Source organism: Medicago truncatula, chromosome 7, assembly GCF_003473485.1.
Source record: "Medicago truncatula cultivar Jemalong A17 chromosome 7, MtrunA17r5.0-ANR, whole genome shotgun sequence".
Taxonomy (NCBI): domain Eukaryota; kingdom Viridiplantae; phylum Streptophyta; class Magnoliopsida; order Fabales; family Fabaceae; genus Medicago; species Medicago truncatula.
The window spans coordinates 124,048-268,226 of NC_053048.1; the positions used below are offsets into that span (position 1 = coordinate 124,048).

The following is a 144,179-nucleotide window of genomic DNA, read 5'->3' on the forward strand; positions in this document are numbered from 1 at the left end:
GTCTGGAGAGACGTTAAACACTCAACATCAGCCTGCAGAGGCGGTGGTAAGAATAATCATGATCTACCTGTTGAGGTTGAGTTTCAAGGTTGAAGACATAGTGGGATGTACGCATTTGCTAGTTGAGGTAGAGTACGCTCAGCGTGAGATGGAGTTGAACACACCGGTAATGGTACGACTATGAAGGACCTTGGGTGCTATGCTCTATGGTGAGCAAGGGATTTCTTCATGAGGTTGAAGAATGTATATCACGGCTTGCGGGATTACCCTAAAAGAAGGCCAAGGGTGATTGGATGCAAGGTGATCTTCAAGGAAGCGGGAGATGTTCTGCGTTGAAGATGTTATGGTGAATGCTTGTGGGACTACCTAAAACTCCTAGTGTAGTTGGACTGCAAGGACCTTCGAGAAGGCGGAAGACATTCCGAGGGCTGAAGGGGTTGAGGTGTATACTTGTGGATTACTCTAAAAGCCAAGGGTGATTGGGTACAAGTAGATCTTCAAGGAAAGCGGGAGATGTCTCGTATTGAAGAGGTTATGGTATAGTCTTGTAAGAACTACCTGAAATTCCTAGCGTAGTTGGACTACAAGCATCTTCGAGAAGGCGGTAGACATTCCGATGGCTAAAGAGGTTAGGGTGTAAACTTGTGGAGCTACTTGGAGTAGTGGGAAGCAAGGGAAAGAGCAGCAAGGATGTTGATGATTGGCATCATCATTGATTTGAAGTCAAGGTGGAGAATTGTGAGAGTTAACTTAAAATCAAGATCTGCAGGAATCGTGGCACGATTTCTGGGCAATGTGGCACGATTGGAGGTTTCAAGTTTGACGCAAAGCACTGGAAAAATCATGGCACGATGGGGTCGCATCGTGGCACGATGGTGCGCTGGCAGCAAATAACATAAACATATTTTTGGGTGCAGATTTGTACCAAATTTTAAGCGATACTTTTACTATAAATATAGACCTTGTATCAGAGCAAACTTTGAGATAGAGGGGGCTGAAACAAGGGTTTAGAAAGGCAACAACAAAACTAGGGTTTGTGTAGAGTTTGTCTCTTTGGAACAAACACTAGGTTTTGAGGGTTGATTCACCTTAGGAAACACTATTATGATTGAGTCTTTTGGTTACGGGAAGAGGTTGGGACTTTGGGTAGAATTATGTGGGAGACTTATTCTTGTAACCCATTGATTTCTCTTTTGTAACGTTACTCATCATATAGTGGAACGGATAGCTGCTTTCTCCCCCAGACTAGGTCAATTTGGACCGAACTGGGTCAACAAATTCTTTTGTGTTCTTCTCTTCTTTGTGTTCTTCTCGCCGTTGTTTTCTACTTTTTGCTTGTATTTAATTGTTCCATACACTTTGTTTTGGTTGCTTGATTATCCATTGCTCCACACATCAAGTTGTTATTGGTGTGATTTCTCATCGAATTCGCAACAGTTATTATAGTCGATACTAACATCACAATCTTCGTCTCATTGAGTAAGAATCATGACTTAAGGCGTAATGTTGTGTTTCAAACATTTAAGTTAAGGTTCTCAAGAATGTTACGAGGGATAATTGAAAGAGTTCAATTGGGTAGAGGGAAGTGGAGAAGAACGGAGAGATATGTGTGGCGACATAAAAACTTTTAGGATTCTTTACCAAACGATTTCAACCAGAAAAAAGCCATTTTTACTTTTTGTAAAATCAATTATAAACAGCACATTAATAATAAATATATTATGAAATTTTAAAGTTTCTTAAGTATTATCAAATATTTAAATGTGGGTTCAATTTCAAAAATTTAGAAATCAGGGGATCAATATTGTGAAGTTAAAAATAGGGGCTAGATTATTTTTTGTGATAAAATTATTAAAGGATCAAAATGTAATTAAGTGTAATATGTAAAAATAAACTGTTTTAAATTGTGAAATTCGATCTAATAAGAAAAATAAATATATTTTGTGATCAGTTTTAATGTGTGGTCATAGATTTTTTATGCATGTAGCATTAATAAGAATATATGCCTATTTGTCTGGTTAGTCTATTTCAGCGTGTGATTTAGACTCTTAAGTTATTGAAAAGCTAACGGAATATTTTATTTGATTTGAAAATGATATAGCAAATATATTTTTGTTAACGTTCACGTTCACGGCTCCTTAGAGTGATATGATATAAAAATTTATAAACTATAATTAATTATAACTTTTGAGAAGAACATTACAAGCACAAATTAGTGAATGACATGTCATGCAAAGCATATTGAGCAAGTCTAAACCTGAATTATTATTGTTACATTTAAAAAATGAAAACTTTGCTGAAATAAATTGGATATAATATAATATATGTAAAAGAAAAGGAGTGAATAAATTGATGACGGTCACGCACATGAACATAACATCGTAAAAGAGTGTAAAGTAAGTTATTTACTAAAATTGACAAGTGAAAAGTGTAAAGAGCTAAAAAAAAGGGGAAAAGAGAGAATGGGAACAGAGGATAGAAAGGCATGAAAAGGGGTTAAGTAGGTAGTAAAAGTAAAAGCAATAGGAAGGAAGGAAAGTACAGAAGATAGATGAGTGAGCATCAAGTTACCATGAGCAACAATAGTAACAATAGCAAATTGCAAGAGAGTTTATACTTTATCTAATGTGCATAAATAACTATATTGGTTTTAAACCATATACTAATTTATATTTTTACCCTTATTAGTCTACTAGTAGAAATAAACTTATACATAATTTAAAAGTTTTAATTCAATTGATAAAAATATTAAAATCGTTAGATTGAATCTTGTGACTGAGTTCGAACCTCAACTCCTGGTAATTATCATCATTTTGTTTATCTAAAAAATATATATATATATATACAAAAGATAAGATCAATTTTACTTGTGTATCATAAGATAAAATTGAGGGTATATCCAAACACATAAAGTAGTAAATTACAAAATGAAGAGTTGCCTCTTTTGAGGGGGCGTTGGGTTGAGTAGCAATTTGCAAGAAAGGTAATGTGTTCATTTATGTGACGTGCTATATCAACTATGAACCAAAGCAAGTGCATTTTCATTTGCATTTGTTCCCTATAAAAGTGAGAAATGGCTCAAATAAGGGTGAGTTGCGTATTTTCGTTCAAACAGAAACTGTCACTTACCATTTAATGTTGCTGCTGGATTTTGGGTCACTTCCAGCTGTACTCAATGACATAAGATGACCTCACCTCTCTCCCTCTCCCTCTCCCTCTCCCTCTCTATACTTACTTTACTTTCTAGTTTCTACTTTCTACCATACCCTTTTTTTGGGGTACATTTCTGTCTTTATTTTCTAATAAAGCCGTACTATTAGGAATATGGGTTGCTTCTCATTTTCATATATATGATTAATAAAGTTTGCTTAAAAAAATTATAGTAATAATGTTTTTAATTTTTTATAATGATATGTTAGATTAACTTTTCTATTTTGGCTGAGTTTAAATTCAAAACTCTTTATTCTTTAACTAAATTAATAAGTAAATCATTAAATTGGTCTTGTCTTTATTCCAAATTCTTAAATTAGTTCATGACTATGGTAATAATTCAAAATGGTTTCTGTTTCTGTCAAACGTTTCTCAAATTGGTCATCAACTCTATTAGTTGTTTTATATTTTAAGTCATTAACGTATCAAATAAGATTCAAAATACATTATATCATTAACCACTAAATAATATTCAAAAGATATTGAGCCGTTAACACTCAAAATACAAAACAACTAATAGAATCAGGGACCAATCTGAAAAATGTTCGACAAAGACAGAGATCATTTTGAGTTATTAATAGAGACAAAGACCAATTTAATAATTTGGTACAAAGATAGAGACCAATTTAATAATTTACTCCTATCCTCTAATTTACTAGTCATTCAAATAGAGACAAGGAGCTAATTTTCCATAATAACAATAACAATGTTTTGGTTGGGTTAGATAAAGCGATTAGTCCAATCCAACAGAACTAAGAAGCATGGCTTGTCATTATTTTAATTTAATATAATGTATATAGTTAAGTGTGAGAGTAGTTTAGTTTAGTTTTGTTTAGAAATGAAAGAGTTAAAGAAAGGATAGGAGGAGAAAACGTGAAAGTGAAAAGAGAAGAGAGTTGAGTATAGTTTACGCCACTCAACTCAAACAAATGTCGTCTTATTCTTATTCTTCTTCTTCTTCTACTTCATCTTCCTTGTCAGACTCATTGACCCATTATTACTATAAAAGAAGACACACTTCATTTCACTCTTCTCCATGCCCTTTTCCTTTCCTTTCTTTATATTATTAATAATAATTCATCAATAATAACACCCTTTTCTCTTCTTTCTTTATTCTATTCTATACTTTGCTACAACTTTTTAATGGGTTTATAAGCAAGAAGAAAGAAACAACTTGTTGTTTACCACACGAGTGGCTTTGACATTTATTTATTTGTAGAAAAGATGGAGAAGATGAATTTTGTGAAGAAGAATGGTGAAGTGAGATTGCCACCAGGTTTCCGTTTTCATCCAACTGATGAAGAACTTGTTGTTCAATACTTGAAGCGTAAGGTCTTCTCTTTCCCTTTACCTGCTTCCATCATTCCTGAAGTTGATCTTTGCAAGTCTGATCCTTGGGATTTACCTGGTATCTACCTTTTCTTTTTTGTTCATTTATAATCATAACTTAACGAAGCACAGACACAACACACAGACACCGGAACATGATAACTTCTACTACCACTGCAAACAATGTCATGTGGATTAATTAATTTGAGTGTGTGTTATTCTTTTTCTTTTAGGTGATATGGAACAAGAGAGGTACTTTTTCAGTACCAAAGAAGCCAAATACCCAAATGGGAACCGATCTAACAGAGCTACAAACTCTGGTTACTGGAAAGCAACTGGTTTGGACAAACAAATCATGAATTCAAAGACTCATGAAGTTGCTGGTATGAAGAAAACTCTTGTTTTCTACAGAGGCAAACCTCCTCATGGTTCAAGAACTGATTGGATCATGCATGAATATCGCCTCACTTCTTCTCACTCCAACCCCCCCTTGGTCAGTCTTTCTTTCTTTCTTTCTTTCTTTCTTTCTTTCTCTGAATTTGTAATTAATATTAATATGAATGAATTTGGTTTTGCAGAATGAAAATTGGGTTCTGTGTCGCATATTTCTCAAGAGGAGAAGTGGTGCTAAAAATGGAGAGGAGAGAGTAGTCAAAGGATTGAAGCCAAGCAGTGGCAGCAACTTTGGTGATGAGGTGAAGAAGAACTCAGCTTCAAGCTCAAATTCAAGTTCAAAAGTGGTGGTTTTCTATGATTTCTTGGCAGAGAAGAAGAACAATAATACGGATGCATCCTCCACCTCAATCACAATCTCACCAGCTAGCAGTGGAATCACAAATGAATTGGATGAACAAGAAAATGAAGACAGCAGTAAGTCACTCCCATCCTCTTTTGGAAATGCTTAATACACCCCCTCCCCTTCCTTTTTTGTGTTAATTGTCTTTATTATTAGGTCTGTCTATTTCTATGTCTATGTTTATGTTTATGTAAGTAGTAATTATCTTAAATGTCCCAAAATGAGGTCGGCATTAAGAGTAGTCTAATCTGAGCTCTCTCTCAATTGAAGAGTATGTATCTTAGTATTATTTTCGGTTAATTTCAACAATGTAATCTAAGAATCCAAATGAAAATTCTTTATTTTCCGCTCCTTTTTAAGTGTATGTTTGTGTCACAATCATGATGATCTATCGTGCTTTATCGAAAATCAATTAAAATGAGTCACTGTGATTCTAACATATCCATGTAAGTTAAGCAACCAAAGGATTCTCTTTTTACCTAAAAGCAAACTTTCTTTTTCATTTCAACAAGGTAGGTGCTTTCTTTGACAGAGCAAAAGTGGCTAGATGGATGGAAAGAAAAAAAAATAACACTACAATATGGTTGGTTGTGCTAATTATTATTTAATTAATAATGTCCAACCATAACATAAAATAAAACAAATGGTAATACCAATTTTGAGGAGAACATAGAATAAGAACATGATCTTTGGGAGATCAGCATCGCACTAGTTGTTGGTTGCTCTTATTCCTTTAATAAGGAAAAAGAATCTGCAAATGGGTCAAGAAAAAGAACCCAATTCCACAAACATTGATTCGTGCCATATCTATTTTTATATAACAAGATAGAATAAATTGATATTTATATCTGTCATCAATTACAACCTGGAACAAAAAACTCACCAAAATCTCAAGAGCCTACTACTAGTACAAAGAAAAATAAACAATTATTCAATGTACAGAACTAGACATTTGTTTAGGGCATATTTTCCACAACATTTTTAGAAATTTTAATCCTATCAGCAGACGGTAGGCTGAGCAGTAGATAGGGGGGGTATGTTGGTCGAGGGAAACATGGATGAAAAATAAAAAAAAATTAGTTATAAGGGCAACTACAACTAATTTCATCAACAACAAAAAAAAAAATGTATGTTTTTATCATTAATTTTAAAATACAAGTACAAAAGCTTACATCAATTTACATTTTGTTTTTTCAAAGAATCTCGTCAGAACTGAAAGAGAGGTATTGAATTTATTCATATTTTATCTTGAGTTACATATTTTTTAACGTTCACTTGATATATGAGCTATATGATTTATATGTTGTTTAATGTCTACCTTTTCATTTAAGGTGCGATTCTAACTTATATTTCATACACCGATAATCTCTCAAATATGAGTCCATTCAAACTTAAGTGTATGTTCTTCTTCAAATTAAAGTATTTATTTTTTTATTTACATACACTTCATTGGGAGTATAAGAACCAAACCAATGATCATATGAACCTAAAAATCTAACCCAAATCAATTAAATTAATTCGATTACCATCCATGTTCGAGTTTAACATCCATTTTTTTAGCATCCATTTATTTATTCAATGTATAACTTCTGAATCACTCTTAAAACACAAACAATTTACGACCTCTAAAAATGAAGTTCAAATTTTATAGAAAATGTTGAAGCCTATTTTAGCGAGAAGCCTTCTAAGTGACCCCATCCCGGACTTCCAAAGTAGGAGCAATTTAATCTCTTGTTTTAGATCTTCAAGTTTTGACAAGAAAACATGTTTAATGACATGTATTATTATTACTAAATGAATGAATTACTAAAAAGTTTGTAGTAGAAGATTCTAAATTTATTGATCTAGGTCCAAATTCGTGACGCCGTGTTCACAAGGATGCGTATCTTATCCATATCTTTTTCTTTGGCTTATAATCCTTAATGTTTGCAATTCCATTTTTTTCAATTTTTCCAATCACCAATATTGACTTTCCTCCTCAAACATAGAATTTCTTCTCTAACAAATAAAACTCCCCATTACTCAATCATTCACATTTTTTTGGTCATATCATAGCAATTTTTATCTAACATCCTTCGCATCAACATTTTCCATCTAAATTGTTTCAAACATCAAATTCTAAATTACTCCCTTAGGCAAATTCACTAGTTCATGAAAATTATCTAAAACTTCAAACCAAATGGTGATGAAGTTGACTCTAAGACATACGTAGAAAACTCAATCTTTTTTATTTTAACTTTCAAGACACATCAATTTGTTAAGAGAAATAGATACGAGTCTATTGAAATTCAATTCATATTTATTTTCTCTTATTTTTGTCAAATTAACACCAATCAAAATATCAATTTTAAAGGCAAACATAATGTAAACTTCTATGTGGGAAAGGTAATGTCATTTATTTAATGGGAAAATGATATCTGAACATCAAAATAGGAACATATACATGTTTATTTGCTTTATTGGTGTTTTTAAAATAGAAAATGCAAACAAGTGTTTTTAGAGTATTTTTTAACAACCTTCAAATAGTAAGTATTTATTGATATTGATGTATTCAAATCATTGAAAATTAAATTATTTAACTTTATGTGCAAATATTAATTAGAAATCCTTAAAAAGATCCTTTTAAAATTCATCCAAGTCATATAAAATGAAAAAAAAATAAGTAAGATAGAGATAAAATTATAAGGTTTCAAATTCAAATAACATATTTCTTATTAAATATTTTAGATAATGTTTATGTGTTGGGGTAAAACTTGCCTATTTTCTTGTAGAATTTGCCCTCTTAACTATTCATACATCACATTGTACACGAGCACCACTAGCCAGCCAGGTTGGAGTTGACTAGCCGTGCACAGTACAACTCAAACAAATGATTCAATTGGCACTTTTTAGACGAAAGCAAAAAAATTATGCAATTTGCAGAATCAATAAAACAAGGTATCGTCATCTCCAATTAAAAAATGTATTGACTCATAAATAATAATGTTTGTCTCGCAATTATTGTGTGCATGTACATATTAAAATTAGAGTAGTGATACATAGACCACCTTAGGTGGTATGTACTATTTGTACATCTATATACAATTTTAACAAGTATCCTTGTGGTCCTTCCACACAAAAAAAACTCATATGTATTATCTCTCTCACACTCTCATATGTAGTGGTACAATGTGTGTATGGAAAAAAGTGTGTACATGAAACATTATCTTTAAAATTAAGGTGAGGCTTATGTTGTCTTTGAAACATTGCGAGTAATCATCAAATATGCAATAATAATGTTAAGTATGAGTTAAAATTTCACATAAGATATAAAAATAGATATTGAACAATATCCAAATAAAGAAATTCATATACTTAAAATTTTAAGGTTTTTGTGAAGATGTGGTGTCCAAAACTCACCTGTATAACCCTTTTTAATTAAATGAAATGATCTTATTCAATAATGCTCCCTCGAAAGTCTCAACAATGATATTAGAGTCTGATTCGATTTGGCGGGGGACTAAGGAAGTGGAAGTCTTTTTTTGTTTTAAATCAAGGACGTGGGGAGTCTCACACTTGAGGAAGATAATATTGTGATATGTTTAATGTGAGTTAAAATCTCACATTAAATAAAAGAGAAGATGTTATAATCAATATGTCAAATACGTGATAAATGCAAGTTAAAATCTCATATAATATGGAAGAGCTAAAATCTCACATTAGAATATTGTGATATGTTAAATTTGACATAAAATCTAAGTCGAATGTGAGCTAAAATCTCTCAATTCTTCAAAGATAACGAAGAAAACCCTAAAGTTAATAAGTTTAATAATAAAACTTAAAAAAAAGCTTAATGGTAAAACAAACACATCATCAGTTTAAAACACTTTATAGTCATGTCTTCTCAAAAGACTAGAATAAACTATGTGATGAAGCCATAATACAACAAGTCCTGCCAAGTGGATACCAAGAAATGCAGGGACGGCATAAATAATGCTTGTTTATGTTGATATATCCTAGCAAGGTCACTTTCTTTTTAAACTATATGATATGATATGATGACAATACACTCTACATGGGTTAGGCCTAGTTTCCTCCTCTCTTTAGCCAAATTCATTCTCAACATCGATAGATCGGGTTCATCACAATTGAATTAACCACAATGTGCATTTCATGACATTCATCAAGGCTTGTAGAAAAGTTTCTAGAAAATATGAAAAACGATAAGAATCAAAAAGTGATTCGAATCATGCCTGTCCTAACTCATTGGACACATCCTAAATCTCATGAAGGTCACTCTATCATTAATTTAAAGGACTTAAATTCATCAAGCAATTCATGCATATTTTCACACAAAACCTTACCAACTCGATTTCATATTATGATGCATTGTCTAGGACTTCATTCTATGACTTTCTTCTAATTTAGAAATTTAAATTATTCTTAAACCACCAACTACTCACTATTTTGGTTCATACCTCTACAACGACATATTAATCATGAATTCTTACATCAATTCTAGTCAATTAATCTTCCAACATACTATAACAGATACATGACAATTAAATTCTATTCTTAAAAAACAAATAGTATAAGACATATAAATACTATAAATAAGACACTTAATATAAAACAGAGGCACGAAATATTAATATTGACTCTTTTGAACCGTAAAAATAATATTGAATCTTTTGTTTCTATTTATAAAAAAAAAAAATTATTTATAAAAAATATTTTTAAAATTAGAAACGAAAAGCAGTACTACGAAGTTAAGGAGACAAAAGTATATAAACAAATATTTTTAAAATGAATTAATTGCCGACCAGAGTTTCTTGTGATAGTGGCTTAGAACATCTAATGAGGCTGTTTGAGTTTTTCACGTCAACTTTTGTTATTAAGTTTCATTTTCATGAAGAAAATAAAAGATGAGAGAGGAACAAACAACAACACTTTTGTCAATCACGTGGGCAGCCTATCATGGTAGACCATACATGTATGAACATGACCCACTTGCTAAACTTGGTAGCCTCACCTGATTAAGTCAATCACATAAATAAGGTAATTAGCATTGCTCTTCAATATCTTTATTTCTTTCTTTAATTTTCCCTAAATAATTGCCTTGCATAAAAAGAGAATAAGTAACTTTGACCAGCTCCAAAACCAACAACTTTTAAATGTGGTTTTGCTTGGACGGCGTTGAGTCTACAAAGGGTTGGGTTGCTTAGTATCCATGCAACAAAGACTTATCAATTTTTGTATTTATATCTCATTCATATGATATAAGCTAAATGAAATAAATCAATTGAGTCGGGCCCCAATAGAAAATGAAAGGGTTGAACCTGTGGCAGTCCTCTTCCACATTTAGTATTCAAGATAAAGATCACTGTTTCTTTCTCACTGCTAAAAATAATGCATCCGGACTGTACAAATTGTCAAAAAGCACATATCCAGACGGCACAAATTTGATGACTTTTCCAAACACTTATATATCCATAACTGATGTTGATTGATATTAAGGGCTGAGGAAAAACAGCGCCCTAAAGATAACTTAAATTTCATCCAAACTACTAGTTGTTCAACCCTATTATAATTGATGGGTTGTGACATATAAACCAAGACAACACACTAAGTCCCAAAACAGAATACATTCTTCTTCGATGGTTGCTCAATAGACCCCTTAAAAGTGTTCGTCTTGCTGTAAAAAGCAGATATGGAGTTACAGCCCGATAGGAAGCGAAATTGAGGGTCCTATTGAGCAACCATATCTTCTTTTGATGCCAAGATTTGAGGACCTCAGCTGCTGTTGATGTTTTCTTTTACTGTTCTGAAATGGAATTTAACTTTCTACATTCAGAATGTACAATACATACTGTGAAAAATCTTAACTAAGGAACATGAAGAAAAAAAAAAAAAAAAAAAGGAAGGCAATTCCAATAAATCCAACAATTTTCAATAACAGCTATTATGATACGTAGAGCAAGCAAGATATAAACAATGTTAAAAAACAAAAAGGAAACCACAAACCCAAGTTACTTGCTAACTTGATGACCTAAGGACCAAAGTGATGCTATCACGAATGAACTATGGACATACATATGCCTGGATCATACTTTTTAATTGTGAACTGCATCATATGTGCAACCACATTGCCTAATAATTTCAGTGTTTCTGAAAATCATGAAAATAAAGTACTGATGTAACCCTGCAATGTAACGTGTGTAAAGACTTAGAATGCACTAGGCTTCAAGATGTTTTCCATTCTTCTGTACTAAGTAAATTGAGGGAGCTTCAGGTAGCTAAGAAGATTTCAGCACAGTAGCGAAATGGAGATAATGGGGAGATGGGATTTAAGAAGAGGGGTAGGGAATGCATCATCAATTATATTTAATAGAAATTGTGGTAGTAGCAAACACAAATGTTATAGAACTATTGGCTAATTGAAGCATCCTCTACAGTTTTTCAACTGTCTAGCAAAAACCAATCTAGAATTGGGAACCTAAAATACCTATGGAAGAACCTTCAGGTGGACATCCTTCAACTTAAGCATTCTTTGTAACATTGTTGGCACTGGCAGAAGAATTTGCTGAAGAAGATGGTTCAGAACAAGCCTTGAGGACAGCTTCATTCTTCCAAAAATAAAAAATGTACTATAACATTAGCCATTAAAAGTCACAATTATTGTTCTATGTTTCGAAACAAATACACGAACAAAAAAAACGTGAGTATATATGAAATTAAAAATAAAAATAAAAAGGCAAGCCGCGGGGCCTGGGAATCATTTGGAAACAATATGTATTATGTTCCCAACCATGCAGATGTGCTTGTTGAAATAAAGGCAATGGCTCATCAACCACAACCTGGTGTGAATTCGGAACAAAATCACACCAATGAATAACAAAGATGTGTGAAGTAAAGGAAGTGGTAATCAATGTGTAAAGTGTCTCCAAGCAACAACAATAAAATAAAAAAAAACAGACCTAGATCTAAGTATAGAGCAACACCACAAGCATAATCAAAGCACAAAGATAAGCAATGGAAGGAAAGGAACAAACACACCAAGATTATTGACCCAGTTCGGTCCAATATGACCTAATCTGGGGAGAGAGCAGCCCTCCAATCCACTATGATGAAAGTGTTACAAAAGAGTTACAAGAAATTAGCTTATAAGCTTACACAAGAACAAGACCTAATTTCTACCCATTTTGTGTCACCCACACTCTCAATAATGAATCCTAAGAGAAAACACAAAAAGAAGCTTTTTGATCCTTCCAATGGTGAAATCTCACTACCCAAGGTGTTTACAATCTTTATATCTAATCCTAGAGTACAATGCAAAAATAATTTGTAAACCCTAAACCTAATCCATTTTGGCGGTAACTTTTCAAATTTGATTATCATAAGTGCATGGTTACAAGAGATACCTCCCAACCAATCCCTACGACTAATACCTCAAATTCGTCCTTGAATTTTGAAAAATCGGCAAATTTCGTCCCTGAATTTTGCGAAATATCAAATTAGTCCCTGAATTTTACAGACGTCCATCAATTCACTCCCTCCGTCCAAAATGTCTGTTAGTAGTGATGATGTGGCTTCTTGCATGTTGTGTTGTCTTGTACACGTGTCAGCAAGTCAGCCACGTGTAAGAGACTAAATTGATGGAAATGGTCAAAATTCGATATTTAACATTTCAGTCTCTTTTTTCCTGTGTTTTCAATTATACCCCTCTATTACCATTCTCTTTCATCCTCACATTTTCACTCAGAAGCATCAAACATGTCCCTAGCCTTTCACCTTCCCGCCTAAATTGTCACCCTCTTCACTTCACCAAAATCATCATCATCACCGGCGATCATCCTTGGAAAAGATTCGGTTTTGAAGTCAGATTTCGTGGTTTGTCAAGGTATAGCCATTCAACTTTGTTTTCCATTCACTCTTGTTCGTTTCTCCATGTTTTGTGTCCGTTTTTTTGTGATTTTCGGTTTTAGTTTTAGGCATTATTTTTCAACTTTTAACTTCATATCATGTTTCGTTGATGTTTGTTTGTGATTGTTGTGTGTTTGATTGCGTTTTTTAGATTAGTAATTTTAGGGTTTTTTGTTAGAAACTTAATAATTTCATGTCTTTATGTTTGGTTACTAAAAATGAAGAACATTATATTTGTACTGAACGAAATCACATCCTGATTTAAACAATTTATAAAAAGGGTTTTTTGAGGTTGGTGTTGAAGTTTGATTTGCATTTTTGATGTTGTTTTTCTTTTGATTTTGACGATGTTGGCAAAATTCGCAGGATGGAAGACTCTATTACGGTAATCTTGCATCACGGTGGTTGTTTAGAGCGAGATGAGTATTGAAGGCTACAATACGTTCGTGGTGAGTTTTGTGTTTGGGAGAAAATGGATGTTGATCAGTTATGCTTGTGGGACATTGAGAAGATGGTGAAACGTTCAAGAGGTTACTTTAAGGTATCTAAAATGTGGTATTGGAAGCCGTATGAAGGTGTTGAAGATGATATAAACATATGCTTGACTCCTTAACAACTGATAAAGACTTATGTGATATGGTACAAGTTGCAAGGGCAAATGGAAATGAAGTGGAAATATATGCACAACATGTGGTGGATACGGAATAGGTTGAAATTGTGCCATTAAGAAATGAAGAGAGGGAGGAACTTGAGAGAGTAATGGAAGAGTCTTTGAAAAGTATGGGCAAAAGGAGGATTAACAAGTGAAGATGAACCAATTAATATTATGGAGATTGATATTTTAAGTGCTGAGGAAAGAAATGTGGTGGACTGTTTGGTTGCTAGTGTGCAAAACAGAGTATATAATCAAGAGGAAAATGTTAATGGTACTCAAGGAATGAAGGATATGGCTTGTGATACTCAAGGAAATGATGAATGTAACGCCCTATTTTAAATATTTAATTATTTTAATGAGTTTAGAGTATATTTATATGATTTATGTGATTAAAATGATTATGTGATGTGTTGTTGTTTTATTAAGCAGTGTTATTTTATTATTTAATAGAATAACATTTAAAAATAAAATAAGATTAAGTTGTGGGGGCTGTTTTGGAAATTAGAAGAGTTTAGTGGAATAAGTGGAAATATATGTTATTTGGTGTAGAAATATATATGTTATTTGGTGTAGAAATATATGTTATTTAGTGTAGAAATATTATGTTATTTGGTGTGGAAATATATGTTATTTGGTGTAGAAATATATATGTTATAGAAATATATTTGTTATAAAGATATATTTGTTATTTGTTATAGAAATATTTTATATTATATATTAGAATAGAATATTGAGACTTGGAGGGCAGATTTGGAAATAAGAGAAAATAAGTAGGTTAAAGATTTATATAAAAGGGGAGAGTTAGAATTAGAAAATAAGGATTACGTGAAACAAGTTTTTGGAGAAAACAAGAGAGGAAGAAGAACCAAGAGAAGAGAGAAGTCAGAGAAGAGAAGAATCTTGTGAGAAGAGGAACAATCTTGTAGATTCCGATCATCTAATCTAAGGTAAGGGTGGGACTAGCTTTCTCTAATAATGGGTTGTATGATTCTAAAAAGGGGTTTAACATGTTGTTTTGTTAGTTTTGATGTTAAAGAAATTAGGGTTAAATTGCAAAATTGATGATTTTCTAAAATAATGTTTTTGTTCAAGTTTTATATGGTTTTGAGTCTCTTTTGATGTATATAAATGTTTAGATAAACTTTGGGATCAAATTTGGGCATAGGGAATTTAAAATTGGGATTTTGGGGTGAAAAATGGAGTTTTCCCGAGAGCCATCTGTTATAACTTGCCATTGCGAGTGAATGTACTCGTCGGGGCGAGTAGCTCTCTGACAGCATGCCATGTTTCATGTTCTTGCGTCTTTTTCACACGTTTCTGTTTTGAATTGGCCTTTGGTATAAACATGAAAGTTTTATATAATTTTGTTAGCTTTCCAATGACTTTGGTTTGACTTGAAAATGAATTTTGGTTTTTGAGATATGATGAAAATACTCCAAGGAGGTCTTAGTGAAATCTTATGAAAATTCAGCATAACCATTTCTAAGTTAATCCAAAACTTATGGGATAATTCCAAACCTCAAAACTAGAAGTACTATGAGTTTAATTAAGGTGTTTAAGAGTATTTAACCTATGTTGTGAGTTGATCTTGGGATAGGAATGAAAGTTGTTATTAAGTTATAGACTTACAGGGAGCCTGAATCAAATGATTAATGATTGTTGGTTAGTTTAAGATATTTATATAAGGTGTTGAAAATGTATGATATAGAAATTATTATTGTTTATATCATTTAAATTGTTATTATTGATGTTGCTATGTTGCATGATGTTTATTGTTGATGTTGACTTGCTCCATATTATTTAATGTTGTTGCCTTGCTGTCGTAATTAGGATTGCTAATGTTGGTCTAAGTTGTTTAAGTTGTAAGATGTTGATCCAAATTATTGGAGTCATATGAGATGTCTAAGTTGTTTAAGTTGTAAGACGTTGAGTCCATGCATGCTCATTTAAGTTGAGGGCTTGATGCCCTGTAATGTATATTTATACATATTATGTTGTGGGATTGATGCTGTAACGCCCACTTTCGTTTAATCGTTATTTAATCGAGATTAGGCAATTATATGATAATTATATAGTATATGCATGATTTTGATATGTTTTGATGATTTGTGGTGATTTTGATGATTTGATTGATGACGTGTTAAGTTATGAGTATTGAAGGATTTGATTATGATATGGGAATTATTTTATTGTTAAATAAAATAAAGATTTGAAAATAATATAAAATATTTAGTTGAGGGCTGTTTTGATATTTTAGATAGTTTTGGGGGAGAAAGTGAGATAAGATAAGTAATTAGAAAAAGATATAAATAGGAGAAGACCTAATATTTAGAAACTCATTGTACGTGAAAACTTTTGGAAGAAGGGAGAAAAGCCAAGTCTAGAGGAATCAAGGTAGAGTGCTGCGATTTTCTTCATTCAAGGTAAGGGTGAGACTAATAATTCAATAATGTTAATTACTGTAATTCTGATGATTAGTTGACAAAGTTAGGATTGATTTAGAGAAGTTTTGGAATTAGGTTAAAACCCTAAAAATTGATGATCAAACGGTAAAACTTGTTTAGATTGATGTAGAAACCGTCCGTTAACCTTAGAATATGTTTAGGATGAATTCTGGAATCAAAATTAGGCTTTGAACCATGTTGTGTGATGGATTTTTGAGAAAAACCCTAGCCTGCCCGTGCTTCTGTTCATCGCTCGCCACGGCGAGTGATGATCCTCGCCTCGCGAGTGATGAACTTCATCGCTCGCCACGCGAGCCCCTTTCCTTCGCCTCGCGAGTTGTTTGGTCCAACTCGCCATGGCGAGCAACCTTTCCTCGCCTCGCGAGCTTAGGCAGAGAGCATGTCATGTTTCGTGTTTCGACCTTTTTAGTTGAACCTTGTATATCCTTGAGTACCTGAACATACCTAGTATTGATTAGGAATGAATGTAGGATCAGAGGGAACCCAGAACGACCTTAGTTTGGGAGTTGAGTGGTACTCGCCATGGCGAGTAAGAGCTCTCGCCTCGCGAGTACAACCAGGATGAACTTGTTTGTGTGTTTGTGCGATCTGTGTCGCACTTGTTGATCAAGAGTGAACCCCTAACTGGTAATGAGACCTAGCGATGTTGTTTAATGCAGACTGTAGAGTTGTTTAAGTTATATTAATATTAATTGGTTAAGAACTATTGTATTGTATATTCATGCAAAATGAGAAGATGTGATAATAATGCAATTTATGTGCTATTGATATAATGATATCATCTTGATATGTGACTTGTTTATGCTGCTTCCGTTGTTTAACTAAGTGCATAAGTATATGATGAAGTTTAGCTCCAAATTATTGGATGCATGTTGATAAGTCGATTACGTTGTTTTGTTCATATGTGTCCATGCATAGCATATCATTGAGCTTTGTCCTCACCACGAAAATTAGGAGCTTTGTCCTCCGCACGTTTTATAGGAGCTTTGTCCTCCGCACGATTAAAGTATATTAATACTTATGATGACGATTGGTACCACATGCATATAAGGAGTCTAGGAGCATTGTCACATTGTCATGATTAAGATGCCTTGTTGATGATGAGTGGATATGTGATTACGTGATAAGTGTTCATTGATTAATGTTATTTTATTATGAAATCTCACCCCTTCTGCTTGAAAATGTTGCCCTTCGTATGGGTAACTTGCAGGTGATCGTGCTTAGTGTGCAGTCGCTTCTGTGAGTGGCCTTGCCTCTCTGTGTCGTCTAGGTCGCTCTGATACGTAACGGGATGGGGTTAATGCTATAACATGCTTCATTCTTTTACGTGAACTGCCATGATAATTTATGCTTTGATAAACTCTTTTGAGATACTTGTTGGGGCCTACGTGCCAAACTGATTTATGATTTCTGAACTAATACTCCGCTGCTATGTTAAGATATTATGTGGAAGTTAAATTATTATTTAACTGTTTTTTGGATTACGTTTCTATGTGATATCCCGTTATGGTTTTTACTCTGATAAATGTTTAAGAAATTTGTATATTGGGAAAACGGGGTGTTACAGATGCCCTGTAAGTTGAGGGCTTGATGCCCTATGAGCATATTTACGCTCAATACGTTGGGGGCTTGATGCACTGGTTGGTACCACATGCATGATTAAGAGGTCGTAGTTGCATTTTGTCTAGATGGTTCAAGATGTGTAAGATGTTTAAGTTGCATTGTCGAGTTGAAGTCGTGTCGTTGTTGTTAAGTTGTTATTTATCCATGTGTCGTTAATAAAGTACTTATGATGTTGACTATGATGTTGTTACGTTGTTTATGGTGTGATTATGTCGTTATATGATGATGTTTATGATGTGAAGTATATGATATTATAAGATGATGTTTATGATGTTATAAAATGATGTTTATGATGTGATGTTTATGTTGTTGTATGACGTTGTGTATAATGTAATGAATATGAAGTTAATGATGATTAGAAGTTGATTGAGTTATTAATGAAATATTATAAGAAGAGTAATGTTATTAATTGATGAAGTATAAGTTGTTAAATGCTTTTGATGAATTGTATGCTTATTATTATTGAATGTGAAATCTCACCCCTTCTGCTTGGAAATGTTGCTCTTCGTATGAGTAACTTGCAGGTGATCGAGTTTAAGCTGTTGTTAGATTGCTGTCGTGAGTGGACTATCTCTCACGTGTGTCTTTAGGTGCTCTGATACGTAACGGAATGGGAACTTTGTTGCATGCTTTTCTATTCCTTACGTATTACTTTATGAAGTTTATGACTATGTTTTTAGACTGGATTTCTATGAGATATTTATGATGAGGCCTTCGTGCCAAAGAATACTATTTTTAGATGTTGAATAAATTCCGCTGCGAAGTATTAATTATTATGTTATTGAATTTTGAAGGAAAATTAGTTAATTATTCCATTTATGATTTTAAGAAAAGAAGTGTGACATTCCGTTTTGTGATGAATACTCTGATTATTTATATGAAATTTTTATGTTGGGAAAACGGGGTGTTACGATGAAGACAATGTTGGTGCTACTGAAGAGGAAAATGTTGGTGCTGCGCAAGAAAGTGAAGAAGTTAGATGGGTGAAGAATGATAAAACATGGTCAAGGGCAATATGTGAGCATGATACATGTGAATGGTTAATATTCTGTGCAAGGAATGAAAAAAGGAAAAGTTTTCATATCAAAACATTTGTGAGTGAACATGATTGCCCTAGAGATTTCAAGAATAAGTGTGCTAATAGGAAATGGGTGGTCAAGATGCTTGAGAAAATATTAAGATGTAATCCTGATATCAAGCATGGGCATATTATGGATGTGTTTAAGACTAAAGTGATACTAGATGACAATATGATATTTAGGGCAAAAAAGGAAGCAAAGGAGTTGGTTGAAGGCAGTGAAAGGGAGCAGTATGGTATATTATGGGATTATGCAAATGAACTAATGAGGAGTAACCCAGGGTCAACTATGAGGAGGAATATAATACCAATGCCAGATTCTCCACCTCAATTCAAAAGATTATATGTTTGTCTGGAGGCATGCAAACAAGGGTTTAAGGCAGGGGTATTATAGAGGGCAATTGTTGTCTGTTGTAGGGCAAGATGGTAATAATCATTTGTTTATCATTGCTTATGTCATTGTTGATATGGAGAACAAGGACAACTAGAAGTGGTTTTTGGAACTACTCCATGCAGATATTGGAAATTATGTGCGTAATGGATGGAACTTTATCTCAGACATGCAAAAGGTATGAATTCCCATTCAAATGGATGGAACTTTATTACTTGTTAATTTATGTATTTTGGATCGATTTGATAGTAAGTATGATAATTCAGGGACCAAATTGATGGATATGCATATAATTGAAGGACCATTTTGTTGTTTATTGTTTAAATTGGCAGGGTCTGATTCCAGCAATGCAAGAAGTGATGCCAGGGGTGCCACATAGATACTGTGTGATGCATTTATGAAAGAACTGCACAAAGCAGTGGAAGAATAAGGAATTGAGAAGGGTTGTCTAGGAGTGTGCTAGGGAAACAACACCTACCCAATTCAATCGTATTATGGAGAGGGTGAAGAGTATTAATCAGAAGGCATGGGAGTATCTCAATAAATGGCCAAAGGAAGCTTGGATTAAGGCTTATTTCAATGAAAATTGCAAGGCATACAACATCGTCAACAATGCTTGTGAGGTATTCAATTCAAAGATTCTGAACTATAGAGGGCATCCAATATTAACTATGGCTGAAGAAATTAGGTGTTATGTCATGAGAAAGATGAGTCAGAACAAAATGAAACTAGATGGGAGAGCTGGACCTTTGTGTCCTTGGCAGCAAAGCAGACTAGAGAAAGAGAAGATTGCAAGCCACAACTGGACACCCCTATGGAATGGTGATAATGCAAGGCAAAGGTATCATATTGAAAACAACTGTAGAATCAAGGTGGATGTTGATATCTTTAAGCAAACTTGTACTTGCAGGTTCTGGCAGTTAATGTAACACCCCGATATTTTATATTATTATTATTATTATTATTATTATATAGTTATACATTTTATTTTATTTACTTGGAACACTTGAGGTAAATTTAATATAGCCTATTTAATTAAATTTGAAGAGATAAACTAGTATTATTTATTTATCCTACTAATAGAATTTCGGTTGGTAGTACTGTGGTTGGTCGTGATGACTTTTGCAAGCATTCACTAATAAATCTCTTAGTTTTATTACATGTATAGAGTTAGGTAAATTCCAACAATTAAACTTCATCCTTATTTTCCTATGGATTATTACTAACATAATTCCTATGTCCAAATTCTTGTTCTCTTCTTTACGTGATTAGCCAAAGAGTGCAGCTTGGGTACAATATTCCATCTCCTTTATCTACCTCTCTTGCAAAATAAAGTGGCATGAATATCCATTATTCAGTCAATTAATTATTTCAGAAGTCTCCTTAGCTGCCTATATTTCCCTCAATCTAATTTATGAGTATTTTAACCAAAATAATCCCTCTTTAATAGTACGTAGTTTAATTTCCACAAATTTCTACCTTAAATTCCCTTTGACCTTGTAACGCTCTTGTCCCTTCAGCTTCATCTTGTTATACAAAGTTCTTAACAATACATTAATAGGATTGTATAGCATGGTCTCCCTCCATTTATTCCCTTAGAAGTCTCCTACATTAATAAACATTACTCTCTTTCGACTTGTATTTTGAAATACATGACGGTTAGTAAACATTCTTATTGACTGAGTTAACTAATTATTCTTCTTTATTTTCTTGTCGGTAAAAAAATCCCATATGTCATCATTCTTTTAGTAGAAACTCGTTTGACCACATAAGGGGATTGACCTATTTATTTTATACCACAAGTTCTAATTAATTCACCTAATTCCAAAGCATCATCTAACTTAAAGGAAACATGAAGACACCTAACCCTTGTAGAGCATTACACGCCTAAACCATTTCCATCCAACATCTCCATGTTGCTGCAATCGTTTACCTTTGTGCAATATCATAAGAACCTCAAAGACCTGTTCGTGCGTTTGGTGCGGAATCAACCTTAAGGGACATCTTGTGTCGAAGGAAATAATTTTGAGGTAAGGGCGGTATTCTGTACAATTATATATCCATAATCTCATAAGCTAATTTGAACGTAGGGACCTTATCCTAATAAGATGAGAAGACTTGAATATAAATAAAAGAATGGATTAGACAACTTTTATTGCATTTCATGTTTGATGAAAAGGTCTCATCTTTTGTGGCATAGCATGACATTATGATTTGACTTTGTGGCATTGCATGGCATTATGATTTGACTCTCTTGTGCTTTAGAGAAAATGCTTTGATGAATGTGATGAATATTTTGAAAGGAAGTTTGAATATCTTAGTTGATGTTTTGAAAATGGTGATGATTTCAAAGAGTGCGCATCATGCATGGCATGACATGTAGTTGTGTCATAGGGTGCCGTAAGGGCGATTTACTCTTGTGCCGAGAGGGCCATTTATTATGTGCCGAAAGGGCGATTTATTCTTGTGCCAATTGGGGCGATATCCGGATCATGGTCAAGTTGCATCTCATGCATCATTTGCATAAAAATCGTATTTTGATTTATGTTATTTGTATTGAGCTTTTGACTCTTATGTGGTGAGTGTTTTACTGTTCTTCTTATCTTGTGCCTTTATGTCTATATAATTCTATTATTGTGGATTAGGAATACTGACCCCTTACAACCAACATTTTAGGTATTGATGAGTTCGAAGATTTGAAGAAAGTATAATGTTAAGTTTGCACGCGCGGGAAATAAATTTGGGTTTTTCATAAATTGTAATTTAAAATATTTTTGAGGTTCATTTTAGCTTCTTGTAATAATCCAATTTAATGAATAATTTCTATTATTTTACTTTAATAGTTACCTTCTAGATATATTTTCTATTAATTATCTTTTATTTTCAAAAGCAAATATACTCATATTTTCTAAAGAATAAATAATATTTTGGTAATGTCTTGGATTAAAATCCGGAGCGTTACAGTTAACAGGTAAATGTTATTATTAGTTAACTTGTACTTGTTGTTGTTAGTTAACTGCAGAATCAATTGTTTGTTCTGATGGTTTATGTATATTTGGATATTTATTTTGTTGGATTGAATGAACATGAATGCCATGTATGCATGCATGTTCAGCACTTGCATTGAGAGGATTCAAGCTAGAAGATCATTGTCATGCTTGGTTGACCCTTGGATCATATAGGGAAACTTATAGCTACTTTATTCAACCTATGAATTCTCATATTTACTGGGAACCAACACCTTATGAAAAACCTGTGCCACCAAAGGTGAAAAGGTCAGCAGGAAGACCTAAGAAAAATAGGAGAAAGGATGGTAATGAAGAACCTATTGGTGGGAGTAGCATGAAGAAAACATATAATGACATTCAATGTGGAAGATGTGGACTGATGGGACATAACTCAAGAAGTTGTGCAAAGCAAGGTGTGGCTAGGAGACCAAAGAATTGGATTGACATTGAGCCTGAAGAACAATACAAAGTAATGTGGCAAGTGTGGAAATTGTTGTTGAGAATGTTGCTACTGAGGTGCAACAAGAGGATGTTGTTAGAGTTCCAAATCCAAATTACGGGCCATCCGCTTCTACTCAACCCCAATACATGGAGTTTATCCCAACTCTAAGATTTCCAAAACATTGATACATGTTTAAATTATGCTTTTGGACTAGTTTAATTAATGCTTTTTGAACTTGTTTAGTTTATGCTTTTTTGGATATGTAATCACTTAAGAACATCAAATGATTTAATGACTTGATGACTATGTAATGTTGTTTTTTTTGGCTATGTAATGACTTATTAACATCAAATATTGACTATGATATAATGCAAATGCCTTTCTTTTTATAATCAAAGTGTCTGTCTTTTACTTTTTACTTTGTTCAGCAAATGTATGCTGTAACACCTCGTTTTCCCAACTTAAAAATTCCAAACATATAATCAGAGTATTCAACACATAAACGGAATGACACACTTCATAAAATCATAAACGAGATAATTAACTAATTATCCTTCGACACAAATCATCAACATATTAGCAGCGGATTAAATTCTTCATCATAAATAGTCTTGGCACGCAGGCCTTATCAAAACATCTCATAAAGTCAGTTAAACAACTTATTCCTAAATCAAATACGTAAAGGAATAAGAAATAGCCACAAAAGATCTCATCCCGTTACGTATCAGAGCACCTAAAATGACACAGTGAGGGATAGCCACTCACGACAGCAACACCAACTACTTAGACTTGATCACCTGCAAGTTACTCATACGAAGAGCAACATTTCCAAGCAGAAGGGGTAAGATTTCACAAAACAATAATATTAAGCATATAATTCAACAATTAAATTTAACACAAGAAATCATCATAATATTCATCATAGATAATAATGTATCATTTATCACTTCATTCATAGTTCATATAAATAATCACAACTTCACAACTTATCATCTTTGACTCGACAAAATGCAACTATGCAACTTAGACCTCTTATATGCATGTGGTACCAATCCAGGGCATCAAGCCCTCAATGTAATAAGTATTAATATACTTCTAGGGCATCAAGCCCCCAACATAATTGAGCTAAAGCTCCAGGGCATCAAGCCCCCAATGTGGTGAGCAAAGGCTCTAGGGCATCAAGCCCCCAACAATGAATGCTAATGCATGGACACAACAACTTAACTTCTTATAAGCAACAACCTCTTAAATATATCCAATAATTTGGAACATCATCATCTTAATCAACTTAGACCGACTCATGCAGCTTAGTTAAATAACAAACAGCAACATAGGCAGTATGCAAATCATCATGATATAACAATATCGAATGCAAATCAACAACATCTCAATATCAACATAATTCATATAATGTATATACAATTATATAACATTAACAACAACATTAGATCATATTAATTCAGGCTCACTGAAACAACAACAGCAAGATAAACAACTTAGTTTCTAACCTCTAAGATCAACTCACATCAACTTGTGCGACAAGGATCGCATTTAACCTAAACAAGGCATTCTGTAACTGGTTAGCTCGCGAGGCGAGAGCCTCTACTCGCCATGGCGAGTTCATCTGTAACTCCCACAAGTTTGTTCTTAAATTATTCCAGGTTCAATCTCAATCTCCAATCTTTCCTAATCATTATTAGACATATTCAGGCACTCGAAAACATTTAAGGATCAACTCAAAAGTCAAAATTACGAAATCTGGATATCTCTCTGGTCATGCTCGCTATGGCGAGTTCATCTGATCACTATGGTGAGCTGCGAGGTGCACCTCGCGAGGCGAGCGATGAACTTCATCACTCGCGAGGCGAGGATCATCGTTCGCGAGGGTGAGCAATGAATGTTGGCTCGGGCAGAAGTGCAGTTTTCACGAAAATTCATCATTTCTCATGGTTTTAAGCCTAACATTGATTCCAAAATTCATCCTACATATTATCTAAGGTCTAGGAACAGTTTCTACATCAATCTAACAAGTTTCCACCGTTTAATCAATAATTCTACAATTTTGACCTAGTTTTCAATTCCTCTAAAACTCATCCTACATCATGTTAAATCTAACCATTGAATCACAGACTTAATAAAATTGCAAAGTTAGTCTCACCCTTACCTTAGAATGTGAAAATCGCAGCTTTTTGGTCTGTCTCCCTTCTCTTGGTTTTTTCTCCCTTTTCTCCAAAAACTGATCGTACGTACGTTATGTTTTTCTAACTAGGTCTTTCCTATTTATATCTTCTCCATCTATCTTATCTTATTTCTCTTTCTGCCCCAAAACTCTCTAAAATCTCAAAACAACCCCTAAACTCAATAATTATTTTATTTTCAAATCTTATTTTATTAAACAATAAAATAAGTCACAACTCCTCATAAAATCACATAAAAATCACCTCAATCATATAAATATCTTAAATCACACATATATCATATAAATATAATATAACCTTATCATAATAAATTCTAGACTCAGTTAAATAATTAAATAATTCAAAGAGGACGTTACATATGCACCAAGGATCACATTGATATCTGTTATGATAATTCAAGGACCTATTTGATGGTATTTTCACTAATTTGAGGATCGAAATGATGGATATGCATATAATTACATGGACTTGGCACAGTACAATAGTATTTAAAACAACTCAATCAAACAAAATACTCATATTAATATCTTAATCAACCTAAGCTCACTTCCTACACAATGAACTTTATCCATCAACCTTGCCCTCCAAACCTCTTCTCTGCCCCTATCATTTGGCTTCTCCATCAACCTTGCATTTCTTCCATGACCAATGTAACGCCCTCTCTAATTATTTGATTATTTTAAATGAGTTTAGAATATACTTATATGATTTGTGTGATTTATATGATTTATTTTTATGAGTGATATTTTGTTATGTTATATGTTGATATTTATTAGTATAATATAAATGTTATTTGATTTAGAAATATGTATATGTTTTAGAAAAATATATGTTAATTGGTTTAGAAAATATATGTTATTTGTTGTAGAAATAAATATGGTTTGTTAAAGGAATATACATGCATTGTTGTAGAAAATATATGTTATTATATTATAGAAATATATATGTTATTTGATTTAGGAATATAATATATGTCATTTGTTATAAAAATATATACATGATTTGTTGTAGAAATATATGTCATTTGCTATGGAAATATAAATGATTTGTTATGGAAATATATATATGTTATAGAGATATATTTGTTATTTATTATTGTTATAGAAATATTTTATATATATGTATATATTAGAATAGAATATTAATATTTGGATTTAAGAGAAAAATAAGTAGGTTAAAGATTTATATAAATAGGAGAGATCTAGTTTAGAAAAACATAACGTACGTACGACTGCTTTTGGAGAAAAGGGAGAAAAACCAAGAGAAGAGGGAGAGACCTAGAGGGGCTGCGATTTCCTGATTATAAGGTAAGGGTGAGACTAACTTTGCAATTCTATTAAGTATGTGAATCAATGGTTAAGTTTAACATGAATTAGGATGAGTTTAAGAAGAATCGGAAATTATGTCAAATTGATAGAATTGATGATTAAACGGTGGAAACTTGTTAAAAAGATGTAGAAATTGTCCTTAGACCTTAGATAATGATTTAGATGAATTCTGGAATTGAAATTAGGCTTTGAACCATGTTGTTTGATGGATTTTCGAGAAAACCCGTAGTCTGCCCGTGCTTCTGTTCATCGCTCGCCATGACGAGTGATGATCCTCGCCTCGCGAGTGATGAACTTCATCGCTCGCCACGCGAGCCCCCTTCCTTCGCCTCGCGAGTTGTTTGGTGCAACTCGCCATGGCGAGCAACCCTTCCTCGCCTCGCGAGCTAAGGCAGAGAGCATGTTAGATTTTGTGTTTCGACCTCTTTAGTTGGACCTTGGATGCCTTAGAGTGCCTGAACATACCTAGTATTGATTAGGATTGAATGTAGGATCAGATTGAACCCAGAACAATACTAGTTTGGGAGATGAGTGGTACTCGCCATGGCGAGTAAGAACTCTCGCCTCGCGAGCACATCCAGAATTGAGTGCTTTTGAGGAATTTGAGACCTGAGTCGTTTGATTGGATTAGGAATGGAACTTTAGGTAGTAATGAGACCTATCTAAGATGTTAACTGTTATTTGTGAAGCTATATTGAAATGCTAAGTGTTTATAATGTGATTTATTGATTGATTGCATTACTTGAATTATTATTGAATAATTAGGAAGTTGTTGAAAATGAATTGATATTAAGCTGTTGATATGATCTGATTATGCTGTTATTGTTATTTAACTAAGTTGCATGAGTTGTTGTTGATTATCATTTGATATTGTTATATCCTGAGATGTTTATGTGTCGCCTATGTTGCTGTTGTTGGTTATGTGAAATATTTATATGCCTTATGTGGAAGATGTTTGATGTTTAAGTTGTCGATGCTTCACATTAATATTGTTATGTTGTGAATTGAAATTGATATATTGATATCTCTCTGTTGTTGTGTGACTTGACTGTGCTACTGCTGTTATTTAACTAAGTGCATGATGTCTATATATATATATTATGAAATGATGACGTTTAGCTCCAAATTATTGGATGCATGATGATATGTTGATTACGATGATTACGGTGTTTTGTTGTTAAGAGTCCATGCATAGCATTTCATTGAGCTTTGTCCTCACCACGATTAGGAGCTTTGTCCTCCGCACGTTTTAGGAGCCTTGTCCTCCGCACGATAAAAGTATATTAATACTTATGATGACGATTGGTACCACATGCATATAAGTGTCTAAGTTGCATTGTCGCATATGTCGAGTCAAGGTCGTTGTTGATGAATTATCATCCATGAGTTGTTAAGTTGTCGATGAATTATCATCCATGAGTTTGTCGAGTTGTGTTCTACCCATGTGTTGTTAAAGAAGTACCTACGAAGATTATACGATGTGAATTATATGATGTTGACTAAAATATTGCTATGTTGTTTAACATGTTGATTATGATATTGTTATGTTGCTACGTTGTTTAAGATATTGATTATGATATTGTTATGTTGCTATGTTGTTTAACATGTTGATTATGATACTGTTATGTTGCTACGTTGTTTAAGATATTGATTATGATATTGTTATGTTGCTATGTTGTTTAACATGTTGATTATGATACTGTTATGTTGCTACGTTGTTTAAGATAATGATTATGATATTGTTAAGTTGTTATGATGTTGTGTATAATTGTTACTATTAAGTGATGAATATGTTGTTCTATATATGATTAATATTATTAAGTGAATATTATGTTATGTTATTGATGATGATCGAATGTTGTGATTACTTGGTAATTGTTTATCAAAGATGCTATGATGTTTAAGATGATATTGTTTAAGATGATTATGTTTAAGATGTTTATGTTGAAGATTTATGATGTTGATTTTGGTGTTAGTATGTGTTGATTATATTTTTATAAGATGATGAATATGTTGTTATTATAAGAAGATGAATATGTTGTTGTTATATTATTATATTATGAAGAGATGATGTATATATAATTATTATTATTATTAAGTGAATATCATGCTATGTTGTTGTTATATTATTATATTATGATGAGATGATGTATATATAATAATTATTATTATTAAATGAATATCATGCTATGTTGTTGTTATATTATTATATTATGACGAGATGATGTATATATAATTATTATTATTATTATTAAGTGAATATCATGTTACTTTGTGGTTATATTATTATAAGAAGATGTTTATGTTATGATGTAGATAATTATTACTATTAATAAGAGATGATTATATTGTGTTGTTTTAAAGTTATTAGTGATGATGATATCTATGAATTGTTAAGTGTACTTGATGATGTTTATGTTAAATTGATAAGTTGTCTTTTATTAATGAATTGATAATGAGATGTTTGATGAATAATTATTATTATGAATTAATGATGTTGTTATGTTGTATATGAATTAGGATTAAGATGTTGTCATGCTATATATGAACTATGACTATGATGTGATGATCTATGTTTGTTACGATTTGGTTAATATGTGTTAAATGATAATTAGAAGTTGGTTGAACTATTAAGAATTATTACATGAAGAATTATTATTACTAATAGATGAAGTTATTTATGTTGTTAAATATAATTATTGAATTATATGCTTGATATTATTGTTTTGTGAAATCTCACCCCTTCTGCTTGAAAATGTTGCTCTTCGTATGAGTAACTTGCAGGTATTAATGATTAGTAGGAGTGGTGGCTCAAGTGTCTTTAGGTGCTCTGATACGTAACGGGATGGGAACTTTGTTATTGCTTTCTATTCCTTACGTATTGTTTTTGAAGAATTATGACTATGTTTTTAGAATGGATTTTTATGACATAATTGTAAAGAGGCTTTAGTGCCAAAGACTGTTTTGATTATTGAATAATTTCCGCTGCGAAGTATTAAAGATTTTGTTATTGAATTTTAAAGGATAAATAGTTATTTATTCAGTTTATGATTTTATGAAAAGAAGTGTGACATTCCGTTTTTGTTAATTACTCTGATTAAATAAATGAAATTTTCACGTTGGGAAAACGGGGTGTTACAATTGGTATCAGAGCTGGTCGGTCCGTCCGGCCAATTAGAAGAGTTGTGTCGAGTTTTAGTAATAGTTATATTACTATCTTTATGCTATTTGATTAGTTGTTGTTGTGTTTCTGATTAATATTTATGTTTACTATGTGATCATGTTTGATTGACTAACTTTGATATGGTTTGCATATTTTGTTGAAGTTTCTATTTAACTATATATGGTTTAGTATGGTTATGCAATGATTGAATTTATTTCTTGTGTGCTTGAATTTCGAGGACGAAATTCTTTTAAGGGGGGGAGAGTTGTAACGCCCTCTCTAATTATTTGATTATTTTAAATGAGTTTAGAATATACTTATATGATTTGTGTGATTTATATGATTTATTTTTATGAGTGATATTTTGTTATGTTATATGTTGATATTTATTAGTATAATATAAATGTTATTTGATTTAGAAATATGTATATGTTTTAGAAAAATATATGTTAATTGGTTTAGAAAATATATGTTATTTGTTGTAGAAATAAATATGGTTTGTTAAAGGAATATACATGCATTGTTGTAGAAAATATATGTTATTATATTATAGAAATATATATGTTATTTGATTTAGGAATATAATATATGTCATTTGTTATAAAAATATATACATGATTTGTTGTAGAAATATATGTCATTTGCTATGGAAATATAAATGATTTGTTATGGAAATATATATATGTTATAGAGATATATTTGTTATTTATTATTGTTATAGAAATATTTTATATATATGTATATATTAGAATAGAATATTAATATTTGGATTTAAGAGAAAAATAAGTAGGTTAAAGATTTATATAAATAGGAGAGATCTAGTTTAGAAAAACATAACGTACGTACGACTGCTTTTGGAGAAAAGGGAGAAAAACCAAGAGAAGAGGGAGAGACCTAGAGGGGCTGCGATTTCCTGATTATAAGGTAAGGGTGAGACTAACTTTGCAATTCTATTAAGTATGTGAATCAATGGTTAAGTTTAACATGAATTAGGATGAGTTTAAGAAGAATCGGAAATTATGTCAAATTGATAGAATTGATGATTAAACGGTGGAAACTTGTTAAAAAGATGTAGAAATTGTCCTTAGACCTTAGATAATGATTTAGATGAATTCTGGAATTGAAATTAGGCTTTGAACCATGTTGTTTGATGGATTTTCGAGAAAACCCGTAGTCTGCCCGTGCTTCTGTTCATCGCTCGCCATGACGAGTGATGATCCTCGCCTCGCGAGTGATGAACTTCATCGCTCGCCACGCGAGCCCCCTTCCTTCGCCTCGCGAGTTGTTTGGTGCAACTCGCCATGGCGAGCAACCCTTCCTCGCCTCGCGAGCTAAGGCAGAGAGCATGTTAGATTTTGTGTTTCGACCTCTTTAGTTGGACCTTGGATGCCTTAGAGTGCCTGAACATACCTAGTATTGATTAGGATTGAATGTAGGATCAGATTGAACCCAGAACAATACTAGTTTGGGAGATGAGTGGTACTCGCCATGGCGAGTAAGAACTCTCGCCTCGCGAGCACATCCAGAATTGAGTGCTTTTGAGGAATTTGAGACCTGAGTCGTTTGATTGGATTAGGAATGGAACTTTAGGTAGTAATGAGACCTATCTAAGATGTTAACTGTTATTTGTGAAGCTATATTGAAATGCTAAGTGTTTATAATGTGATTTATTGATTGATTGCATTACTTGAATTATTATTGAATAATTAGGAAGTTGTTGAAAATGAATTGATATTAAGCTGTTGATATGATCTGATTATGCTGTTATTGTTATTTAACTAAGTTGCATGAGTTGTTGTTGATTATCATTTGATATTGTTATATCCTGAGATGTTTATGTGTCGCCTATGTTGCTGTTGTTGGTTATGTGAAATATTTATATGCCTTATGTGGAAGATGTTTGATGTTTAAGTTGTCGATGCTTCACATTAATATTGTTATGTTGTGAATTGAAATTGATATATTGATATCTCTCTGTTGTTGTGTGACTTGACTGTGCTACTGCTGTTATTTAACTAAGTGCATGATGTCTATATATATATATTATGAAATGATGACGTTTAGCTCCAAATTATTGGATGCATGATGATATGTTGATTACGATGATTACGGTGTTTTGTTGTTAAGAGTCCATGCATAGCATTTCATTGAGCTTTGTCCTCACCACGATTAGGAGCTTTGTCCTCCGCACGTTTTAGGAGCCTTGTCCTCCGCACGATAAAAGTATATTAATACTTATGATGACGATTGGTACCACATGCATATAAGTGTCTAAGTTGCATTGTCGCATATGTCGAGTCAAGGTCGTTGTTGATGAATTATCATCCATGAGTTGTTAAGTTGTCGATGAATTATCATCCATGAGTTTGTCGAGTTGTGTTCTACCCATGTGTTGTTAAAGAAGTACCTACGAAGATTATACGATGTGAATTATATGATGTTGACTAAAATATTGCTATGTTGTTTAACATGTTGATTATGATATTGTTATGTTGCTACGTTGTTTAAGATATTGATTATGATATTGTTATGTTGCTATGTTGTTTAACATGTTGATTATGATACTGTTATGTTGCTACGTTGTTTAAGATATTGATTATGATATTGTTATGTTGCTATGTTGTTTAACATGTTGATTATGATACTGTTATGTTGCTACGTTGTTTAAGATAATGATTATGATATTGTTAAGTTGTTATGATGTTGTGTATAATTGTTACTATTAAGTGATGAATATGTTGTTCTATATATGATTAATATTATTAAGTGAATATTATGTTATGTTATTGATGATGATCGAATGTTGTGATTACTTGGTAATTGTTTATCAAAGATGCTATGATGTTTAAGATGATATTGTTTAAGATGATTATGTTTAAGATGTTTATGTTGAAGATTTATGATGTTGATTTTGGTGTTAGTATGTGTTGATTATATTTTTATAAGATGATGAATATGTTGTTATTATAAGAAGATGAATATGTTGTTGTTATATTATTATATTATGAAGAGATGATGTATATATAATTATTATTATTATTAAGTGAATATCATGCTATGTTGTTGTTATATTATTATATTATGATGAGATGATGTATATATAATAATTATTATTATTAAATGAATATCATGCTATGTTGTTGTTATATTATTATATTATGACGAGATGATGTATATATAATTATTATTATTATTATTAAGTGAATATCATGTTACTTTGTGGTTATATTATTATAAGAAGATGTTTATGTTATGATGTAGATAATTATTACTATTAATAAGAGATGATTATATTGTGTTGTTTTAAAGTTATTAGTGATGATGATATCTATGAATTGTTAAGTGTACTTGATGATGTTTATGTTAAATTGATAAGTTGTCTTTTATTAATGAATTGATAATGAGATGTTTGATGAATAATTATTATTATGAATTAATGATGTTGTTATGTTGTATATGAATTAGGATTAAGATGTTGTCATGCTATATATGAACTATGACTATGATGTGATGATCTATGTTTGTTACGATTTGGTTAATATGTGTTAAATGATAATTAGAAGTTGGTTGAACTATTAAGAATTATTACATGAAGAATTATTATTACTAATAGATGAAGTTATTTATGTTGTTAAATATAATTATTGAATTATATGCTTGATATTATTGTTTTGTGAAATCTCACCCCTTCTGCTTGAAAATGTTGCTCTTCGTATGAGTAACTTGCAGGTATTAATGATTAGTAGGAGTGGTGGCTCAAGTGTCTTTAGGTGCTCTGATACGTAACGGGATGGGAACTTTGTTATTGCTTTCTATTCCTTACGTATTGTTTTTGAAGAATTATGACTATGTTTTTAGAATGGATTTTTATGACATAATTGTAAAGAGGCTTTAGTGCCAAAGACTGTTTTGATTATTGAATAATTTCCGCTGCGAAGTATTAAAGATTTTGTTATTGAATTTTAAAGGATAAATAGTTATTTATTCAGTTTATGATTTTATGAAAAGAAGTGTGACATTCCGTTTTTGTTAATTACTCTGATTAAATAAATGAAATTTTCACGTTGGGAAAACGGGGTGTTACAACCAACACCATTGTTTTTAAAATAGCCTAATTCTTCAGCTTCATCAACCCACACAAAAAATTTACAATTTTCACAATCATCCTATACAATCAAAAGACAAAATCAGTATAATTTAAACAAAACATTCATACATTAAATAACCATTGTTAAACAAACCTTATGCATAGTGCAAGCATAGAAAAGCCTTCCTGGGTTATTGACAGTGTTTGCTGTTCTTACAACACAAATTCTAGGACACCAACATTGAAGCTCTCTCACATCATCATTGTACATAGAGCTTGAAGATGAATACCGGTTGTTGTAGTTGTTTTTGCCCATTCGCGCACCACCCATCAATTCTGAACACCGAATCTACAAGGCAGACCACTTGATTTATGAATTTTGAATTTAATCAAAAAAATTAGGGTTCTAAGTTTTTTGAATTGGGGAAGAAATTTGCATCAATTTATGGAAGAAATTTTGGGGATTTTGAACTCTATGTACGGAATTATAACATTAGGGTTCCAAATTTATATATTTGGGGAAGAAATAGCCCTTAATGAGGAAGAGGAGAAAGAGCCGTTACTCACAAAGAAGAGAAATAGCCGTTGCCAATTTTCTGGAATCCATCAATTTGGTCCTTGGAAATTTTGTGTAAATCAATCAGTTTGGTCCCTGCTTGCATGAAATCTGACATGGTAAGCTTTGTCGAAGGTTAACGTTACATGTAACCTCTGTTAACAGACCAACTTAACGGAGGGACTGATTTGATTGGCATTTTGTAAATTCAGGGACAAATTTGATATTTTGCAAAATTCAGGGACGAAATTGGCCGATTTTTCAAAATTCAAAGACGAATTTGAGGTATTAGTCCAATCCCTACCAAACTATATTAAACATGTATTTTCCATGCATCCCATCTGTAACCCTCCTCAATTAATACTCCATCTTTGTTCAATTTTCAAGAATAAAATTTCAACTTTGCCATTCTACCTTTTATTCGTACAATTCTCAATACACTCTCCATTCTTATTGTCTTTTTCAATTCATTTCCAGATTGTCTCATGACTCACATCTATTTCTTCTTCTTTTTCATTTCTTATTATCTGAAGAATTGCTATAAAGTCCAAATTGGTAAATCTCTTATGGAAGAAGGTTGATGCGGTTTTAGCAAATGATGACAGTTTAGGTCTTGGTGATTGCCTACGTTCTAGCCCACGGCGACCCATTGGAAAAACCATTACTGGGGCTTTCAACATTTCTAAAAGGGTGAGAACGGCGGCGACGGTGATGGTGACAGATGCCTTTCTTTTGTTCTACCCGCAGCTTTCACAACAAGCGTCAATTATGGCTCATTATAACGTCCAAGATCTGCTATCTTACCATTGTTTAACTGGTGAGAAACTACTACCAATTGATGTGTGTTTTAGCTATCTTTTTTACCTCACGTAAATGTTGTTTTACATCCGTTTTATGTTTGTTTTTGTGCCAGTGCCCTTGAAACAGATTCTTGTATCAGAGTTGGAGAAGATTGTCAATAAGTTGCGGGTGAAATATAGGACATATCTCATAGAGTTTGATGTTGAACATGTGAGCTAATTATAGGACGTGACCTCACCTTGCATAATTCGTGTATTCTTTTCATTATTGCGTTGATTATGATAGCAGTGTGTCCTTTAGGGATGATCTTTTTGAGCTTATTTTTTTTTCTTATCTCTTTCTCCTGATTTTGAACAATCTGTTTTTGCCTTATGTTTTGGAACATTTTATTTAGATCCTTGCTTGTCAAGGTTTTGTGGATGTAATGGATGTTTTGAGGTGTAATAGATCGTCTGTTGCTATCTATGGTTCACGATGGATTATTCCAATCTTATTTTATCTAATATGTTTTGATTAATATTGAGTTAATAAGTTGATATACATGTCACTTTTCTCCTAAAGAAGTTGAAAGGACTCGGACTCTTTTGGAAATTTAGAAAAACATACTTGCGGCATAGTAAAATGTTATAGTTCTGCTTTGGTGATAATATTCTTTTTTGGAGGGTTATTGCAAATGTTTTGGCAAGTTCAAAGTTGAAGAATACACTTATATTGTTTCTATAGCATAGTGTTGTTGCCAGAATTAAAATACTAGCATATTCAGTAATAACAACCTAGAATATTAACTCTTATATTATGTGTGTGATCATAAGAAGACCTTAGTGTAATGACATGGATTGTAATCAACAACAAGTATGTCAGGTTAAAATTGCTTAATATGAATGTTGTATTTCTACGAAATGACTCAGATGGTGGCTGTTCGTTTTGCGTCAACGATGCCATCATCATAAGTTGTAATTGAACTATTAAACTTTGTTTTTGGCTACTACATATGCAATGTATATGCACGGGTGGATAGTCTAGTGTTTTCCAACCCAAAAGATCCTCACTACAAAGACACTCAATCTTAAAGTTACCTCCTTTGTAATCCAAGTTTCTCTCTCTTCAAGCTCTCCTTCAAAATCTGCACAAGAACACATATATAGTAGTCTTCAACTGTCAGAATCGTGTCACATTTTGTCCAAATCGTGACGTGATTGGTGCATATGACCCAATGTACGACCAACCTTATCCTGAAAAACGTACCCAGCAAGTTTGAAAATCTTGTCACATTTTTCCAAAATCGTGACACGATTGAGCACCTGCAAACCATGCTCACTGCCTGGAAATCGTGACACGTTAATGAAATCGTGTCACGATTTCTCTGTTCTTCCAAATCACAAATTTGAAGCCAATATACAACACAGCCAATAAAGCAACAAATTAACATCCTCAATCATTTTCTCAAGGAATGATGAACCTATTTAATTAATAACGTATAATCCTGAGCTAAAATAGCAAATGCGCAGAAGAATCGAAATTAGCAAGGAAATTGACTAATTCAAATACCTGCCATACACGGTGAAGACGCTTCTTGGCATTGGCTTTACAGGTGGTGGTGAGCTTGATTCTCTTCCATAAGAGTCTTGGAGAATCATGCTTCTTCACTACCTGCATCACCCGCGTCCCCCAAAATGCACCACCCATCTATTTTATTTTACTTGCAAAACAAACCAGATTCAATCAATATTTCATTTCACAAAAGCATCACCTTTTTCTTATATTATCCAGTAGTCTGAAGCAATCCATGATCAAACTGGTGGTATATCTATTAACTAATAGAAATGCACAAGCTTCATAAGTTTGATACACTGGTAGTCACATAAAACTGTCATAAGTAAATGTAAGAACTACAAACAAAAATAATATAATGAAATCTACAACTGACAAACGAAAATCAAACCCCCAACTAACTCAAATAACCACAAGTCGTGCCCATTGCCTAGAGCTTCTTTTACAATGTCCTCGCTAGTCACCTCTCATAACCATAAATTAACATACCCATATATCAAAATCAAGATTTAGGAGATAATAACATAATCAAAATAAACTATTAACAATGAGGGACTTAAGAACTAACTGGGTTTGGATATTCAGGGAAGACTCCGAGACCGATCCTGGACTCAAGTAGGAATTCTAATATGTGAGAATGGAATTTGGTACACTGAATCTAAGTACAGATTTAGAGGATTTAGAGAAGATATAGTTGAATGATGAATACTGTACTCCTTTCATAAGATATTTTGTGTAACGCCCTAGTCGTTATTTTATTTATTTTGATTTATTTAGAGTCTTTTATATGATTTTAAATAATATTTGTTGATTATGTGGTGTGTTATATTTTATTATATGGTTTATTTTATTATTAATTAAAATAGTGTGAGAATTAATATTATTTTGGAGGTTGGGGAGTTAATTAGGAATTAATAGAATTAAGGGGGAGTTAAATGAAATAAAGGGGAGTTATATTTGGGGAGTTAGGAAAAGAGAAGTCAGAACTGCTTTTACGTACAGACAGAGTTTTGGGAGAAAAGGGAGAAGAGCCAAGTGAACCTGAATTGTTGTGCATTTGTCCTTCTGAATTAAGGTAAGGGTGAGGTTTGCTTCAGTAGTATAGATATTGAATTCTGAGTTTGGATTTAACAAGTTTATGATAGAATTAGGAATTTTGGGGTTTATGTTGGATTATTGGGTTTTTTTAGTGAATTGAGGGTAGAGATTGCTGTTTTGATGTTAGAAATAGGTTCTGAGTGCATACAGCAAGTTATTTCGTATCTGTAAACTGATTTGGGGAGTGAAATTGAGAAAATTGGGATTTTGGGGAAAAACCTGCATTCTATCCGTGCTGATGTTCATCGCTCGCCCCGGCGAGTAGCTTGTCTCGCCTCGCGAGTGAACAACTTCATGGCTCGCCTCGCGAGCAAGTGCCTGAGAGATCATGATTTTTGAATTGTTGTTATAAGCTGTATTTTGGTTAGTTTCGAGTGCCTAGATGATTTTATAGAGGACTGAGACAAATTTTAGATTAAAAAGATGAATAGGGAGCTTAAAAATGAAGATTTAGTGAGAAAAATGTCAAAACTCCCGAGAGCACCTTTTTCTTGTTCGCCTCGTACTCACCACATCGAGTAACCTTTTGCCTGAGCTCGCCATGGCGAGCAGATGCACTCGCGAGACGAGTTGCCCAGTATCTAAGCTGTTTGTTCTTTAATTGAATAATGTTGATTGAGCTTGATGTATGAGCATGATTATGATTGATTGTGCATTTTTCTGAATTGTTGGATTGATTATAATGATTTGTTGATGACTGTTACGTATGTTTACATTAATTAAATCATACATGTTGTTTAATTATGGAGTTGTAAGTCATATATACATATATGCATTGTTAAGTTGTATGTAGATATACACAAGTCGAGTCAGTTGCATAAACATATAAAGCGGGAGGACTCTTGCCCTGGAACGCCTTGTCGTTCAAAGCGGGAGGACTCATGTCCTGGAACACTTTAATTGTTCAAAGCGGTGAGGGCTTATGCCCTGATGAGTGCTTTAACCATTCAATATCCGGTGAGGGCTTCTGCCCTGTAAATTGGTACCACATGCATTGTCGTATTGTTGCATTGTCGAGGGATCTTAGCGGTGTTGTCGAATAGTTGCATGAGTCATTGTTGTTGGTTGTAATACCATTGTTGTTGATGTGTTGATTATGAAATATATATTTATATTGAATAACTATTATTATGTTAGGGTGTTAGATTCAATTGATGAATTTTATATCTATATTTATTGTTGTGAATCTCACCCCTTCTGCTTGAAAATGTTGCCCTTCCTATGGGTAACTTGCAGGTGATCCTGAGTAGTAGGTGGTGGCTCAAATGTCTAGGGCTCTGATACGTACGGGATGAGATTTACTCGTTTATTTTCATTCCTATGTATCAATTTTTGGAACATGCTGATGTAGCCCTTATTGTTGTTTGAATAACTTTGGTGAGGCTTTCATGCCAGAATTTTATGGAGAATTAAACAGTTGATTTGTTGTTGTTTTTAATGAAAATATTCCGCTGCAAGGTTTTGGTGAAACTATTAAAGGTTGTTGTTCATTAAATAGTTTTGTAATCTATTTAAGAAATTTTAAAAAGCAGTGTGACATTCCCGTTTCGGAGATACTCTGATGTATTATTTAAGTACAGAATAAGTTTAGGGAATTAACATAATTCCACAATATTAGGCCACCTACGCTACATGCAGCTGACAAGTGACTTCTAGAAGAAATAAAAGGTACTGAACCGTAAACAATTAAGCAACATCCAAAGCAGTATATGGATGTGGATGAGATAGGGATAGGAAATGAGCATATTTACTGAATCTGTCCAGAACAACTGGTATGAGCAGCGGCGAAGCTCGCAAAAAATTTATGCAAGGGCCAACTATAAAGATGATTTTTTTTTAAAAACAAACATATTAAATTTAAGGATAAAATATATTTTTAGTCCTATAAATTATAATTTAGGGTTAAAAAAATTATTCAATTTTTGTCTTTGTTTTTTAAGTTTTTTTAGTCTTGAATTTAATCTCTAACAAAAAATTAAGGACTAAAATTAACAAATCTTAGGAACATAAAAATCGCTACTCCCTCCGTCTCGCAATAATTGTCTCATTACCATCTTTTCTTTTTCTCAAAATAATTGTCACTTTAGAATACCAATGCAGCATTTATTATTTTTTTTCCATTATCATACTCTTATTTATTGAATTTCATCAAACTTAACTACTCCGCTAACTACAATTAATAAGAATGTTTTAGTAAATGATACTAATTTTACCATCAAAATCAACACAATTAATCATTTCCTTAATAATTGTGCATAAACCTTAAACGACTATTATTTAGAGACGGAGGGAGTATTTAGAAACGTTGGCAAAATACGTTTCAAGAACCGAATTTCATCAATAATTGTTTGTTTAATAATAGATTAATAATGTCTTTTCAAATGTAAATAAATAGGTTATTTACAAGAAACTCATTGTATGTTTTAATTTGTCTATGACTATTGTCTTGATCATTTTTATTGTTGAAAAAGGTTTCTTTATCGTTGTTATTGAGACGGGAAGTATCAAATCAAACAAACAAAGCTATAAAGTGTGTGAGAGTGTGTGGGCCTACAATTGTATTACTTTATTTGTTAAATAAATCAAATATTGTTATTATTTATTATTTATCTCTTTTGGGTGTTAATCTTTCGGTTCCTATACGACATTATCAAATAATTTGAAGTTCGACCGGAAGTTAAATAAAGATAGAAAAATTTATTTCACTTAAAATTAAATTTGGGGTAACTAAATATATATTATTAGGGGTAGCTAAATATAAAAATATACCTACTCGCTTAAAAAAATATTTTTTTTTGGGGTAGCAAGGGCTACCCCTTGTACTACCATCCGCCCCTGGGTATGAGCTGTATACCCCTGTATTGCGGCAGACACATTTCTTCCTGTTGAGATTGAGATGCTGCTCTATAATTGTGTGGAACGCAACCTCCAATGATGGAAATGATCTTGGAGGAAAATCACTACTAATCCACTTTCAGCTACAGGAAGTGAGAGAGATGGTTGTATTGAAACTAAGCTAGCAAAAAAAGAGGAATGTCTTGATACGTGAGATATGGAATATGTTTTCCAATGTATATGCGTTTTCCAAATTAATTTTGGCTCTATTAATTCCTCCATGGTGTGTGTTCACATGGGAAAGGTGAATCCTTTCCCACTATGGGAAAGTTCACTTTAACCATTAGATCATTTTGAAGAGCACAATCTTATCATACACTTGCAACACTATATTATTTCTTTTACATCTTCCACCACCCTTCTCTCCTTCCCCCACCACCAACAACATCAATCACAACACCAGCTGCTCGGCAACATCAAACCCACCAACTGCTTCCGCCCAACATCTCATCCCACTTCCTATTAATCAGTGTATTTCTACCCAAGGTTGGCTAGTTTTTTTGGATTTTTCTGTGGGGGGCTGCCGCTATCAATCAATTTCACGCCTATTTTTGTGGTAAACCTTTGTATTTTGCCTATACTTGCACACCTTGTGCTTGTTTTATTCTTATAATTTAATTTTTGTTGTTGTTCCTTAAAAGAGCATGTGTTTTTTTTTTACTTTAATTACATGAATATTGTTTTTGGATTGTTTTTTATTTTAATATTCTGGGTTTTTATTTTAAGAGCAAATTGATGAAGATGGATATGGATTGTAGACTCTTGGTTTTGGTGGTTTTTTAAGAGCAAACCGATGAAGCTGAAGATGGATATGGATTATAATTTTCTGGGTTTTTTAATAGCAAATTGATGAAGATGATGAGGGAAAAATATATAGTGTAGGTTGACCATCATAAAATCTATGTTCATCTCTAATCTAATGGTAAAAAAAAACTTTTCCATGGTGGGAAAGGATTCACCTTTCCCATGTGAAATGCCACCTTCCTCCATAACTTATCCCTTACGTGATATTAATTTCCAATGTATATACGTGAGATATGGAATATTGGTAAATGCTAGTAGGTTTGTTCCAATAAAATAATTTGAAATTTAAATTCCCAAGAGCCAAAATTTTTTAGGGTTATCTCACTTAGCATTTAATATTGCAATTTTGGAGCCAAAATTCTAGGGTTAAGTTGTTGCAACCTAATAAGATTAAGGAGTAAGGGATGTTAACAAAGATTATATATAAGTATGATAAGTATGATTTGGGCATAAATGTATATTTGTTACAAAGATAAACTATTTTTATTGTAAAAAAATAGTAGATTTTATTTGCTTATTTTTAATTGTTATTATGATGCGGATGAAGGGCAGCGCGCCTGCCTCGTGTCTCTCGTGTGCATACTTTGGTGGCCAAGTTTGATATTTGAATCATGTCTCCAAGTGGTGAATGGTTGGTGGTACAAAGTGGCATTCGTTCGTTCCTTCCTAATGCACAAAGTTTATTAAATAAATACTTTTTTTTTAAGGAAATATTAACTAGCGTCTTCAGAGCACGAATTAAGGACTTTAAATGAAAAAAATTATAAAAGTTTATGTGATCAATGTATTGGAAATTATAAAATTTAACATTTTTAAAAAATAACGACTCAATTTAAAATATTTAAATAGTGTTATGAAAGCACTCGTTAACTTTTTATTTAAAGAATGCTCACATAACGATTTTATTTTTTAGAGAGTTCGCATGAGGATAGAAGTGGTTAAAGAATATATAAAAAAACTATTATAATTTTAAATTAAAGTGGTTAAGGAATATATCACCTTTTATTATATGGTCATAAATCATAACTCACTACCTCTTAAAAAAAATAAAATTAATCAGAACTCACTAATCTTACACATTTTTTATTTTATATGAAAAAGAAAATAACAAAAATATTCGGTTCAAATTTTTTTATTAAGCAGAAAAGAATAATGAATTCTGGAAATTCAATCGCGACCTAAAGTATTGGTATTCATCTTCTACTCTCTCTCTCTCTCTCTCTCTCTCTCTCTCTCTCTCTCTAACCACTGATACTCACCAACTCTGAAACAGTTCGTTCCGCAGGTATTCCACTCTTCCTCTCTCGATTTATTTCCTCTTTCGATCGATTTTCCGATCTCTTTTTTCAAACCTAATTTGACGGTGTTTTTGTGAGATCTCGCCGGTTACGATTTTTGCCACTTAGGTTTTTTTGCTACAAGTGAATTTTAGGATTTTAATTTTTTTTGAGTAGTAAGTAGTTTGATATCATTCTGAATTGATAATCTATTTATTTTGCAGCAATCAAGGAATCAAGATGTTAGGCGTTATAAGAAACAAGGTAGTACATGATTTCTTCAATTCTCTTTCATAAATGTTATTATTATTATTAACACTTTTTTCATCATTTTCAGAATCTTCTTCGGCCTTCCTTTTCCGCATTCAGACATCTCTCTTCTTCTGCTAAACAGGTTTGTTTTGTTTTGCTACTTTCTTACTTATCAATTTCTAATTCTTTCAGTAAAGTCTAATTAATCTATTTATTTATTTATGCAGATGACAGTGAGAGATGCTCTTAATTCAGCTCTTGATGAAGAAATGTCCGCTGATCCTAAAGTCTTCTTGATGGGTGAAGAGGTAAAGCGAGATATGGTTTTCAATGATACGCCATAGTACAAGTAATCTTGACATTTCGTAGGGCTCTGTTTGGTATAAAATACCAAATAGCTGATAAGTTAGCATATAGAGGATGAGCTATCCTATAGCGGATAAACGGTTTATTCGTAGCTTATAGTTAAGCACCTATCATGATAAGCTATTTCTATGACAAAAGATAGAATAAAATTGAATTGTTTTTGTGTAAGCTTTCTTGGAGAACTTATGGAAATAGCTGAAAACAACTTACTAACAATATCATAAGCTTTTTCTGTAAGTTCTCCCAAATAGGCTGATATAACTTATGTCAATAGATAAGCTCAAGTAAGAAAATCCAAACAGACCCTTTGTAGTGTTTTGTAAAATTAGCGGTTGAATTAGATTGTAAATATGAAATGACATAAAAATGATTCATTTAAATAATATTTAATCTTTTTTTCAATTAAGATTAGAGGGGTAAAATTGAGATAAATATTGTTAAGCTTTAAGCTACTTGAATTAGCTTATCTAAAAACACTAAGCTAGTAAAAATAAACTATAAGCTCATGAAAAAAGTGATAGTTACCAAACATGTCTTTTTTAGTCGAATGTGCTTATAGGGCCTAAGTTATAAGCTAAAAAATGGGTCTTGCCAAACAGACCCTAGGAAAGAGGCAAGATCAGTCTTTCAAGTTTCATCCTTGATTGGTTGTCTAGAGTGGAGTAAATATCTAATGTAATACTCCCATAGATTGTATGGTTTAGTGAATATTCACATTGATTTAATCTCCTGTCAGATTGCAATTTTAGTGAATATGTAGGATTTTTGTTATGGTAATTTTGCAAATGGATCTAAAATCCTACAAAACCGACTTGGACTTGTAAGGTGACAACGGTCTATAGTCAACCACCCAAACACATTTTCTGACCATATCTCATCAAATATCAGACTTCTCAACAACCAGGCCTTTGACTTTTGTGTTACATTATAAATCCATGACAAGATTTACGTAAAACTTCTGGAGTCTTGATGGTAAAAACATCCAAATGCTTCAACTTATTTGTAACCAAATCAATTTTACACTTGATCCAACATTTTCAGATTTTTTGTTGTTGTGACCTAGTCCCTATTTTCGTAAAACTAACGGATCAGAATGTCTAGAACACCTGACTACAATATTGTAATAAGAGATTTTTCCCAATAGTAGTAGGTAGATAGTACAAAGCGGTCCTCAATGCTGAGGCGTTACACTCAATACTGTTAAACAAATTCAGCATTGTTATGTTACCCTGATGTACTTAGTTGACCTTAAGATTCCTTTCAGGATACTTTATTAACCAAAAGCGTAGAAAAGAGAATGGCAAAGGAGATAAAGAATACCTCTAAGAGACCTGGTCCTGGTCCTGGTCCTGGTCCTATATTCCGACATATATAATATGACGGGCAAAACTGGCATGTTCATTTCAATATAATTGGTACATCAGAACTAGAAGAATTGCGAAAGTGAACCGATTGTCAAATATATACATTTTTACAAATATACATACTCACACACACATATTGATTAGTACAAACACCCACACACATACATGCATAAACTTACACACAAATGCAAGTATTGATTTGTACATTCCGCAGCCGGGGCTTCTTCTGTTCAAGTTGTGCCACTTGCCTAGTCGTTAATATGACCATGGACTTAATTTGGTCCTTTCGTTTGCTTAATTCATCTTTCAGTTTTAGAGTTGAGGTGGTCGTTTATTAACCTAGTCAGCCACTCAATCTTCTCCTTACAATGTCTTTGCTTATGACATCTGCTTCAGGATATTTCCAACTGAAAATGGCTTAGTATATACCGTATGAGGACATGCATGAATTATTGTTCATTTTCTAATGTTTATTTTGGTTGTATTTGATTATAGGTTGGAGAATATCAAGGTGCATACAAGGTTCGTTATGTGTTTCCACTTGTTCAAGTTACCTCCTTGCTGTCCGTTGCTTTATTTTATTTTATCTCTATTAAACGCGTCTATTTTCTCTGTTCTTTCAATTTAGATTTCCAAGGGACTATTGGAGAAGTATGGTCCTGAGAGGGTTCTTGACACTCCCATCACTGAGGTTATTTTTCTTACAAACGCTTACTCGTTTAATTCATACTTTTGCAGCCACTGATTTGCGAGGTTTAAACCATGCCTCGATGTCCCTCCTTTCATGTTTACATTTTATAAACATTAATCCTGTCATTGCTTTGAGGTTTATATACCAGTACTTGTGGATTAGTTCAAATTTTGTTGTTCCTACCACCAGTGCATCCATCTAATAAAATGAACAAATTCAAATTTTGGTAATGTAATGTGATGGATGGCATGGGGTGTCATGTTGGGCTGTTTTCCTCATGCAAACTTCTATTTTTAAAAAAAAATGCTTATTGAGCATGAAAAGATTTTTCCTGCTTCTTAACTCTAGTAACAGCTTGAAATTGATACTTTAGTATCTCACTTTTTGTTACATTTTTTGGTACCATGAGTGGGTTGGTTTATTTCCATCTTAGAAGTTACAACCAGTGAGTGGACTTTGTATGAAAAAAAATTCAGTAATAATTCGTGGTAAAAAAAGGATTTATATTGCAGCTGTTTACATGGTGTAATTTGTTCAAAATATAATGTTCATTAAACATGCAGGCTGGGTTTACTGGGATTGGAGTTGGTGCTGCTTACTATGGTCTAAAGCCTGTTGTGGAGTTTATGACATTTAACTTCTCCATGCAGGTTAGCGTTTATCTCAATTGCATCCTTTCTTAAATTCAGTGTGCAATTAAGTGTGTTAATTTTACATCTTTTGGCACCCCATGATTTCTATGTGTTTGGTTTTCTGTTTGGAATCTGCAAGCCATGCTCTTGATGAATAAAGTTTTTTCGTGAGAAGCTGGCTTCCCTCAGATTATTAGATGGCATCATATGAATTCCGTCTTCTGTGTGATAAGAATACAGTACACATGTTTCTGAGTTTCCAGATTATTAGATGGCATCTTATGAATTCCGTCTTCTGTGATTAGTTTGCTTAGGTCTGAAAATATTTCTGACTAAAATCAATTGTGTGAAGTCGGGTTCATTCAAAATCAATTTTTCAAATACTAATCTAAGCGCACCCTTCATCTTCTTGGCTTACTAGGTTTTCCCTATCTATTTCATCCCATTTCATCATCATGTCCTCTTGATTTCTGTTGCAGGCAATAGATCACATCATTAATTCTGCTGCAAAATCAAATTACATGTCTGCTGGGCAAATAAATGTACCTATTGTATTTAGAGGACCCAATGGTGCTGCTGCTGGTGTTGGTGCTCAGCACTCTCATGTATGTTTTTCCTGACATTTTCTTTGTTAACTATTTGTTTACAATACCCACTGTTTCTTTCATTATGACCTATTGAGCACATATACTTCAGTGTTTTTCTATATTCATGTGCCCCACAACTTTGCTTTTATGCAGTGTTATGCATCTTGGTATGGCTCATGTCCTGGGTTGAAAGTTTTGGCACCATATTCATCTGAAGATGCTCGTGGTTTACTTAAAGCTGCTATAAGGGACCCTGATCCTGTAGTTTTCCTTGAAAATGAGTTGCTGTAAGTTGTGCTGCTTAATTAGTAATTTTAAATGAGTTGTTGAAGCTTGAAGATTTCTAACATTATTTCTAGTTTTAAAATGATATTTTATTTGATGACTTATGTGCTGTAGATATGGTGAGTCATTCCCTGTTTCTGCCGAAGTTCTTGATTCCAGTTTCTGCCTTCCCATTGGAAAAGCAAAGGTACTTAATTATCTGTAGTATTTGAGATCCACCTTTCTTGTATTTTTTAGTGTCACACATTAGGAAATTTAGTATTCTTATCAAGTTCATGCTTTTCGCTTAACAGATTGAGAGAGAAGGGAAAGATGTGACTATTACAGCCTTCTCAAAAATGGTTGGCTTTGCCCTAAAGGTCTGTTTACCCTAAGATTGTTTTGTATTCTAGATATTTGTTGTTTGCTCAAGACTATTATCATTTACCTAGTAGTATGTGAGATGGATATAGGTTTGTCTTGCATTTAAATGTTAAATAAACAATAAAAGAAGAAAAGAGGACTATAATTTTTTGGATCGCTGTTTTTTATATATTTGAAGTAAAGTCAATCTCTAACCTCTTCCTGTCCTACCAAGCAAGCACACATTTGCAATAACGTTTTTTTTTACTTTGTTTAGGCTGCCGAGACATTAGAAAAGGAAGGAATCAGTGCTGAGGTAGGCTTTGCCATAGTTTGTGATGAATTTCTGCCCTTTATGCAACTTCTCTTTGGTTATGACTAACGATGAATGTTTTTTTTACCCACAAAGGTTATTAATTTAAGGTCAATCCGGCCGCTTGATCGAGCCACCATCAATGCTTCTGTCAGGAAAACCAACAGACTGGTGACAGTTGAAGAAGGGTTTCCTCAGCATGGTGTTGGCGCTGAAATCTGTGCATCTGTCATCGAGGAGAGTTTTGGCTATCTTGATGCACCGGTGGAGAGAATTGCCGGGGCTGATGTTCCCATGCCTTATGCAGCAAATCTGGAAAGATTGGCTGTCCCACAGGTAATGTTTCTTAAATATCACTTCTGAGGTTTCAGTACATGTCTATGGCTCAATATATCTTTTTGCTTACTGGTATATGTGGATGTACAGATTGAAGATATCGTTCGTGCTGCAAAGAGAGCATGCCACAGATCTGTGCCTATGGCCGCAACTGCCTAAATTAATCGATATAGTTCTGAAATTTTTCATGTCTTGGTTAGTTCTTTGGTAACCCTTTATGTTACCAAAAATAATTCCCCCCCAAATTTCCACCACAACCTCGTACAAAAAGAGGCTCTGCTCATTGATTCTGTCAGAGGCTTTGGTTTGAAAATTGTGATGTAAGCATATAATATTGTCCAAATTTTCAGGAGTAACAAATTCTATACATTTTTTTTTTATATTTCCCTGCATATCTGGGAGGAAGTTCATGTTCAATAACTTGGATGATAACAATGACACAAGAGAGGAAGTTTTGTATGCAACCTAGTGGTCAACTTATGTTTTTTTTTTTTTTTTTTTTTAAATTTAATTTTCGAGTTCATTTTCTTTCTAGGGTTAACTGGCTTTTACCCCCTGTCATATGGGCGTCTTTTGGTTTACCCCCTAAGGAAATTTTTTTTTGGAGATTTCCCCTTGTAAAATTTAGATTATTTGGTTTTCAATCCTCATGGCATCTGAATGTACATTTCAACCTATGGCACGCTGAGTCACATTTTATTGATTAGGTGGCGTGCTGATTGTATAATTATTTTTATTTTTCATTTTTTTTATTGCATCTCACTAACATGTCTTTATTTACAATTATAAAAAAAAAAAATACTTAAAAATACATCAATTTTTTTTTCTTCGGAAACTTCATATTTCTTTTCTTACTCATGTATATGTTCGTTTTTCTTTCTTCTTTCTTTTAAGTTTCTTTTCCAGAAACTTTATACTTCCCTTCTTTCTTCATCCTCATCTTTTTTCTTCCAAAAATATTTTCCAGAAACTTCATAGAAAATCAGCAACAACAAAAAAAATTTCGGTGGTTTTTTCAAATCCAGGGTTTTTACAGAGAGAACAACAACAATATTGGTGGTTTTCAAATCCATAATTTTTTTCATTCTCTACCACCAACCACAACAACCTTCTGCATCACCACCAACAACAACTAATGCTTGAAGAAGCAGCCATCCAACCACCACATCACCACCGTCGTTAAACCTTCACTGTCACCACCGCCGTTAAACCCGTCACCGTAGTATCCACCACAACGTCGCCGTCACAATCACAACCGTCGTCACCGCGCACGACCTCCAACCATCGCAGATCCATCACCGTCAAACTCAACCACCATCTTCATACACGACTTGATTTTGATTTGAGAATAGAAGAGAAGAAAAGAGAGAAGAAGATAAGATTGGAGAAGAGGAAAAGAGAGAGTCGTTTGAATATTTTTTTTTTTAAAAAAAAAAAAACCTTAACCAACCAAATCTCAATTGGATCAGTGTTTTCCTTATTGTTATGTTTAGAGAAGGGTTAGTATTAGCATGTATTACTGTTATGGGTTTGAGTAGTGTTGTTTTGAACTAAATTAAGAAGCAAAAGTAATAGACACAAACAATTGAGATTTTGTTGTTGTTCTATTGAATCTATCTTTAGATTTTGCATAGTTTGGACTTGGGTATAAGGAGAAATAATTGATGATAAAGGCCAGAACAGAATGGGAAGAAGAGAGAAGAAGAGGCCGTCGGAGAAGAAGATGAGAAAAAAATTGGGATTTTTTAATTAAGCATTAGGGGTACTTCAGACATTTCACATCTTTAGGATTAATTTTTATAAAAAAATATTATATGTCCCACGTGGAATTTAAGAAAAAAATCAAAACTAAAAAAAAATAACACATCATCGTCACACTTCAGTCAAACGGCTTGGACGTGTAAACCAAAGAATCTTGATATTTTAAGGGGGAATCTCCAAGTTTTCTTTACCATAGGGGGCTAAAAAGACGCCCATATGGTAGGGGAATAAAAACCTATTAACCCTTCTTTCTATTATAGATGGTGTGACATGTATGATTATAGAGCACAATGACATTTCTACTGAAGTTTACTTTAATTTTGGCCAACATAATTTCTCACAATATATGTGTGTGTGAATTGTTTTGCCTCCAAAACTGACTCAAACTTAAAGTCTAAATTTAAAATTTACCTCTAATTGATATTTTTAACAGGAATGATAACTGGACACAAGTTTTTGGAGAAGAATACGACACAGTACGACATCCTTATTCATTTATACTTTCTATTTTATTTTAATCTTTTCCCTGCAACTCAGACCGTCTTCTTTTCATCTGCGAACTACCATCCCAACACCATCTTTGCAAGTCATCAACTCTTGTGCCGTCTCTGCAACTCTCGAACACACCCCTTCCGGCCACCAGCCACCGTCGTCGACTCCATCCATCTCTTCCACTCCGTCGACGACCACCCATACTCGTTTGCAAATCAAATCTCAATTTCTCTCTTCTCCGCAAACCCACAGCGATCGGCCGTCGTCCTCTGCCATCTCTCTCCTGTTCTCACTCTTCTCTACATCTCTCTTTTTTACAGATCTCTCTCCTATGCAAATTTCTTTCCTTGGGACCTGATCTATAAAACAAGAAGAGGGTATGGTGGTGGAACAGAGGGTGGATTGGAGAAAATGCAGTGGTGGTGAGAACATAAGGTGGATCGGAGAAGACAACGAGAAAGTTTAGAGAGAGAAAGAAATTGAATGCAAATTCACGAAATACCCCTCAGTTTCTGTTGGAAAACCAATCATGCCTATGTTTTAATGGAAATTACGATTTTACCCCTGGTGTCGTATTTGTGGCTAAATTTATGTGTTTAGTTATCATTTATGTATTTGTGATCTCAAATTTATTTTTTTAACTTAATTTAATGTTAAATTGTACTCCCTCCGATCCTATTTATAAGAGAATTTTGGGTCAACAAAAGTTGATGTATCTAGTTAAAAATTCTGTCCAAATACATTCACTTTTGTTGACCTAAATTTCTCTTATAAATAGGACCGGAGATAGTACTAATAAAGATAATTTACATTGAAATAAGTTAAAGTTATTTTTTTTACGCATCCTACCAAGACATTTAGTATTTATGAAATAGTTGTATCTTCTAGACTTATTTTGTTGACCATAGAATAAAGAGGAGAATTTTACTTTTTCCGTTATAATTTTTCTTTGTCTTTGGTTGTTTATGAGCCACTTTGAAATTTATGCCTACCTTTCATTTTTCTTTAAACAAAATGGTCAGCATCAAGTGCACGATGAAATAAAGCGTCACGGATTGTGCATGAAAAATCATTACCGTGCTTTCTCATCAGGAAATATTTAATTTTCTATTGTAGAATAGTTACCTTAAAAATGTTGGAATTCTGGTTGATGCTTGGTTGGTCTTTTAGGAACAGGTCACCATCGGTAGCAGGTGGTTTATGTGGACGAAGATGGAAGAGAGTACTATATAGGAAATGTGCCTTTTTGCAAAATTAGAAAGCATATTTGTTTGAAATTATACAAATGGCATCTTAATGGTAGATTACTTGGATGAGGGGTTCACCCTATAATACTTATATATTCCTCAAATAATAAAGAATATTGTTAGACCAAAGGAATTTCACTTTTAAGACATTTTTCGTTTTGATAATGACAAGTTAGGATATTATTTCTTAAAACATTTAAATAACTTATTTTATTTTATTTTTATATATTTAGTTTTGTGAAAAAGAGATTATAATAATTTAAAGTTTAAACTAACAGTTGGGGGTCTGATGATGTTCACTTGTGACATTAGAATATATTCATTTTGAAGATTTTATGTTTGATTTTTTTCTATGATTCCAAACCAACATCACCAAAATAATTCAAATGGTTATTATTATTAATTAATATATTCTTAATTGAATTTTTGAATTAAATTGAAATTAATTTACATAACATACAAGGGAAATTTTTGTAATTAATTAGTTCTTTCTATGTAAAAAACATAGAAATTGGACAAAATATAAAATGGAAAAATGGATGTTTTTTTACAACAAGAAAAGAAAGTAGAAAAAAGGGGGCAGGAGGAAGAAGAAGTCAAGGAAGAAAGAAGGGAATAAAAAAAAGTGAGATAGGTGTTGGCGTAAGCAAAAGAAGCGGTTGAAGAAAAAGAAAAATTATTATTGGATATTTGACCTTCGTTCATTGTTGCCATCGTTGACTATCTCATTTTTAATTTTTATTTTATTATATTATTCTTCAATACTCCTTCCTACATTGAATTGAATTGAGTGTGTAAAAAGAGAAGAAACAAAATCAAAATACAACACAAACACAAACACAATTTGATTAATTGATTTGAGGAGTTTGAAAGAAAGAAAGAATTCGACGATCAATGAAGAGTTCTCTGAAAAAGTTACGAGGTTTGGCACTTCACAATCATCATCATCATCATCATCATCATCACAAACATGATACAATTAACAACAAAACAATTCTTCCTCTTAAACAACTTGACGAACTCGAAAAGGCTACAAGGGTAGGGTAATTTATTAACATTCTTTCTCATTTCACCTTTTTAGGGTTTCTTACTTTGTTTCTAATTTGAAAATTCCAGGAGATGCAAGACATGAGGGACTGCTATGATACCTTACTTTCCGCAGCGGCCGCAACCGCCAGTAGTGCTTATGGTATTTTTTCTATTCATTTAGAAATGATTACCGCAACTATGTGAATTATGTAATGATCATGTAGTAATTATACAGAATTCGCTGAGTCGTTGCGGGACATGGGTTCTTGTTTACTCGAGAAAACTGCTTTGAATGATCACGAAGAAGAAACTGGTAGGTACCACTTCTTGTTGCTTCACTAACCTCTTTCTAACTTTACTTAACTACTTATTCTGTTTCTGCAGGAAAGGTTCTTCTTATGCTTGGAAAAATCCAGTTCAAACTTCAGAAACTTATTGATAACTATGTATGTAATAATTCCCTATTCCATCCATATTTTTTACATTTTTGTTTTTGTTTTTAATTTTCTCTGTTTTTCATTACTTTTTTTTTCTACGTTATTTCAGCGTTCCCATATAATACAGACAATTACAGTTCCATCTGAGTCACTCTTGAATGAACTTCGAATTGTTGAGGTCAGTTTTTTAACCTGCCTTTGATATTCAAATTTAATGTCATTATCAAATTTATACTTTCTGTTTTTATCCCTGTTCATTGTCCATGCGCAATTGAATTCCTTATTCGAATCAGTTTGTATTTAAGCTTTTAGACAATATTATGTTTCTGTAAATTAGGCTATTGTGCCTGAGACATCCTGATTATAGGAAACCTGAAAAGGCTAGTATGGCTCCAATTTGATAAATGGATAAGGCAATATTGTCAATCAAGGATAGCAGAAAATAGCGTATTGTTAAAATTCCGCTACGCAATAGTGCTATAGCGCTACTATAGCCGCTGTTTGACAATAGCGATTTGTCCAAATTCCGCTATATTATAGCCGTAGCGCCACCTATAGATACTGTTTAACAACACTGGGAGAAAGTGATGAATGACAGATCAGTGAAGGATTTAAGTACAAAATGCAACATCTTCTAAGATATTTATACAATCTCTTTTAACTTATTCATCTAGATGTCCCAGAAATAGGATATGTGCCGAAAGAAAGCAGTACTGGGCCACTTACTAGTTTCCCAACATTCATGAAGGTTTTCAAACATAGGATTCTTCCAGAATCTTGAAGGCTTTTTTAAGTTCTTATAAATATAAAGTTACCCAACTCTTTGTCCGCGCTATAACCTAATAATATAATTATTTAATTCTGAAATTTAGGTAGTGTAGTGAATGTGGTCATTAAAATTTACTATATCTTGCTATGCTATTCTATGTGGAAGATCTTTTGTAATTTTGATCAGTTTTTTATTTTCTGTCTTAATACTGGAGCAGGAGATGAAGCGACAGTGTGATGAAAAAAGGTTTGAAATGTTATGTTTGATCTAATTTATTTTCTTCTTTAAATGTGATACATGTCTTATCATTTTTTAATATGATCTGCAGAGATGTGTATGAGTATATGATAGCAAGATACAGAGAAAGAGGTAGGTCTAAAGGTGGCAAAGGAGAAACTTTTACATTGCAGCAGCTGCAAGCTGCTCGCGATGAATATGATGAGGAGGCCACATTGTTTGTTTTCCGATTGAAATCTCTGAAGCAAGGACAATCACGTAGTCTTCTAACCCAGGCAGCACGTCATCATGCTTCTCAGGTTCGTCTTATCCCCTATTTCTTTAGAACCAGGAGTTCTTATTTTCAAATTTTATGATGATATCTTGATATCCGTGCATTCTTTACCCCATAAAACAGTCATGTTTCTTCAAGAAAGCAGCCAAATCTCTTGAGACAGTAGAGCCACATGTGAAGTCAGTAACCGAACAACAACACATTGATTACCACTTCAGTGGTTTGGAAGAGGAGGATGGGGATGAAGGTGATTATGTAGACGAAGACGACGAGGGTTATGATGAGAATGATGATGGGGAACTGAGTTTTGACTATGGACCAAATGAACAGGAGCGAGATGTTTCTACATCTAGAAATTCAATGGAGGTGACTACCTAAGTAAACACTTATTTGTAATCTCCCTTCCTAGAAATGGGTGTCTCATGAAGATTTACTTATTAAATCTGCAAACAAGCATAAATATGAGTAGGCAAGTCATTGTGCACACATGCAATTGTCGGTGAGGGTTTGTATTATTCCTACTGCATGCTAAAGAAAACATAAGTATAATTAAAATTAAATAGGAAATGAATGCTTTCCTTGGGCGAAATTACAGTGTTAAGGCCTTTATGGGGCCATGGTCTACTAGCTTTAGAGTTTTTTTATTTCCTGAACTCGATATCCGGCCCAAGAACCGACTAATTCGGGGGTCTAATCCCACCGTCTACTAGCCTTAGAGTTGTCAGAACTGCAGAGTAGTTTTGTAGTATGATGTGCAGAAACTATACATCCTTGTTTGTTTGAATGTCGTTAATTTCTCCATGTGTATCAGAAATATAGTTTGAACGAATGCAAAAAAACTGTGGAATATTAACATGTCCGGTCAATGCATAATGCTATGGAAGTTTCATATTAATGAACTTCTGATTCAGAAAATTTTAGATCAGAACCATATACACGGTTTTAATTTTTAATTGTGAAACAAGCAATTTTGCTTAAATTGCTCTCATGTTGATTTTGTATGGGTTAACTATGTTGCCTTCCTTGCAGCTGGACCAGGTGGAACATACACTTCCCAGAGGTTCACCAGCAGGGGGTGCTAAGGTAAACAGATACATTTCAATTATCCTTTGTTTCTTTTTAGTATGAAATTTGAAGTACATAAGATTATAATTAATGATTCATTGTTTTAATTGCAGGAAAACTTGGATAAGCTTCAAAGGAATTTGTTTTCTTTTAAGGTTAGGGCAGGGAGCCAATCTGCCCCACTTTTTGCCGATAATAAACCTGATTCCAGTGAAAAGCTGAGGCAGATGCGCCCATCTTTATCGCGAAAATTCAGTTCATATGTGCTACCAACTCCAGTTGATGCGAAGAGTCCAATCTCTTTTTTTCCAGATAAACCAAAGCCTTCCACAATGCAGACAAATTTAAATGAACCAACAAAGAACTTGTGGCATTCATCCCCATTGGATCAAAAGAAACATGAAAAAGATATCAGAGATGAACATTCTGATCCTACTATCAGAAACACTCAGTCTGCATTAAGGGAAAGCAACAATAATGCTTCCTTCACAAGACTGCCGCTTCCTTTGGTAGATGGTCCTGCATCCTTAAATCATGACAATGTTTCTGCTTACTCTAAAAAGATTAAAAGACATGCCTTTTCCGGCCCACTGACAAGTAATCCTTGGCCTACCAGACCTGTCTCAATGGAAAATATTCAGTTGTTTTCTGGACCTCTTTTGCCTACTCGAATCCCTCAGCCTCCATCATCATCCCCCAAAGTTTCTCCTAGTGCTTCTCCTACTATCTTGTCTTCACCTAAAATAAGCGAGCTTCATGAACTTCCAAGGCCTCCAGCCAATTCCCCGCCCAACTCTAGGCTTTTAGGTTTGATGGGGCATTCAGGTCCATTAGTGTCTAGAGGTCAAAATGTTTCCGCTGCAAATAATTTGGTTGTTTCAAGTGTAGCATCTCCACTGCCAATGCCACCGCAGGCTATGTCTCGTAGTTTCTCTATACCTTCTTCTGGTAGTGCTCGAGTTGCAGCATTAATGGGCCAAGGGGACGAGAATCCTCTCATACATCATCTCTATCCGAGGAAATTGCTTCTCCTCCGCTAACGCCAATTGCATTATCAAGTAGTCGGCCGTCATTAGATGGCTGAGGCTGTTGCTCTGGATGTTTGGGCCGGAGGTAATAATTAAAACAGTTTTTTTTTTTTTCTTTTCTTCATAAAAAAACCTTTCTCTTGTATACTTTTATTTTGTTTTGTTGGACTTGTTCATGCATTTGCTGTTATTTATGAAATTTGACTATGGAAGAGGTTAGGTTTCTTGTACAAATGGAGAAACCTTTGTTAGATCATGTGCCATTAATAAATATCATAGGAGAACCAGACAGGTTAGGCCAGTCTCTTAAGCAGGTAGTTATGTAGATATGCTTGTGTTGGCAGTTATGTGTTTTAAGAATTATAACAAATTAGGAATTGTGGAAAAGAGGGGTCATTCGATTATTTGGATAGAGGACTGGAAGGGAGAGACCAAAAATCTCGAACTTATCTCAATTTTTTAGAAGCAGAATCCAGTGTTTACCGATAATAATCTTCTTGTTTCTTTTCTAAATAAACAGTATAGATACCAGTTTATATCAACTGGTATCAGAGCATCGATCTTGGAACTATGATACATCATACCAGAAATGGAGATTTCGGTGTTTGACATCGTCGATGATGCCTACTGGTGGCTATTTTGCACCGATAAATAATCGATTATAAGGTTACACCGGAGACGGAGGAATTGAAGGTGGCACCACCACCGTCATCCACATGCAAGTTGGGAACCATTTGTCGATGCCTTTCTGTGGCGTTTTAAAGTGGAGTATCGATATGTTTTGCCTCTAACAGGCGACAAAGGGTGTGAAGAGGATGCCGAAGATGATGGACCAAGTATTCATCTTGAGAGTGAAATTGCTAAAGAATCAAATCTTTACGCCGACTCTAATTTCATTTTGATTCTGATTCATTTGAAGCCATGGTTTGGGACACCATCTTCGACCCTTCCAATTTCTCGCAGCCACTGCCAATTTCCGGTGCCACCCCTCACCTTGCATCACTCAGTTTAACATATCGACCAACTTTGGTTTTTGAATCCAACAACCCCACACTTCCTATTACAAAATTGCCCAATAACCAAACTCTTGTGATGATTCTTATTCAATCATTAGATTTGATTATGGTCCCTTCAAAGCAAGAATACTTCATACTATGGAAATGCACATCGAGCGGATCCAATATTTACAAAATGAAGAAGTAAGGAAACAAGAAAAGTATACTGCAGAAACTGTTCCCGGGCGCTGCGTCATTCACCCTCTGTTTTGGATTTGGAAGACAAAAACTCAAGGTTTTAGATACTGACATTAAGAGGATGCTATTTACCACCATACCAAATAGGGGTTGTATGGATGGTAAAGGGACACTTAAGTGGGTTTTGGTGTAAACAAGGCCTACTGCAGCCATACTATGTTTTTGGGCCAAAATTACCACCCAAAATAGAGTATATGATCCATATATAAAAATTACTTTTCTCCCTTTCAAAATTGCTCATCCCTTGACCCAACGGGAGTTAACTCATGCTCGGCATTTTTCAGCGGTAGTTAACTCACGCTGACACTTTTAAGATCGGTTGACCTGACTTAAAAAGTGATTGAACTGATCTAAAAAGTGCTAGCATGAGTTAACTACCGCTGAAAAATGTCGAGCATGAGTTAACTCCCGTTAGGTCAAGGAAATGAACAATTTTGAAAGGGAGAAGAGCAATTTTCCCATACATAAGTTCTCATGTTTCACACATTGTTCTACCATTCTATTTGAAGTTATGGGACCCAAGTGGACATTTATATAATCCTTCACCTTGAGTACAAGGTGATTTTTATTTGGAGGGTAGATCACGTGTCATTAATAAATATCATTGGAGAGCCAGGCAGGTCAGGCCAGTCTCTTAAGTAGGTGGTTATGCAGTTATGTTTGTGTGGTAACAGTTATGTGTTTGTGAAATGTAGTAAATTGGGAAGTTGTGGAGAAGAAGGGTCAATTTGTTATTTGAATAAAGGATTGGAAGGGAGAGACCAAGACTCTCGAATTTTTTGGAAGGGAACCATCGGTAACCGTAGACCACCCATCTCAATTTTCTGAAGCAGAATCCAGTGTTTACTTATAATAAACTTCTTGTTTCTCTTCTGAATAAAGAATATAGATACCAGTTTCTATCATCTTCCTCTCAATTTGCCTTATGTGAAATGGGATACATTGGAGATGATGTTAATACATAATTCTATAATATGAAGTACCTGAAGCACCATTGGTATTAGGAGAACTATTATTTAGCAAGTTATATCTTCAAAATAAACTAGGCGACCTTCATGCAAATATTTTCCGAAAATGCTCATTGAGTTATTTTTTTTAATTGACGGGATACAAAATTTAGGACTTGGTGCTGTTATTATCAGGCAAGATTTTTTCTTATAAATAAAAGTAGTTGCTTGTTCCAAATGATTACTATTGCCATGTTACCATCATTATTATTGTAGGTTAAAGACCTTATTGTGTTCTCTGTCCCTAATACCAATTCTTAGAAATTTAACTTCAAAGATTTGTCTTCACTTTTTTCTCAGGGATATACATGTTTTATACCATGCAATGAATCGAGGTTTGGTGGTTGTGCAGATTAATTCCTTTCTCTTCTAAAGCTAATGCTATTTCCGGCCTGGCGAATCAAGCTTAGGTTCAAGTTTTGCTTAGTTTCAATTATGTAAATATTCCTTTTACTCCGTATTCTTTTATCCGGTCATTATCATTGTTAATTCAACCTTGTAATGAGTTTTGATCTTGTTTTTATTCAAATAATAAATGCCCATAAGTTCTATTGTTGAAATAATACATTAAGCAATTGACAGTAACCGGTCAATTATGCCTCACCTTTGCAAGTCATCTAGTTGTATTTAAATTTAGCGGGTCCTCCAGGAAGAAAGATCTTCTCGATTTTTCAAAAGAAATGAAGAATTCAATTACTTTTAGTTTAGGTACTTAAAGGCTCACATTTTAAGAACTTTTGATCCAATCAAGTTTGTATACACTTAAATAGATTTAAGCTGTCCGTTTTTTATTTGAAAAATGGAAGATCCTTTACTCTCCTTAGGTGAGTAAGGAGAGTAAAGTTTGTTTTTAAATCAATTTCGAAGACAATTGTTTTGTGAATGGAATGTTGATCATTAAAGCACAAGGTTAAATTTTAGCTTCTAAGTACTTGTTATAAAGAAGTAATACTAAGGGACGTACCCGCAACAAGTTCTATGGGGGCATGTGCCCCCACTAAAAATACCATTTTCCGTTCTGTGGTATCTAGTTCCTTTGGTAAATATGAATGAATGGTTAGTCAATACCATGTTCTACAGCCACATAGAGAAGTAGGAGCTTCTCCCTACGAATTAGTTAGCACACTACACATGTTATATAATGAGGTGAGGTTATAAAAGTCACCTTCACTAACATTTCTCATCAGTGTCCTAATGAATGTTTGCATTTGTTTGAGAAAATACTAAAAAAAATCTTAAGATGAACAACTTGTATAGTATGAAACGAGTTTTTAATTAAGACATATATCAATATTACAAAGACAGACAACCCAAACCATCCGTACTAGCTGTAAAGATGATTTTTGTAATTCAAATACATAGATCTTCTTCACATCACTAAATGGTTGTAGTTTTGCAATCTTTCATTTGCAGTTTCCTCCAACATCATATCTGACGAATCCCATTAACTCTGGACCTGTAAGTCTTGGGTTGTTCTTGAAACTGAAGAAATATAAAAAGATCACATTACATAATAAGAGATAGTGTTCTTAACAGTATTACACTCACTAGTTAGTTACTCATGCACTTAGTGTTACCTTTGTTGAGATAAGTTAGAGAAGGAACCGTATGTGGGGAAGGTACCACAGAGATCATTGTTTGACAGGTCTCTGCACAGCACATGAAAATAATTAGCCAAATGAATTATAAGAGCTAGGTGGAGTGGAGAAGCTCGAATAAGATAAGAGACTCACAAAATCTTGAGATTTTTCAGTTTAGTGAGTTCCCTTGGTATTCTTCCTGTCAGCTTGTTGTTGTTGAGTCGCCTGCATAGCATCATATAATATATTTTACGATCAAAGAAAGTTGTGTCCATCGACACATGTGATTACATTCCATGAAAGAATCAAGTGTCTCATATTATTATCTGCGCCGACTTGTCTCCGTGTCAGTGTCAGCGCTTCATAGCTCAATCACGTATTTAATTCTTGTGAATAAATTGTAATAACTTACAAGAATTTGATATTAGAGAGGTTAGAGAGGGTGGGAGGGATAGAGGCAGTGAGATTGTTGTGGTAAAGACCCAAGCTAATTAGGTTCTTCAGGTTTCCAAGCTCTTTTGGTATTGGACCCACCAATTCATTCTCGTACAATTCTCTGCAATCAACAATATTAATCAATTTATGTCAAAGTTCAGTAAATATAAGATAAGAGCTTAACTAATTTGCTTACAGAAACTGAAGATGGTGAAGGTTCCCTAGTTGAGGAACCAAATGACCAGAAAGTTTTGCATGTCCAAGGTCTCTACAATGCATAGATGAGGAACCAAATTAATTAACAGTGTTGAGGTGAGTAATAATTGGTAAGGTTGAAGAAAAGAAGAGAAAGTAAAAGATAGTTACAGTCTAGTAACGTGGTTATCACGATCACAGGTAACATGAAACCATGTACAAGGATCCACCAAAGTGGGGTCCCAACTCTGTAGAATGTTATTTGGGTCTTTTACAGCTCTTCTGAATGCATACAAGGCATCACCTGTTAGTTTTCATCAGACAGACAGACAGAACATCAAAACAAAAGATTCTTTCTTTCAGATTATGTGTATGCTTGTTTGTATGTATCAATCAAAACAAAAGAGACTGTACTTTACTTACCTTCAGAGTTTGCATTTGCTATATCAAAAGGGTATGATAATAAGAGAATAGTAAAAATGGTAACAACATCAAAAGGTGTGCTTGTATCCATTAAGCAAACCCTTTTGAGTTTGAAACTTATTGGCGCAAAGAGAGAGAGAGAGAGAGAGAGGTTGATGATGCTTCTATTTTTGCATAACACTAACATGAATGAGCATACATATAATGTAACAAGAAACCACAGCTTACTTTTTCTATAGTCCAATTATATTATATTATATTATATTACTACATTATGCATTTGGAATGGAATCACAATTTTGGATTTTATAGAGCCAGTAAATTACCTTTCTTCCACCTTTGTTTCTCTCTCTATTGACACACAATTATAGCAATGCAATCCTACGTGTAAATGCCAATTATTATTACTCTTTTCTTTTCCTTGTGAGATGATGTATTTGTCATTTGGATGAAGTGAAACTATTTATCTATATTAATATTGTGACCCATGATCTGATCTTATATGACATAATGTGAGTAAGTCGATCAAGAACGTGGCAATGTATATTCAACAAACACATTTAATCAAACTATCATTTATTTGAATGCAACCTTAGATGGTAGGTAATTTAACCTTCTACGGTGGAGTAGTCTTTGGCTCTTTGGGCTGATCAACTGAGCACATGTCTAGTCGACTAAGAACCAAATACAATGTTCATAGTAAGGGTTTAACTGAATACATTCACTACAACTTAGATTTCTTCAAGGGGAAGCAATATCAATAACACTTGAGAGTAAACTGGTTGTCCCTTAGCAATTTAACCCAACATCATCATACTTGATATTAAGCGAACTACTTCAAATGCGTTTGAAACCCCCATTTCACTAAAAATTTCAGAAGATATATCTACCATGAAACATGTTCTCAGATTTACTTCTTCAACAAATAGTCCATATTTCGAACCCGGACACCACTAAAAAAATAAAATAATAAGAAGGCACATTTTTCATAGATATACAGATAATATGTGATTATTATTAAGTTTTAAACATTTTAATATGCATAAGCAAACATATCAGCTAATATAAAGATTAGACCGTCTCACGATTCTTTAATGTAAGATATGTTTTACTTCTTACAAAAGTCCTTTGTAAGGATCGTTATTCTATTTCTAGATCAACTCTTTATTGTAGAATCAACAATAGAAAAAAGGAAGTCAACTAGGGGATGTGGAAGGAGAATCATGGAGATTTATTTTAAGAGAAGAGCACTAGAGTGGAAATTTGTTAATGTTCTTAAACGTGACATGACAAAGTTAAGAATCCCAAATTAACTTCTATGGTTGGATATATGTTCATGATGTCAGTCTACCTCTTCAGATCAATGAAGTTAAACCCGTCCTTAATTAACTCTTTAGAGTAATGTGAAGAAATCGATTGTTAATTTCTACTGAAACTAAGTTCATAACATCTATCTTTTTAGATCATTGAAGTTAACCCCGTCCTTAATTAACTCTTTAGAGTAATGTGGAGAAATCGATTGTTAATTTCTACTAAAATCTTGCAGTGGGTACCTAGAACAAGAGATATGTACAAATACATTGACATCTGTTTTTTTTTTTTAATGACAAATATTAACAATTAATTATTAGATTAATATCTACTCTTTTGATAAGGTTGCAACCACTTCTTAGTGGCTTAAATTCTTTATTTCTTAATTTAAATTAGTTCAACTATCCTATATCGATAGTTACTATATTGAATTCCATATAATTAATTTGTTCCTTTAACTTAGATTCGGTAATGAGTGGTATCATTTCAAAGCAAAAGAATAATTGTTTGGTTCTTTTAATTTTTAATATCCAGAAAATTATCTGGGCCTCAAATTGAAAAGCAAGGATTCAATTAATAAAAAAAAAAAAATTAATCAATGTATTACTCTTTATGATTGGACACGTAAAAGTAAGCTCTGAAAGTGAATAGATCAATTGTTTCTAGCATACTTTATTTTCTAGTTGCTTTGCCAATCTATGTGAAAAGCAAACTAAAAATAAAAAAATACTCTTCTTTTAATGCATGTTAATTATGGGTCCAAGTCCACTACTGGTTTTGACTTGGGATGGTTTAATGAGTTGAATTGCTTGAGAACATGAGACATGTCTTCTTTTTCGATAGTGGGATGGACATCAACAGCACCAAAGATTTACCTTTGTAGTCCTATATCATCATCTCTTCATTAAAAGAAGTGATATTGGAGAATTCAGACTTAGACCATAGACCACTGCTATCTTTTTGTCTCATTATTTTTTGACAGATGTTTAACTCTTTTCTTTTCAATCTTATTCATAATATTACTCGAGTCTCAAATACATCCAACAAAACATTAATGGAGAGAATGGACAATTTCGTCTCTGAAATTATAATCATCGAAAATTTCATCTCAAACTATAAATATCATTCGTTAGGTCGCTTAAAATTTCCCTCCTCACTTGCTACAAGCAAGAAAGAGCCTTGCCTTCCGCTGATGATATGCCCACCTTCCATTGATGATTTGCCCGCCTTTTAGGGGGTTAGACATGTTGGTAACTCATATTTACCAATTTTGTATGGAATTGTAATACGTTGGTCAAAATAATTCATCAATAAGTTAAGTCGTTAGACAGCGTGACATGACTCGTTAAATGAAAGTATGATAGTGATATGAAATCAATATAGAAGATGATTATATATACGTTTGTCTTGCGACATTATGTTGTTTAGTGGTTAAACTTAAATTAGGGACCATTTTGTTTCAAACATGTTACAATTTCAAGAAATAAACCATATATTCATTATAATGTTGTATAAACCAAAAAATATATTTGGATAAATAGTCATTAGTGTGTCTTTTGTTAGTAATTTTATGGACTAAAATGACTAACAAAAGACACATTTGGTGACCAAACTCAATAAGATAAGATAAATTTAAGAATATGTTTATAACTTTGATTCATTGAAAGACTATAATAATATATGACAATTGACACTTTTAGAGTCGGCTCAAGTGTAAGATCACCAAACATCACTTCAGGCCTAAAAAAATTACTTAATAAGAAACTTTGTATACTATTATTTTCTTAACTAAATTAAATCGATTACTTTATTTTGAATTTAAAACAAAATGGTAAACATCATTTTCGTAATTTAACGGTTCGTAAAGAAAAATAGCCAGTTGAATTTGTTGCTGTCAGAATTCATGGGAGGTTATGGGGTTGTTTTTTGTCATACATTGGGTAGTTTTGAGATCGGGACATTTTCGCGAGATTTCCAACGCTATAAGTAGCAATTTCAAAATGTGTAAAAGATAAAATTTGAACAAAATTTTAGTTATATTATTAAAATACTATTATGAACTTTAAGAGAGTCATATCTTAAAATTTATTTTATATACGTTGGATCGACCTTGAATACATTTAAAGGTCTTAAAAAGAATTTTAGATATAAAAAAAAAAAGGACTAAAATTTGTAACAAAATTTTGAGAAAAACCAAAATTTGAAGACTATTTTAAGAGAAATAAAAATTAAAGGTTGATTTAATTAAAAAAAAAACATAAATATATTTAACCATTTTTCCCGCGATTTCTTCCAATTAATATACGAAAAATGAGTGTTTAATGAAAATCTCACGTGTAAAAGAAATTATCATGGTTGCTTGACTGTTGACCACTAATATATTAAAATTCAAAAGATGTTTGTACTTTGTATAATATTGCCCCACCACTCATATGAGTACATTTTTCTGTTTAAATTAAGACTATTACTTTTCCCACCTTATTTCCCTCTCGCGCGCCCTGTAAAAATTTCATAAATACCTTTAGTCCAGATTACGTAATCCGAACCAGATTGTTAGTTTTCTGGAATATATAATCCGGACAAATACGATATGAATATTTTGTGTCTTTATTTGATGTCAAGGATCTCTGTTGACCGTTATACGACCCCCCGCATAAGCGCAATGCAATTGCAGGGGTCGTATGAGCGGTCAACAATGACCATGACACCACTAACACTCCTAAAATCTACCTAAAAAACTAAAATAATTTGAAGAAAATGTAAGAAAGGAGGGTGAAGAAGAATGAAGGAAAATGTTGAAGATCCGAACCTTTTTATAGCCTAAAACAAGTCATAGGAGATTTGGAAGTCAAGGAAAACGTGTTTTTCATTCAAAACCGTCCAAAAAATGTATTAAAACTCCACAAACCGGCATAACCTTTGGTGAAACGTCACTGACCAAAATGTTATTGAGGGTTTCCAGATTTTATAATCTGGAATGCATGAAGCTATTTCAGATTTTAAAGTCCCAACTGCATCAAACCCTTTTGTTTGGATCGTTTTCGTTGCAAATTCCTTGGAAAAAAATAGAACAAAGGTACATAACATAAATGGAAGCAACATAAGACAAATAAACAGTTAAAAAAACCACAATAACAGAAATGATGAATCTTTTGGGAAGATGTTTTCAAGAGAATTTCTTTAAGTTAGATCATGCTATCTTGCCAAATGACATATTCATCTAGCAGGCAGCAAGATCTAACTCATAACAACCTCTTGATATTTTTGAGTTATATATGTATCAAGGAGTATCTATATATTTTTGACAGCATGCTGAGGATCTTCATCATGTTGTTATATAAAGATCTATATATTTGAAACAGCATGAGAAAGATCCTCAGCACAATGACAAAAATTTGTATGGTCTCTTTGGTTTGTTTGTTTGTATTTTTGACAACATGCAGAAAATCTTCATCACGCCGTCAAACAGAGAGCTAACTCATCTATTTGTGACAACGTGAGGAAGATCCTCAGCTTAATGACAAAAATTTGCATGATTTTCTTTGTTGTGTTCGTGTGTTTTGATGGTGTTGAAGCTGAAAACCGGAGAGGATGTGTTTATAGAGGTCCTTGGATGTTGTGGACCACATAAACTCCTGGTGCAATGTGGTCCATACAAAAGAATCCTATTCTGAGGTATTCCGGATTTCGTTTTCCGGAACACACATACGCCCTAGGCAAATTCGGATTTCGTAATCCGAAAAGCATATATTTGGTTATTTTATCGAATAAATGAACATATTTGACGTAAATTAAAACATAATGAAAGTTTAAATAATATATATTATTCAAAACATTTTGCAGTAACTTAATTCAACAACACATAACTAACACGCAATTAAAACAACATAAAACACGTGATTAAGTAAAACATAGTACATTATCATGGATCATCTAAACTAACTTCTTCCTCCTCTGGTCCCTCCAGCAGAGCCCGGATCTCTTCGTAGTTCCTGGTCCGGTGCAAACTTTTCAGAATTTGTTCAGCAGATCTAACCAACGAAGCGTCCAACTCGATCGGTCCTCTTGTACTGTGCTGACCAAAGACAGAGAACATGGTTCGCACGTCGTCGTCGTTCTTGAGTTTCATCCGGCTGAAGCAAAGAGATTCTGCTGATTCGGACAATGGACATCGATATTCAACTCCGACCACCCTCCTCGTGTCTTTGTGGTTGAGTTGACGGTTGATTTGATCCAGCTCATCCTTCAGCCCGGAGAGGGTGACATCGTCTCGAATCCTAAACAGATGGGGTGGTGTTCCACCGTTGTAATAGACCGCCGCTAGCTTGGTGTTCGGATCAAAGCCAGGGAATTCCATTTTTTTTTTGTCTGATCTAGTTTACTTATAATGAAAACAGGGACCCCTATTTATAGAGGTATGTGGGCGTTGTGGACCACAAAAATTGTCGGTGCAATGTGGGACACACAAAAGAATCCAATGCTGAATAAATCCAGATTCTAAAATCCGAACCAACCCTCTCCATACTCAAAGTCCCAAGTTTCCCTTTGTTCACCTCAGTATCGTATGTTTCCGGAATATGAAATCCGGAATATATATGTATTCCAGATTATATATTCAGGATTACACCAGAAACTTTTGGTCGACGGTCTGTGTAACAGCCCGATTTTTAGCTATATTTATTTTAATTACTTTTATTATGTGTTTTATGTGTTTGTGTGTGATTATTCATCATTGGGTGCATTTTCATGGGTTTCCGTATTAAAAGGGTATTTTAGTCTTTTGGACTTAGGGGTATTTTGGTCATTTTGTGGGAACGGGTAAAACTATAAGTTTTGGTGAGAGTTACTTTTAGTGGTTAGTAAGAATAGTTGTTTTACTAAGTTACTAGAGTAAAACTAAGATTTTACCGTTTAGTGACCGTTAGTGACATTTTACCGTTATTAGTTAATTACCTTTTTGAGTGTAGAAACATTTTGGTTTGAATAGAAAATGGGTCAAGTCCATTATGTTTTGGGTTAGGCCCATTAGAGGGTTATACCACAAAACAATTGTCTTAGAGGAAAACCTCACTCATTTCATAAGATATTTTCTAGAGAGAGGTAGAGAGATAAAGTGGGAGAAGAGAAGAACAAGGGTTAGAGAGAAGAGGAACTTGAAGAATTCAAGGGTTTGAAGAATCATAGGAGCAAAAGTGAAGCTTGAGCTAAAAGTTGGTGATAATTAAGGTAAGGGGGTTAGTTTTCATCATAATCATTTAGTTAATTCTTTTTCTCTTGTTCTATGCATAATTGATTATGAAAATAAGTGATTATCATGAACCCAATATTTGAAATTCGTGCTTATGTTGTAGAGATATGTTTGAATATGTTAATTTGATGTTAAATGAATGGTTGATGATGAAATTGCAAGTTCATGATGTATGAAAATGGGTAGTTTGTAAATTATGCTCAATTGGTGAATTATGCATGGTTGTTGATGAATTGTGATATGTTTCATGATCAATGGTTGTTGTTGTTGTTTAGTCATATGGTTGATGATAATTCATGGCTTGGGTATGCATGATTCAAATTTGTTGTTGAGAAATAAATTGTTGTTGTTGGTTTGGTGAAAATGAGTACTTATGAGTTTTGCTCAATTGTTGGATTGGGATATGGTGTTGTTGAATTATGGTTGAATTCATGTCTAAATGAAGTGTTGTTGAAATAGACATGTTGTTGTTGTTGAATGATATCATGGGTATTCCATTTTATGAAATAAGTTGTTTGTATTGGGGAAGTTGTGTTAGATCGTCATGTGAAAGACCCAAAGTGAAATTTGATATACAAAGTTGTTGACCGAGTATCTATGTGGTTGGATAAGTTAAACTTGATGGAATTTCTGTTTTTATGTTGTAGTTGTGATAGTCGAGTCGTTTGGGAGAAATCGGGGGTTTCGGGTGAAAATTCAATTGTTAACCGTTTTCGAAAAATGAGTGTTGTGTAAGGCTTTGAAAAATGAATTATGGAATGTTGAAACTTGAATTTTTCTGTACACTAAGATAGGGCTAAGTGTCATGAACACGTAGGTGAAAACGGCATTGAAAACGGATTAACGGTTTGATTATTATGCGCGAAAACGTGGAGGTTGAAAATCTGGGCTGTCTGTCAAAATATAATCGTGCCACGATTCGGGGCCATCGTGCCACGATTTTGATCAGGATTTCAATCTTTCTGAATCTGGAAAAATCGTGCCACGATGGGAAACCATGCCACGATGCTGTCTTTTCAAAAACCTTAAAATGCGATTTTCTTTGATCCAATTGTTTCCAAACTTATTTCTAAGTATAGGGACTTTATCGTAATCATCTAGGGGTGTTTTTATGAGAGAATTAACCTTGTGAAAAAGGGGTCTAGTGAATCTTTGTGTCGTTTTGTCTTGAGATTTATCCATGTTGGCCGGTGGCCACTTGATATGGTTTTTGTTCGGAAATGTTTCTTGAGCCAATTGTCTTATGAATTGTTGTGACCATTCTTGTATGACTAAGTGAAGTTGTACGAATGAATGGTTGTATTTTGGATATGATAATTATCATGAGATATGTATGCTATCTTACTTAGGATGTAAGAAATGCTTGATTTGGTGAAACTATATGTGATAGTTGATGTTGAATGACACTGTTGATTATTGATAATCATGTTGATGTGTGATGATGAATACTATGATTTAATTGTGAATGGGCATGTTTTCTTGATAAAGCAAATGATGTGGAGATGAACAATATAATTGGGTGATGTCCTATATATTGTGGAGAAAATTGTGATTGTTGTCGCATTATCGAGTCTTGTTACATGTTCATGCATCATAGTCGTGTTGAGATTGTAGTTGTAAAAGGATTGAACTCTTTTACTTCGGAGATTATGTAAGACGGGTGTGAACTCTTACATACGATGTTTTTGTTGCATCGAAGGTGACGACGACCTTGAGGTGATTCGGTACCACATGCATTTATGTGTTAATAAGTGCATATCATGACATGAGTCTTATTTGAAAATGTGATTGGTGATTGATAATTGCGTATGAATAAATGTGAATTGTTGTTTGTTCATGACACATGTGATTGGTTATTATTGATGTGAGATATTGAGTTTTGATGTAAGTATTGATATGTGACTACTATTGATCAAGTGCATAATGTTTATTTTGAAATATTCATGCTAAATGTTATTTGGATTATGATGATGTAATACTTACCCCCAGTGGTTTTAACCGTCTACCTATCTATATGGATGGGTAGACGTTGTGCTGGAGTAGTGCTTGGTGAGTTTGTGCTTGGTGATATCGGGAGCTTTCTCCGATATCGGTGTTGAGTCGGCTATGATCTAGGCTTGTTGTGTCGGTCTAGATTAGTTTATTTTGGATTCTGTTATGTTTGGAGATTATCCGTTTGTTGGGATTTTTGAGATGCATCTATGTTGATGTAATTATTGATTCATAACATGTATATGTTGATTACTCTGGTTTATATTCTGATGCAACTGTTGAGGTTTATATACATATTTATTGGTTTTTTTTGAATTTTGAATGTGGGGTAGCCTCTATTTCTTGAATAAATGTATTATTCACATGTTTAATTGCTTTAATAGAAATAGGAGTGTTACAGTCTGCACCACAAAGAAAACGTTTTTCAAACGTGTTGGACGGTGGTCAAGTTGAAAAACGTGTTTCTACACGTTTTTTGATCAGCATTGTTGGCTTCCCCACGTTTTTTTTAATCCCCTCCCCTATAAATATGGTTCATTTCCTCAAACATTTGCACACCTTCTTCTTTCTCCTCTACAACGATGTGTTTCCATCGTTGGCCTTTCATAGAAAGAGACTTCTTTGGAAATCCATCAGGGGTCATATGATCGGTCATTAGGGAAGGGGTCAGTCTGGGTGTGAGGTTGGTTTGCCTAGGTGTCATGTTGACCATTATGGTCTCTTGTTCCCTAGAGGCCCTTGTGCCCCATCTGTCTCCCCACCAACACCAAAGCTACTAGTATGTCCTATCAGACAGCATTGGTTTCTTCTTTTCCGCCATCTTCTTTCTCCCCCCCCCCCCCCCCCCCCCCTCTTTCCTCTCCACCGGTGGCTGGAGCCACTAGTATTGCTTATGTAAAAAGTTAAGAGTAGAAATTGATTTAGGATCTTATATAATAAGCTTAAAAAGCTTGAAAATTATTGTAATGTATTGTTCATATATTAATAAAATCAGTTGTTTTTTATGTTTGTGTCATTTTATTTTTGTTTTTTAATTTTATTTGCATTTTATTTTACGAATTTTGAAGATTAAAATCGCAAAAGTTCTGGTAAAACATTATTCCAGATTTTCAAATCCGGAAACATCTGCAAAATTCTAACAATGCAATCCGGAAAACGAAATGCAAATTAGGGGTGAAATTGAAAAATAAAAATAGGGCGTGCGAGGAAAGACATAGGGTGGAAAAAGTAATTGTCTTAAATTAAATATTGTTTGGGTTGAACTTGACATTCATATAAGACCACCCCGAATGGTTTTTTTTCTTTCAACACCCACTTTTTAAATTCTCAACACTCCACATCATTTTCTCTCTCTTATTCAACACTCATTTAACTTTTATCATCTCCAATGGTTTTTCATTCAATACTTTACCCCACCACTTTTTATTTCTTATTCTTATTTAATTTTTGTTTTTATAATTACATAAAATTATAGTTATCGATTATAATTAAATTAAAATAATACAATTAACAATTTATTTTTTAGTTTTTTGGAAAAACAAAATTTTGTAATAATTTATTTTTATTTTCTTAACTTAAAATTCAATACAACAAACTAAGCATGCGATAAACAAATAACTTAAAATGCAATACAACAAACTAAGCATGTGGCACACAAATAACTTAAAATGCAAGAAAACAAACTAAGCATACAACACACAAGTATTTTATTTAGTACGATAATTGTTGGGATTTTGGTAGCTAAATGGCTAATCAGAAGAATTTTAGATGTTGAATTGATTATTATTGGGATCCATTTCACTAAATAAAGACTAAAACTTCAAAAGAAAAGCTAATAATAAGATTAAGAGAGTGAAAAACTTGATTTTTTTCCTGTGTCCAAGTCAAATGATCTAAGTCTCTATTTATAGAGAGAGAAAAAATCACGAATTTTGATAAAAAATAAAAATAAAAAAATAATTATTTGCAATGAAATAATTGAGTCCAAAATATTAAGATGATAAAAATCGAAGCAGCCAATCGTAACATGCTAAGTGTCCCAGCTTTATCCAAAACACTTTCTCTCTCCGCGTTCCCAACACTCACACGCGCCAGCTTTGCCCAACCGTAACGCGCCACTTGGCCTAACCGGGACAGATTTCAACATGTTTAACATCTTCATCACCTCTTTCCTCCACATCATTTTCAACAACCTCACTCCAATGGTTCAACATATTGAATCATGCTTTCAATAGGCTCATTGCTCATGGTCTATGAGTAATAGTTGAAATGTTAACTTCAATCAACAAATCTTCATCAGATGCATAAAACCAAAGATAGGAGGGAGGGACCTTGACTTTCAATTGAAGATCTTCAATATTGACTGCTTTAACTAATGACCATCAAACTAAACAGTTACATTTATTGTTATGGAAGAAATGAAAGAATCATAAATGAAGAGGATCTTAACTCCTTGATGAATGTTAGTAGAGAATGATGCTATATAATGATCATCTCTCTTCACTTTTTCGCATACTTCATTTAATTAATTGTACTAAAATAAATGAGTGTTATTAAAATATAATGATATGTTCAATGAACACCCTACTTATTCACCTTAAAAATGAATTTCGAACCACTTTGCTACTTAAAAAAACTACAATGATATAGAATCATTATGAAACTGAGTTGGTAATTTTATTTAATTGCTAGATTGAAAATATTAACTCATCTAAGCACCTAAATTAAGTAGCTCTATTACAGACCTTAAAAATAGTGATGATGATGATGCTGATTGTGCTGTAACATGAAGTTGAGGAAAAAGAATTGAATTAGCACTTGCCAAGTTGACATTCGAGACCTAAATTCCCGCCATTTCAATGCAACACTATTTTTTTCTTTTCTTTTGAGAGTAATGCAACACTTTTATAAAGTGACTTTTAGTAAGTTTTTTTTAATTGAAGCGACTTTGTAAAAAAAAAATCAATCAGCAAAAAGAAATATGCCAAATACTGCATAATAGATAGATTGGTTAGATTATGCAAAAATCTCCACCTTCCCTAACTTAGTTCGAAACGAGCAAGAGAGAATATACATAATAGATTTTAATATTTTCAAGTTGAAAGCGAATGATATTTACTTAAGTATTATCCTATAAGTTATACATGCATTAGAAAAATAATTAAATATCATATTTTTATATGAAAATCAATCAATAATCTTTTAGGAAAATTAGACAAATTTAATAGAGAATTGGTATACGAACATCAAATTGGACAACCAACAATGTATGTTTATATCTTTGCTATATAATTTCCATTTTAGGATATTTTTTTTTTTAGCAGCCTTGATTTACAGGCATGGTATTTGAAGTGAAAATATATACGGTGTAAGATGTGTTGTCACGAGTGCGATTGTACAAATATATACGGTGTGAGATCTAATTATTTCAAAACTGTTAAAACTAAAAGAGAAATGATATTTATACAACTATTTTGTGCCAACTTTGGTACAACTTTCTCTCTCATACTCACATGATGGTCTTATCTTTTCTCTTCATTTTTCTCTCTCCATTGTTTTTGACGAATAAAAAGAAAGAAAAACAAGATTGTCACTAAAGTTGTCATGAAATGGATGTACAAATATCATTGCTCAAACTAAAAATGTACAAACGAGTTATGTGTGCATGTGTGGAACCGCCTAAGTATATTCTACCTATATGATACCAAAACTTATAGAGTAAAATTCTCCTCATTGCAATACGGTTATATATCTAATGTTGAACTCATTTATAATCGATATTTGAATTCCATTAGAGATGATTATATATCTAACAACTCACGCTTGAACTCAAAAACACTACGATCACTTCAATGCTCTCCCAAGAAAAAACATTAGTACATGTACACCCATGTTTGCTTCTTTTATTATTGGAAGTCCTTCATATGCATTGTCAATGGCTTTTATATTACACCACCACCTCTGTTCCCTTTGTTTTCTGCCATTTTTAATGCAATGCTTCCCAATTTCAAACAGTGCCTGCATCTGACAGTAGCCATGTATTGCTCTCAAACAATCCATTAACAAAGTACACCCTTGATTAAATGCAAGTTAAATCATTTGACTTTAGTTTTTAAAAATTTCCACATCTGTAGTTTTGTATGTTCAACCATCTGAAAAATATTATCACAAATCTGACTAAACAATTTTGCATTTCTTAATCTCTAAACCCCCTAGGCAATAACAAACTAAAAATAGAACTTCATTCACTCCAAAAGGTCATTCGAAAAACAGTACAATGACTTCTCCATACCATGGCCACCAATACATATGCTTCTTCCCGATTCAAGATACCCCTTTTTGATCAATCATCTTTTGTCGGGAGTCTATGCCATAAAACAAATTCCACACCAACTGGGAAATCTTTAATAGTGTCATCGTGTTCTCGACGAGTGAAATTGTAAGCTAGTATAGAAGCAAAAGTTTCGAAGAATAAATCCTACTAGAAGAATAAATCTTACAAGCAAAAGTGTCATCATTTTCTGGAGGAGTAAAATTGATTTTGATATGTTTGTAAGTTTTGAAGTAGAACTGATTTTGCTTCTTGGATTTATTCTTCTTGAAGAAATTGCAGCTTTTGGTTTCTACATTTGAATTCAGCCTTGAATTATTGTTCAACTCACATTTATCTAAACATATCCAAACAAAAACCACTTTACATTTAACTCACTTTTAGTCGGAATAAATTATACAAAATCAATTCTCACCGCCTCGGAACCAAATACACTTAAACGGGACAACTAGCTCCTCTTCAAACCTATAAATTACTTCATTTGCAAAAAAGTTGCACAGGACCAGTGGCAACAGTGGTGTTGCTGCATCCTATGGGTTCAACTCCCACCAGTTGCAACGTATCATTTGGGAGACATAGGATAGTTTGGTGGCCGGGGTGGATGAGTTAGGGAGTGGAGTGATAAGGATGTTAGGGGTTTGATTCCCACCAACAACAATAACTAACAATACTAATTACTAGCATTCACATTTTTTTACCGAGCAAACATCATTTCTATACTTACCCCATGCCCAATGATCCTTCTCATGATCAATAGTGGAAATTGTTGGGTCACTGGGGGAGCCTGGGGACCGTCCACATCAAAGCTAGAACAACCACACAAGCAAGAGATAGACGCCACACTCTTACCCAAAACCTTACGGTAATGGGTTTATGGATCCTCTTACTTATTAGGTGTTCAACCTTTACTTTTCTATCTGATGTGGGACATATAACTTACACTTGCACACAACAACAGAAATTTTCATTATTTCCTATAAGCAATCCTCCAATAACTCGCAGAAACAACACTCTTCTACAATTACCACACCACAATTATCAGCATGGGAGAAGTTCAGTTTTGAACTGGAAACCATATGTGAACCAAACTGGTTTGCAGTTCAGGAAAACCGAACCAGTTCTGTTTCGTCTTTAACCGAACTGAACAGGTTCTTTGTTACAACTCACTAGTTCAACAAAACCAAACTGGTCTCAACTAAAGTAGTTCTGTATGAACTGAATTGAACAGTTGTAATATGAAATCAAATTGAACCAAACTGCTACTGCATGCAGAGCAAGTTCAATTTTTTTTCTCTTTTCTAAAAACTAGTTTATGTCTGATATAAAACTTATGATCTCCCAATAAAAACATTTGTTCTGCCATTTAATAAAACCTTTATATGTGAAAATTCCATGGCTCCAGATATTATGATCAAAATAATTTTTTTAACCTTTGCCATGTATAAATCAACAATTTGAAAGGGAACCTGTTTATATAACATAGCCATGAGCTCAACCTAATCAAGTATCTACATCTATATATACTATCTGCAACACCATCTAATCAGTAAATTATTCCAGCAGTGAAGATAAATTTGAGAAGTTCACATCTATTATCTGCAAACCATTGGTTGCTCAAATCATAAAGCACAAACAAACCAATCAAGAATCTACTTATCAGATTTATGTGAAAAGGCTACATGGGAGGAGAAACGAAAAACAATTCACTCATGCATATCTTTTAATCAAATCCCTAATCTTCTAATTCATATGTTGAATGACAGGAAAACAAAATGGAACATGATTTGACAAACATTTTCCTTGTTTAATTTCATACAAGATGATAACCAAGGCAGTAAACAAATCATGCAGATTGTGGGGACCTGCACAATTCTCATTCAATTATTACAGATATGCAGCAATTGTAGAACTGGATAATTAGAATTAAAGTAAAAAGCAAGCTTTCTAATCCAATGTACACATATAAAAGCTAGCTTTCTAATCCAATGTACACATATAAAATCTGGTTCTTAAGAAACTTAATAAGAGCAATGAAGAACAACAAAAGTTTCAACTTCACATAGTCCAAATGGCAGTAATAGAAATATCATACTAGTATCCAGCTAATGCAAAGCTCTCCTGCGTCCAGCTTGGTGGATCCATCACAATACAGGGATCTGATTTCTCAAAATCAGCAACCTACATACGACAGCCAGATAACTACATCAATATAGTCATACCAGATACAGTCCATTAGAGAACCTAATAAGGAACTACTACTATGGGCCTGTTTGGATAAAAAGCTTATCTGCAGCTTATAGCACACACACACTTATCATGACAAACACTATGCATAACCTTACATAAGCTATTTCTACAGGAAAAGATAAAATAAAGTTAAATTGTTTGTGTAAATGCTATAAGTTGTTTTTATAAGTTACATTAGAGAACTTGTGAAAATAAACAAAAAAAAAAAGGTTTTGAAAATTGCCAAGTTCTTTTCATAAATTCTCGCAAATAGTTTCATAAAAATTTATGTTAACAGATAAGATATGGTCAAATAAGTCAATTCAAACACGGATATTGAACATGGATTGATGTGTCAATTCCGTATGAATACAAGACATATAAAATGTCAAGGTTGCATAGACTATTATAAACCTTGATCGATGTATTTACCTTTTGGTGACATTGAGGACAGTAGTGATATTTATGCCAGAGGCAGTCCATTGAAGGACAGAGAAAACAAACTCCAAGCATCATCGGCATCAAGCATCCAACAAATGCCGCTAAACTAATCTTTGATCTGCGGCGGGGTTTAATGTAAAATAAAATAAAAACATCAAGATATATTCTATCTTATCTTAACATGAATTCATCGATGAATTTTTCGATCGTTGGATACCGAGTTTTAAGAAAAAAGAAAAGAACCTGATAGTAGTGAGAGAGGTATTAGCACAGTGAGGACAATTGAAAGGAGCAGGAGTGTCTCTGTAAATAGTCTGTTGAATAGGAATACCTTTGGGATCTCCGATTATCGCGTTAGGAGGGATACCGTTCCTTTCATATACTGGAACTCCAACCGCCATTACTTCTTTTTCTTCTTTTCTCCCCATATTCTCAATTCACAGTTCACGCAACACTTTTCTTATTATTTATATTTATATCATTCAATTCCATGGAAACGCGTTTCTTTCCTTTGATTGTGCTTTCCCGATTGACCAAAATACCCTTGCACGGCCGCCTACGTCATGTGGAATGGAAAATTCTACTTTATTCTCGATCCCCTCTCTTCTTCAACTTCAACCGTTCTAGTCTTCTTCTAGATCATGAGAAGGCAAGCAAGTTAGTTAAAAAGAAAAAAAAAAAATGTGATTTCAACAAATCTAGTATTTGATCTTTTATAATTATTCATTTAACTCGATAAGAGAAAAAACTAGTGAAAAAACAAAATTGTATTTTATGCTATAAAAATATGTTGTTAAAGGATAAAATAGCTGTTCAAATAAAATTATAATTAATTTTTTGGCTTAAATCATTTCTATTATAATCGAATTGTTCATATTATAATAAGGTGTAAAGTTCTCTATTGATATTGAAAGGAGTACACACTAGCATCTCAAACCAACACGACATGTCAACTTAAATGAAAAATTGTTGTTGACACAATATAGGGCTGAAAAACACCGATAATTTACCTAAATAACTCGTCAACGGTCAACTGCCGCAGAAGTTAATCGGCAATAGTTAATTGCCGAAATTCAATTTCACCCATCGGCACTTAAGTGCCGTGGAGCTATTTCATGCTTTTTTAAGTGCCCTCGTCACCAAGGTGCATAACCAAGAACAAGAACAAACTCACACCCATTCTCTATGTGTTTTAAATGTTGAGTTCATGAACAATCCTTTGTGCTTTTGTTAAAACCTCTACTTCAGATTATTTCACACCATCGTGTTCCTTTTCTCACTCTAATTCATCGTCTAATGCTAATACTTCATCAAACTCATCAACTTCAGAACATTGTGTAACAACGTTGTTGAAAGTGAGTAATTGATGGATTTTAACATGATGAGATCAAGATCCGATGGGTTTGTGAAAAGATAAAAGCATTGGTTAAGATTTGTTGCATTGATAACAGATTGATGAAAATATAGTTCATTGAAGGAAATTAATGAATTTGGTGCCGATGGAAATTGTGAAAAGATAAAAGCATTGAAGGAAATTGATGAAAATATGCTCCAGTATCATAAAAAGCATGAAATAGCTCCACGACTGCGGATAGATGAAATTTCGGCAGTTAACTGCCGCCGGTTAATTTCCGCGGCAGTTAACTGCCGAGGGAGTATTTGGTTAAAATTATTGGTGTTTTTCAGCCCTATACTATGTGTCAACAACAATTTTCATTTAAATGGATTTTAATATTCACTCCCTCTTATTGAGCAAAATCAATGTGAATCACAAACTTTAGAAATAAGTCACACATGAAGTGGTAAGACCGCGTGGGTTTAATTCAATTGGAAAGTAATCATTGGAGATAATGTTGAAAATAAAGTTTCCCTAAAAAAATGTTGAAATTAAAGTTTTCGTAGCACCTTTGTTTGATCAAATGAGATACGATAAGACTTAGAGAAAATTGCATTCAACTCCCTTGAGATTTATCTTATTGTCATATTCCAGAAATTGGGTTGCTCTTGAAACAGCTGAATAGACTGAAGTTGAGCCCAATAAGGACTGGCACTGTAATTTCCCGACCCCTATTTTTAACCATATCCAAAAAGATATGTTTTCTTTGACTAATCATTAATAATATTCTGTCTTTTGTCAAAAAAAATATGACATCCACTTCATTTTTTCCATACTAACTATGTTGATCACTGTAATACTCTTATTTCTATTAAAGCAATTAAACATGCGAATAATACATTTATTCAAGAAATAGAGGCTACGCCACATTCAAAATTCAAAAACCAAATAACATGTATATAAACCTCAACAGTTGCAGCGGAATATAAACCAGAGTAATCCAAATATATACATGTCATGAATCAATAAATCACATCACATAGATGCATCTCAAAAATCCCAAACAAACGGGTAATCTCCAACATAACAAAATCCAAAAATAACCTAATCTAGACCGACACAACAAGCCTAGATCATAGCCGACTCAACACCGATATTGGAGAAAGCTCCCGATATCACCAAGCACTACTCCTGCACAACGTCTACTCATCCATACAGACAGGTAGGCGGTTAAAATCACTGGGGGTAAGTATTACATTATCATAATCCAAATAGCAGTTAACACGAATATTTCAATTAACATCATGCATTTGATCAATAATAGTCACACATTAATAATTACATCACACCTCAATATCTCACATCAATAATCATCAATCACATGAACAATTATCAATTCACAACTATTAATTCACAATCACCAATTACATTTATCATGAATAATCATTACTCACATTTCATGAACAATCCCCAATCACATATATCAAATAAGACTCATGTCATGATATGCACTTATTGACACATAAATGCATGTGGTGCCAAATGTAACGCCCCATTTTTATTTAATTATTTTTAGTTGATTTAAAGTCTTTTTATATGATTTTTAAATGATTTACGTTGATTTTGTGGTGTGGTATATTTTATTAAATGACTATTTTATTATTTAATAGAATAAGTGAGAAATAGGATTTAATTGGAGTTTGGGGGTTTTACGAGAATTAAGTAAACTTAGGGGGAGTAAAGTGAATATTGGGAAGATTATATTTATAAAAGAATTAAGAAATAGAAGTGAGGGAAGCAGTTTTTACGTACAACAGAGAAAAGGGAGAAAAGTCAAGAAAAGGGAAGAGAACCAAGAAGGGCTGCGATTTCGATTATCTAAGGTAAGGGTGAGGCTAACTTACATTAATTTTAGTATATATGATTATGATTATGTTTTAACAAAAGTTATGAATAAATTTGGAGAATTGGGAATTAGGGTTATGATGAGAATTGATGATTAAACGATGGAATTAGGGTGAATTGATGTAGAAATGATGAACAGACCTTAAATGTTTCATATATTGATGTTTAGAATCAGTTTTAAGGTTAGAACAATGGGTTTGGGTGAATTTTTGAGAAAAACTGTAACCTGGCCGTACTGTTATTCATCGCTCGCCTCCCGAGTGATGATCCTCGCCATAGCGAGTGATGAAGATCATCGCTCGCCTCGCGAGCAAGAGTTGTTCGCCTCGCGAGTTGCATTTCGCAGCTCGCCATAGCGAGCACGTTTACTCGCCGTGGCGAGTGTGGGCAGAGAGCTTGCAAGATTCTGTGTTTTTGAGCTGTGAGTTTAACTTTGGGTGTTTATGAGGGCCTGAACATGTACCTTAATGATTAGGCGAAGTTTTAGATTGAGTTTGAACTCAGAATAGAGTCAGATTGGATTCTAGAGTGTTTTACCCTAACTCGCCGTGGCGAGTAGAGGCTCTCGCCTCGCGAGCTAGTGCTTGACAGACTGCTTGGTTTAGGATTTCATGTGACTTTGTCGCACGAGAGGTTGTGAGCTGAACTTTGGGATAGCAATGAGAGATGTATAGGATATAAATGATGAACTGTGAAGCTGGTTATGGCCAATTGAGGTTATTAATGTGATAAAATTGTACAAGTAATACTTGGTTTATGTTATAATGCTAGACATCGTTGGATTGTATAAGATATTGTTATATCATGCTGACGTATACTGTTGTTGTTGATTGATTATGATTGTTAATGATCGCTGGTTTATATTTAATTGCATTCAATTAGAATGTACAATGTGTTGGTTCGAGTTGTCGTTTCTAAGTAACAGAGTCATAGGTTGTTGATGTTGACCAAGTTGGGGAGTGAGTGAGTTATTATGCACAATCGTTGTCGTCACCTATGTTGTTGTTGTCGTAGTTGAGTTGTATGCTGATATACACAAGTGGAGTCCTTTCATGATTAGGAAACTGTTGAGGGCTCATGCCCTGGAATGCTTTGTCATTCAACCGTTGAGGGCTCATGCCCTGGAATGCTCGTCATTCAACCGTTGAGGGCTTATGCCCTGGAATGCCTTGTCATTCAATCTGTTGAGGGCTCATGCCCTGGAATGTTCATCATTCAAATTGTTGGGGGCTTATGCCCCGGAATGCTTAGTCATTCATTGAGTTGAAAATAGTACCCCGTCGTTCGTTGTCGTTGATGTAGTGGATGATGTTGTCGTTGTCGTTGATGGTGATATTGTCGTTGTTGTAGGTTGTGTTGTGGTCGTTGTTGTTGAGGGAGATATTGTTGTTGTGGTCGAGTTGTTGTTGTCGTTGTGGGTTGATTTAGTAAGAGTTATTAAAGTCGAAGAAGTATGAATATTATTGTTGACTTATATGTTGCTTATTACGTTATTTAATTAAGTTGATGATTTATATATCTATTATTATTGTTTGTGAATCTCACCCCTTCTGCTTGGAATTGTTGCCCTTCGTATGGGTAACTTGCAGGTATTGAAGTTTATTAGAAGTGGTGGCTCAAAGTGTCTAGGGCTCTGATACGTACGGGATGGGATTTTCTTATTGTTTTTCATTCCTATGTATCAAATTTGAATATTGCTGACGTAGCCCTATGGTTGTTGAATTTATGTTGATAAGGCTCTATGCCAAAGATTTAATTATGGAGATTTAAACTATTGCTATCGTTGTTTTGATGCAAATTTTCCGCTGCAAATTTAATAATGACTTGAAGGATGTTTATTAAATAGATTTTATATTCTATTTAAGAAATTTTGAAAATGTAGTGTGACATGCCCGTTTGGGAATTACTCTGATGCATGAATTATTAATTAATGGATTTTTGGGAAACGGGGTGTTACACCAAATCTCCAAAAGGTCGTCACCTTCGATGGAACAAATCACATCGTATGTAAGGGTTTACACCCGCCTTACATAATCTCCGAAGTAAAAGAGCTCAACCCTTTTACAACTACACGACTATGATGCATGGACATGTAACAAGACTCGATAATGCGACAACAATCACAATTTTCTCCACAATATATAGGACGACACCCAATTATATTGTTCATCTCCACATCCTTTGCATTATCAAGAAAACATGCCCATTCACGATTAAATCATAGTATTCATCATCACATATCAACATGATTATCAATAATCATCAATGTCATTCAACATCAACTATCACATTTAGTTTCACCAATTCAAACATTCCTTACATTCTAGTAAGATAGCATACACATCTCATGATTAACATCATATCAAATACAATCATTCATTCATACAACTTCACTTAGTCATACAAGAATAATCACAACCATTCATGAGGTAATTGACTCAATAAAACATCTCCGATCAAAACCCATATCAATTTTGGAAAAGTTTCACGGCTCATAGAAAAAGTTATGATAAGTTTTCACAAAAATCCACATGACCCATGTTTAGTAATTTGATCATAACTCAAGTTCTAAAACTCATTTGGAAGTCAAACCAAAGCCATTAGAAAGCTAACACAATTATCTAAAACTTTCATGTTTACACGAAAAACCAATTCAAAACGGAAACGAGTGAAAAATGTGAATGTTTTCCAGATTTTCCTGACAGAAAATCGGTGGCCGATTTTCGTCGAACCAAAACTAGAAAATCAGCTCAGAAATTGGTGGCCGATTTTGGGCTTCACAGCAGTTCAAAAATCAGCTTAACGATGCATTTTTCACTCAAAAATCACTCTTAAATCACTAGATTTAAATACAAGACTTCCAAATTAAATCAAACATTACCCATAATCATAACACTTGTAAATAACACTTATACCACTTCAAATCATCAAGTTCACATCCAAAATCATAATCAACCCATTTTCTCCAAAACACCAACAACAATCCATTTCTCAACAACAAATCATGAATCATGCAAACCCAAGCCATGTATCATCATCAACAGTATGACTAAACAACAACAACAACCATTGATCATGAAACATATCACAATTCATCAACAACCATGCATAATTCACCAATTGAGCATAATTTACAAACTACCCATTTTCATACATCATGAACTTGCAATTTCATCATCAACAATTCATTTAACATCAAATTAACATATTCAAACATATCTCTGCAACATAAGCACGAATTTCAAAGATTGGGTTCATGATAATCACTTATTCTCATAATCAATTATGCATAGAACAATAGAAAAAGAATTAACTAAATGATTATGATAAAAACTAACCCCCTTACCTTAATTATCTCCAACTATTAGCTCTAACTTCATTTTTGCTCCTATGATTCTTCAAACCCTTGAATTCTTCAAGTTCCTCTTCTCTCTAACCCTTGTTCTTCTCTTCTCCAACTTTCTCTCTCTACCTCTCTCTAGAAAATATCTTATGAAATGAATGAAGTGATATTTTCCTAAGACAACTCCTTAGGTAAGACCCTTAATGGGCTTAACGTAGTTTCTAGTGGGCTTAACCCATTTCTATTCAAACCAAAAATATTTCTACACTTCAAACGATATTTAACTAATAACGGTAAAATGTCACTAACGGTCACTAAACGGTAAAATCTCAATTTACTCTAGTAACTTAATGAAATAACTATTCTCACTAATCACTAAAAGTAATTTCCACCAAAATTATAATTTTACCCATTCTCACAAAATGATCAAAATACCCCTAAGTCTAAAATGACTAAAATACCCTTCTAACACGGAAACCCATGAAAATGCACCCAATGATGATTAATCACACACAAACACATATAACACATAATAAAAGTAATTAATTTTCACCATTTAATTAATAAATCTTAGGCTAAAGTGCACTTTTCCCCCCTAACTTTCAAAAACTTGCAATTTTGGTCCCCTAAGTACCAAAACCACAATTTAGCCCCCTAAGATTTAGCCCAATTGCAACTTTGGTCCTTTTGACCAATTTTGACCTAGTCAACGCTGATTTGGCATGCCACACATGTATTTTTTAATTTTTTTTTTAAAGCCACATAATCATTTTTTAAATTAGATAAATGAAAAAAGAAATTGAAAAATTAAAAAAATCAGAAATTAAAAAAAAAAATGAAAAAAGAAACATGATTCATGAAAAGAAGAAAGAATCGTGGAGAAAGAAAAGGAAAGAAATAGAAAATGAAAAGAAAAAAAAAATGTGATTCATGGAAAGAAGAAACAATCGCTGAGAAATAAATAATCATGGAAAAATTCAGAAACCCATAGATTAAAAAGATAAAAGAAAACAAGATGAATCATGGAAAGAAGATCGGTTTGCTATTGTTGTTGTGCTGCAATAACCTAGCCTCAAAATCCAATCCAATCCAATTCAATCCTTCTTGAATTTTCAATCTTTTTGTTCTTCTTTTTGAATCGATTCGATATGAAAATTAAAACCAATAAGAGAATTGGTTTCAAGATTTCAAGCAATGGATGAAAACCATAAATCGAACAGGGTCAAAGAAGCTTGGAGAATCGCTTCTCTTGCGACACCGACATCGACGTCGTAAAGAAGCTTGGAGAATCGTTGCGTTCTGATCTGTTATGGGGTGTTTGTTTTTTATGCTTTCGATGGTGAATGTTATTGAGATAAGATTGTGGATGTTGTCTTGTGGGAGTAAATCTGCAGCTCATGTTGTTGCTGTTATGGCTATTCTTGTTTCTTCTGTTGTTGTGGTTTATATTTCAACTGCTATTTATGCCTTTACACACTAGATTTGGAATTGAAATCATGTTTGATTGTTATGTTTTTTGATATATGAAATGGATTGAATTGGATTTAGGAAAGAAGAAATTATGGGTGTTTTTTTAAGAAGAAATTCATGTGCCATTCCTTTTTTATGGAAAGAATTATGGAAAGAAGAAGAATCGTTTATTCCTTTTTTATTTTCCTTTTCTATTTTTTTTTTAAAATAATTCTGATTTTTTTTTTTAATTTTTCAATTTCTTTTTTCATTTTTTTAATTTAATAAATGATTATGTGGCTTTTAAAAAAAAAGAAAATAAAAAAATACATGTGGCATGCCAAATCAGCATTGACTAGGTCAAAATTGGTTAAAAGGGTCAAAGTTGCAATGGGGCTGAATCTTAGGGGGGCTAAATTGTGGTTTTGGTACTTAGGGGGTCAAAATTGCAAATTTTTGAAAGTTATGGTGGGAAAAGTGCACTTTAACCTTTTCTAAAAATTAAAATTTCCTAAAAATTAAAATTAAAATAGAAATAAAAAAAATTATTTTCCCTTTGTTCCCTTCTTCCTCTTCTCTTGTTTATTCTCCTCCCTCTTTATTCATGTTTTTTTCTTCCAATCTTTGCAACAATATCATTTTCATCCCCAATTCTGCTAAAAACCATAAAATTTTCATCCCCAATTATGCAAAACCATAAAAGTTTCATCCCCAATTTTGCAAAATCAAAAAAAGAGTTCAAAGTGTAGGATTCAATCAATCAATTTGCAACAACATAAGTTTCATCCCCAATTTGTAACAACATCACTTTCATCAATTTGCAACCATAACCATAACTTTTATCATTCACTCCACCGCCATATCTCAATCAAACAATTCAAAAGGATGATAATGAACTTGTTGTGGAGCTTCATGAGAATTTGGATTTGATGGTTGAAGATGAAGGTTGCTGAAAATGGTGATAAAGTTTTGAACTTTAACGACGGTGAACGAGTTGTTGATGAAAGGGGTGCTGAAATTGATGATAAAGTTTTGAACTTTGTTAAGGGTGAAGAAAGGGGATGGTGGTGGTGATGGTTATGGTGACGAGAAGGAAGAGAAAAGCAGTGATGGATTTTACAAAAATAATTTTGACAATTCTACCTTTTCTCTATGAAAGCCATGAATTCATCTTGATGTTGAAGAAATGAATTGATGTTGAATCTTTATTTTATTTGTTGTTTAAATTTTAATTTTTTTCTGGATTTTTTTTTGGTATATTGTATGAATTTGGTATGAATATGAAGAATTGGTGGAAGGAAAACTGTATTGGAATTTGCTCTGTTGAGGTTTCTGGAAAATAGGTAAAAAAAATTGTAATTTTTTGGGTTTTTGTTTAAGATGCAGATTGTAACGCCCTCTTTGATTATTTTTATAGAGTTAGAGTCTATTATATGATTTATATGATTGATGTGAATTAAATGATTATGTGATGTGTGTTATTTTATTTAAGAGGCCTTATTTTATTATTTAATAGAATAAGATTTGAAAATAAAATAAATATTGAGATGAGGGGTTGTTTTGAGAATTTAGAGAGTTTTGTGGGAAAAGAGGAAATAAGATAAAATAGATGGGAAGAGATAAATAGGAGAAAATAGGTTTAGAATTATTTTCACGTACAATCAGTTTTGGAGAAAAAGGACAACAAGAGGAGAGGAGAACCAAGAGAAGAGGCTGCCCAATCGAAATCCTAAGGTAAGGGTGGGACTAACATTCAATCTCTTAAGCTTATGATTCTGATGATTAGATTTAACATGTTGTATGGTTAGTTTTTGAGAATTGGAAATTAGGGTTAAGAGTGATAATTGAGGATTAGATGATGGAAACTTGTAGAATTGATGTAGAAAGTGTGTACAGACCATAGATAATCCATAGGGTGATGTTTAGAATCAGTTTTAAGCTTAGAACCATGTGATTCGATGCATTTTCGTGAAAAACTGTATTCTTCCCGAGAAGAAATTCATCTCTCGCCTCAGCGAGCAGCATCCTTCGTCTTGCGAGTGATGAAGTTCATCGCTCGCCTCTTGAGCAATTTCCCTTTGCCTCGCGAGTGATACTTTGTCACTCGCCATAGCGAGCAGATCAATCGCCATAACGAGTTGACCAGTGAGGAAACCTGATTTTGTGAATTAACTCATTTAGTCGAACTTTAGATGGTTTTGGGTGCCTGAACATGTATAAGAATGATTAGGTAAGTTTCTAGATTGAAATTGAACATAGGGAAGTTAAAAATGGGATTTTTGGGTGAAAAAGGTCAAATTCCCGAGAGCACCCAGTTTCTTGTTCGCCAAGGCGAGCAGCTTACTCGCCAAGGCGAACAACCATTTCCTGAACTCGCCATAGCGAGCAACGTCCCTCGCCTCGCGAGCTCCTTAGAGACAGACTACCTTGTTTAGGGTTCTTGCGATCTTTATCGCACGTGAGGTTTTGAGTTGATCCTTGGGGTAGGAATGGTGGTTGATTATAGTACTGTTGATGTTCAGTGAGTTTGTATATAATATGATTTGATGTTATTAGTAATGTGATATAGTTGTATATGCATTATGTGGATTATATAAGATGTTTAAGTTGATGATTGATTATTATTTGATATTGTTATATCTTGAGATGTTTCTGTGCTGCCTATGTTGATGTTGTATATTAATTAAGTTGCATGTGTCAGTCTAAGATGTAAGATGTCGTTCCAAAGTGTTGGAGTCCTAAGTTGTTGATGTTGTCCAAGTTGTACACGCTGTTGAGTCCATGCATACTCATTTAAGTTGAGGGCTTGATGCCCTGAAGCCTTTGCTCAACACGTTGGGGGCTTGATGTCCTGTGAACTTTTGCTCAAATAAATTGAGGGCTTGATTTCCTGGGAGTGTATTTATGCTCAAATAAGTTGGGGGCTTGATGCCCTGGATTGGTACCACATGCATGATTAAGAAGATAAGTTGCATAGTCAAGTCGAAGTTGCATTGTTAAGTTGTCAAGTTGTCTTCTATACATGAGTTGTTAATGAAGAATTGTTATTATGATGTGTTGATGACGTTATGTTGTTAAATATAATTGATGAATTATATGCTTAATATTATTGTTTGTGAAATCTCACCCCTTCTGCTTGGAAATGTTGCCCTTCGTATGGGTAACTTGCAGGTGATCCATAGTAGTTGTTGTTAGTTGCTGTTAGTTGCTGTCGTGAGTGGATTCTTCCTCACGTGTGTCTTAGGTGCTCTGATACGTAACGGGATGGGAACCTTGTTATTGCTTTTCTATTCCTTATGTATTACTTTATGAAGTTTCATGACTATGTTTTTAGATTGGATTTTTATGTGATATTTATGATGAGGCCTTCGTGCCAAAGATTGTTTTTAGATGATGAATAGTTCTGCTGCGAATTATTAAATATTATGTTATTGAATTTTGAAGGATAAATAGTTATTTATTCCGTTTATGATTTTTAATAAAAAAAGTGTGACATTCCGTTTATGTTGAAAAACTTTGATTATATGCGAAATTTTTATGTTGGGAAAAGCGGGTGTTACACAGATGAAGATGAAAAAGAGATGCAGATGAAGAAGATTGGTAGGGGAAGAAGATGAAGAAAAAAATTAGGTGGTTGTGGTTCATTATAAGCTACAATAGATCTCTCCATGATCCAACAATCTTCATTTAAAGAAAAGATCAAACGGTTAAAATTAAAAAATTTAATAAAGTTTATGGTAGTCCACTTACAAAGTTGGTTCACCTTAGACATTTAAGGTTAAAAACTAACGGAGATGATCACATTAGTAAACGGAGGAAGACTTATGGGACCAAATCGACACACTTAATAGTTAAGGGACCAAACTGAGAAAATAAAATAAGTTAAGGGACCTAAGGATGTATTAAGCCTTGTTAGTAATACTCACAATTTTTCGTCGTGTAATCAATAAAATATTGGAGAAACTGATGATTAATGTAAAAAATTACAACATAAAGATATCAATGGCGAAGGAAAAAGGATTGAAAAATATAAAAACAAGAGGATATAAGAATAGGCTTAGATACGTTTTTGTTCCTTGCAAATATAACTTATTTTGCTTTTGGTCTTTGTAAATTTTTTCTTTGCAAATATAACTCATTTTTTCTTGCAAATTTTTTGCTGGCCCCACTATTTCGTTGAGTTGACATGTTTAAGGCCACATGGAAGTAACCGACTCTGCAACTTTTGCCACGTGGCAGTCAACGTAATAATAAAATAAAATAAAAAATTCTTAAAATTAATTTTTGAAATTAAAAAAAAATCTGAAAATAACTTTTTCGAAAAGACATCTGGAAAAAAAATGTTAAAATTAAAAAACATGTGAGAAAATTGAAAATAAATTTTCAAAAATTAAATTTTTTCAATTTGAAAATGATATATTAAAATTTTTTAAAAAATACTGACAATTGTATTTTCAAAAATTATAAATTTTCAAATTATATAATTTTTTAAAATTTTCTTTTCATATTTTAATTTTCAAACATTTATATCCAGATTTTTAAAAAATTATAATTTTTTATCATATTAAATGAAATTATATAATAAAAAAAATTTGGAAATTTATTTTATGATTTTTTACTTTTTTAAAATTTATTTTCTGTTTTATTTAAATTTCAAAAAACAATTTTTAGAATTTAAAAATATTTTTTAAGTTTTTAATTATGTGGCATGCCATGTATTCACCACGTAGCAAAAGTTGCACAGTCAACAGCTGACACGTGGCTAAAGCTGTGCCAAATCAGTCTAAAAGTGGGGTCAGAGGCTTTTTGCAAGGGTTTTTTTTTTTTTTTTTAAATTACAAGGATCAAAACCAAAATTGGCTATATTTGCATGAACGAATTTCATATTTAAGTCTATAAGAATATGAGTACAAGTGCACAATCTAATTTATAAACGACCATCACTATCTTACATATTTTTTAATGGACACACGTTATATTCTTTACATAGTAAATATAATTATAAAAAATGGTCAAAGATAGATTTTTTTTTCCTTCTTTTTCAAAGTATTAAATGGAATATAATTTGCTCTAATAAGGATAAAGGCGGTCTAGGGGTTAGGAGGTTATGGGAATTCAATATGGCATTGTTGGATAAATGGTGGTGGAGGCTGAAGGAGGAGCAAAGTAGTTTGTGGTTCCGAGTGTTGGCATCAAGGTTTGGGGAAGATAGCCTTTTTGTTCATGAGGATGGTAGGAGGGGCTCGATGTGGTGGCGTAATTTAGTAACTAATGGTCTAGGTGTTGGTACAAGTACTAAAGGTAGTTGGATTGACGATAATTGCGTGTGTGAGGTTGGTGATGGTAACTCCTTTTTATTTTGGTGGGATCCTTAGATGGAGGGTGTGGCTTTGAAAGATAGGTTCAGCTGCCTCTTTGAGCTTTTTTATAGTAAGATGGCTACAACGACTGAAATGGAGCACTTAGGGTGAGGTGAGAGTGGAGAGGCTTAGAAGTGGCATAGGCCCTTACGGGCCTGGGAGGAGGAGCAGTTGAGGGAGTGTAGTGCTTGCAATCGTGCTTACACCGTCAGCAGTGCTTACAATCTACTCCAAAAAACTTCTACTCAACATATCAATGCCAATGACATCCATGTTTCTTGGCACACAGATGTACCTCTGAAAGTTAATCTTTTCGTGTGGCGCCTTCTTCTCAACCGCTTACCAACAAATGACAATTTGGTAAAGAGAGGGGCGCTTCCAGTTACTTCTCAACGATGTGTGGGGGGATGTGGTAATCTAGAGGATACTACTCATCTATTTCTTCATTGCAACTTTTTCCGTCAAATTTGGTTAGTTGTATATGATTGGTTAGGCTTTGTCTTGGTTACTCCGCTTAATATTTCAGATCATTTAGCTCAGTTTGGTTCCTTTGGTGGTTTTTCTAAACGAAAGAAAGACATTACTCGTTTAGTTTGGTTTGGTTTTCTTCAGCTTGGGTCTTATGGAAAGAAAGAAATGCAAGAATCTTCAAGAATTCAAATAATACTATTCACCACTTGCTTGACAACATTAAGGCTCAATATTTTGGTTGGTTGAAAGCGAAGCACAAAAATCTTGCTTTTGACTACCATTCGTGGTGGCTCAATCCTTTAAATTTCTTGTAATGATTCTTCTTATTTTCATCCAGGTATCCCTTACATGTTTCTGATGTAACTTGATTTTTCTCTTTGCTTCTCTTCAGCACACCTTGTGCGGTGAAAGCAAAGAGGTTTGTTTGATGAAATTCCATTTTAACTTCTTTAAAAAAAAAGTATCAAATATATAATTTAAATTTAAAATTTTAATGAAATGCAATTAATATTTATAAAAAAAGTAATATATTATATTAAATGATAAATTAAACAGTATCACACTCTCTCCAATCATCAACATAAGAAAACAATTATATCATATTTTTCGTTCTCATATACAATAAAATCTATCATCTTTTATTTTATTTAATGATATATAATAAGAATTACTCTATAATTAATGTATATTTTCTTTTTGAACGATTTTTACTGTATTTGTAATGGATGTGCATAGATTTTTGAGTTCATTTATTTTTTTTATTTTTTTAACAAAATAAAAGATATTCATTCATTCAAATTGATAGAGTACATCGATATAATGTAAATTTGCTAAAAACAAAAAGGATGAATCTATGAACAGGCTCACAACATCCATGTTAATAACATAAAGCGAAAAGGTACAGATGCCTACACATATGACTATATTTAAATATTCGAAATAACCATGTCTCCAGATCTGCAACGTGGATGACGCCAAAGTCATTGATTGGATCTGCACTGGATCGAAGCTGATTTGACAATCTGAACCGATCAAATACCTAAGAGAAACAAGAAAATCAAACAACGTCGCACAAAAACGACGAACAAACCAACGTCGCACGAAGACGACGAAATCACAAAATACAAAATGAAATAGATGTGAAAATCACCTATTTCAATAAAAGGGAAAGAGAAAAATGAGTTAGACTTTGATGGATGAAGGAGAAGAAACTAGGGTTTTGATGACGGCTCACAGGAGACGAAGGAAAAAGAGAAAACAGTTTGATTTAATTATTTATGTGATGTTTAACATATATTTATGTGATGATGTAGTCAGGGCCGGCCCTAGGCATAGGTCGGGAGTGCGACGGCCTAGGGCCCATGCCTGTAGGGGGCCCTAAAAAAAATTATTTGCGGAGGTCTATATAGCAAGTACTGGATTTTGGGGAGTTTATATAGTAAAATATACCAACAGACAGGCCCGAAACATTGACATTATAAACTGGGCCGAAGTCTGTTATTGTTTTGTCCCGTTTGATGCAATTTGTCATATATAGCCCATATAAAAAAAAATCTTTCTATTTACACCCTCCCAGAAAAAAAATTGGACCCTTTATTCCTAATAAGGTGTCTTACTAATATTAAAAATATTTGTAATATTTATTATCCAGAAAATTGGGAGAATCTTCACAACTAAACAAATTATATTTTAATTGAAAATGGGTGTATTAGAAAAATTTCAGTCTACTTCACAGGAGCAATTGTTCTCTAATTGTATCGTATTTTGTTTTGTTTTGGTTTCTATGGAGTATTTAATTTATTTGAAGATGTTCCCTAAAAAAACTTTTATCTTGCAGTGAAAGGTGACGAAAAAAACAAAATGAAGCGTTAATAAAATCATAATAAAAAACTAAAAAAGTTTATGGTGTATTATGTAAGGTCCCCTTTTCTCAAACTATGCTTAAGGCTTTTAAAATGCTAGGAACGGCGCTGGATGTAGTGTGTGAAATACAAGGGGTGGTGAAAAGGCGCGTGAGGTTAGCAGCAAAAACAGTGAAGCTAGACGAGACAAAATGCAACCCAGAGAGGTTCTCTGGAGCTGACAGCTGCAACCCCACTCAGTTAATACGCGCGTAACACACGCGCATCTATAGTGCGTGTCACATCTATCTATTTCTACCCATAAGAATGATAATATTCCATTTTTTCTGAGTGCTCTTTCTCCTTCAATCTCAAATCTCTTTCTCTCTCTCTTCTTTGACAAAGCTAGTTAATTCATTACCCCTTGCCCTTGTTTGTATTAATTACATCCAAAAAGTCTATTTCTCTCTCTAGTTAGTTAATTTCATTTGCAGGTAATAGCGGCGCATCTTAAAATTAAATACTCTTATTAATTATATATATATATATATCGAATCATTCATTCATATGATTGTTTGTTGTTTTGGTTTTTCATTCATTAATTGCTTCCTTATCTGACAGCCTCAAATATGGAGGCGATCACTGCTTCCTTAGAGAGATCTCTTCAAAACTGTTCCCTAAACAACAACAACCAAAACGAGGAGGGTTCAGCTACCATAGATGTAGTAGCTGGAGAAGGAAGAGGAGGAGGAGGAGGAGGAATAGGAATCTCATCCAGCAGCAGCAGCTCAGATGAAAATCATATCTCCAACAATTCAGATGCCACTTTAGAGCTCAACTCCAATATCTCTCTTCCTTATCATTGGGAACAATGCCTTGACCTAAAGGTTCTTCCACTATTCTCTTATTCTTATCTCTTCTTCTTTCAAAATTTACTCACTTTGCTAGTTGCATGATGCTGGATCTTTTTTGTTCTATCTCTTTGGTCTTTTTAATTTAATTAATATGTTTTCTAATTCCAATAATAAGAACAGCATTCCAGGCACGCTAGCTACAGTAACTGACAAAAAAAACCCTAGAAAAATAAAGTAGTAGTAGTATAGTGGTGTTTTGCTTTTTACATTCTCAAATATTCTCACTTCTTTTCATTTAACTTTTCCTTTATAGGGTAAGGTGCAATGCAACTTTTCTTGGTTTCTGTTGTTGAATTTGCAAATTAAACTGATCCGTGAATGTCAATATAAAATATATAAAGTGTGTGTTGTGTTCTGGCCTTGTTTTAGTTTTATTTGTTTCACCATATTTTAGTTTGAACTTTGAATCTGATAATTAGTAATTGAGTGTGAACAATTAATTGGTTACTCAGACGGGAGAAATTTATTACATAAATTGGAGGAACGGGATGAAAGCAAAGGAAGATCCAAGAAGAGCAGCAGAAAGAGAGTGTGAAGAATCAGAAGAAGAAGAAGAAGAAGAAGAAGAAGAGAGTTGGTATGACAGTGAAGAATCTTCATCTGAGTCTTCAACAATAATATCAAAAGAGCAGTATGATCAAAGAGAAGTAATAGAGAAACAGAATGTTCTTGTAGTTGCTGGTTGCAAGATCTGTCTCATGTATTTCATGGTGCCAAAACAAGTTGAAGATTGCCCAAAATGTAGTGGTCAACTTCTCCACTTTGATCGATCCGAAAATTGCTCTCCTTAATTCATTCTCAATTAAATTCAACCCTTTCTTTTCTCTCTTTTTTTATTTCATTCTATCTGCGACTTTGAACTTAGTTACAGATCTTTCTTTCTTTTTTTTTTTTTTTGTTTATTTATTATTATTATTATATTTAGGATGAAATTTTTCATCTTTTCAACCAAGAGACATTTCCTCGTGTTTGTTTGCTTTTTCAGAATAGGTTTGCAGTTATTCTTATTCTTTTTATACAGTAGTAGGTTTTATTATTAAATAAATAAATTACTGTTAATCAAATTAAATTGAATAATATCTTGTGGGTTTACTTGGTCCACAATAAATAAAATATGACATATATTCGGTCAAGTTCTACAGAGCATGGCAGTAAGGTCAGTTTTTAGAAGAACGAAAGAATAATATTTGTAATGATTGCGACGTGTATCGTGCGTGCCTTCATATATTCATAAAATAAATTATTTTAATTTAAACGTTAACCTAATATCAATGTATTGTCTATTCTTGTTGTTTTTATGTTTCACATGCTCTTGGGTTACGAAGAGGGAGCAATTCTTAAGCATGGCCACGAACCAATACATATTAACTACGATACAAAATATAAACAAAAAGTTAGTCCAACAAAAGTGGCCTATTTAGTTTAAAATTTTGGTCTAAATATATCAAAAAAAAATTATTCATTTTTACTTACATTTTGTAACTCAAATAGTATAGCCTTAAATGTAACACACTATTCTATCTTTTTAGCAAAAATGTCTTTGTGTATGTATCTAAATATTGAACATTTAATTTTGTGACCATGTAAGATTATCTTATGAAGAAGAGGCTAACTGAATTGGATCATCATATTGATAGAACAACATAAGTGAAATTCTTTTCCCTCTATGGCTCTCACACGCCCTTCTATTTATTTTTTTCTTCTAAAATTACTCTTGTTCGGGTTCTAATATGCGGAATCTATTTTTCGGGTTCAAATTTAGTATCCAAATTTGATGAGAAGGCGCACACTAAGAATCGACTAACACTTGTTCCATTGAATCAAATTTAACATCAACATAATTCTACTACAACATTAGTATAATTCAACACCAACATCATAATCAAACACAAACAAAATCATGCATGGATCAAACTAGTTTCTTCAACAAGTTTAATCATACAAACCATGATTGCATAAATTGCCCGAATAGAATGAAAAAATCTCACCAAGTTAGCATGCAACTAAACTGGTCACTTAAAACTATACTAATCGATCACTTATATCACAGTAGTTGAGACAATAATTAACTTGCTCCAATTGATTCTTTAAATCATATTGTGTAACATCACATTGATCTTAAATAAATTGGAGTTCCTCTTGTAGTAAATTGTAACTAGTTAGAGTTCATTTTGATTGAGTAAGAGTTTTTTTTTTTTTTTTTGTGTGTTAATGAAAATGAACTAATCACACCAATTTATAGAAGTTTATGTGCGTTGTAGACCACAAAAACTATCAATGCATTATAAACCACATAAAATCTTATGTTTTACTAGTTCAAACTTTAATTCAAACTTGTTATTTATGTATTTTACATTTTCAAATTATAGAATTTGAATTGTACTAAACACATTAATACATCAGGTTTCAAACACACCTAATTTTTTTCTTTTGATGCATGTTTCCGATTCTATAGTCTGATCGTGTAAAATGTGGAAAATATATGTTTGAATTATAGAATCCTCAGCCAAACACGAGAAAATGTAGCTTCTACACACGTATGAACCTGTATTTTAACAAAATATTACAAATTAAACATAACACCATAACACAAAATATATCACTAATTTAACAAATGAAATATACCGTAGTATCCAAACATTCATAATATCGAAATTATCCTGAAATACACATGAAACCGTCCAAAAAATACAAATAAATACAACATATGTAATGAAAAAAAGTCCTACTGCATCGCACGGGCCCTTCCTGCCCTCCTCCTTCAGTACAAGAAGGCTCCTTGAGCCTTTATGTAGATCTAGTGCACAACATCTTAAACCAGTATGCTCTTATGTACGTTCCCACTGTCTAGTATCCTAGCTATCAAGGATCTGATGTGTGTGTATGGTGGTTTTGCAATGTGATTTCCCACCTTTTTGTCGTGATTTCTACATGTGCCTCATCTTAAACTCACCTCAGAGATTCTCCTTCAGGTTTGATCCCAGACCATGCAAGCTCTGCATATGATCAATCAAGAGTGTATGCATATGTCTTTAAATGGGTGTTTATCACGGTGATGGACGTAAGGCGTGAAGAAAGCATCTATAGGCAGCAACGGATCAAGATGATATTATATACACGCTTTTGTCTGACAAGATGGTGGGTTCTAACAAGAAAAATAGATACTCCTTGATGGCGTGCTGTTTGTGCAAATCTCTACCCAATAAATCACCCTTTGCATCACTTGCCACTGCTTCATGCAAATGTCAAATGAACTCACACTCTAGAGTCTAGGAAATAAAACTGGGCATAATTCCCTTTAGTCTTATCTCTTTCTTAGTTAGCCTCTTTCTGGTTAGCTCAATCAGCTCCACCGTCATCTTGGCCACCTCAGGTTTTCTAAGGGGGTATGTGATACAAAATTAGCAAGTGTTCTAACTTATATCAAAGTAATAAATAAATTCGTATCCTCGGAGATTGCCATTTTTATCTGTTTGCAACAGAGCAAGTTACCTGTTTTAGTTGCAGAAATGTTAGTAGCGGTCAGGATTCTTTGAATCCCTTCTACTTATTTGTTGGATTTACGTAACAGTCAAGTTTTATTCATGTTAATTCACGTAAGGGCTCTTTAAGTGATGAATTTGTGGGACGTGATAACCTAATTAGTTGTAGAGATGCATCTGCTGATCGCACGGTGACCATTACGTGTGGGGTCTATACTATATCGGTCGATTAAGGTCTATCCCTCCGCATGTTAAGTTATACCTACTAACCATACGATGATCCTTACGTGTGGGGTTTATCTAACCCATGAGTAATTGAAACATAAACTTAGGGTAGAGTTCCTAGATTTCCAAAGGTATGATGGTCAGTATTCATGAAGGTTCCTCATATTTGAATCTTAGAAGTACATAACATACTCTCTATCTTAGTAGTTGTACAAAGGGAGAACCCTATCAACGTCTACCTTACCAATGGAAGAGAATGGAGTTACTGGGTTGATTTAAGTCGTGAAGTCGTGTTTCCTTAATTACTAACTAGTTACCTCTTGATTTCAGCAGATTCTACTCAATATTAGTTACGTCACCTCCTAAGTACTTACTAATAGGGTCTACTAACTTTCGGTTTCTTTTCACTAGTTACTAATCAAATACTTCATATATAGAAAGGCATAAATATCAAGATATAAGCGTCAATATTAGATCATGTCACTACCTAAGTGCCTAAACTAGGGTTCACTCCGGAGGAGACAAATCTTACGCACGACAGTAAAACTAAATAACGAATATAAAATAACTGAATAAATACTATAAATTAAATAAATATCCAACAAATAAAATAGAGGCTCATTTTGAAATCTAGCCTAAAACGATTTAGTTAACCATGGTAACAAAAAACTAATTACAAAAGAAATAAAACTTACCCTATAAATACTTGGAAAGAGGAGAGAGAAACTCCTCTTGAAAGCTCCTAAAATCCGCCTTCCTTTTCAATTGTTCCAGTTCTGAACGAGAAATAATGAATGAGGAAGGCAGTATTTATAGGTAAATTTTTCACATGGACTTGGGCTAAAAACGCGGGCTGTCTTCCACAAAAAGTTACAAATTATGACTTTTTCGCAAGTAACTGGCCGTCAAGTGCCTACATGCATGTGTAACACTCCTATTTCTATTAAAACAATTAAACATGCGAATAATACATTTATTCAAGAAATAGAGGCTACGCCATCATTCAAAATTCAAAACCAAAGATTCAAACACGCATGCATATATAATATCAACAGTCACAGCGGAATATAAACCAGAGTAATCCAAATATACATGGCATGAATCAATAATTACATCAACATAGATGCATCTCAAAATCCCAACATACGGGTAATCTCCAAACATAACAAAAGTCCAAAATAAAAGGTAATCTAGACCGACATCACGAAGCCTAGATCGGAGCCGACTAAACTCTAAACACCGATATCGGAGAAAGATCCCAATATCCAACCAAGCAGAAAAGACTCACCAAGCAACTATCCCTGCACAACGTCTACCCATCCATACAGACAGGTAGGCGGTCAAAACCACTGGGGTAAGTATTACATCATCATAATCCAAATAACAGTTAACATGAATATTTCAATTTAATCATCATGCACTTGATCAATAATAATATTCTCATACATATACTTACATCAAACCCCAATATCTCACATCAATAATCAACAATCGCATGTGTCATGAACGAATATCAATTCACAATTATTCATACACAATAACCAATCACATACATCAATAAGACTCATGTCATGATATGCACCTATCAACACATATATGCATGTGGTACCAAATCACCTCAAGGTCGTCACCCATATCCAGACCACCAAGGGTCTCTGCAAGGTCTAAAGCCCAAAATCTAGATCACTAAGGATCTCTGCAAGACCGAAGTCCACAAACTAGATCACAAATGATCTCTGCAAGGCCGGAGCCCAATAATGAATAAAACATCATATAAACTCTCAACACGGCTATGATGCATGGACATGTACAAGGACTCGATAATGCGACAACAATCCACAATTTTCACCACAATATATAGGACAACACCCAATTATATTGTTCATCTCCACATCATTTGCATTATCAAGAAAACATGTCCATACACAATTAAATCATAGCATTCATCATCACCACATCAACATAATCATCAATAATCAACAATGTTATTCAACATCAACTATCACATATAGTTTCACCAATTCAAACATTTCTTACATCCTAAGTAAGATAACATACCCATCTCATGATAAATATCATATCCAAAATACAATCATCCATTCATACAACTTCACTTAGTCATACAAGAATAGTAACCTCAGTTCATAAGACAATTGGCTCAAGAAACATTTCTGACCAAAAACCGTGTCAAGTGGCAAACGGCCAACATTGACAATTCCCAAGACCAAACAACATAGACAAGTTGAAAGTTCTCAAACAACCTTAATCAATCATGTATTCATGAATTTAAGTTGCCTCTGGACCATTAAACATTAATCCAAGAACAACTTAAGTTCGTATGAAAAACCCCAATTCACAACCTTCCACATTCCCACCCGAAATATTCTTACATGATTAAGATGTTTGACACTCTTATAAGTTTTACCTAAGTCTATATGAACTGTAGATTCAACTTATAAGTTCCAATGTTTACAAAGGTTTGTTTTCGACAAAAGTCTAAAGTTCCAAAACTTCCGAAATTAAGACTCAAATAAAGAATTTCAAGTTTAGGCAAGCCAATCATTGTTCCAGTAGGTTTTAGGGGATTAACAGTAGTTAAACATGTTTAAAGGATCATTTCACAAAGCTCGGATTGACCCCCAAAGACCCGGAACAAAAGATTAAAATGGCTGAAACGGGAGCTGCTCGCTTAAGCGACCACCTGGTTCGCTTAAGCGAACGAGTTACAGTAGCAAACCCACTTGCACCCTTTCTGGTCGCTCACCAGTTCGCTTAAGCGACCACATGTTCCCTTAAGCGACCGAGTTCCAGTAGCAACCAGAATCTTCGCTTACCAGCAAGCTAACTGGTCGCTTAAGTGACCTACCCAGAAAAATCAGTATGAATGTTCGCTTACCAGGTCGCTTAAGCGAACCTCTAAGCGAACGTTCACAGTTTTGCAGAAAATGTTACGGGTTTGGACCCCCTTTCACCCAAAATCCCCAATTTTGATCCCTCATTGCCCAAATGTGTTTCCATAACATGTTTATAGGTCAACATGACTAGAAAGACTCACAAAGACTCAATCAAACTTGAAAACACTTGACAATTGGACCAATTCACCATTTTCATCAAAACACCAACAACATCTCATTTCTCCATAACAAAATCATGAATTATGCAACCCAAGCCATGAATTATCATTAACAACATGACTTAACAACAACAATTGATCATGAAACTTTTCACAATTCATCAACAACAAAGCATAATTCACCAATTGAGCATATTTTCAACACATACCCATTTTCATACACTTTGAACATGTAATTCAACTAACACAATTCAATTATTTATAACTTCATACATCTAAACATGTCATCATAATTAGAGCACGAATTTCATCATTTATGAACAATTAATCAATTCATCCAATTAAGCACTTTTTATACAAATAATTGAAAATTGCAATAAGTGATTATGATGAATTCTAACCCCCTTACCTTAGTAGGTTAATCTCTCTAGCTTAGGCTTCAATTTTGCTCCTAGCTCTTCTCCCAACCCTTGATTCTTCAAGTCCTCTTCTCTCTACCCTTTTCTCCTCTTGCTCCCACTTTCTCTCTCTATTCTCTCAAAATATCTTATGAAGGAAAGTGTGAGGAAATTCTCATAAGAGTAGGTTTATATAGTGTGTCTCACAATTGGTCCTAACCCTCAAATTAATGGACTTAACCCATTTCTATTCACATCTCAAATGTTTCTACACTCTAACCGGTAATTCACTAATAACGGTAAAATATCACTAACGGTCACTAAACGCAAAAATCTTAATTTTACTCTAGTAACTTAGTAAAACAACGGTTCCCACTAACACTAAAAGTAACTCTCACCAAAACTTATAATTTTACCCGTTCTCACAAAATGACCAAAATACCCCTAAGTCCAAAACGACTAAAATACCCTTCCAACACGGAAACCCATGAAAATGCACCCAATGATGAATAATCACACACAAGCACATAAAACACATAATAAAAGTAATTAAAATAAATCTAGCTAAAAATCGAGTTGTTACAGCATGCGCCAGGCGCATGTGCCTTGCATGTTAGGCTCCTGGAACCCCAAACCATGGGCTTTGGGTGCTTCTTAAACTGACTCTAGGCACCTAGCGTCCCATCTTGTGCGCCAGGGAGCTTTTGAGTGCGTTCCGGGTGTTGAAATGCTTGTTTCTTTGCCTTTTTAGGTATTTGCTTCTATGTAAATTGTCTTGGAACTTGGGAACATAATTCCTCCATTTGAAAAGTCTTCCGAGGTCTTCTTGAATCTTCTTTCTTCATCTTACCAAGGACCACATGAATCTTCGGATGTCTTTGTTTTGCCGATTTGCATGATTTGTTCGTGAATTACATAAAAAACATCCTACAATTGCTATGTTTCGGGAAGAACATAATTACATACTCAAATATAGAAAACATTATAAATTCCCGAAATCATAGGCAATTGCTCTAATACTCATCCGTTTTGCTGGTAAAACCTACTAAAAATGACTGAAAACATGTTAAGAATAACATAAGATGCATGTCATAACACTCCAAACTTAAACTGTTGCTTGTCCTCAAGTAACGAAATAAAAACACAATTTATTTTTTGCATTTTTTTCAGGAAAAACATACATTTCCGTAGTTATGCTCAGAGCATCATCCATCACATCCACATCATTGAATAAGTTACCTTGTTACACTCAAGCGTAACAGACTTGGAGAAGATAGCTCATACACTCAACCACACTCTTTTCCATGATACACGAATGTATCTCTTAAATTTAGTAGGATTGGTCACGACATTTGCCCACTTCAGTCGTCACATGGATGTGTCTTGCTGTACATTTGAGATAGTTCTAAACATACAGTCAAAATTAAATTATCTAAATATTTTGAGGTCTTTCAGGGTTATACGTCACATGGATGTCCCTTCCTTTTTCTTTTCAACATAATTTCAAACTCATTTGTTAATCCAAACTTCTCTAGTCATCGTGAGCTTAGTTCAGTTGGTAAGGACAACACATTAATATATGCAAGGTCCGGGGTTCAAACCCCGACCACCACCAAAAAAGAAAATCCAAACTTCTTTATAGTAATATCATATGCTTATGGCTTGCATGAAAAGAAGGACGTGTTTAGCAAGGGCAACAAAGAATTCTGCTCTTTACCCAACACTTTTTGCTTGCTCCCAACTAAAAGACCAAAATGCCCATACGTGAGTTGTAACATCCCGTTTTCCCAACATAAAAATTTCATAAATCAATCAGAGTAAAACACCTTAAACGGAATGTTACACTTCTTTTCTTAAAAATCACAAATGGAATAATTAAATAATTATCCTTCAAATTTTCAACAACGTAATAATTAAAACTTTGCAGCGGGATTAATTCAACAACAATAAAAGCTTCAACAACATGTTCCAAAATTGATACATAAAGGAATGATAACTTAGCAACAATTTCCCATCCCGTTACGTATCAGAGCCCTAAGACACTTGAGCCACCACTCCTACTAATCTTTATTACCTGCAAGTTACTCATACGAAGAGCAACATTTCCAAGCAGAAGGGGTGAGATTCACAATCAATAATAATAATATATAATTCATCAAATGCATCCAACAACTTAAACTCCATCAACTAGTAATAATAATTCTTTTAACGACTCACAAACCATATCATGTACTCATCATATCAACAGTCATAACTCGATATCATAAACAACATTATAACAGCATCATTTAACATCATAATCAACATCTTAATCATATTCATATAACATCATACTCATAATTAGTATACAACACGACAACTTCATAATCAATGACATAAACAACGTAACAACATCATTAATTCGTATTAACGTTCTCCACCAAGCACCTTATTAACAACTCATGAATAGAGGACAGCTTAGCAACTATACGTAACATCATCATTTCATAATAATAATTATTCATCAAACATTCCATTAGCAATTCATGAGTAGAAGACAACTTATCAACTTAACATAACCATCATCAAGTACATTTAACAACTCATAGATAACATCGCATAATCATCATCACAACATGCATAATCATCATCATGTAACATCATAACAACCTCATATTCAACACCATAAACAGTCATCATAACATCGTAATCAATATCATAAACATCTTCTCATAATAATATAAACGACACAACATAATCATCACATCATAACAATATAAACAACTACATATATTCAACAATAATGTTCTTACTTCTTTAACTTTAGTAACACTTGCTAATTCAATCAACAACGACGATAACTACAATTATCCAATATATGTATATATTTCATAATCAACAATATCATCAATAATATATATCTAACTCATCAATTAAATCTAACACCCTATCATAATAATAATTCATCAATATATAAGTATATCATCATTAACAACATCAACCAAATGATAATTAAAACCAACAACAACGACTCATGCAACAACTCGACACCACCGCTAAGACTCATGCAAGACATGACAACTCCACTAAGACTCCTCAACAAATGCAACTATGCATGTGGTACCATATCAGAGCCGAAGCCCTCACCGTTATAGAATGGTTAAAGCATTCTTTTTATCAGGACATGAGTCCTCACCGTTAACACCGCTTTGAACAACATAGTGTTCCACCGCTTTGAACGACAAGGCGTTCCAGGACCGAGGTCCTCACCGTTTTTATGCTTATGCAACTGACTCCACTTGTGTATATCTACATACAACTCAACAACATCAACGACAACCACTACTCATCAATGCATATATGTAAATATGACTTCACCTCGACAATCCAATTAATAATACTTCAACCTTTGAAAAGAATTCAGCATCATGTATAATTTATTTAAATATAAATATACATCACAGTCAACAATAATCCGTCATAATTGATCCAACGATTCCAGAAAATACACAATTAATCATAATCAAACTAATGCATCAAGTTCATTCAACATAGTACATGTTCACTTGGTTTCATACTCAATCATCTCCAAATTCACTAAACTCAACAACGGCAACATCAACGACAACGTAGACGACGACGACTGTGCATAAATAATTATAACTTACTCCACAACTTGGTCAACATCTTACGTCTTAGGCCGACACATGCAGCTTAATCAATTTACAACAGCAACATAGGCAGCACATAAACATCTCATATAATCCACATAATGCTTATACAAATATATCTCATTACTCACAACATCAAATCATATTATATCTGACTCACTCAACATCAACAGTACTATAATCAACCTCCATTCCTACCCCAAGGGTCAATTCACAACATGGGTTAAATACTCTTAAACACCTTAATTGCACTCATATTACTTCTAGTTTTGAGCCTTGGAATTATCCCATAAGTTTTGGATTAACTTGGAAAATGTTTTGCTGAATTTTCATAAAATTTCCCTAAGACCTACTTGGAGTATTTTCATCATAACTCCTAAACCAAAATTCATTTTAGAGTCAAACCAAAGCCATTGTAAAGCTAACAGAATTATCTACAACTTTCATGTTTACACCAAAGGCCAATTCAAAACAGAAACGTGTGAAAAAGACACAAGAACGCGAAATAAGAAATGCTGTCAAAAGGCACTTCGCTTAAGCGAACTAGTCTTCGCTTAAGCGAACTACTTACAGTAGCTGTTCGCATACAGCTCGCTTCCGGCTCGCTTAAGCGAACAGTCATCGTTTATGCATAATTTTTCACGGGTTTAAACCATTTTTCACCCCAAAACTCCCAATTTTGATCTCCCAATGCCCAAACATGTTTCCAAAGATTGTTTATAGGTTCATTATACAATTAGACATCTAAAGAAACATAAAACATGCATCAACAGCAACAATTCATCTCATTCTCACAATCTTGCAATTTCCCTCAATTTTTCTCCAACAATCCTAACCTCTCGAAATTCGGATTACAGCAACATTATAATTCATAAAATCGATCTGAATATGAATTCTAAGCATAATTAACATGAATCCTTACTCTTTTCTCCAAAATCAGTATAGAACCCTAATTCCCAATTCTTATTTTTCAAGAACAATTCTAATCAAAACAATTTTCAGAAACCATATATTATAATCATTGAAGGTTAGCCTCACCCTTACCTTAGTTTTGCAGAATGATTACACAACACAATCAGTTCCTAAGCCCTCCTCTCTTGTTCTTGCTCTCCTTCTCCCTTTTCTCCCAAAAGCTAGTTTTCTTACGTTAAAACGTTATGACTGTTTTTCTTTCTTTTTCTAACTCCCAAACTATAACTTCCCTATTTCATTAAACTCCCTTAATTTTTATTAAATCCTAATTAACTCCCACACTCCAAAAATAATTCTATTTCTCCACTTATTCTATTAAATAATGAAAATAACCATTTAATAAAATACACCACACCACAAAATCGACATAAATCATTTAAAATCATATAAAAGACTTTAAATCAACTAAAAATAATTAAATAACAATTAGGGCGTTACATGAGTTAACTCACGCTAGTGTTAAATTTGCGTGAGTTAAGTCACGTTGCATGACTTAAGTCACGCTGTGTGCTGTTTTAAGGCCAGACAGAACCTTATATGTGATCTTTATCAATCGATACAAGAAGAAGTATATTAATAACAATATATAAAGGTAGCTAAGGATTAAGGGACCACATGAAATTCCCATAATTTAGACTTCTTTTCCATTGGAACACAAAGCGAGTCCCTAAAATCCATAATGGAACAAAGACACACAATGAGATTCAATTGATTCAGATGTTTGAATTGACATATGAGGAAGAAATTGATAATAAAGATTCAATCTTTGAAATTATTGATGAACAATCTACCCAAGAATTTGATAAGTGAACAAAAGAAAACATAATTAAATATTCTACAATTTGCAAATTGTGAAAGAGAATTAAAGAGCACCTTGGAGAGAGACCATGGTTGTTTGAATATGGATGGAAGTGGAATGTGTTAATTAACATACAACTAACAGTGTTAATTGTCAGGGTGGTATTTGTTACTTTTAATAAAATTCAAGGGAGGTTTGTGTTTAGTTGAAAACTAGAGGGGTGTTAATGTTGTTTAAAAAAATCAAAGGGGAGGTGAGTGTAATTTCCCCTAATTGTTATGATGTTTTCATGTTTATGTTAGATTTCTTTCTCTTAAATTAGATTTTTTAAGTTTTAGGGTTTTGTTTAAATTTTGATTTTTTTGGCAAGAAATGATATAATGTTACATGTAAATGACTTATATTGCTTAATTGTTTAGATGTTTGCATGTTTAGTTATGAGCTTTAGGGTTTATGTATATTATGCACTCCAAGTGTTTGATGAAATGTTTGAATGAGTTTTTCATTGATTGTTTAATTTCTAACGGTGTAGGTTCGAAACAATGACCGATTTGTTCAGTGTTAGTATACGCTTCAATGGTGGAAATCCTCATATGTTCAAGGTTCGGTACATTAATGTCACGTTAAAAGGTCTCAAGAATCAACTGGATGAAATCAACCAAGGACTCAACCTTGGAGACACAAGAAGGGTGGAATACATTTGGTATGAACGTCTAACGTTGGACGACGGGAGGATAACATTCAGCCGGCTAGAATTAAAGAACGACGACGACGTAAGGAGCATGTTCTCGATTTTTTGGCAGCACATCATGTTCCCGTGGATCGATATATTTGTCACGTTGTTGAGATCGCCTGAAGATATTCTCAACAATTTGATTCTGCTAGAAGATCGTGATTAGGTAGGGAATGCACCTTCCAACTACAACAATTGGCTTACCTCTAAAATTGGATAAGGTCAAACCTGTTAAACAACAACTCTCATGCATTCACCAGGAAGTTGTATGTTTAGGTAGTGTAGTGAATGTAGTGATTTGCAAGCCCCTTTTAAAAGTCAAAAGATTAAGAGAACATAACATGTATTATGCATAATCAACAATATAAGTTATGATATCGAATTCCTTAATATAAGATGAGTGTCACGGAATGCACCTCTAAGAGGTTCCTTTTAGTTTGATCGTGCTCCTCTGTCAATTGAAACTTGTCAATTTGCAAGACAGTAAGATTAAACTCAAAGGAACCTCTTGGAATGCATTCATTTTTGTGATGACTTGTCTTATATGAGGGAATTCGATGTGATAACATATATAATTGATTTTGTAGAATACATGTGTTGTGTTCTCTTTATTCTTTTGACTTAAGTTGCAAATCTTTACTCGAATGTAATGTAATGATACCACATATTTATGAAAATGTAATGTAACGTAGTTGAAATTAAAACTAAATACAATTGTGTATTTTCTGAATTGATTATGTGTACTTGTGACTTTATTTTTTACATTTATTTTTTGAATTGGTTTTGAATTTATTTAATATTTTTTTATCTAATTTATTAAATACGCAACTTTGCTCGAATTCGTTAAATACGCAACTCTTTTTGAATTTATTAAATACACAAATTTTATCAAATTTATTCAATACGCAACTTTACTCAAATTCGCTAAATACGCAACTTTATTCGAATTCGCTATATATGCAACTTTATTCGAATTTATTAAATACGCTGCTTTATTTGAATTTATTTAATACACAAATTTTATCGAATTTTTTCAATACGCAACTATATTCGAATTCGCTAAATACGCAACTTTTATTTGAATTTATTAAATACGCAAATTTATTTGAACTTATTTAATACACAAATTTAATCGAATTTATTCAATACACAACTTTATTCAAAGACATTATATTATTTATGTAACAAATTAATAAAATAAGTGCAAATATAAATAAAAAGAAAGGAACAAAAATAATACATATAAAATCTCTTTTTTTTTTTTTAATATAATTGATACATTTACAATAATTGATACATTTTATTTGAATTTACTAAATCTACTTCTCTGGGGTAAAAAGAGACAAACCTTGGGGGTAAGAAGAGACCGATATTTGTGGGGTAAAAAAACATCAATCCTTGGGGTAAATCTAAATCTGGTTCTTTTTATAGCTCAAGAAGATTCTTTTTACCCACGGTAAAAAGAAGCGGATTTAGTTTTACCTCAAGAGTTGACCTCTTTTTACCCCAAGTCGATTGGTCGCTTAAAAAGACAAAGACGGGGGGGGGGGGGGGGGGGGGGGGGGGGGGGGGAGTGAGAAGGATAGAAAGTGAGATGATGGTGTGAGGAAATGGTTAAAGTTGGAGGGGTATTTCAGGGGAATGGTAACATAGATTTTATATGCACTAAATGCAGTCAAAAAAACGTGTAAAAATGGTGTAAAATCAAGGTTAACATTCTTTATCTCAGATCAGGAGCCACAACGACGTGAGTTAACTCATGCAGGAGCATTTCGGTATTTTCAATTGAAAGCGAGCAATTTTTGTTGGGTAAAGAGCAGAATTCACGAGGAATCTAAGGGGGGTGTATTGGATTGAGATTTCAAAGGATTTTAAAAGACTTTTTTGTTTTATAAAAGTCTTGTGATATTCAATCAAGATTTTTAAGGAATGTAAAACATTCTTGTGGTATTCAATTAGGATTTTCAAGATTTTTTAATGAGTCCAATGAAATCCAGTGGTATTCAATTGAGATTTTGCATAACTTAAAAATTGTCTAATGGTATTCAAAACTCTACGGATTTTAATGGATTGTTGTGAGTAATGGATTTTGTGAGATTGTTTAGTGTAAAATGTACCTACTAACAATCTCACACCTAGCCTTGAGACTTTTCTATCTCCCACACATAGCCTTTAGATTTTGTAATACTCTACCAAAATCTTTTTTTTTTTTTTACGTTTCTTCCAAATTCTTTTCTGTTCTACTGTAACAATGGCAGGTTATATATTTTGTTTGGCAAACTTATTGTCGAAATCATCATTCCTCTAACTTGCACTTTTCTTAACATGACTTTTACGTTCATTAAAAAAAAAGAATGTACTGTATAATCTTGTGGTTAATTTACCATCTACCTATATATCAAATTATTATAAAAATCACAACTTTACGTTCATTGGTATTATAATAATTTTTCTACTTGCATTTTTCTAGATGTAACATGCATTTTTCAATCAAATTATTATAATCAATAAACTAACATAACTTATTTTTAGATCTATTTATTTTGATATCATATGTCCATGATTTTTAAGATTAATCAATCTGCTAGTAGTATATTATCTAATAGTCTTTTTTTTGAAGAAATATTACACTCATTGATTCAATGTTTTTTTCGGTTGATTAATAACTGTACTTTTGTTTTTGAGATTTTTTGGTCTGTACTGTATCTTTAAATTTATTGACCCTTTTAAAATCTTTAAAATCCATTAAAATCCTTTAAAATCTATATCATGAATCCATTAAAATCTTGCAAACAATCTTGATTGTAAAAAGTCTTTCAAAAAAAGTCTTTTAAAATCCTACAAAATCAATACAATCCAACAAAGTCTTTTAAAATCTTCAAGATTTTTTCTATCAAAACAGTCTTTTAAAATCTCAATCCAATACACCCCCCTAAATCCAAACCCAATCAATTCGGGTTTTCTGTATCAAAGTCGGGCGGTTCGGGTGGACGTGAGTAATAATAATTAATTAATTAATTAATTATATTGGGTTCCCTCTTCTCTTCTCTTCTCCGTGAAAAAATAAAATAAAAAAGAAAAGATATTGGCTTTCCTCTGTTTGCGGAAATCGACGTTAACCTGATAGAGAGATAGATGTCGGCAAACTAAACTGCTTTTTCCGTCCACGTCCGTGTAACCACGGCCCACCACCTCTTCTCCGCTCGATCCAAATTCATTCGATTCATTCTTCTTTGTTCTCATTTTCTATCTATTTATATTTTCAATCACATCGCAACAGAAAAACGCTCTGTCCTGCGATCTCCTCTCACTGCCCTGTTCTGTTTTATTTTGTAAACAGGGCCTTTTAGATTTAGGTGTTTTTATTTTTTATTTTTTATATTTATCAAAACAAATTCCCTATTTTTTATATATACTGAGAAGGAGGAGGAGGAGATTAAAATATATATCCCAACCCATACCATTACCACTACTGCGTTTGTTTGTGTTTGATTGATTGATCGTAGGAGAGAAGTTGGTTGGATAGTAGTATTAGTGGGTGTGGCTGTGTAGTGTGCAATCATATCATTTCTTTATTATTATTATTATTATAAATAAATATGGGTTATGTCCTCCGTGGTGGTGACTTGAAAAATGATCATCGTGCTTCTTCTATGCCTTCTTCCCATTCCAAACTCCTTACTTTACCCACCATTCTTACTCTTGCCCGTGTCGCTTCTATTCCTTTTCTCGTTGCCAGTGAGTCACTGTCTTTCTTTCTTTTTCTTTTTATTCATTCCTAAATTATTTGCAATTCATTCTTGATTCATTATTATTATTATTATTATGTAGCCTTTTACATGGATGGTTGGCAAGGAACTGCTGTTACCACTTGTATTTTCACTGCTGCAGCAATTACAGATTGGCTTGATGGCTATATTGCTCGCAAGGTAACCTATCATTGCCTTCACGTTTGTTTAGTAATTGATTCTACACTTTCTTCCTCCTTAAATACTTACTTGCATTCTATTGCATTGCAGATGAAACTAAAATCTTCATTTGGTGCCTTTTTGGATCCAGTAGCGGACAAGGTCAGTCATTCTCCTCCCTTAATTACCTTTTTTTTTTTTTTTATTAACTGCAGGATTCTCTTTTCTTAATATCTGAATTTAATAATTTAGTACTCAAACTAACTCATTGCAGCTTATGGTTGCTGCCACGTTGATCTTATTATGTACTAGACCTTTGAAAGTTGCTGCATTGGCACAAGCGCCATGGCTCTTAATTATACCGTCAATCACCATTATTGGTAGAGAGGTAAACAGATTTCGAGCCTTTTATTACTTCACTCATAACTAGTAAATGTGATCGCCCAATTCACTTATCCATTTTATTTCTTTCAAGGTATTCCATAGTACTACATAGTTTGTAACATGTGTTTCAGTGTTATAAAACCATCGTGGAGTCCAAATTACTAATGGCTATTGTCACTCTCGAATGCACCAAAACATAGGTTTGGTTAAATTATTTGTCTTGATAAAAATTAATTGTAAATCCAGTGTTATACAAATATTGTCATAATTTAGTGAGTGTGAATTTGCGATCTCTAACGATTGTTGCCCTCCAACTCCAATAGTATGACCGTTGAGATTTGGGTCTTTCTGGAGCCCTGGAGGATGAAATCCATTATGTTTTGATAATGTGCATTTGTTATGAAACTAGAAAAAGAATTGGAAAAAATCATAAAAAGAAATGAAAAACATGAACACATTTTATGTTGAATGATTGAGCATAGGTTAGAAGACACTCCTCCAAGGGTTTCCCGGTCCACAACGGCGTCAATCAATATGTTACTCAATCAATGTTTACGAATGTTAACGATCTCGTCCTCCTATTTATAAATGTATTTCCATTTAACGTCCTCCAATCAATGTGTTAGTCAATCAATGTTTATGAACGTTAACCACTACTATAACTTTTCTTTAATATTTATGCTAACAATACTACCCCTCAAATCAATATTGTCCTCATGGTTTCAACCGGGGATAGAAAGACTTATGTCATCAACTTGTATAGAATCAGCAATGCATTTCATTTCAATACTTGCCAAAAGCTTTCCTCCTCAATATCGAGGAAAACTAATCTGCATAATTTCCCAAGCAAGATCCTCATGAGTTATAGCCTGCAGTGTTCAACTTCAATTTGATCAGATGAATAATCATCCATGTCTATGTATTCATTAAAACATTGCCACAAAGAAAAGGTTGTGTGTTACTTATGTTTTATTGACTTTCGTCTTGACTGTGAGATTAAAAAGTGAGCTAGGTTGCCAGAACTTTTCTCTCAATCTTCCTCCATTAATATCCTTACTATGACATAGTTTGGCCTGACATATTAGGTCATGTGAACCAACCTTATCTTTCAAAATATATGTTCTTCTCTTAGACCTTCCTCTATCTTCAACACCAATCCATGCAGTTGAAGGCTTGCCATGCTGCTGCGAATCTTTTTGGAACATATCCATTGATGTCTATTGGTAAAAACCCACTCACTACTGCATGAGGGTTGGCTTACAGTCTGATGGGGACATGGTTAATTCTCGTGTAACAATCTTTACAGCAGACATCTGGAAATTTCGTTCTGGAAAATGGAGCTTGGTAGCTTGGAGTGTTTGAAGAGATGAATGCCTGTATTTTTCCCATTCTTGCCACTTGTTAAAAACATGGTGTTTTAAATTTTTCTATATGAAGTTGTTAAGTTTTACTTTTTAATACTCTAGCCAAAGATGTTCATTCATGAGTTGTTGGTGACTTTCCTATGGTTTTTGAGTTTAAATTTAAAGCGTTTGAAGTAATTTACAGATTATTTTATTAAGAGTAGTGATATTTGAACAACCATTTTAGACAACTTTTGATACAACTTCTTTTTTCTTACTTTTCATTGGTCAAAAACAGTGGAGAGAGAAAAAGGAAGAGAGAGAATAAAAACATAATGTGAGTATGAGAGAGAAAGTTGTCTAAGAAGTTGTCACAAAGTGGATGTACAAATATCATTTCTCTTTTATTAATGCTATCTTGTATGCAGCATATATATGAATTTATATACGTGTAAACTCAATTTTGACTGTGAATGTTGGTATACTTTACCCTAACCTTAACCACACACATCTCTATTGAATTGTCTTCCTCTGTTTTTGTTTCTTTGTGGTTTTGTTTCTTGATTCTCAGGAAACTCCCATGACCAATCTGATTTTTCAACCTTGTTAGTCTAAGATTGCTCCTCCTCATCTAATGAGGTGAAACTCCTCCCATTGTATCTCCCAAATTTCTTTTCTTTGTCGAAGTTGTGAGGTGAACTAGTTCTTTCTTCCCTTGGCTCTCACTAGTCTTCTTCACCCCAGCCTTGCTTCTGCACCCATCTAAAAAGAAGGTTTGTGATATTCAGCCGCATTCTTGCGAAGGTCAGAAGTCTATGTGGTCTGGTCAACAACTTCCATGGAGGTTGCTAGTGCCAACAATGAATTCTCCTACACTCTTCTCCGTCATTAGTGTTTTGACATTTTGTCTTGATCATAAGGATTACCGTCAGCTATTGATCGTCACAACCTGGTTTATGCTCCTCTATCCTCTTCTTCAGGAGACTCATATATGGATGCCAGTGGTATAGTAAAAGCTGATCTCAATGAATTAGAAGTTGCCTTCAAAAACATTTTTAATGCGACGAAAGTGAAGATGGAAACTGTAACAGGGGAGAGTCAATAAAAAGAGAGAGGGAGGAATGGTTAATAAGAAAGTGTGGAACGTGAACAAGAGTGTAGAATTGCAACTGAAAGCTAATATGACTATCGTTTGGTGCTATATTGTAGACTTGCAACTGACATATAGATCTCTGCCATACACTATACATCCTAAGTGGAGGACATATTAAGATGGATGGGCATTAATGCGACGAAAGTGAAGATGGAAACTGTAACAGGGGAGAGTCAATAAAAAGAGAGAGAGGGAGGAATGGTTAATAAGAAAGTGTGGAACGTGAACAAGAGTGTAGAATTGCAACTGAAAGCTAATATGACTATCGTTTGGTGCTATATTGTAGACTTGCAACTGACATATAGATCTCTGCCATACACTATACATCCTAAGTGGAGGACATATTAAGATGGATGGGCATAAATGCTCCACATTTCACCCTTATTTCACTCTGGTGTTTCTGGGAGGCTGTTATTTTTGCAGAGATGAGAGGGTAGTTTATGATCATGTTTCTGCTCCACATTTCACCCTTATTTTGCTCTGGTGTTTCTGGGAGGCTGTTATTGTTGCAGAGATGAGAGGGTAGTTTATGATCATGTTTCTGAATATACAAACCTGACTTTGTTCAGAGTATTCTTGTTGAAAGTGCATTGATTTTATGTTACTAATACCATCTTTGCATTGCTGGGTCTTTAGGTTCAGTATTATGCAATATTTGCTTGGTTGATTTTCTTTGTGTGTATTTGCTTGCATGTTTTCAAGCATGCTTAATTTACATAATTTTCTTTTTCCTTCTACTTTCAAGGCATCATTATAATTCAGTTTTGAGAGCAGATGTCTTACTTTTTTTCTTGTAACTTTCAAAGCAGATTACCATGTCAGCACTCAGGGAATGGGCAGCTTCCCAGGGTAGTAAAGTTTTAGAGGTTTGTTTTACTTCATGTTCACTTGAATCAATTTCGAGCTTCATATGCAAACTTTCAAGCTTCTATAACTAAAAACTAAAAATAATAGGCTGTTGCGGTTAATAATTTGGGGAAATGGAAAACAGCCACACAGATGACGGCATTAACCATCCTCCTTGCTACCCGTGACTGCAGGTATCTGTTTTCTTTAAATTTTCATGAAACATTTTATGAAAAGTAAAATTGTTGATCTGGCTATAAATGACATATCTGTTTGGTTTCTGTTTTCAGTCATGGAGGACCTGCCATTTTGGCAGGCTCTGGCGTTTTCTTGCTTTATATTGCCGCAGGGCTTGCCATATGGTCCTTTGTAGTATATATGAGGAAAATGTGGAAGGTGTTACTGAGGTAACATGTTCGACGGCTCTCTGCCTTCACATATATTATCTTCTTTGTTGGGTTTGGTTCTCACAAATCATGACCATTATTTCTGGCAAAAATAGTTTAGTCAACGATACCATGGAAGGGAGATGCTGTTCTCAATTTTCATGACATATATCTGTAATATTTACTGCCTGCATTGTCTAACTCTGCAAAGCGCTGTTCATCCCATTTATTAAAATTGTATGCACAATTTTTTCCGTAGTTACTCAAGGTAAAGGAGAGAAAAGTGCAACAAAAAAAGAAAAAAGAAAAGAGAGATGGCAGGCAGATTAAATTGGAAGAAACTACACGATTGAAGGATGTACAAGTGATTTAGTGATTGCCCAATTTTGGATCCTTTGAAAGTTTGCCACAGCTGAAACATTTCTCTAGAGAAATATTTTATGGTTGTTATTTTTGTGCTGGTCATAAACTTAACAGTTGCTTACTTGATACTCCAGTTATTTTTCAATGTTTGCAAATGTTCGATGTTCTTGAAATTTATGCACTTGACTTCGTCATAATTTGATTTAAATTCAAATAAGCTTGAGCTACAAAATCTGCTGATTTATGCAAGTGATGAAGTAGTAATCCTATGACTGAATTCATTTTTGTCTTTTGATGTGTACATATTTGTTTGTTTGTATTTTTACATTTATGAACAATAGTGTAATTACCATGTCTATATTAACCAATCAAACACACGTATTCTCATAAAAGCCAAACACATGGTCCCATAAAAATAAAATAAAAATCAAACATGTACGTCGACATAAAATTTTCAAAACAACCAATTAAACATTGCTTTACTTAAATAACGAGTTAAACCTTATTTTTGTTTCGAAACCGGTTGGTGGTGGATTCAGTCCAAAGCTTGTGTGGCAATGGCGAGTAGCAAAAAGGTGGGTATCCCTTGTTTATTCTAGGAGTGGTTCACCATCAATAAAAATTTACACCTTTGTTGTTTCAAAAAAAGTTTTGCTCAAATTGCCAAAATAGTACTGGTATTTAAAATCATTAATGTTTGTCGATTTTTATTATAATAAAGTAGAAATAATCATTGCAAAATGCGAAACATGTACATCTGTTAAACCACCAAAACAAAATTATCTTTCGGGAAGAACATACTGAGATAAGTCAACCCCATCAAGAGCCAAGATTGATCTTAGTGTCCAAAAAGTGGAACCGAGTATGTTAGGATATAGAATATTGGATTGTTAAAGTAGTTAAGAGTTAGTAAGTTGATGAGTTTGTTGGGTGGTTGTTAAGAGTTGTTAACTATTTTGGATATCCTTAGAACGGAGGGATAGCTTTGAATAATCAAATTGTGATTAGACAATTAGATGGCGTGAAAGGAGTTCTCTTTTAGGGTAGCCTTGTGTGCAAGGCTATCATCTTCATTGTCTACCTTCTGTATCTTCTCTTTCAATCTCTCTACAACAATAAGAATCATTCATTTGTTTTCAATCTTAGTTCTAGAGTCATTAGGAGTAATATACCATACATTTATAACGATGACTAATACTCAAACCATAGAAGTTTGCCCAGAGAGATATAAATTTGTTTACATAGAGCTCATGGAAGAATAGAACAGAGTACAGTTTTTTTTTTGGTCAAATAGAAATCAATACAGTTAAATAATAGATTCATCCAGTTCCCAAGTGATATTCTCAATGTAACATGAATTACATAATAATAACATGAAGATTGAAGGCCTTTTAAATCTATAATAACATAGTGTAGATGCTGGTTCCTGCAAGAACTGAAGGCCACATCCGTCACTATGGTCTAACCACCAATCCATGGTACCAGCAGATGATAAGCTCCTCGTTGACAATACGATAGAAATTGAGCATATTACTGACTGAGCAATTTCGAGTCACATGCCACTATTTTAACCCGTCCAACATTCTCTTGGTTGTCTTCATTCTTAAACAAAGCATCTTGTAAGATGAAGGTCCAAACATTGTCACAAAATCTGTATGTATGCAGATGTCCCTGTGATTGGAAAGCGAAAAGAAAAAGAACATTCAGAGTAAAGAAAAGGTAAATAATTACGTCGATTAAGGTAAATAATTACGTCGATTAATTATAAAGACTTGTGCTTCAGCGAAAATTCAAAAATTACAATCAAAATCACATATGTAGTATCAAACATAAAAAGATGTTTTACGGTGTTGGGTGATTCACAACCCACAAGCTACTAAGCACGCCAACAACATGAAACGGCAGCCCACAGTCAAATTAATCTTCTATATTCTATGAAACAAGAAACTGTCATTTCAACATGCATTCAAAAACTTTCACGCAATATAGTGAAAACAGTGCTAAATCATAAAACTTCATTCTCATAAAATTGCTGTTGTTAAATAGCAGCTATAGCGGCACTATACCACTATAATGTAGTGGAATTTGAACACACCGTTACTGTTCCACGATTAGTTATTTAGTACAAAATGTTGTTAAATGGAGGCTATAGTGGCGTTACAGCCCTATTAGGTGGAAGAATTTTAACAATCTGCTATCTGCAATTGACATTGTTGCATAAAATTATCTTATCTACTTAAACTGTTACATGAACAAGCCATGGTTGTCATCATCAACATGAGACATACAATAGTGTACAACCTCGCTATCCAACAATAGTCTATACTTAGTTTCAGCCCACTCCCTCAAAAAGAGATGGAAAAAACATGAGATCGTATAGTGCAAAAGGCTGCAGCAAACAATAACAGTCATATATGTCACTGGTAGTCATAATCATGAGCAAACAGTATGGAAATCATGACAAAAAAAAATGGACATATGACCAAACTGCATACCTGGAAAATGAACCTCATGTTTAAGCCAAAAAATTAAGTAAAAAGGTAATTGTGGGTGATAATCATGCCAACTCAATCTCTTTAAATCTCGTGTTGTAGTGATAGTTTTGCAAATACAAAGACAAGTGTCTTGTTATTAAGTAATAAATGTCAGCATGCATGATTCAACCAAAAATTAAACCTTGAATGACGTGTTTCTTCTCCAAATAGAAGATAATGCAAATAAGGAATATTTAAAGATGCCTAACTTGGAGAGGGTATCCCGCCATAAGGAATTTTCAAATGTAAGGAATATAAGACACTGTTAGACCTCTCATAAAGAAATACTATGCAAGGAAGAAAAACTGAAACTGACTTTGGCAGTTTCTGTGTCAATTTTTGTGCAGTTAGTATCAATTATGGCAGTTATTGTGAGCAATTACTTTAGAGTGTGCATATTTTCTGTTTGTATTAGGAATAAATATGGCAAAGTCAGACTTTGTTAGTTATTGTTAGAATTATTGCGTGGTTAACTCGAATAGGAGACACAAAGCTCTAGAACCCTTGTGGAAACCGTGGCTGTGTTTAACTAATCCTGTGTAATTTTAGTTCTGTGTGTTTGATTGTGAACTGTCTCTGACTTGGGAACTCGTCCCCAAAGAATTTATTCAATAAATCGATTGTTATTAAGTTACAAATCCTATTTGGTACCAGTTTTTATCAGACAATTCTATAATTCAACATAAAATCTGGTTTTTCAACACATAAAAAGTTATCTGAATTCAGTATTAATTGTAACTATATGAGCATATATAGACATAAACATCCCTATTTGATCCCGATTTGTGGACTTGAATTGTGTTTTTTATTTATCAGCATGGTGATATTAGCATCAGATACAACTGTTAACACACAAAGGTATATTGTAGAGGGAAACCAAACTTTACGAATCTCTAAAGGCTGAAACAGGATGACATGTTTCAGCATAAAGGGAGATTAATAGCAGCCAATGCCAAACCTTTTCAAGAGATTCTTAAACCGGAGCAATGAGCGTGATCAGAAAGTTTGTGAATGAGTTTCGGAGGATGGATGGAAGAACATGAAAAAATGAGGAAGAGAACCCGGAAAATTGTTATTTGATGTGTAATTAAAATTTGGTTTAAGCCATTAGATCCAAGTAAAATCAAAGGTGAGGATTTGGAATAACTTGTCGAGGGATGTGTAACTATACATTTCCTCTCTCATAGTTTGGAATAAATTGGCACACTCACACATTGAATTGAAAGGTAAAAAGCAAAAGTGACAGCCATTGGATTGAAAAACTGATACATACACATCTATGTAATTTCATACAGATTGAAAAGTGAAAACTAATTGAAACTTGATCTTATAACATTATTTTAAAGTATAATATATGAAGTTTACCACTCGTAACAAGTTACGTCTGTCAAGCCTCACACAAGTGTCCACACACAGTGTGCGTATCTCTGTAACAAACTAAACAATGGTAGACCATACTTAAACTGAAATGCGACCATCTCATTAGTTTGAATTGGCTGGCAGTGTGACCTGAGGGTGCTCTCACTTACCAGCCAAACTCTCCCTCTCTCTCATGGAGCCAAAAATATACAAGGCTCAGTAAGACTGCAATAGCTAGAGCTCAGCGCAAGTCAAGTCCATCCATAACTACAACCAATGGCAAATTAAACGGTCCTACTAGACAATCTTACACTATCTAAGAAAAGATAAGCAGCGTTACCTTGATAGAGACCTTGCTTTTAACTTGTGTTTCCAGAGCTTCAGTCATAGACTACAAAATCCACATGCAATTAAAATAATAAGTGAAGTGAACATTAAACCAGATCCAGAAACCAAACATCTAGTCTCCTAGCACCAATTCCAAAACCTACCTTATCAAACTGAACGAGAACCTGAATCGCAATCTCAGGACTAAGAGTTCCATTCTGAACCATCTCGTCCAAAGTCTCAGTGAGGCACATTCCGATTGTCGACCTACGATAAAGTTCGAACGTCGCCATTTTAGCTTGAAAAAAGTGATCTGCATCAAATAACAAAGATTAAAATACTTGTTATAGATGCTATTTAACAAGACTGACTGCACTAGGTAGAGTTCATAGTAAACACTTCATGAGAAAACAAAGAGGAACAAACTTTTAACAAACTAAACTTGCTTTCGTTACTGCTATTACAGTATTCATTATATTCCGGCGGTAAGAAGCTATACAAATGAATCATTTTAACGCATACACCCACCCACCCAGCTACAAGTAGCACAATCACAAAATAGAAAAATCAAATTAAGAAATGACGAAGCAGGATAATTCAATTAACAAAACGATTAGGGTTCATACGAATAACCAAGAAATAATCGCGAAGAAGAAAGGTTCAATAAACATACCTAAATCGATCGCGAAGATGAACTAATCGAGAGAAGAGAGAGAGAAAGAGAGAGAGAGAGAGAGAGAGAGTCACCTTGAAGCTACACTTCTCTCTCACGTGTACGCTCTTGAAAGTACGTAGTAATTTTTTATTTTATTTTTTAAATCAAAGAAAAAACAAAAAAATATACATTATAAAAAACAAGGACACTTGCTCTATTTACTATGTTAACTCTTGTATATTATCAACTATATTTGATTAAAATTTGTGTGTAAATTACAAACAATATTTTATATTTTTTTATATGGATTAAAATTATAAGTATTATTATCTGTTATTACTTTCAGACGTAACAAACTCCAAATTTTCAACGCCCCAAGGCCTTAAGTATGCTTGTTAGCTTTCCAACGAATGTTCACGAGCTCCGATAGGTGAAGGACATCCCAAGTTATGGTCGTTGTAGTGAGAAATGGTAAAAAACAAATAAAATCCAAAAATTACATGGTTATACACTTGGCATCCATTCAGTCCGAATTTTCAAAAAATCAACCATTAGTCATCCGAAACATACAGAACCACAAATTAAACAATAATTGGTCAATAAGTTATACGAAAAATGAGATAAATGAGTTTTTCATAAATGTTTCCTATAAGATCTTAAATGTATCCTATGAGATTTATTTTTCTACAATGTCGGTTTACATGAAATTTAGCATGAAACCTTTTTTCAATATGATTTAGTCTCATGTTAGGAGGCTCGACTTTGCCTCTCGGTGTTAAAAAAGTCGATTTAGAGCGATTCCTCCAAAATTCGGTTGAAAAACAAGAAAAAATGTGAAGGATCGCCATCCTTTCTAATGAAATTTTGCCAAAAAGACCCAAGATTTCTTGTTTAAACAAAATTTCCAACGCCCCTAGGCTCTAGGTATGCTTGTTAGCTTTCCAACGAATGTTCACGAGCTCCGATCGGTAAAGGACATCCCAAGTTATGGCCGTTTTAGTGAGAATGGGACAAAAACAAGTAAAATGCGAAAATTACCAAGGTTTTTCACTTGGCCTCCATTTAGTCCGAATTTTCAAAAATTCAAAAAATCAACCATTAGTCATCCGAAACATACAAAACCACAAATTGAACAATAATTGGTCAATGAGATAAATGGGTATTTCATAAATTTTTCATGAGATTTTAAATGTATCCTATGAGACTTATTTTTGTAAAATGTCGGTTTACATGAAATTTAGCGTGAAACCTTTTTTCAATACCGTTTAGTATCATATTAGGAGGCTCAACTTTGCCTCTCGGTGTTAAAAAAATTCGATTTGGAGCGATTCCTCCAAAATTTGGTTGAAAAATAAGAAAAAATGTGAAGCATTGCCATCCTTTCTAATGAAATTTTGCCAAAAAGACCCAAGATATCTTTTTTAAACAAAATTTCCAACGCTCCTAGGCTCTAGGTATGGTTGTTAGCTTTCCAATGAATGTTCACGAGCTCCGACCAGTAAAGGACATCCCAAGTTATGACCGTTTTAGCGAGAAAGGGTCAAAAACAAGTAAAATGCGAAGATTACCAGAGTTATTTACTTGGCCTCAATTTAGTCCGAATTTTCAAAAATTCAAAAAATCAACAATTAGTCATCCGAAACATACAAAGCCACAAATTGAACAATAATTGGTCAATAAATTATGCGAAAAATGACATAAATGGGTGCTTCATAAATTTTTCATATGAGATTTTAAATGTATCCTATGAGACTTATTTTTCTAAAATGTCGGTTTACATGAAATTTAGCGTGAAACCTTTTTTCCAATACAGTTTAGTCTCATGTTACGAGGCTCGACTTTACTTGGTTTTGACCCTTCTCACTAAAACGGTCATAACTTAGGATGTCCTTTACCGATCGGAGCTCATGAACATTCGTTGGAAAGCTAACAAGCATACCTAGAAAGGATGGCGATCCTTCACATTTTTACTTATTTTTCAACCGAATTTTGGAGGAATCGCTCCAAATCGACTTTTTTTAACACCGAGAGTCAAAGTCGAGTCTTGTAACATGAGACTAAACCATATTGAAAAAAGGTTTCCCGCTAAATTTCTTGTAAACCGACAATTTAGAAAAATAAATCTCATAGGATACATTTAAAATGTCATAGGAAACATTTATTAAAAACCCATTGATCTCATTTTTCGCATAACTTATTTACCAATTATTGTTTAATTTGTGGTTTTGTATGTTTCGGATGAGTAATGATTGATTTTTTGAATTTTTAAAAATACGGACTAAATGGAGGCTAAGTGAATAATAACCTTGGTAATTTTCGGATTTTTGTTCTTGACCCATTCTCACTAAAACGGCCATACCTTGGGATGTCCTTTACCGATCGGAGCTTGTGAACATTCGTTGGAAAGCTAACAAGCATACCTAAAGCCTAGGGGCGATGGGAATTTTATTGAAAGAAGAAATCTTGAGTCTTTTTGCAAACATCCTTTAGAAACGATGGCGATCCTTCACATTTTTACTTATTTTTCAACCGAATTTTGGAGGAATCGCTCCAAATCGAGTTTTTTTAACACCGAGAGTCAAACTCGAGTCTCTTAACATGAGACTAAACCATATTGAAAAGAGGTTTCACGCTAAATTTTATGTAATCCGACAATTTAGAAAAATAAATCTCATAGGATACATTTAAAATGTCATAGAAACATTTATTAAAAACCCATTTATCTCATTTTTCGCATAACTTATTGACCAATTATTGTTTAATTTGTTGTTTTGTATGTTTCGGATGAGTAATGGTTGATTTTTTGAATTTTTGAAAATTCGGACTAAATGGGGGCCAAGTGAATAACCTTGGTAATTTTTGGATTTTACTTGTTTTTGACCCATTCTCCCTAAAACGGCCATAAGTTGGGTTGTCCTTTACCGATCAGAGCTCGTGAACAGTCGTTGGAAAGCTAACAAGCATACCTAGAGCCTAGGGGCGATGGGAATATTGTTTAAAGAAGAAATCTTTGAAGGTGAAAAACACAAGAAGGGGGGGTTGAATTGTGTTTTCTTTTTCTCTTAAAAAATACTTCTTCTGATAAAACTTCAGAAGCAGTTTGATTGCTTCTGATGAAATGATCAGAGTCAGATTGCAGCGGAAAAGAACAGAGCAGAGAAAAGAAAGACAAAGACACAAGCAGTTATCCTGGTTCCTTCCACAACACGGAAGTAGTCCAGTCCCCCTTGCACTTCCAAGGAGATTTCACTATAATCACAAAGATTACAACTGCTCAATACTTTCTAAGTATGAGACTTCACAAAAATGCTCAAGCACACACGCAAGAGTCTTCCAATGCTCAAGCACTAAGCAAGAGACTTCTAATGCTCAAGCACGCAGGCAAGAGACTTCTAATCAAACAAAAATACAGAGAATTGAGTTTGAATTGAACACTTGATATACAATCAGTGGTGTTCACAATACAATACAGAAAAGACTCTAGACTTTGAATTTCTAAGATGTATCAATTCAGTGTGCTTTGTAGAATCAAATTGACAGAGTTTTGGCGCTTTTGAACTTGTGTATCTCTATCTACAATCTTCAAGTCTTCACTCCTTTATATAGAGGCGTGAAAGAGACGTTGAGATAATCAGCACGTCTAAAGAGTCGTTTGAAATCCTTTGATTATCCACCAGTGATCCTTTGCCTGATTTAGGTGTAGTCCTTTGAAGAATAAACTTCAAATTCATTCCCATCTTGAGTGTACAAATTCTGCAGGCATGGCTGTTGTTTTGTCTTGTAGCGTAGACAGAAAACAGAGTAGTGGAGGTAGTGGTTGTACACTTGTACTTTGTCAACTCTATTAATGAGAGACAAGTGCTCAGTGCTATCCATATATCCGTTGATACCTCCCTTTCAATTCTTCGTTCTTCTTTGATAAGACTGAATTGAGAATCAGCTACTTTGAATCTTTAGTTTGATTAAAGGATCAAACATAGCTTCTGGTGAAGATATTGCTTCTGATGAAAACTTTTGCTTCTGATGACCTTCTGCTTCTGATGACGTCATCTCTTCAGAAGCAGTTCAGCTTCAGGAGCAGTTTTCTTCAGATGCTCAGAATTTCTTTTTCTTTCCATTGTTCTTCCAAGACCTATTGAAATAACTTGAGTAGCCTTTGGTCCTGTACACTTGAACAATTATTAGTAATAACCAATTGACAATTTTTAATACCTTGTTATCATCAAAACTTAATAAGGTTCATTGTGAAACACATTTTGTTCCAACAATCTCCCCCTTTTTGATGATGACAAACAATAGTATTTAAAATGTTCAATTGTTGTTGATCTAATTAATAAGTTGACCACTGGGATAGAGGTTTGTAAGCTCCCCCTGAGTCTAATAGATCTTTAAGGTGAGGTTTGTAAGCTCTCCCTAAGTTCTATTCTTATTAATTAAATTTCAATAAAATACTCATAAAAATTAAATCAGAAGTATTTAAAAGAAATTTAGAAGTGGTTGTAGTGGGGCTCAGTGCTTTAAAAATACTATACATTTACTCCCCCTTTTGTCATCAACAAAAAGAATAGAAACAAAAGAAAGAGTATCAGAGCAAAACAAAACAAAAGAATAAACATATAACCTTTAAAAAATAGTATTTCAGAGCAAGCAGCATTGAAAACAGTAAATATCATCAGAGTTAAAGCTTGTAAAACATATTGAAGGTGAAAAAGCACAAGATCCAGAAACAATGATAATATATATATAGAAAAGTTGAGATACAAATGCAGTGCAACTAAAGTACTTAGAACAACAATTAAAACAAGCAAAAAAAAATGTGCAACTAAGGTTGGGTTTGCTTGTACATCTGTTCCAATAGATACTTGATTTGCTCATCCTTCTTTTTGAGTAGCTCATCTTTTTCCCTCAATCTTCTTTTGTACCCAGCATGAATTCTTGTTGCCCTTGAGATGTACTCTTCTTCTGGATAGAAAGGAGTGATGTCCAGCAGAGGCACGTAATCCAGCTCTTTCACTCTAGCTGCTTCATGCATATCATCCAACATCTTTTGCAGCATGGCAGAGTGAGATGAGACACACTTTGAACTAAGCTTATCCAGCAGGTCATCAAAACTCTTTTTCAGATCCATCCATTGATCAAGATAGTGAATAGGAGGTACAGGAACTGTTCTGCGAAGAATCAGTGTCTGAATCTCATCACTAAGCTTGATTAACTGTTCATCAATATACTCAGATTCAAGGATATAGTCAGGGATGGTTGAAGGTTCAGATTGAGTTGTATGAGATGTGGAAGGTTGGTCAGAGGCTAAATCTATTATTGGTGGTTCTGGTTGTTGTTCTGGTTCTGTTGTTTGGTCAGAAGTTGTTTGAAGGTCAGGAGCAACTTGTTCAGAAGCATCTTGTTCAGGAACAGTTTGTTCAGGAACAGTTTGCTCAGGAACAGTTTGTTGGTTTTCTAACACAGTCTTTCCAGGGACTGTCTTAGAGGCCTTTGTAGGTGTAGGTTGCATTTCACCACCTAAGTGTTTTTCTAAATTGTGAATGGTTGAGGATTCTTGTTGTTGTTGGGGGATTTCTGAAGTAGTTGCTTCTGAAACTACTTCAGAGGCTCTTTGTGGAGTTTGGTTATTTGGTGAGTTTGTTTGGGTGGGTTCAGGTTGTTGTATACTAACAGGTTCTGGAATATCTGGATATAGTGGATGAGTAGTAGGCAAATTGAATTTCTCACACAGTTTAATCCTATTTTTGGAAAATTCTATTTGAGTGCTCTCATAGTCAAGTGTTCCATATTCTGTTAGTTTGGTAGGTTTGGTTTTTAGAAGTTTGTCTATGTGTTGGCTAAGGGGTTGGTCATCTGATTCTGTGGATGATGAAGAGGGTGAAGAGGGTAGAGATGGAATCTGAGTATAGATGTCAGGTTTGGATGAATTACCTGAAGATTGAGCTTCTGGATGAACTGCTTCTGGAGCTTTTGAAACAGGTTCTGATGAAGTTGCTCCTGAAGCTTGCTTATTCTTCAAGGCTTGAGAAAGCAGAGTTGCTCCATACTGAACAGTTTCTAACTCAGACGCTAAAGCAGCAATGTCAGGAGTAGGCACATACCCTGCAGCCTTGAGACGCTCATCCCTTTCTTTCTCAAACACTTCCTTCAACCTTTTCTTCTATGCTATCTTGGATGCAGAGTACTCCTTAGCATACTGCTTTATTTCTTCAGTCATTTCAAAACTGGGCATGACTATAGGCTCTGAAGTTATAGTCCTTTTTGCCTTCTTGGGGCTTGAGTCTTCATCCCAGTTTTCTTCCAGTTCTTCCAACATTTCTGCCCTTCGTCCTTCAGCTGTCTTCAGATTCCTTGAAGATCTCTTCCTTTTGATGGTCTTAAGAGCAGCTTCTCTTTTCTTCTTGGGACTTAGAGGCTCTTCAGAAGCAGCTTGCTCAGAACCTGTTTGTTCAGAAGCAGGCTGTTCTGCTGTTTCTTGAGCATTCCTTGTCCTTTTTGAGATAAGAGGGACATCATCCAAATCCTCCACTTCCTCAAGAATGGTGGACATAGCAGATTTTTCCTTCTTGGCTTTCTTATGCTTCTGAGCACCCTCCTCAGTAGCATCTTCAGCAAGGTATTCTTCCTTGGTGATCTGCTTCTTCTTAGATTTTCTGCCTTTGGCCACAGGCAGATCACCACCATACATTTCCTCAGGGACATCTTTCAAGCTGATCTTCTTGTTGTAGGTTTTGTAGAAGTCCAAGATGTAGGCTCTCTGCACATCCAGGGGATCCTTCTTGCAGATGGGGATGTGATGAGTGACTAGATCAGATATTGCATCTGATTCACGCATATCAGAATCTAGTTTCTTGTGAGCATTTGCTGGAATGAGTTTCATCTTTACAAGAGTTGATGCATTGATTATCTTCCCAGTTACTGCTCCCAGCTTCTGGTTATCATAGATGCCCACATCCTTCAAGGCACTTAGAAGCCCTCCTTCTTGAAAGATTACAGAGAGTAGTCTTCCATAAGGAACAAACTTTATGTTTTCCATTTGACTCTTCTTTAGTTCCTTGATCATGTATTTGAACATGTACTTTGGAACATTCATCGTTGTTTCCTGAGTGATGGTGTGATGCAGAAAGACTTTGTGACCAAGAGAGGGTTGATCACTTCCTCCACCTTTGGGAAAGATGTTTTCATTCTGGATCTTCAGCAGCATTTTCTTCTCAATGCTCAAAGTGCTGTAAGGTTGAGCAACCTTAGACCCATAGATGGTCTCATTGACAATTTCCTTCCAAGAGCTGGTTCTTGGATTAGGAATTTCTTCTCCAAAGTATTTGCCAGAAGTATCCCTTCCCATGGCTTGAGCAATAATCTGCTCATTTATGGTTACAGGAATACCCATGACATTTGATCTAATCTCTGTGCCGGTGAAGGAGAGTAGACCCATTTCTTCTCTGGTTTTTCCCTTTAGAGTAGGATCAACCAGAATCAGTTGAGCTTCTTCCTGTCTAGCAGCTTCAATGTCAAAGACTGAAGCCCTTACCCAGAATTGTCTGACCAGAACTTCATAAGCTGGACCATTGAGAAGACTGAAGTAACCCATCATCTTCTGCTTCTTGTAGAATCTTACCAAGTCGCACCCATGGTGAGTTAGAGAAGCGAAATCCACTGGATTTTCCGCTTGAATGATTAACTCCCATTCCTCAATAGACATAGTTCTTCCTTTGATTTCATATGCTGGAGTATCTATATCCATATTTGATGAAGAACCACCAGCAGAACTTGAAGATGCCATTGATTTGAAGTAGTTTTAGGGTTCTAAGGTGTTTTGAGAGGATGAGTGAATGCGCTTACTTTCGCAGAGGGTTGAGAAGAAAATAGAAAGTGTTTGTTGTGAAGTGAGTAGTGTGTGAATTGACTTAGTGTTTTTAATAAAACGTTTGCAATTCAGAAGGGACAAACAAACACAACATTAATGACAAATTGGGGGTGCGTGTAAGTATGTTAAAAAAAACGAATAAAACATCATTGCCCTTTTTGTTATACTCCAATACAAACAGACCACGTCAGAGACTCTTCAGAAAACTACCTTTTGGGTAATGGGACAGCTGTTACATAAAGTAACTACCAACGTTCCCACTAACCAAGCTATTCAGAAGCAAAGAATAACACTTCTGAAGTTTTAGTGCTGACGTCATCTTCAGAAGCACATTTTCCTCAGAACCTCAGTTAAGAGCTTCTGATGAACCAAAATGCTTCTGAATAAACTTCAGAACCAAACTTCTTATTCAGAGGCAAGCAATTTTTCAATCAGACACAAAATGCATGTTCAAATTTTTCTTAATAAAATCAAATCTTTCAACAGATAAAGGTTTTGTAAATATATCAGCCCATTGATGTTCAGTATCAATGAATTGTATATCTAAAATCCCTTTTTGAACATAGTCTCTGATAAAATGGTGTTTGATTTCAATATGCTTGGCTCTTGAATGTAGAATTGGATTCTTTGACAAACAAATAGCAGCAGTATTATCACAGTAAATGGGAATACTGTTAGCATTAATCTGATAGTCTTCCAACTGATGTTTCATCCAAAGTAGTTGTGTGCAACAACTTGCAGCTGAAATGTATTCTGCTTCTGCTGTAGACATAGCAATAGTTGCTTGTCTTTTGCTTGCCCAGGATATCAGATTCTCTCCCAGGAATTGACAATTTCCACTGGTTGATTTTCTTTCAATCCTATCACCAGCATAATCAGCATCACAGAATCCAATCAACTTATAATCTAGGGATTTCCTATACAGGAGTCCAAGATTAGTTGTTCCTTTCAGATACCTGAAGATTATCTTAACTGCAGTTAAATGAGATTCTCTAGGATCTGATTGAAATCTTGCACACAAGCATACACTGAATAAAATATCAGATCTAGATGCAGTGAGGTATAACAGAGAACCAATCATACCTCTGTATAGCTTCTGGTCTACTACTGTTCCAGTATCTTCTTTGCTTAAGGTGCAGGTTGGATGCATTGGAGTGTTCATCACTTTACAATCTTCTAGCTTGAACTTCTTCAGAAGCTCCTTTGTATATTTTGTTTGATGAACATATACTCCTTCTTTACTTTGGTTGATTTGAATTCCAAGAAAGAATTTCAATTCTCCCATCATACTCATTTCAAATTCATCCTGCATTAACTTAGAAAATTCTTTGCAAAGAGATGCATTAGTAGAACCAAATATTATATCATCAACATATATTTGCACAATCAAAATATCTTTCTTAAGAGTCCTTCTGAAGAGTGTTGTGTCAACTTGTCCTCTTTCAAAATCATTTTTAATTAAGAAATTACTTAGTCTATCATACCAAGCTCTGGGAGCTTGTTTCAAGCCATATAGTGATTTCTTAAGTTTATAAACATGGTCAGGATGCTTAAGATCCTCAAACCCAGGAGGTTGTTTAACATACACTTCTTCTTCAATGACACCATTAAGAAAGGCACTTTTGACATCCATTTGATATAATATTATGCCATGATTAATTGCGTAGGATAGAAGTAACCTGATTGCTTCCAATCTTGCAACTGGAGCAAATGTTTCAGTGTAATCAATGCCTTCTTGTTGACTGTAGCCTTGAGCAACAAGTCTGGCTTTGTTTCTGGTTACTTCTCCTTGTTCATTCAGCTTGTTTCTGAATACCCATTTTGTTCCAATAATGTTCTTCTGAAAGGGTTTGGGTACCAGATCCCACACATCATTCCTTTGAAATTGATTTAGCTCTTCTTGCATAGCTAATATCCATCCATCATCTGAGAGAGCTTCTTCAACAGTTTTAGGCTCAATTATTGAAAGCAGTCCTATTAATGACTCTTCTTGTCTAAAAAATGATCTTGTTCTTCTAGGAATATCTTTGCTTCCAATGATTAGCTCCTCAGGATGTGAAGATTTGTGCTTGAATTTAGGTTGAATAACCTGCTGAGTGTTATCTTGAAAGTCCTCAGAAGCACTTTCAATCTGTACTTTTGGGCTAGGTTCTGCTTCTGAATTAGACTCAGCTTCTGGAGTGATTTCAGCTTCTGGACTAGATTCAACTTCTGTATACTTTTCAGAATCAGAAGGTTGATCAGATTCTGATGCATCTTCAGAATCAGTTGTACCTGCATTACTTTCACTTTGCTCTGAAGTTTTACTTCCAGGCTCTCTATCATCAAATTTTACATGCATAGATTCTTCAACACATTGTGTTTCTGAATTATACACTCTGTATGCCTTTGACCTTTCAGAGTAACCTAAAAAGATTCCTCTTTGAGCCTTGGCATCAAATTTCTTCAGATAGTCTTTAGTGTTTAAGATGTAACAAGTACATCCAAACTGATGAAAGTAAGAGATATTGGGTCTTCTTCCTTTAAAGAGTTCATATGCTGTTTTCTCCAACATAGGTCTAATATAGATCCTATTTTGAATATAACATGAAGTATTGACTGCTTCTGCCCAAAAATGTTTAGCTAAGTTGTTTTCATGGATCATGGTTCTGGCCATTTCTTGTAATGTTCTGTTCTTTCTCTCTACAACCCCATTTTGTTGTGGAGTTCTAGGAGAGGAAAACTCATGGAGAATCCCATGTTTTTCACAAAAAAGTTCAAATGGCTCATTTTCAAATTCTCCACCATGATCACTTCTGACTTTCAAAATTTTCAATTCTTTTTCAGATTGTATTTGAGTGCAGAAGCTGCTAAACACTTCACATGCATAGTCTTTACTTTTAATGAATTTTACCCAAGTCCATCTGCTGTAATCATCAACAATGACTAATCCATATTTACTTCCATATAAAGATGCAGTGTTAACTGGACCAAAAAGATCAATATGGAGTAATTCTAAGGGTCTGGAGGTTGATACAATGTCTTTAGATTTGAAAGAACTTTTCACAATTTTCCCTTTCTGACATGCACCACAAAGTGCATCTGAATGATAATCAATGTTAGGCAATCCTTTGACCAGTTGTAACTTGCTAATTTTAGAAATTAATCTCCAATTAGCATGTCCCAACCTTTTATGCCATACCCATTTTTTATCATTCATTGACAGAAGGCAAACTACCTTCTGATCAGCCAGATCAGAGAAATTTATTTTATAGACATTCTCAACTCTCTTTCCCTTGAATGTAATGGATTTGTCATCCTTGTTGACTAGTGTGCAGTTGGTCTTACTGAACGTTACATCATACCCATTGTCACAAAATTGACTAATGCTCAATAGGTTATGCTTCAGACCATCTACTAGCCACACATTATTAATTGAGATGGAGGAATTACCAATAGTACCTGTACCAATGATCTTTCCAGTTTGGTTGCCACCAAACTTCACTTCTCCTCCATCTTTCATTGTAAGGGTAAGGAACAAAGCTTTCTCTCCAGTCATGTGCCTTGAACATCCGCTGTCTAGGTACCATGACCTTTGTTTCTCTCTTGCCCTTAAGCACACCTGCATTTTTGGCCAATTCAGATTTAGGTACCCATATCTTCATGGGTCCTTTTGGGTTAGTTTTGGAGGTTTTACTTTTCCTCCCTTGTACCTTAGGGTGAATGCTGAGTGGCTTCTGATCATTCAATACTTTAGGTTTGACACCTTTTGGTATTGTTTTCTCAGAAGCAGTAGCTGCTTTGTTCTTCTGATCCTTTTGTTTTGGGATTTTAGATTCTGGTTTAATCAGATTCTGATGAACAGGTTCTGATCTTTTCAGAATTTTAATCTTTTGACTCTTAGGATCAGATTTTGTCATTACCTTGATCTTAAGGTTTTCTGGCTTTGATGTGATCTTAGCCTGTGAACCAGAAGCTTCAGGTTTTGACTGAACAGCAGTTATAGCATTTGTACCTTCAGGCACAAAGGTGGATTTCAATCCATCCTTGATACAATCACAGTAGCTCTTGAGACTGTATTCTTTGGATTTCTCCTCAGAATATCCAATCCCTTTGCCTTTGTTCTTGTATGTGCTGTAGATCATAGAAGCAACTTTGCTTCTGTCTATTCCAGCCATAATAAAATCATCCAAGGCAATCTCATGTTTATTGCCTGAACCTTTATCACATTTTTCTTGTAGCTTCTGACAAAGACTCTTGAGTCTATCTTCATATGTTGTTGATATGAGGTTAAACCCTTTGAGTTCTTCTTCAGAAGCTTTCAGTTCCAATAGAGTTGACTTTTGTTGTTTCATCAAATCAACATATTTTTCTTTTAAATCTGTCAACTCATTGGTTCTGTGTTCAAACAGTGATAAAAGTTCTTTTAGAGAATCAACAAGTTCTTGTCTAGGGATTTTGGAATATACCTCATTTTCATCTTCTGAATCTGATTCAGCTTCTGATACTGCTTCTGATGATACTGTTGCCACTAACCCCACGGCTGCCTTAGCATCATCATCAGCTTCTTCTTTATCAGAACCAGATTCACTATCCAAATCTTCCCAGGTCGCCATCAAGCTCTTTTTGATTTGCTTTCTGAATTTACTGGAGTTGAAGCTTGATTTCTTGGATTTGCCTTTAAACTTCTCCTTCTGAAGATCAGGGCAATCAGCAATGAAATGACCAGGCTTCTTACAATTGAAGCATCCCTTCTGATCTTCTTTCTTGGAGTTCTTGTAGCTACCTCTCTTGCTCAAAAATTTCTTCTGCTTCCTTGCCAGATACTCAAGCTTGTTGGACAGCATAGCCATTTTTACAGATTGATCTTCATCAGAATCTCCATCAGGTGATTCTTCTTCAGATTCACTGGCTTTGTAGGCTTTGGAAGATTTTGAGATCTTTCCTTTAGATGGTAAAGCAATGGATTTACTCTTCTTAGAGGTTTCATGCTCATTTAAACTCATTTCATGCACTTTGAGTGAGCTAACAAGATCTTCAACACTTAAAGTATTTAGATCCTTAGCTTCCTCAATAGCAGTTACTTTGGGTCTCCATCTTGAAGGTAAGCTTCTCAAAATCTTACTAACATGATCAGAAGCAACATAGCTTTTCTTCAGTATTTGCAATCCAGAAACTAAAGTTTGAAATCTTGAGTACATTTCTTCTATACTCTCATCATCCTTCATTCTGAAAAGTTCATACTGATGAACTAGCATCAAAGCTTTAGCCTCTTTTACTTTCTTGCTGCCTTCAAAGTTTGCACATAGAGAAGCAAACATAGCCTTCGCAGTAGATTTGTCACTCATTTTCATGTATTCGGTGCGAGGTATAGAAGCCACAATGATTCCTCTTATCTTGTGGTGTTTCTTATAAAGCTTCTTCTGAGCAGGAGTATGTATTCTTCTGTCTATAGCAGCTCCTTCTTCATCCAAATCCAGATCATCAACTCCATCTTCCAGTATGTCCCATAACTCTTCATCCAATCCCATGATAAAGCTGTACATATTAGTTTTCCACCATGAAAACTCTTCTGGATCTCCATTAAACTTTGGAGCTTTTCCAGAGTCTGTTTTCTTGTCAGCAGTATCATAGTCATGCTTGACACTTGTGTATTTTGTAGTAACTGATTCCTCATCTCCAGACATGTTTTTCTAATAGATCTTGAACTGTAACACGGTTAAGTGCTGTGATAACAGAGCAGGCTCTGATACCAATTGAAGGTGAAAAACACAAGAAGGGGGGGTTGAATTGTGTTTTCTTTTTCTCTTAAAAAATACTTCTTCTGATAAAACTTCAGAAGCAGTTTGATTGCTTCTGATGAAATGATCAGAGTCAGATTGCAGCGGAAAAGAACAGAGCAGAGAAAAGAAAGACAAAGACACAAGCAGTTATCCTGGTTCCTTCCACAACACGGAAGTAGTCCAGTCCCCCTTGCACTTCCAAGGAGATTTCACTATAATCACAAAGATTACAACTGCTCAATACTTTCTAAGTATGAGACTTCACAAAAATGCTCAAGCACACACGCAAGAGTCTTCCAATGCTCAAGCACTAAGCAAGAGACTTCTAATGCTCAAGCACGCAGGCAAGAGACTTCTAATCAAACAAAAATACAGAGAATTGAGTTTGAATTGAACACTTGATATACAATCAGTGGTGTTCACAATACAATACAGAAAAGACTCTAGACTTTGAATTTCTAAGATGTATCAATTCAGTGTGCTTTGTAGAATCAAATTGACAGAGTTTTGGCGCTTTTGAACTTGTGTATCTCTATCTACAATCTTCAAGTCTTCACTCCTTTATATAGAGGCGTGAAAGAGACGTTGAGATAATCAGCACGTCTAAAGAGTCGTTTGAAATCCTTTGATTATCCACCAGTGATCCTTTGCCTGATTTGGGTGTAGTCCTTTGAAGAATAAACTTCAAATTCATTCCCATCTTGAGTGTACAAATTCTGCAGGCATGGCTGTTGTTTTGTCTTGTAGCGTAGACAGAAAACAGAGTAGTGGAGGTAGTGGTTGTACACTTGTACTTTGTCAACTCTATTAATGAGAGACAAGTGCTCAGTGCTATCCATATATCCGTTGATACCTCCCTTTCAATTCTTCGTTCTTCTTTGATAAGACTGAATTGAGAATCAGCTACTTTGAATCTTTAGTTTGATTAAAGGATCAAACATAGCTTCTGGTGAAGATAATGCTTCTGATGAAAACTTTTGCTTCTGATGACCTTCTGCTTCTGATGACGTCATCTCTTCAGAAGCAGTTCAGCTTCAGGAGCAGTTTTCTTCAGATGCTCAGAATTTCTTTTTCTTTCCATTGTTCTTCCAAGACCTATTGAAATAACTTGAGTAGCCTTTGGTCCTGTACACTTGAACAATTATTAGTAATAACCAATAGACAATTTTTAATACCTTGTTATCACCAAAACTTAATAAGGTTCATTGTGAAACACATTTTGTTCCAACAATCTTGAGTCTTTTTGGCAAAATTCCTTTAGAAAGGATGGCGATCCTTCGTATTTTTACTTATTTTTCAACCGAATTGTGGAGGAATCCCTCCAAATCGAGTTTTTTTAACACCGAGAGTCAAAGTCGAGTGTCGTAACATGAGACTAAACCATATTGGAAAAAGGTTTCACGCTAAATTTCATGTAATCCGACAATTTAGAAAAATAAATCTCATAGGATACATTTAAAATGTCATAGAAAACATTTATTAAAAACCCATTTATCTCATTTTTCGCATAACTTATTGACCAATTATTGTTTAATTTGTGGTTTTGTATGTTTCGGATGAGTAATGGTTGATTTTTTGATTTTTTGAAAATTCGGACTAAATGGGGGCCAAGTGAATAACCTTGGTAATTTTTGGATTTTACTTGTTTTTGACCCATTCTCCCTAAAACGGCCATAACTTGGGATGTCCTTTACGGATCGGAGCTCGTGAACATTCGTTGGAAAGCTAACAAGCATACCTAGAGCCTAGGGGCGACGGGAATTTTGTTTAAAGAAGAAATCTTGATTTTTGGCAATATTCCTTTGGAAAGGATGGCGATCCTTCGTATTTTTACTTATTTTTCAACCGAATTTTGGAGGAATCCCTCCAAATCGAGTTTTTTTAACACCGAGAGTCAAAGTCGAGTGTCGTAACATGAGACTAAACCATATTGGAAAAAGGTTTCACGCTAAATTTCATGTAATCCGACAATTTAGAAAAATAAATCTCATAGGATACATTTAAAATGTCATAGAAAACATTTATTAAAAACCCATTTATCTCATTTTTTGCATAACTTATTGACCAATTATTGTTTAATTTGTGGTTTTGTATGTTTCGGATGAGTAATGGTTGATTTTTTGAATTTTTGAAAATTCGGACTAAATGGGGGCTAAGTGAATAACATTGGTAATTTTTGGATTTTACTTGTTTTTGACCCATTCTCCCTAAAACGGCCATAACTTGGGATGTCCTTTACGGATCGGAGCTCATGAACATTCGTTGGAAAGCTAACAAGCATACCTAGAGCCTAGGGGCGACGGGAATTTTGTTTAAAGAAGAAATCTTGAGTCTTTTTGGCAATATTCCTTTGGAAAGGATGGCGATCCTTCATATTTTTACTTATTTTTCAACCGAATTTTGGAGGAATCCCTCCAAATCGAGTTTTTTTAACACCGAGAGTCAAAGTCGAGTGTCGTAACATGAGACTAAACCATATTGGAAAAAGGTTTCACGCTAAATTTCATGTAATCCGACAATTTAGAAAAATAAATCTCATAGGATACATTTAAAATGTCATAGAAAACATTTATTAAAAACCCATTTATCTCATTTTTCGCATAACTTATTGACCAATTATTGTTTAATTTGTGGTTTTGTATGTTTCGGATGAGTAATGGTTGATTTTTTGAATTTTTGAAAATTCGGACTAAATGGGGGCCAAGTGAATAACATTGGTAATTTTTGGATTTTACTTGTTTTTGACCCATTCTCCCTAAAACGGCCATAACTTGGGATGTCCTTTACCGATCGGAGCTCGTGAACATTCGTTGGAAAGCTAACAAGCATACCTAGAGCCTAGGGGCGACGGGAATTTTGTTTAAAGAAGAAATCTTGAGTCTTTTTGGCAATATTCCTTTGGAAAGGATGGCGATCCTTCATATTTTTACTTATTTTTCAACCGAATTTTGGAGGAATCCCTCCAAATCGAGTTTTTTTAACACCTAGAGTCAAAGTCGTGTGTCGTAACATGAGACTAAACCATATTGAAAAAAGGTTTCACGCTAAATTTCATGTAATCCGACAATTTAGAAAAATAAATCTCATAGGATACATTTAAAATGTCATAGAAAACATTTATTAAAAACCCATTTATCTCATTTTTCACATAACTTATTGACCAATTATTGTTTAATTTGTGGTTTTGTATGTTTCGGATGAGTAATGGTTGATTTTTTGATTTTTTGAAAATTCGGACTAAATGGGGGCAAGTGAATAACCTTGGTAATTTTTGGATTTTACTTGTTTTTGACCCATTCTCCCTAAAACGGCCATAACTTGGGATGTCCTTTACGGATCGGAGCTCGTGAACATTCGTTGGAAAGCTAACAAGCATACCTAGAGCCTAGGGGCGACGGGAATTTTGTTTAAAGAAGAAATCTTGAGTCTTTTTGGCAATATTCCTTTGGAAAGGATGGCGATCCTTCATATTTTTACTTATTTTTCAACCGAATTTTGGAGGAATCCCTCCAAATCGAGTTTTTTTAACACCGAGAGTCAAAGTCGAGTGTCGTAACATGAGACTAAACCATATTGGAAAAAGGTTTCACGCTAAATTTCATGTAATCCGACAATTTAGAAAAATAAATCTCATAGGATACATTTAAAATGTCATAGAAAACATTTATTAAAAACCCATTTATCTCATTTTTCGCATAACTTATTGACCAATTATTGTTTAATTTGTGGTTTTGTATGTTTCGGATGAGTAATGGTTGATTTTTTGAATTTTTGAAAATTCGGACTAAATGGGGGCCAAGTGAATAACATTGGTAATTTTTGGATTTTACTTGTTTTTGACCCATTCTCCCTAAAACGGCCATAACTTGGGATGTCCTTTACGGATCGGAGCTCGTGAACATTCGTTGGAAAGCTAACAAGCATACCTAGAGCCTAGGGGCGACGGGAATTTTGTTTAAAGAAGAAATCTTGAGTCTTTTTGGCAATATTCCTTTGGAAAGGATGGCGATCCTTCATATTTTTACTTATTTTTCAACCGAATTTTGGAGGAATCCCTCCAAATCGAGTTTTTTTAACACCTAGAGTCAAAGTCGTGTGTCGTAACATGAGACTAAACCATATAAAAAGGTTTCACGCTAAATTTCATGTAATCCGACAATTTAGAAAAATAAATCTCATAGGATACATTTAAAATGTCATAGAAAACATTTATTAAAAACCCATTTATCTCATTTTTCACATAACTTATTGACCAATTATTGTTTAATTTGTGGTTTTGTATGTTTCGGATGAGTAATGGTTGATTTTTCGATTTTTTGAAAATTCGGACTAAATGGGGGCAAGTGAATAACCTTGGTAATTTTTGGATTTTACTTGTTTTTGACCCATTCTCCCTAAAACGGCCATAACTTGGGATGTCCTTTACGGATCGGAGCTCGTGAACATTCGTTGGAAAGCTAACAAGCATACCTAGAGCCTAGGGGCGACGGGAATTTTGTTTAAAGAAGAAATCTTGAGTCTTTTTGGCAATATTCCTTTGGAAAGGATGGCGATCCTTCATATTTTTACTTATTTTTCAACCGAATTTTGGAGGAATCCCTCCAAATCGAGTTTTTTTAACACCGAGAGTCAAAGTCGAGTGTCGTAACATGAGACTAAACCATATTGGAAAAAGGTTTCACGCTAAATTTCATGTAATCCGACAATTTAGAAAAATAAATCTCATAGGATACATTTAAAATGTCATAGAAAACATTTATTAAAAACCCATTTATCACATTTTTCGCATAACTTATTGACCAATTATTGTTTAATTTGTGGTTTTGTATGTTTCGGATGAGTAATGGTTGATTTTTTGAATTTTTGAAAATTCGGACTAAATGGGGGCCAAGTGAATAACATTGGTAATTTTTGGATTTTACTTGTTTTTGACCCATTCTCCCTAAAACGGCCATAACTTGGGATGTCCTTTACGGATCGGAGCTCGTGAACATTCGTTGGAAAGCTAACAAGCATACCTAGAGCCTAGGGGCGACGGGAATTTTGTTTAAAGAAGAAATCTTGAGTCTTTTTGGCAATATTCCTTTGGAAAGGATGGCGATCCTTCATATTTTTACTTATTTTTCAACCGAATTTTGGAGGAATCGCTCCAAATCGAGTTTTTTTAACACCTAGAGTCAAAGTCGTGTGTCGTAACATGAGACTAATCCATATTGAAAAAAGGTTTCACGCTAAATTTCATGTAATCCGACAATTTAGAAAAATAAATCTCATAGGATACATTTAAAATGTCATAGAAAACATTTATTAAAAACCCATTTATCTCATTTTTCGCATAACTTATTGACCAATTATTGTTTAATTTGTGGTTTTGTATGTTTCGGATGAGTAATGGTTGATTTTTTGATTTTTTTGAAAATTCGGACTAAATGGGGGCCAAGTGAATAACCTTGGTAAATTTTGGATTTTACTTGTTTTTGACCCATTCTCCCTAAAACGGCCATAACTTGGGATGTCCTTTACGGATCGGAGCTCGTGAACATTCGTTGGAAAGCTAACAAGCATACCTAGAGCCTAGGGGCGACGGGAATTTTGTTTAAAGAAGAAATCTTGAGTCTTTTTGGCAATATTCCTTTGGAAAGGATGGCGATCCTTCATATTTTTACTTATTTTTCAACCGAATTTTGGAGGAATCCCTCCAAATCGAGTTTTTTTAACACCGAGAGTCAAAGTCGAGTGTCGTAACATGAGACTAAACCATATTGGAAAAAGGTTTCACGCTAAATTTCATGTAATCCGACAATTTAGAAAAATAAATCTCATAGGATACATTTAAAATGTCATAGGAAACATTTATTAAAAACCCATTTATCTCATTTTTCGCATAACTTATTGACCAATTATTGTTTAATTTGTGGTTTTTGTATGTTTCGGATGAGTAATGGTTGATTTTTTGAATTTTTGTAAATTCGGACTAAATGGGGGCCAAGTGAATAACCTTGGTAATTTTTGGATTTTACTTGTTTTTGACCCATTCTCCCTAAAACGGCCATAACTTGGGATGTCCTTTACGGATCGGAGCTCGTGAACATTCGTTGGAAAGCTAACAAGCATACCTAGAGCCTAGGGGCGACGGGAATTTTGTTTAAAGAAGAAATCTTGAGTCTTTTTGGCAATATTCCTTTGGAAAGGATGGCGATCCTTCATATTTTTACTTATTTTTCAACCGAATTTTGGAGGAATCCCTCCAAATCGAGTGTTTTTAACACCGAGAGTCAAAGTCGAGTGACGTAACATGAGACTAAACCATATTGAAAAAAGGTTTCACGCTAAATTTCATGTAATCCGACAATTTAGAAAAATAAATCTCATAGGATACATTTAAAATGTCATAGGAAACATTTATTAAAAACCCATTTATCTCATTTTTCGCATAACTTATTGACCAATTATTGTTTAATTTGTGGTTTTGTATGTTTCGGATGAGTAATGGTTGATTTTTTGAATTTTTGAAAATTCGGACTAAATGGGGGCCAAGTGAATAACCTTGGTAATTTTTGGATTTTACTTGTTTTTGACCCATTCTCCCTAAAACGGCCATAACTTGGGATGTCCTTTACGGATCGGATCTCGTGAACATTCGTTGGAAAGCTAACAAGCATACCTAGAGCCTAGGGGCGACGGGAATTTTGTTTAAAGAAGAAATCTTGAGTCTTTTTGGCAATATTCCTTTGGAAAGGATGGCGATCCTTCATATTTTTACTTATTTTTCAACCGAATTTTGGAGGAATCGCTCCAAATCGAATTTTTTTAACACCGAGAATCAAAGTCGAGTCTCGTTACATGAGACTAAACCATATTGAAAAAAGGTTTCACGCTAAATTTCATGTAATCCGACAATTTAGAAAAATAAATCTCATAGGATACATTTAAAATGTCATAGAAACATTTATTAAAAACCCATTTATCTCATTTTTCACATAACTTATTGACCAATTATTGTTTAATTTGTGGTTTTGTATGTTTCGGATGAGTAATGGTTGATTTTTTGATTTTTTGAAAATTCGGACTAAATGGGGGCCAAGTGAATAACCTTGGTAAATTTTGGATTTTACTTGTTTTTGACCCATTCTCCCTAAAACGGCCATAACTTGGGATGTCCTTTACGGATCGGAGCTCGTGAACATTCGTTGGAAAGCTAACAAGCATACCTAGAGCCTAGGGGCGACGGGAATTTTGTTTAAAGAAGAAATCTTGAGTCTTTTTGGCAATATTCCTTTGGAAAGGATGGCGATCCTTCATATTTTTACTTATTTTTCAACCGAATTTTGGAGGAATCCCTCCAAATCGAGTTTTTTTAACACCGAGAGTCAAAGTCGAGTGTCGTAACATGAGACTAAACCATATTGGAAAAAGGTTTCACGCTAAATTTCATGTAATCCGACAATTTAGAAAAATAAATCTCATAGGATACATTTAAAATGTCATAGGAAACATTTATTAAAAACCCATTTATCTCATTTTTCGCATAACTTATTGACCAATTATTGTTTAATTTGTGGTTTTTGTATGTTTCGGATGAGTAATGGTTGATTTTTTGAATTTTTGAAAATTCGGACTAAATGGGGGCCAAGTGAATAACCTTGGTAATTTTTGGATTTTACTTGTTTTTGACCCATTCTCCCTAAAACGGCCATAACTTGGGATGTCCTTTACGGATCGGAGCTCGTGAACATTCGTTGGAAAGCTAACAAGCATACCTAGAGCCTAGGGGCGACGGGAATTTTGTTTAAAGAAGAAATCTTGAGTCTTTTTGGCAATATTCCTTTGGAAAGGATGGCGATCCTTCATATTTTTACTTATTTTTCAACCGAATTTTGGAGGAATCCCTCCAAATCGAGTGTTTTTAACACCGAGAGTCAAAGTCGAGTGACGTAACATGAGACTAAACCATATTGAAAAAAGGTTTCACGCTAAATTTCATGTAATCCGACAATTTAGAAAAATAAATCTCATAGGATACATTTAAAATGTCATAGGAAACATTTATTAAAAACCCATTTATCTCATTTTTCGCATAACTTATTGACCAATTATTGTTTAATTTGTGGTTTTGTATGTTTCGGATGAGTAATGGTTGATTTTTTGAATTTTTGAAAATTCGGACTAAATGGGGGCCAAGTGAATAACCTTGGTAATTTTTGGATTTTACTTGTTTTTGACCCATTCTCCCTAAAACGGCCATAACTTGGGATGTCCTTTACGGATCGGATCTCGTGAACATTCGTTGGAAAGCTAACAAGCATACCTAGAGCCTAGGGGCGACGGGAATTTTGTTTAAAGAAGAAATCTTGAGTCTTTTTGGCAATATTCCTTTGGAAAGGATGGCGATCCTTCATATTTTTACTTATTTTTCAACCGAATTTTGGAGGAATCGCTCCAAATCGAATTTTTTTAACACCGAGAATCAAAGTCGAGTCTCGTTACATGAGACTAAACCATATTGAAAAAAGGTTTCACGCTAAATTTCATGTAAACCGACAATTTAGAAAAATAAATCTCATAGGATACATTTAAAATGTCATAGGAAACATTTATTAAAAACCCATTTATCTCATTTTTCGCATAACTTATTGACCAATTATTGTTTAATATGTGGTTTTGTAGGTTTCGGATGAGTAATGGTTGATTTTTTGAATTTTTGAAAATTCGGACTAAATGGGGGCCAAGTGAATAACCTTGGTAATTTTTGGATTTTACTTGTTTTTGACCCATTCTCCCTAAAACGGCCATAACTTGGGATGTCCTTTACGGATCGGAGCTCGTGAACATTCGTTGGAAAGGTAACAAGCATACCTAGAGCCTAGGGGCGACGGGAATTTTGTTTAAAGAAGAAATTTTGAGTCTTTTTGGCAATATTCCTTTGGAAAGGATGGCGATCCTTCATATTTTTACTTATTTTTCAACCGAATTTTGGAGGAATCCCTCCAAATCGAGTTTTTTTAACACCGAGAGTCAAAGTCGAGTGTCGTAACATGAGACTAAACCATATTGAAAAAAGGTTTCACGCTAAATTTCATGTAATCCGACAATTTAGAAAAATAAATCTCATAGGATACATTTAAAATGTCATAGAAAACATTTATTAAAAACCCATTTATCTCATTTTTTACATAACTTATTGACCAATTATTGTTTAATTTGTGGTTTTGTATGTTTCGGATGAGTAATGGTTGATTTTTTGATTTTTTGAAAATTCGGACTAAATGGGGGCAAGTGAATAACCTTGGTAATTTTTGGATTTTACTTGTTTTTGACCCATTCTCCCTAAAACGGCCATAACTTGGGATGTCCTTTACGGATCGGAGCTCGTGAACATTCGTTGGAAAGCTAACAAGCATACCTAGAGCCTAGGGGCGACGGGAATTTGGTTTAAAGAAGAAATCTTGAGTCTTTTTGGCAATATTCCTTTGGAAAGGATGGCGATCCTTCATATTTTTACTTATTTTTCAACCGAATTTTGGAGGAATCCCTCCAAATCGAGTTTTTTTAACACCGAGAGTCAAAGTCGAGTGTCGTAACATGAGACTAAACCATATTGGAAAAAGGTTTCACGCTAAATTTCATGTAATCCGACAATTTAGAAAAATAAATCTCATAGGATACATTTAAAATGTCATAGAAAACATTTATTAAAAACCCATTTATCTCATTTTTCGCATAACTTATTGACCAATTATTGTTTAATTTGTGGTTTTGTATGTTTCGGATGAGTAATGGTTGATTTTTTGAATTTTTGAAAATTCGGACTAAATGGGGGCCAAGTGAATAACATTGGTAATTTTTGGATTTTACTTGTTTTTGACCCATTCTCCCTAAAACGGCCATAACTTGGGATGTCCTTTACGGATCGGAGCTCGTGAACATTCGTTGGAAAGCTAACAAGCATACCTAGAGCCTAGGGGCGACGGGAATTTTGTTTAAAGAAGAAATCTTGAGTCTTTTTGGCAATATTCCTTTGGAAAGGATGGCGATCCTTCATATTTTTACTTATTTTTCAACCGAATTTTGGAGGAATCCCTCCAAATCGAGTTTTTTTAACACCTAGAGTCAAAGTCGTGTGTCGTAACATGAGACTAATCCATATTGAAAAAGGTTTCACGCTAAATTTCATGTAATCCGACAATTTAGAAAAATAAATCTCATAGGATACATTTAAAATGTCATAGAAAACATTTATTAAAAACCCATTTATCTCATTTTTCGCATAACTTATTGACCAATTATTGTTTAATTTGTGGTTTTGTATGTTTCGGATGAGTAATGGTTGATTTTTTGATTTTTTGAAAATTCGGACTAAATGGGGGCCAAGTGAATAACCTTGGTAAATTTTGGATTTTACTTGTTTTTGACCCATTCTCCCTAAAACGGCCATAACTTGGGATGTCCTTTACGGATCGGAGCTCGTGAACATTCGTTGGAAAGCTAACAAGCATACCTAGAGCCTAGGGGCGACGGGAATTTTGTTTAAAGAAGAAATCTTGAGTCTTTTTGGCAATATTCCTTTGGAAAGGATGGCGATCCTTCATATTTTTACTTATTTTTCAACCGAATTTTGGAGGAATCCCTCCAAATCGAGTTTTTTTAACACCGAGAGTCAAAGTCGAGTGTCGTAACATGAGACTAAACCATATTGGAAAAAGGTTTCACGCTAAATTTCATGTAATCCGACAATT

At 33.9% G+C, this 144,179-nt stretch overlaps 8 protein-coding genes and 2 long non-coding RNA genes across 12 annotated transcripts; 6 read left to right on the plus strand and 4 right to left on the minus strand.

Moving 5' to 3' along the window:
* The first annotated feature begins 4,039 nt into the window (after nt 1-4,039).
* LOC11439439 (NAC domain-containing protein 83) lies at nt 4,040-5,694 on the plus strand. The gene is made up of 3 exons (XM_003620909.3): nt 4,040-4,618; nt 4,773-5,032; nt 5,118-5,694. The coding sequence occupies exons 1-3, from the start codon at nt 4,435-4,437 to the stop codon at nt 5,442-5,444; spliced, it is 771 nt and encodes a 256-aa protein (XP_003620957.1). The 5' UTR covers nt 4,040-4,434; the 3' UTR covers nt 5,445-5,694.
* A 5,548-nt stretch (nt 5,695-11,242) lies between these two features.
* Nucleotides 11,243-37,258, minus strand: LOC120576824 (uncharacterized). Its single transcript, XR_005642898.1, has 3 exons — nt 37,152-37,258; nt 36,581-36,731; nt 11,243-11,940 (listed from the first exon to the last, which is right to left on the minus strand). It is a non-coding gene; the product is annotated as an uncharacterized lncRNA (long non-coding RNA).
* On the plus strand, nt 12,442-14,251 carry LOC112416790 (uncharacterized). The gene is made up of 2 exons (XR_003007278.2): nt 12,442-13,214; nt 13,604-14,251. It is a non-coding gene; the product is annotated as an uncharacterized lncRNA (long non-coding RNA).
* A 5,250-nt stretch (nt 37,259-42,508) lies between the features above and the next one.
* On the plus strand, nt 42,509-48,305 carry LOC11442185 (pyruvate dehydrogenase E1 component subunit beta, mitochondrial). Its single transcript, XM_003620915.4, has 14 exons — nt 42,509-42,665; nt 42,882-42,921; nt 42,995-43,051; nt 43,137-43,217; nt 45,135-45,161; nt 45,268-45,330; nt 45,894-45,980; nt 46,442-46,567; nt 46,703-46,836; nt 46,949-47,021; nt 47,128-47,193; nt 47,454-47,492; nt 47,586-47,825; nt 47,916-48,305. Exons 2-14 carry the CDS (start codon nt 42,898-42,900, stop codon nt 47,982-47,984), a joined length of 1,086 nt encoding a protein of 361 aa, XP_003620963.1. The 5' UTR covers nt 42,509-42,665; nt 42,882-42,897; the 3' UTR covers nt 47,985-48,305.
* Nucleotides 48,306-52,052: 3,747 nt separating this feature from the next.
* On the plus strand, nt 52,053-59,027 carry LOC11431713 (uncharacterized protein At2g33490-like). Its single transcript, XM_039827491.1, is given in 12 exon segments — nt 52,053-52,363; nt 52,442-52,514; nt 52,590-52,667; nt 52,739-52,800; nt 52,901-52,969; nt 53,778-53,806; nt 53,889-54,096; nt 54,195-54,437; nt 55,101-55,154; nt 55,250-56,105; nt 56,108-56,249; nt 58,777-59,027. Coding segments are annotated over 11 exon segments (1,929 nt in total). The 5' UTR covers nt 52,053-52,219; the 3' UTR covers nt 56,221-56,249; nt 58,777-59,027.
* A 621-nt stretch (nt 59,028-59,648) lies between these two features.
* On the minus strand, nt 59,649-61,304 carry LOC11429006 (leucine-rich repeat protein 1). The gene is made up of 7 exons (XM_003620917.3): nt 61,058-61,304; nt 60,806-60,938; nt 60,636-60,707; nt 60,417-60,560; nt 60,158-60,229; nt 60,002-60,073; nt 59,649-59,906 (listed from the first exon to the last, which is right to left on the minus strand). The coding sequence occupies exons 1-7, from the start codon at nt 61,242-61,244 to the stop codon at nt 59,828-59,830; spliced, it is 759 nt and encodes a 252-aa protein (XP_003620965.2). The 5' UTR covers nt 61,245-61,304; the 3' UTR covers nt 59,649-59,827.
* Nucleotides 61,305-75,695: 14,391 nt separating this feature from the next.
* Nucleotides 75,696-77,221, minus strand: LOC11438912 (GSH-induced LITAF domain protein). Its single transcript, XM_003620921.4, has 3 exons — nt 76,849-77,221; nt 76,597-76,723; nt 75,696-76,116 (listed from the first exon to the last, which is right to left on the minus strand). Exons 1-3 carry the CDS (start codon nt 77,031-77,033, stop codon nt 76,030-76,032), a joined length of 399 nt encoding a protein of 132 aa, XP_003620969.1. The 5' UTR covers nt 77,034-77,221; the 3' UTR covers nt 75,696-76,029.
* Nucleotides 77,222-92,642: 15,421 nt separating this feature from the next.
* Nucleotides 92,643-94,208, plus strand: LOC11438915 (uncharacterized). The gene is made up of 3 exons (XM_003620924.4): nt 92,643-92,804; nt 92,932-93,197; nt 93,677-94,208. The coding sequence occupies exons 2-3, from the start codon at nt 92,940-92,942 to the stop codon at nt 94,013-94,015; spliced, it is 597 nt and encodes a 198-aa protein (XP_003620972.1). The 5' UTR covers nt 92,643-92,804; nt 92,932-92,939; the 3' UTR covers nt 94,016-94,208.
* A 15,382-nt stretch (nt 94,209-109,590) lies between these two features.
* On the plus strand, nt 109,591-115,216 carry LOC11436526 (CDP-diacylglycerol--glycerol-3-phosphate 3-phosphatidyltransferase 1, chloroplastic). 2 transcript variants are annotated; one of them, XM_013591963.3, is made up of 8 exons: nt 109,591-110,294; nt 110,388-110,485; nt 110,576-110,626; nt 110,739-110,852; nt 114,154-114,210; nt 114,299-114,384; nt 114,481-114,597; nt 114,836-115,216. In XM_013591963.3, exons 1-8 carry the CDS (start codon nt 110,156-110,158, stop codon nt 114,846-114,848), a joined length of 675 nt encoding a protein of 224 aa, XP_013447417.1. In that variant the 5' UTR covers nt 109,591-110,155; the 3' UTR covers nt 114,849-115,216. The 2 variants fall into 2 exon arrangements, with proteins under 2 accessions (XP_013447417.1, XP_003620975.2); XM_003620927.4 differs by having other exon boundaries at nt 114,481-115,216.
* Nucleotides 115,217-116,131: 915 nt separating this feature from the next.
* On the minus strand, nt 116,132-119,977 carry LOC11419402 (transcription initiation factor IIA subunit 2). 2 transcript variants are annotated; one of them, XM_003620928.4, is made up of 4 exons: nt 119,833-119,977; nt 119,324-119,472; nt 119,173-119,223; nt 116,132-116,610 (listed from the first exon to the last, which is right to left on the minus strand). In XM_003620928.4, exons 2-4 carry the CDS (start codon nt 119,450-119,452, stop codon nt 116,470-116,472), a joined length of 321 nt encoding a protein of 106 aa, XP_003620976.1. In that variant the 5' UTR covers nt 119,453-119,472; nt 119,833-119,977; the 3' UTR covers nt 116,132-116,469. The 2 variants fall into 2 exon arrangements, with proteins under 2 accessions (XP_003620976.1, XP_039684005.1); XM_039828071.1 differs by lacking the exon at nt 119,833-119,977 and adding an exon at nt 119,786-119,807.
* Between the last annotated feature and the right edge of the window lie 24,202 nt (nt 119,978-144,179).

Excerpts from the sequence above, each read along its gene's own strand:
- LOC11439439 (XM_003620909.3), top strand. The coding sequence starts at position 4,435 with ATGGAGAAGATGAATTTTGTGAAGAAGAATGGTGAAGTGAGATTGCCA. Across the intron at positions 4,619-4,772 it reads TGATCCTTGGGATTTACCTG|GTGATATGGAACAAGAGAGG; the intron begins GTATCTACCTTT and ends TTTTTCTTTTAG. Across the intron at positions 5,033-5,117 it reads CTCACTCCAACCCCCCCTTG|AATGAAAATTGGGTTCTGTG; the intron begins GTCAGTCTTTCT and ends TTGGTTTTGCAG.
- LOC11442185 (XM_003620915.4), top strand. The coding sequence starts at position 42,898 with ATGTTAGGCGTTATAAGAAACAAG. Across the intron at positions 46,837-46,948 it reads TTCCTTGAAAATGAGTTGCT|ATATGGTGAGTCATTCCCTG; the intron begins GTAAGTTGTGCT and ends TATGTGCTGTAG. Across the intron at positions 47,493-47,585 it reads AGGAAGGAATCAGTGCTGAG|GTTATTAATTTAAGGTCAAT; the intron begins GTAGGCTTTGCC and ends TTACCCACAAAG.
- LOC11429006 (XM_003620917.3), bottom strand. The coding sequence starts at position 61,244 with ATGTTAGTGTTATGCAAAAATAGAAGCATCATCAACCTCTCTCTCTCT. Across the intron at positions 60,561-60,635 it reads CTTCACCATCTTCAGTTTCT|AGAATTGTACGAGAATGAAT; the intron begins GTAAGCAAATTA and ends TGTTGATTGCAG. Across the intron at positions 60,230-60,416 it reads CTCTCTAATATCAAATTCTT|GCGACTCAACAACAACAAGC; the intron begins GTAAGTTATTAC and ends GATGCTATGCAG.
- LOC11438912 (XM_003620921.4), bottom strand. The coding sequence starts at position 77,033 with ATGGGGAGAAAAGAAGAAAAAGAAGTAATGGCGGTTGGAGTTCCAGTA. Across the intron at positions 76,724-76,848 it reads ACCTCTCTCACTACTATCAG|ATCAAAGATTAGTTTAGCGG; the intron begins GTTCTTTTCTTT and ends ACCCCGCCGCAG. Across the intron at positions 76,117-76,596 it reads GTCCTCAATGTCACCAAAAG|GTTGCTGATTTTGAGAAATC; the intron begins GTAAATACATCG and ends TGTCGTATGTAG.
- LOC11438915 (XM_003620924.4), top strand. The coding sequence starts at position 92,940 with ATGGAGGCGATCACTGCTTCCTTAGAGAGATCTCTTCAAAACTGTTCC. Across the intron at positions 93,198-93,676 it reads AACAATGCCTTGACCTAAAG|ACGGGAGAAATTTATTACAT; the intron begins GTTCTTCCACTA and ends TTGGTTACTCAG.
- LOC11436526 (XM_013591963.3), top strand. The coding sequence starts at position 110,156 with ATGGGTTATGTCCTCCGTGGTGGTGACTTGAAAAATGATCATCGTGCT. Across the intron at positions 110,486-110,575 it reads ATGGCTATATTGCTCGCAAG|ATGAAACTAAAATCTTCATT; the intron begins GTAACCTATCAT and ends ATTGCATTGCAG. Across the intron at positions 110,853-114,153 it reads TCACCATTATTGGTAGAGAG|ATTACCATGTCAGCACTCAG; the intron begins GTAAACAGATTT and ends CTTTCAAAGCAG.
- LOC11419402 (XM_003620928.4), bottom strand. The coding sequence starts at position 119,452 with ATGGCGACGTTCGAACTTTATCGTAGGTCGACAATCGGAATGTGCCTC. Across the intron at positions 119,224-119,323 it reads TTCTCGTTCAGTTTGATAAG|TCTATGACTGAAGCTCTGGA; the intron begins GTAGGTTTTGGA and ends TGGATTTTGTAG. Across the intron at positions 116,611-119,172 it reads AAAGCAAGGTCTCTATCAAG|GGACATCTGCATACATACAG; the intron begins GTAACGCTGCTT and ends TTCCAATCACAG.